This window comes from Gossypium raimondii, chromosome 5 (genome assembly GCF_025698545.1).
Source record: "Gossypium raimondii isolate GPD5lz chromosome 5, ASM2569854v1, whole genome shotgun sequence".
NCBI lineage: Eukaryota > Viridiplantae > Streptophyta > Magnoliopsida > Malvales > Malvaceae > Gossypium > Gossypium raimondii.
In genome coordinates, this window is record NC_068569.1 from 25,140,436 (window position 1) to 25,284,614 (window position 144,179).

Below are 144,179 nucleotides of genomic sequence, written 5' to 3' on the forward strand. Positions count from 1 at the left end.
CTAAATGGAGGGTAATGAGAACTGACCAAAAGTAGAAATAAATTTAATTATACTTGGAAATAATAAATGAGAAGAAGATTTTAAAAACAGTTGGCAAATAAAATAAAAAGCATGTTGGAGTAGAATCCTAAAGTCATATTTAACCCATGGCGTATTTCTGGGTCCAAGCCTGAGCAGTAGACTCGTACTTGGCTCTATCCGTCTTGTATGTATGTGCAATTTCTGGTTCCAAAGGATCATCTGGGTTTGGATCCGCCAGCAACGAACATATCGACAATAACACCTTTGGAACTGTAAGTGCAGGGCTCCACTGTTCTTTCAAGATATCAAGACAGATGCTGCCATTGCTGTTGATGTTTGGGTGATACACTTTTGTCTCGAAGGATACCTATGCAAGCACATGACATATGCTAGTAGATCAGTACGTAAGCTTTCTCTAATTTCTTAAAATTGTTTCGTGTGCTTCCTTTTGTTACCTTGGGTGGTTTGAATGGATAATCAGGAGGGAAGTGAATGGACACCAGAAACACCCCACCCGCATAAGGGCTATCTGCTGGCCCCGTAATCGTTGCTTGCCAATGAAACATGTCATCTCCTACAGGACCTGTAAACAACAAGTACATTAACTTGTTTGTCTGCAACACAAACCAAAATTGAAACAAGAGAAAAGGACTTAAACAAATAAACCTGCACTGCAAGAAACAAGAGGATCTTTCTGCAGGTCTTTCAATTCCTTGGTGATTCTCTTAGATGCCATTGCTGATTTCTCCACAAATTTGGAAAACAATAGACCAAAAAACTCCTACCTCTGTAAAAGATTTTAACAAAATCTTAACATCATATATCACACAAATAATAATTGTTCTAATAAATAAATAAACAATGATTGTAACACAAACTAGAGTTAAATGCATTGTTGTGGAGACTGTTAATGGGCATAATTGATGATGACAAAACAAAGAAACAGAGAAAAAAAAGAATCCTTGAGAAACTGGGATCTAGAATAAATGAAAGAGCAGACCCAGATTATAACACAGTATCTCTAAACCCTAACATACCTCAGTATATTAGCCCTAAAGCTTCTGATTTGAAGAATAAATTCATAGGTTGAAATTCTAAAAAGAAAAGAAAAAAAACCTCATATTTTGCGAAAACAATAAAAAACAGCATTCAATCTTCATCAAAAATAAGATTTAATTTTTCTTATAGCAAAACCCTAATTAGATCATCAAAGAAATTTATATTTTCGTTACCTAAGTATACTTCTCAATTGATCCAATATATATATATATATATATATATATATATATATATACTTCCCTAAGAAATAGAAAAGAAGAAGGAAAACCCTAACAACAATTAAAGTGAAAGAGGAAATAAATAAGGTAACCAACCAACCTATCTAGTTCTAAATATATGGCTTATAGTTTGAGATATTGATTTTCTTTTCTTTTCTTTTATTCTTTTTTTGAAAGAGATATTGATTATTGAGAGGATGAGTCTGGCGACTCAATATCATTTATTTATTTATATAATATATTTTTTTATCAAAAATATTATTATAATTAGTTCGTATTCTCATGCGGTACATGGGTTAAGTCATCGGGCTATTAATAAAATCGATGTTATCTATCTTTCTCTATTTGCATTACCTACACCAATTGAAAGTTCTTTTTTCCATTTTTCTTCTACAATTCAATTTTTTTTTCATGAAATAACTTTTGACTTCACAAATCTATGAACCAAAATTCAAACAATTTTTTTCTGATCTCCAACACTAATCGTTAGATCGACTTGAATCTAAGGTATGTTTTTTTACTCGTCAATGGGTACTGATTCACCATATCGATTATCGAATTGTTGTTTGGAGCTCATTCGCGAAACTTTAAAAAAAAATAGTCCAATGACTTAAATAAAAACTTTTGAATAGTTTGATGACTTAAATGGAAACTTTTGAATAATTCAAGAATCAAATTATAACTTTTTTTTTGTTAAATGACCAAAAAAAAACTTTTTTTAGTAATATAATTACAAAATATTTTTAAATATATATTATTCTCCTATAATTAAAATTATTAAAAATCATATAGTTTCAGATTTTACATTAAAGAAAATTTAATTAAATTTGGAATTTTTAATTTCTGTAATAAATTTTATAATACCAAATATATTAAAATATATATATACCGGATTTTTATTCATTTTCTAAGTTATGAATGTAAGTAATATGATAATATCTACTATATTTAATTTATTAGACCTAAATAATTTTATTAATATCTACAGTCTTGAGTACGCTTTGATAATTTATAGGTATAATGTTAATATTAGGTTAGTGTTTCATGTAAAATTGATTTAATTAATTATATAAAATAAATAATTTAATTAAATAATAAAATATTATATTTAACTTTATTATATATATAAATAAATTAATTTCATGACTCAAATTATTAAAATTTTAAACTGATTTAAAAGTTGTAGAAAGTTGCTTAGTGTTACGTGGTCTAGGAGATTGAAAATAAGTCAAGTAAAATTAAAAGTGTAACGCCCTCTATTTACAAAAATTAGTTTGGAAAATATAACGGAAAATAAGTTTAAAATAAATATTAAAGTTTTATTTTTTTTCTAAAAATAAGAATTTGATTGTGATATTTAAAGTAATAAACATTTAATTAAAATTGTACCTTTCAATTCGTCTAGGATGAACGCTTCGACCGAATAGTCTTCTCCGCTATCCTTAAGCTCACGTTTGCTTATTGTGGGCTCGGTTCGAATAAAAAAATTCAAAAAAATTATCAATCGGACAATTTCACAATTTCTCTAAACATCTGAGTAAATTGTAAATAAGAAATCTTCTGAAATAATATTTTTAGAAAATTTTCTCTCTACAACTTTCTCTTTAATTCAAGTTTGTGAAAAATAATGACCCAATGCTCACTTTATATAGGGAGAGTTTAGAGAGTTCAACTAAGATCAAACTTAATAACTTTAATATTAAATTTAATCTAATACTAGTATTAAATTAAATTTAATATTAAATCTACTAAATTAATAGAATATTTATCTAAAAGATAAATATTTATTTTATTTTAATATTAATATAATTATTTTAACATTAAATTAATAAAATACTATAAAGATAAATATTTATTAAAATAATATTATTTTTGGAATAGTTAATCTAAAATCAAATTATCTGATAGAGTCCAATAGGAGTGTAATTCTTCCACTAATCAACTGTCGAATAACCACCATTGTTGTCGACCATCCACCATCCACTAACCACCGGAATGCCGCTATCGTAGTCACCGGCACCGTTGTGCCCGATGGTGTCATTATAGGCGCGACACCCTCACGGCACCCCAAGCCGGTTCGGTCCGGGCCAATGACGGCCCGACCAATCCGGTCTAGCCACCGGTTGGACCGCCGACCCAGTTTCACATATCGAGTCTGGTTCAACCAATTTTGGGTTTCGGTCTCGGTTTTTTATTTTCGGTTCCAACTTCCGATCTCAAGTTCAATTACTCATTAGGCCAATTATTCGACTTGAAAATTAATTTTCAAAAATATCATATTTATTTTAATTAATTTGATTGATTTAATTTTACTTTATCAAAATTTATTTTCTAAAAAATCACTGAGATTTTCCAAAATTAATTTTTTAAGAATTTTTTTAATTAAATTATCTAGATAAAAAATTCTCACGACCGTCCAATTTAATTTCACTTCAAATAAATAGACTCGATTAAACTATTTCCGAAGTTGTGGAATTTTTTTCTGATTCATATGCAGTCCAATCGAACTTTTGTTGAGCTAGCAGAAGGACCAATCAGACATTTACAATTAGGCTCTAGTAATTGCAATTATATCCAGAAGTATCGTTCCGATAATTCGTAATTTACTTAATCATGGAGTCATTCCACAAGAAGTACCATGATTAAAAGCTCCTTATTGTATACTCTTTATAAAAGCAATTCATCCAAGTACTTTGTCCAATGACATCGTCATGTATGTGTTACCCTCATATGATATCAATGATTTCTTTGAGTTAAATCTGTTCACTCAATACAATCCTATTTTATCTCATTGTCACCATTGTTTCTTCTTAATGATTAATATGATCACTGTCAACAAAGAACTGTGATAAATTGCTCGTTTGAGAATAATCAACATGTGGTCACGTTTCATATTTATCAATCCACACAATGCTAATGAGAAGATATCATTAACTCTCTAATCGAGCTATGAATTTCATTATTGATAGTAAATTCATTCCATACACAAGTCATGTACCCAACATACTGACTATGGGCTCGATCATCTTTAGAGCATAAGTCTCATTATATCAAAGCACATGAATTACATACGCATGGTCAGTAACTAACTCAGGATTTAGGTAAATCACATCATTAACGTTACAAGTGAATTAATTGACAAAAGGATTCAGGATTAATTTAACTTGGGTCCAATCCAATGTATTATTCTTCCAATGAGTATATATATGTCTCTACCCCTGGAGTCAACTGCTCCGACAGCCAAAACTAGTCATCTCCCCAATTGAAATTGTAAACAACATAACAATCCTTCTAAGTATTTGAATCAAACGCTCATTTTGATTCTTTTATGGGATTATAGACTCGTTTAGATTATCTACTAAAGTAAGTTGTCTTTCTCGCAATGTAAACATTCTTACAATGCAACTTATCATCAGTTTGAACTTAGACAATTAATGAGCTAATATTTGTTTGTCACAATTTTGCTATGTATGCAAAACATGAAAGACAGAAACACAAAAGATATAACAATGAAATGTGAAATTACCTTTATTTATTTATTCATCATTAAAATACATAGAAAACAGTTACATGTTTACTACAATATGGACACATTTCCCAACACCCTTGCCCGACTTGATCGACGGGTTCGAGCTACAGAATGCTACATTTGTTGCCGAAGCAACAACAATAAAAAAATGTAGTAATTAATCAATCACTCATGAGATTAAACATCATTCACATTCAATTTACATTAAACAATCATTTTTGGATCTTAATCGAGCTTACGAAAGCTCTTTTGTCAACTCGAGCACGAAATAAGACAAAATTATAAAAAAATTAAAATATATGGATCGACGTCGCGACTTCATCTGATTCTCATCACGGCGTGGCCACCATAGTATGTCACGCTATGTCGACTAGCCTAAGCTCATCATGATATCACTCACTGTAATAGCAACGCTGTGACGTCAAAAGTTCGAGGTTGCAACATAGCCCCTGTTTTTGGAAAAATGCACATTTTGATACCTATTTCAAAGTTTCCAACCAACCAATCAATTTATGCACCATGCATCAACTTCACTTGATTCAAAACAAGCCAAACGAGCTCAACATTCATGTTAAACCTCTCATTAGGACATTCATTACTTAAACATCAGTTAAACTTAAACATCTCAATGCCTTTAAAACATAATATCCAAATCAAGCAAATACCAATTCTTACCTTTGCTATGTTACATTGAAACTTACCATTTCACACACATGTGTACATTATATACCTTGATGGCTTATAGGCATTAACTTGAACCTATTCAAATATACACCAATACATATCTCAAGCATGTCAATCAAACATACCATTTTAAACTAAGTACCAACTTAGCTCTGTTACTTACCTCATCCTACCAACATAAACATACCAAGCTAAATAGGTTCATGTTTCAACTTCCCAAAAGCATCAAACCTTGCTAAATCAAGCATTAACCAAATCACTTGCCATGAACAACATTCAAAATCATCATATACCAAATTCATTACCATTTTCAACTCATCAAGACTTTTATCCATTAAAGATTACATCAAAACGTTCGTATAACTACCGATTCGGTGATAGCGTAAGCTTCGAAATTATCTGGTTTGACGTGTTTTGTAAAGTGACGGTCTACAAGGAAAAGAGAAAATAAACTAGGTAAACATATAAGATGCTTAGTAAGTACATAGGTATTAAACAAAACTTATCGTATCTTTTATCTAAATACAGTAAGCTACCATAACTTGGAATAGTTTGACTAGACATGACAATTCAAAACATCAACAAGGTGAGCATTAACTTATAACCAAACCACATGATATCACAAGTACTTAACGTGTCAATTCATGCCACATTAGGTAACAATCTCAAATTCGTACTCAATCAAGGGATGTTACATTTACATATATATAAAAGGCAATACTTCAATCAATTTTTCTTACACAATTCAAAAAATAACTTCCCATTTAAATATTAAGTTCATTTCATCCCATTTCAATTTCTCAATTTCATATAAACTGATTCGCTCGATGAACCTAATAAATAGACTTGGATACACATGTATCTACATCACACCTGTTGCTCGTCCTAGCTGAATATATATACATGTTAAGTTACCCGTTCGAGCTAAACCTTTAAAATGACACATCAGGTTACTCGTCCGAGCTAAACTTGTGTAAGATATATTTGAAAATCCGCAAAATTTTAGATCTTGGTAACATCTGTAATCAATCTCGTACAAGCGTGCACAAAACCCTATTGGCACTCCAATCATATCCTAACATTTACTAAGTTCACACGAGCATCTTTTACACATATAAACATCACTTTTCACTTTAGTCCAATTCTAGCCTGATCGTACCAATTCACACAAACATTCAATTCAAATACATAACAACCTAAGTAAAAAAAATACCATATGAGCTTACCTGATCAAAACATCAAATAAGTTTATTCTTTAAGGGCTAATCAACAATTTTAACTTTTTCTTGATTACCTCTGGTTTGATCCAATTCTTGATCAATTGAAGGACCGAATGTTTGAAACCCTTGAGATGTTTTTTCTCTTTTCTTTTCTTTTATTTGAAGATCCGGGTGAAAAGGATAAAGGAGATGACAATTTCTCTTTCTTTCCACCTAATTTTGCTTTTATAGCATAATTTAAACTTATTTAGTCTTTCTTAATTAAGTTTCTAATCATGTTTTAATGCTTAAGCCACCATCATCCCCTAACACATATTCCAAAGTGGTTTAATTCCCATTTTGAACCTTTGGCTAATTGTAATATAAGTTCTTAAGTCTTTGGCCAATTAAAAACCTTTAGCGATTGGACTTTTACAAATTAGTCTCAGCATCTAAGTAATTCAACAAAATTATCGGATCAAACTTTAATATATTGTTATACCAACTCCATAAATATTGATATTTAATATTTATGGACTTGGTTTATAGAAATGGGGTTTTCAAACCGCCTTTTCCGACACCATTGAAAATCGAGTTGTTACAAAAAGAAATTGAATTAATAAAACTTAGTTAAATAATTAGTTTATATAAATTAATTTTGTGTACACAATATTATTTGAATGCTTGATTATATATGATTTATAATGTTAGGAACTTATTTGTTTATGTTATAATAATTTGATTATACTTTATGGTAGCTCAAATATGTATTTATATCAACATTTTGATTGTAATATAAATTTTGATTATATTAGTGAAGATGGTAATTTTGAGATTTTGAGTACTTAAATTCAAGTTTTGTTACATGAAAAATATGTACGAGTTAATTAAAATTAATTAATCAATTGACTTGATTTATGAGTTTATTGTTGACTAAATTATTTAAAAAGTAATCAGATTAAAATAAACCCTAACAACAATATGCTAACTCATGATTTTATAAATGGTGAGAAGGTTTTGTGGCGAGAGGCAAAAGAAGCTTTAGAGCTTGGTAAAAAATTAGGTCTACGAGCCATCGAGAATGAAGAGGAGGTGATTAAGGAGCTGGTACAAATTGAAGAAAGAAGATTGAATATGGATTGTTAATGGAGTGATGAGGGAGTCTCCTTGCTTATTGATTGTCACTGCTCATGTGCACAGTTTTGTTTGTAAACATGTTTAATTATATGCTCATGAGCATGTTTGAGATACATTCTTTTAATGTTCGTGAATATGTTCGAGATACGTTCGTTTAATGTTCGTGAACATGTTCAATTAAGTTAAACAAACATGATCGTAAACATTAATTCAAATGAACATGAACATACATAATTTTAAATAAACGAACACGAACAAAAATTTTGAAATTCCTACAGAACACGAACAAGTTTAAAAGATAAACAAACAAATATGAATATGGGTCCGTTCGTTCAAACTTGATTCATTTACAATTCTATCACAATAGATGGTATTTGATATATATATATATATATATATATATATATACATGAATTAAGTTTACATTTTGAAATTTAACATCTACGATGAGAGTAGTTGATAATGTATAAGCATCAATTGTATTTGTCAGTGCATATCAGTTTTAAGTGAAAAGAAGTCCTACTAGTATCATGCTACCTCTGTTGAATTAGTATTTTCTTCTAATTTTCTCTTTTCAAATTTGAACATTTTCTAATTTTCTTTTTCAAATTTGAACATTTTACGGAGATTAAAATAAGGTACAATCCATCAAATGAGTCTTAATTCAATTAATATGAATATTGTTGTTAAATTACTGTTATATAATATTCTTTGTTAAAATCACTTGACTATACAAAAAATTTATTTAAGTTACCGGATTGTTAAAATCACTGCTATATGACATTTTCTCTTCACATCGCTTGCACCAAAGCTCTCATTCCACTTCTCTTATACAATTCAAATTTTTTTTTTTATAAAACAGCTTTGAACATCATAAATTTAAGAATCAAAATAGAAATAACATTTTTTTTCCAATCTCCATCATTGACCATTAGATAAAACTCGCTACTTAAAACTCGCTAGCCAAATTTTTTATTTTAAACTTAACAATACAGTAACTTAAATAAAAACTTTTGAATAATTCAATAATGATTTTACAAATTTTAGGTGACCAAATCATAAACTTATTAGATAACCTTGAGTGTAGTCTACTCAAAATCAAATTCAATACAATAATAGGAATCCAAAAGAAGGCAACCCAACCTGCTCAGAAAATAGTTCCACTTACCAAACCAGCCTTACTTTTAAGACGTGCAGTCTTTGCATTTCCTTCAATATATATTTGAACTTTAGTATGGCAGTTGCAAACTCAGGAAAAGAAATAAATGGTTGGTAATCAAAATTTCATAAAATAATCATTTTGACAATTAATGCTGATTTGTTAGAGTTATATCAATCTTCAAGCCAACTCCAAATACATACAAAATGAAGAGGAGGAAAGGAACTCCATGATACATTCATAAGTTAAGGCTCCTTATCATCCAATCCTCCACAAGGAATCTTAGGACTCGAGTGTGACAGCCGGATAGTCTTGGTAGCCTGTGATGCCTGTTATCCTTATCCGAGTATTTGGCTGCAACAGTAAATCATTAAAAGCTTCACATAATTATGAGGTCAAAGAAAAACATCTAAAAATATTCTTTTAGCATAGCTCGAACTGCTGAGCATTTTTGGAACATATACAGATAAAAAAATGGTGAGGTTATATATTTAGCACCTATGAGAAAGAAATGTCAATATCAAGAAAGTAAAAATATCCAGGACTATGTTGCATGGACTCAGCAGCTATGCTGGCAACCAGTTCGAAGTCTGTGGCTCCACGAGCTGGGTGCAAGCGGCAAATTGCATGAAGACAGCTTCAGGAAGTGGCATCAAGCCAGAAGAGGGAACAAAAGATGGAGAGGAGGATAGGAGGGCAGTAGTTTTGGTTTAGTTAAATTGAGAAAACAGATGATAAGACCTAAATTCGTCAGCCTAGTAATTCATGGCTCCAAAAAGATATGAGCAAATGACAGGAAACCAAGTTTAGGAAGAGGTCCCAGGACCAAAAGAGACAACAGCTCATGTGAAGAAAGAAGGCTTCGGTTTGGTGGAGTTGAACTAGATAACTAGATGACAGAATTAATCTTATTTCGCTGCTTCTCCAAATGCAGCAGATGGCAAATAAATAGGTAAATAGAATAATAATAATACATAATAACATATTTATTTGACATACCAAACAACTTAATCACCATCAAAAATTATATTTCTGTAGAAATCAGAATCATAATATTCAGTAGCTAGTTCACCAATCAATTTTTAAGCCAAAAAGTCATACCTGTCGATGACCAATATTTCTCCGATAATTTTTCTTCTTCTTATATTTGAAGACAACTACTTTTGGGTTTAGTCCCTGCAAGTAAAAAGAAAATACATGGTTTTCCAATATGATAAAAAAGGGTAAATGCAAAATATCAGGAGGTAATATACCTGCTCCTCAACAACAGCATGTACAGCAGCATTAGTTACCACAGGTTTTCCGATATATGTAGTTGTTTTTGTTCCCACAAGTAATACCTTGTTTAGAACAATCTGTGAAACAAAATCAATTTGATCTTTTAAGGAAGTAGACAACAAAATATGAAATTGAAAGTTGACAGGCAATGAAATGACTATACTCTGGAATAAAAAGTTCACAAAAGTCTAGTGATGGAACAGATACACATGTTATCACAGCCAGGCAACACCATCTACGGCCATTACAAAGATTAACGAAAGCAACAGTTTTCCAGGAAACATATCAAGTACACAAAGCTCTTAAATTTTAGGTACTCAGGAAGGTCCCTGTGTCCACAATAGGCATCTCATTTAAGTTCCTAATACTTCAAACATAAATTTAAACTGATTCAATATCAGTAAGGGAACTATTTGAAAGGGAGGGCAATAAAATTACTCGGACTATAAAAGCTCATAAATTTAGAAAATGCCCACCAAAGGCTGAAATGGGAGCACATTAGTAGTAGGGAGAAAAAAGCATGGTCTTTGTTTCTCAAATCATAACAGAAAGTGTTTACACTTCCAATCACAGCATAGTTCTAACACTAACTTAAAAACGTGAGAGAAGTGCAGCAATAGTCATACCAAAACAAGGACTAAACTTTTTTCTCATCTATTTGAAGTGTTACAAAGATGGTAATTCACAAAGAACATAGGATTAGAGTTCAACCTAACAACTCTATTCTAACGCCTAACCTTCATACCACATGAGCTAAGTCCATGTTGCATATAATCTTTAGCTTTACAATATTAAGTTTGTGCTTGGTGGGAAAGCGATACTAATGTGTTCTCTTCTTTCTTTTCTCATATATGTAGTCTGTAGAGCACTACTATATCAGAGATATGTCATTTAGATTATTATTATCAAAACTTTCAGGTATGCTCTCACATACATCTGGGGTTTTTTCAATGTAACAAGCAAAGACTTCATTATGCTCTTTAGATCTACAGATTGCTGGTCCTTCTTGGCAATTCACCTATGATAACAATCTTGATCGACAAAACCCAAATGCCTAAAACTAGCTCTGTACCTTCCATCACAGTAATCTGTGCAAACAAAGAAAACTAAATATCCAATATTTTCATGTCATAGATGAATGAAGGAATAGACAATCAATCAATTCTTTGTTCCAGCAAACAACACTGCAGTTCCTAGAACAAATGTATCAGCTAAATGCATTCCACTATGTTTGATATTGATGCCCAAAGCTTTCTTCAAGAAAAAAAAAAAAAAAAAAATGCCCAAAGCTAGCAAGGAAGAAAAGAAATGGGAGAAATACTGTTAAGTCTCCACCAAAGATAAGTGCTTGGAAAAGGAAAGCACGGCCAAATAAATGGTCAAGGGCCAGCTCTAGTCTATTCAAATGCATGCCAAATAACAAGAGCTTAATCTTGTAGGAGATACACCAGTAGACAGAATACACTATCCAGCAATCACTTCAGAAATATTGAATGACTACAATACCGAACAAAATTTGTATGCAAAAGCTAAAACCACCAAGAAAGATAACACCATTGCCATTTCACGACCTCTCCATGATAATGGAAGCCAAAGTATATTCCAATTATTTGGTACAACTTTTGGCTGTTTGCCTTTCTCCCCTCTCCAAATTGTGACCGGAAGATTATGCATAACCACGTATGCCATGTAATTAAAAAATGCAAGCAAAAGTACAACATTACAAACCACATCACGACTGCAAGCTTGTTTTAACCATGCTTGACCGTGCAAGGAATTCAAATACTTCAACAAAGATAACAGTTCCTGAAGCAAATAAAATTTCACAAGAGGATCTAAGAAAACGTAAAAAATCTGAATCACCAACCTTATCGTTGACATTTGCACCTTTCAGTCTCTGGGTGTAGAGATATCTTCCAGGGAAAACAATGTATTGGCGACCCCCAATCTAAAACAAAACCAAAGTAAATTAATCGAACACATAGCAGGCAACAAAATTTTGTTAGACATAAACACGAATTATACATTAAAACCAAAAATACATTCAGGGTAGTAGCTAAACTACACTAATAGCACTTAAAAATGCCAAAAACGCATATAAATTCTAAACTCAAAGCCATAACTCACCATAACAACAGCAAAAATCTCTTCCCTTTTGGGTTCTTCCTTGGAAGCCTCAACAACCGAAGCTGGTTCCGGTTCCGGTTCTGGTGCTGCTTCGGGTTCTGGTTCGGGCTCGACGTTATCAGGTTCAACATCGACAACGGCAGCGTCGGATTCAGAAGATTTGGGGATTGTAAAAAATGTGGGTGTTTTGGAGAGGAGAGAAGTGAGCTTCAAAGAAACGGGTTTAGGGATAGAGAAGATGGGAATTTTGGGAGGAGAAGAAAGAAAACAACTTTGGTGGTGACGATTTGCAACGTTGCATTGAGTGGCGAAAGAAGAAGAGAGAACCAAAGTACTAAAGGTAGCAGAAGACGCCATTGGTATTGAGTAATGCAGATGAGATTAGCCCACTGCAAAAGCAAGAACTAAGCATTCACCTCTATAGCAGAATAGACTTATCCTATCCATTTTTATTGTCTAATGTCTAACATACCCTTTGGATTATTTTTTTTCAAAAAGAAAATAGATAAATATGATTAGATTTGCATATGCTATAATTAAATTTAAATAATAATTTATTAATAACTAATCATTTCTAATTTGTATTTTATAAAAGTGTGATAGCTTATCTGAAACTTTAAAATTATATATTTTTAATTATATATTTTTTTTAATTTTTAAGTGATGATGTAGCTTAATCTTACAATTTTGTATCATCTAGCTTTTATGAAATTCAAGTTCAAGTGTCAAGTGGACTTAGTTACCAAATTCAGGTATCAAACTGGAGCAAAAAAGATACATATATCAAAGTAGATCTAGTTGTCAAGTTCAAATGTCAAAAGCTACATTAACTCAAAAATATTTATAATGTTTTCCCAAATTTTATTTTTATAAATATGATAAGTATGTATGATACAAAATCTCAATAGACATTAGAGTTATAATATTAAAATACATTAGAATCTTCATCATATGGTATATCGAGCATTTACCTTAATAGATATCTACTTATAATACGATATTTATAACACTCCTTTTACATGTCCATTGATGAATAATAAATTTCATTAAAACTTTGTTAAGATAAAAATCCAAAAAAGATTTCTTTGTAAAAAAAAAAGTACGCATACTTTTAACGTATAACATGTTGCCTTATTAAAAATTTACCAGAACGAAAGCTTAGTCAAAAGGAAAAAGAGTATAGCACATAATTACACTCGTTTGTTGTAACATCACTTAAGATCTCTAAGTTAATACATGTCAATCTCTTATCAGTTTTTCAAATGTTGAAGTAGGTAATGCTTTGGTGAACTTATCTATTAAATTATTGCTTAAACAATTCTATTGATCATCTACATCACCATTCTGCAAACGATTGTGCATGAGGGAAAACTTTAGGGAAATATGTGTTTAGCCCCATTTCTATTGTTTTTGTCTTGGAGAAGCATAAAATCTTATTAGCAAATTTATAACAAATTTTATATCAGGTCGCGTGTTATTAACAAGATATAATGAAGCTCATATAGCACTAAGATATGATACTTCTAGATCAAGTATTTCTTTATCATTTTTTTTAGTTGACAAAAAAGTGATTTTTATTTATATCTAACGATCTTATAACTATTTCGTACTCATGGATGTGTTGCATGTTGTCAAGTCTTTTTAGGATCTTTTTCTTATATGCTGAATGATGAAAAAAAATCATATGTTAAGTGTTGGATTTAAAAGTGAAAATTAGAAAAAAAAATTCTTAAAGAATATACTTGTGCGGCTTACTCTCAAGAAAAAAATTAGAACTTCACTAACTAAAGTTGATGTTTGTCCCTGCGGGGATCGACTGACAAAAGTTTTAAGAATTCAAGAGAAGGTTATGGCGAGACGAGACGTTTATCATTACGATAGGTGTCAAGTGGAAGTGCAGTGATGTATGCAGCTGAGGCATCCTAACAAACCGGTAGACTTGAACCTTGTTCCTACATGACCCGATCAATTCTATCAGGCACTCGCCATCTACTTTCATTGTTCAACTCTTTGACAACACGAAAAATCTATTGTTCAACTCTTTGACAACATGAAAAAACCAAAAGCTCTGCCCTCCCTCTCTATCTATCCATAGGATGGAAGGGCGGAGGCCTTTGGTGTCTCCTCCAGTCAAGAATTGAGGCTTCATAATCACTACCCAATATGTTTTTCCTTTTCTCGCACGCCTTTCTTCGTTCATGGTTTGATATTTCGGTGTCCTAGGCGTAGAGGAACAACACCAATCCATCCCGAACTTGGTGGTTAAACTCTACTGCGGTGACGATATTGTAGGAGAGGTCCTGCGGCAAAATAGCTCGAGGCCAGGATGATAAAAAGCTTAACACCTCTCATTCTTATTACTTTTTCAATATGAAAAAGTAATAAAAATGGAAAATGAAAAGGTTGTCTTATTCAAAACCCCAATTATGAAATCCCCTCTCTCCCACTTCACACCTCGGAACGCATTGTTCTTATAAAGAGAAAGACACTTTCACATCTTCTTAACCCGAAATGGCTGGGGAGAGGAAAGGTTCCTTTTTTTTAGGGTACTCTTGGAACAGATCCAGTGGAGATGAGGTGGGGCCTATAGCTCAGAGGATTAGAAACTTATTGCATATTTGAAATAAGTGATTTTTATTTATATCTAACAATCTTATAACTATTTCGTACTCATGGATGTGTTGTACGTTGTCAAGTCTTGTTAGGATCTTTTTCTTATATGTTGAATGATGAAAAAAAAAATCATATGTTAAGTGTTGGATTTAAAAGTGAAAATTAGAAAATTTTATTTTTTTCTTAAAGAATACACTTGCGCGGCGTAATCTCAAAGAAAAAAAAATTAGAACTTCATTAACTAAAGTTAATGTCGAACTTATTGCATATTTGAAACGAATATGTGTTATTTATCCACTATGTAAAATATTTTGATATTATACGATTTCGATAGATGCTTTTATAAAATAGTCAAATATATGTTATCAACTTGCCACTTTTTGCTTGTGAGATTGATTGCTCAAATAATTAGATTAAGAGCAAAACACAATTAAACAACCCATCTTACTATGATGGCTAGCTTATATCTCAAACATTTAATAATTATTGTATGTCAATTTTAATAATAGTTGCAAATCCATTTGCTTATACACAAAAGATTATGATATTTTATATAGAGTAATACTTGCATGCATCAAGTCAATAATTTATAAATCATATTAGATTTGACGTTTGGTTAGAAGCCAAATATTTCACATTTTTTAAAATATAGATGTGCAATATATGTTCAATTACTCCACCACAATAGACAAAATCGATTATGAATGTATATTGGACATTAGTCTCCTATTATTGATATTTTTAACATGATAGACCAATTGGTTCAAAAAAATCAATGTAAAAGAAAAATAATGACTCAAAATCAAGATGATTATATAGTGGACATAGATACTCGATCTAAAACATAACTATTCATAAAACTTTAAAAGAATTCCAAGTACTTGAAAATGATTTTTTTAAATAAAGAGATAGATAAGTTATGTCAATATAAGAAAAGTTGAAACCAAAATGAAAAAGTTTTCGATAATGTTCTTGCATTATATATTAATGTTGAAATAATGAATAAAATGAGGCTGAAAATCCAGAAAATTAATTGGTGAAAATGAAAAATAAACCATATTTTAAATAGAATTAAATTCAATTCCAAAGTGTAAAGGTTTTAAACCTATAATTCTAAGCACCTAAAAATATAAAGTCAATAGGGTGGAAATTAGTAGTCTGGGAAATGAAAAAATTTGAAGTTCTAAAATATAAATAATGACTTAAATATTAAGTGGGTTTTCACAAAATTTTAGTATTGTTTATGAACAAGATTTTCATAATTGAAATGGTGGTTGAATCGGTTAGGTCATCGGGTCGTCGGTGTAATTGATTTGGACATTTGAATGGTGGTTGTATCAGCTCACGACTCAATCAATTTAAAGTATTTCTCCGGTCCAATTGACCGGTTCAGATCAATTCGTAACCATGATTGATTATGAAAAGATATAATGTTTTTAAGTGGTGGATGCAATCAACTTTAGATATCTTATTAATTTAGCATGTCATGAAAAACTTGATATGCGTTTAATGGTTATTATTATAACATTTTGTATGTATAACTACATAGTGAAATCTATACTACGATTTTTGAAAGATTTAGAATGTTAGAAGCATATAAAATTCCATGAAAATTATTCAATATGCGTAATGATTGAAATAATTTAGACATATGTGATAAAATAGTTGAACGAAGATTGCAAAATGATCCAACATGCTTATATTTTTTTATAAAAAATTAAGATCATAATTTATTATAATTTTGTATATCTTGATCTAAATGTTATTGAAACTCCTCAAAAGATTACAAAATAGTAAATTATTAAAAAAAGATTTGAGAGCAAAATACTCAACTTCACACTAAGCATATAAATTTTTTATCGATATTTAAAATAAAACACATCAATTAAGTATGCTAATGGTTGTAAAAAACACAACACATCATCTTGATAAAAGAATCATTGGTCCAGGAGTTGGAGCAGAAGCATCATATTGCAGTGCTATAAATTAAATATATTTCTCTTAAAATTTTCTTCACTTATAACCTTAAGAAGAAGAAGAATATAAATGTTTTAGAATTCAAAATTAAAATAGTTTTGACCTACTAAATTATGTGTATAATATTTCTTTTTAAAATTTAGTAAAAATTTAAAGAAGCATATTATATATTTAGAGAAAATATTATAAATAATTTAATTATAAAATGAATATTCATTGTAATAAAAGTTAGAAATAAAATTTTATACCATTACGTTTATAAATATATTAATATATATTTTTTTGACAATTAAACTACTGATATAAATTATAAAAATAGGGACATAAATTTATTTGATATAAATTACTTTAAAAATTACAAGTGATAACATAATGATTTTTAGTTTTATTAAAAAAAACTATTTACAGAATATAGCTTCTTAATTATTCTTTTTTAAGAAAATAGCATTTATTATATTAAATTAATAAATTTACTTTTTCTATTTCTATTTTCACTCACAAAATGCAAAATTTGTAGTAATAGGAGGAAAAAGAAAATCCAAATCGGGAAGCTTTGAGCTTTGTTTCCGGCTAATTGTAAAAATACGTTGTCTCCATTGAAGGAGAGTGGAAGCGTGCGAGAGAGAGAGAGAGAGAGAGAGAGATCCCATCTGAGATATTTGTGGCAATGAATAAGAAAATTGCAGGATCGTCCTCGAGACCAAGAAAGCCCACAGGTACGGTTTTACCATACCAAACCCAGAGAATAAGGGACCACTATTTCTTGGGCAAGAAGCTTGGGCAAGGCCAATTTGGCACCACCTACCTATGTACCGACAAGGTTACTGGTATCCGTTACGCTTGCAAATCTATCCCAAAGCGCAAGCTCGTCTGCCGTGAAGATTACGATGACGTCTGGAGGGAGATCCAGATCATGCATCATTTGTCTGAGAACCCATTCGTGGTTCAGATCAAGGGAACTTACGAAGATGCCGTGTTTGTTCATTTGGTTATGGAGCTTTGTGCGGGTGGGGAACTTTTTGATAGGATCGTGGCTAAAGGTCATTATAGTGAAAGAGAGGCTGCTAAGCTTATCAAAACCATTGTTGGTGTCGTTGAGGCTTGTCATTCCCTTGGGGTTATGCATAGAGATCTCAAACCTGAGAATTTCTTGTTTGATACTCCCGCTGACGATGCCGTTCTCAAGGCTACCGATTTTGGCTTGTCCGTCTTCTATAAACCAGGTTGCTTCTGGGTTTTCTTTTGTTTCTATGTTACTCTTGATTCTCTTTAATTAAAGGTGCTTTTTTTGGTTGAATGATTAATGTAGTTCTGTAAGAACCATGAATAGAGTTTTCTCTGATTTTGGTTTAATTATCTGATTGGACGTTGAGGATTTTATTCATTCTTCGACACCTTGCGGTAGGATATTGATATCTGATATTGGTTGTTTCCATGGTTGGGATTTCCTTTTGATTTTATTGTAATCATGTTGTATTAAATTGAATTGATTCTTTGAAAGTCTTGGGATAATTAATTTTCACCGTGATGATTCACTGCATGTTCTTCAGGTACTGTTCATTAGGATCAATTTCCCTTAGGATGTAATGCTTGGTGTGTATTTTCCAAAATTCATATTAATTTAAAAAAAAATTGTGAGGAACTTCGGTTCTGGTCTTTTGAATGGAACAATGTTCTGTTTTGCATAGACCATCTTTTACGAAGGTTTTATGGTTTCAGTTTTTGTCCATAATTAATGCACTAAATATCTAATTCAATTGAATATATTAAATGAGATGGTTCAATGATCAGCATGTTTTTCGGAAAACTCCTTGCTGATGTAAAGATTAGCACCATTAGATTATTGTGTTGTGCTTCATTACTAAACTCTGCTTGTAGGAATCAGCATTGAATTGCACCTCTTGCATTCACTAATGCTTTGCCTTATATTTTTCTGTGAATGTTTTCTTTCATGGTTAATGGGGCTTACTTTTTTTTTTATCCTTTTTCATTCCAGGACAGTATTTTAGTGATGTTGTTGGGAGTCCCTTTTATGTTGCGCCAGAGGTTTTGTTGAAGCATTATGGACCAGAAGCAGATATATGGAGTGCTGCTGTTATCCTATACATCTTGTTGAGTGGGGTTCCGCCATTTTGGGCAGGTATTCATTTCAATACTGTACTCCCTGCAACGGTTAGTGCCATTCTTGTGTTCTCATATCGTAAATGTACTTACCTTCCCTCTCAACTTGCAGAAACTGATTCAGGAATCTTCAGACAGATTTTACATGGAAAAGTTGATTTTGAATCTGAGCCATGGCCTAGTATCTCTGAAAGTGCAAAAGATCTGTTAAGAAAGATGCTTGAAAGGGACCCACAGAAAAGAATTACTGCCTATGAGGTTCTATGTAAGTTATTTGAATACTATGCGATATATTTTATTATTTCTTTTCTATAACATGGGAATGACAGCGTCCTATCTTTATTGTATGTGTATAAGTCACAATTGTGGGTTGATTTATGCATCAGGTCACCCATGGATTGTGGATGACAGAGTTGCCCCAGACAAGCCTCTGGATTCCGCTGTATTATCACGTTTGAAGAAGTTCTCAGCAATGAACAAACTTAAAAAGATGGCTCTGCGTGTATGTGATTTTCCTGTTTTTCATCTTACTAATGATCTCTAGTTATAGGAAAATTTTCCCCAGAATCTGACAGTGAACTCATTATTTAGTTATCTTTTTTACTGAATTTAGCATCTTCTTGCTGAAGGATTTTTATTGCATAATTTGTGTTGTAGCTTTTAGAAAGTAATGAGTGATATCTAAAATTAGAATGAATCCTGTCTTGGGCCACGAGAATAAAAATCATCAAAAACCTGAATGTTTATGAGATCAGTAATATCTGATATAAAATTAGAGATAAGAAAAATAGTATGCCAAAGTTGAGTAATAAGATATGACAGTTCTTGGCATATGAGTATTAATGTTGTTTTTGCTATTACACTGTAAACTATGAGTATGGTCTTATGAAAATGTATTTTACGTCTGAAGCACAGGTTTGTGGCATAATAAATAGAGAATAAGAATGGAAGTTTATCTAGGTATAAGATTCAGCTGCATTTTACACTCGATCATGGAAGATATAATTTGCAGCTTTTGTTAGCATGGTGTAGCACTGTGATCCAATGCATTCTGCATTTAAATATGTTGGGTGTTTATATTTGATATGGAACCCAACTATTGCTTATTTTAATTCTTCACTTGGGTAGCATTATCAGTTTTTGTAGAGATACAAGCTTCTCCTTTCCCTTCCCCTTTCACTGAACTTTTACTGTTGATTTTTTGTGTCTGCGTTGGACTCTCATGTTTATGTCTCAGGCTTGTTTTACGCGAAATTGTTTGCGGTGAATCAAAATCCAGTTTTGGCTAAAGAGGGCTTAGTCAGACGGAGTTTAGGGGTCTGGGCTTTGAAAGGTTTCTAGGCAGAGGCATTTATGTTGTCCATAATGTTGAAATATTGTTAGGAAGCTATCATACTGAAATGATAGCCCCTGTAGTGGGCATCTCTTTTTGCTAAAATTGGTTGTTGCTGAATTGTGGTGGTGCGATCTTAAATTTCCTATTCCTGAAAATCTTCTTGAGCTTGATATATGTGTAGCGGACATTCTTCTTAAAATAACAAGCTTCAAACCATCAGCACCCACCAAGCAAGGGGAAGAAAAAGAAACAAAAAGAGAAAACAAAAGGAGCTGTTCATGCCAACAACTCACACAAAGGGAGGGCTAGAGATAGGGAAGAAGCAACGGTATCAGTAGCAGAATTTATTTCCATTTTCAGTAATGTTATAAATCATGGTGGTATAAAAAAAAGTAGCTTATCACACAAGTAACAAGTTCATCCATTCATATTTTTTGTTGTTACAATGATTCTGGGTCTGTGGTCAGCTGCATAATAGAATGCAACGTCCATTCTTCATTTTTGTTTCTCCAGCAAAACAAACTTTTGGTGTTGGCTAGCTTAGCTTGGGATTAGTTGGGTGGAGGCTGGAGTCTGGAATTTAACTTGTCTTAGCCTCGATGGTGGACATCATTTTTAGCATTAGTTGTTTGGAGTAGAAGTCAGGATTCTAATCTCTTAAACTTTGATGCATATTAACTTCATCCGGGGCTTGTGATAAAATACTACCTCATACCATCCTTTCACCCTAAGAAGTAAATCTGCTAGCAAGTAGTTTCCTGAGAACTATAAGGGGCATGGACTGCAGCTTGGGATGGAAAGAAGCCAAAACTATTGTAACTCTGTTTTTACTCAAAAAATTTTGTTTTCCTTTTCGGTTACATTGTTCTGCTATAATTCATGATTGTAGAAAAATAGTTTATTTCTCAAAGTTTATCCCTTCATATTCGTACAATGAATACAACTTCCAGTTGCCATCTTTGTGTTGTTTGACAAAACAGGCATATGCATGAAAGAAAGCAGCCACAAGACTTAATTTTCTGTCTTGGTTGTTTGGGTCACTCTGGCAAATACTATTCCTTCTTAATATTTATATATGTTTCACACATCTTTTATGATGGAAAATAAATTCTTTTGCAGGTCATAGCAGAGAGACTCTCTGAGGAAGAAATTGGTGGCTTGAAAGAGTTGTTCAAAATGATTGATACAGACAACAGTGGGACGATTACATTTCAGGAACTCAAAGATGGTTTAAAGAAAGTGGGATCTGAACTTACAGAAACGGAAATCAAGGCTTTAATGGAAGCTGTAAATACACCTTTTTGAGTTATTGAATTTAATGTTTGTGCCATAATCTAAGTTTGGTACTCTCCACTATTACAACATGGTCGAGTCTCACAATTTCAGTTATTATTGCCTTGGGTATTTTGGCAGGCTGATATTGATAATAGTGGAACAATTGACTATGGTGAATTCCTTGCTGCTACACTGCACATAAATAAGATCGAGAGAGAGGAAAACTTAGTTGCTGCTTTCTCCTTTTTTGACAAAGATGGTAGTGGTTATATCACCATTGATGAACTTCAACAAGCTTGCAAAGAGTTTGGTCTAGGTGATGTGCATCTGGATGAGATGATCAAAGAAATTGACCAAGATAATGTAAGTATATCAGGCCAATTGGACATTCAAACTTGAAGTTATTCTTTCACATTCTCCATTCTAGAAGTTATATAGACATGGTTTTCACATATCATCATCATGGTCACATCGATGTTATCACTGAGATGAACGTGTACGAGTATATTTATATTGGAAAAGATGAATGTATTACTTGTAGAGTACAGTTTAGCATTAAAGTTTCTGTTCATTCTAGCTAGATACGTAAGCATGTAGGGATAAAACATCAAAATTGCAATTTCTTATTCGGAGGTGTTCTTATGATTACATAAAATTGCAGGATGGGCGAATAGACTATGGGGAGTTTGCTGCAATGATGAGAACGGGTGATGGGGGTATGGGAAGGAGCAGATCATTGAGAAGCAGCCTAACCTTCAGTATAGCTGATGCGTTTGGAATGAAAGACCCAACACAGGATATTAAATGAAACCATGTTACTCGGATATGAGTGTCGGATACAGGTATGTATCCAACACAGGTATGTTTAAAATTTTCAACGTTTTTCCATGTATTTAGAAGGTCCTTGAATTGTTATATCTCTATACCGATGTTCGAATATGCACATCCCAAACGGGTGTCGAACACAGGTATTTCAAGAAACGGAGAGTCGTAACAACATAGAATGAAATCCAATCTCTTGCATAGTTAGCTGCACTTTGTCAAACTGAAATCGAAAGTTAGTTACACTGACGTAACGTTCCATTTGAGTTGCCATAGGGTGTCGATGCTTCTTTAGGTTGATGGATGAATTTTATTCACTCATTTACTTAGGAATGTGAAGACCGTCATTTTCTTGCCTAGCTTAATAATGGTTAGAGGAAATGGCTCAGCTGCTATGCTTTTCAGTAGAATAAATAGTCAGTGTAGTTCACTAATTGTCGGCATGATAGAAGTTTGTAGCCATCAGACAATTAGTGCTTGTAATTTTCTATTTATAATGAAACAATAATGTTTGTTGCTTTAATTTGTTTACCTTCTTATATAGTTTTTTTTTACACATCCACACTCACAAACAAACACAGGAGAAGAGTTTCACTTGTACTAATGAAAAACTGTTAGTTTTACAGAATTCTGTTATTTTTACACTCTTTATATTTTTCATTTTAATTATTGTATTATTAATTTATGCATACCAAAGTTTTAAGTTATTATTATTATTATTATGTTTTAAGTTATTTAAGTATGGGATAAATCTAAAATTATATATAAACTTTGATTTAATGTGTAATTATATACATGAATTTTAATTTGGTGTAATTATACACGTGAAACTTTAATTGTGGTTCAAATATATACTTTAATCATGCACATTTAAATAAATAAATACATCAATTTATTTTTATATTGGATAAATATAATTATTTATTTATGTAATATATAAACATAAAACGATGTTATATTAATAATTGTGCTAACAGTTTACAAGAATTGGATCAAATCAAAATTTCATGTATAGAATTATATAAAATTAAAGTTCATGTATATAATTAAATATCAAATTATAATTTTAAAATTTAATAAATTACAAATGAATTTGAATAAATTATTTCTATTTCCAACCATAAACGTATGGTGTTTGTAAAACTTCTTAATTATTTAAAAAATAATTGTGGTAACCTTTTGACATTTAATTTTGGAAAAGAATAACATGTATCACCTAAAAACTTTATCATTAACCAAGTTAAATAAATAAAGATAAACAGTATTTTAAAGGTTGTTTATAAACGAACTCAACATTGAATAAAATTTTTCAAACTTGTTTATTGTTTCATTATCATATAATTATTTGTGTGCTTATTATATTTATAATATAATAACTATTAATATTTTATTTAATTATTCTATATCCAAAAATAAGATATATATATGTGTTTATTGTTTGTTTATTATTCACGAACATCACTCGTGAATTGTTGAATTATATGTTAAAAGCATATTCACGAGATTATTGGTTTAAATTAAACTAATTAACATATATTATTTATTTGAATATAAATACGCATAGCTTTAAATATAAATAACCAATAAAAAACATTGTTGAAAGATAATTATAAAACGAACATATATAATATCAAAAATAAAAACAACCCAAAAAACAAACCCAAGTCCATCAGTCCAAAAATGGATATCAAATTGAACTTAATATTTAAAAAATAGTCGGCAGAATGATGAAGAGGAAGGTTAGCATGAGTTCGATATGTTAATAGTAAAGTGGGTATTGCGGTGCAGGCCTAGGAGGAGGCAAATTCAGGTGCCAATCTTATCTCTCTGCTTTCGTGTTAATTAATGGTAGTGCTTATCTTCTGATGTTTCTACTTCGCAGTCCACTTTTTATTACTCTTACAGCCTCTTTAGTTGACTGCAGTAGTCCACGCCCTTTCCTTGTTTTCATCATTTGGTGTTCAATACAATGCCATTCTACATTCTAAAAAAATTACATAATCATATTGTACTTACCTAATTACTCATTAAGATTTCATCAGTCTCCAATAATAATGCAAACATGAAGAGAGAGTGAAAGAGAAAGAGGGGATAGCTTCTATAAATGTACTGGTGAATTTTCCCTATCCTGCAAGAAACCATATGAGCTGCTGGAAAATCCTTTTGTCGCCAACACAGTAGATTCCTATGGAACTAGATGCTCCATATAAATAAGTGAAGACATTTTCTATGAAAATACCATCCTAACTAGCAAGAGATGTCAGGATCAATTCTCCTACAGAGTTATAATTACAACATGTACCCCTACATTTTGCCCAACATCCACTGATTTATAACAGCATATAAAAACATGGTTTATATCTTTTACTGCCCCACATCTACAACAGCTTGTCGATATACCGATTCCTTTCTCCACCAATCTATTACTCTATTCCTCAACACATTCCAAACAAATATAGATTAATACTAGAATAATTTATAATTAGTCAAATATGTTTTGGGAATTAGAATTTCTAGTAATGGCAAGAGGGTGTATTACTATGTTAATAATTTTACAGTAATTACACTCCCATTTAACACACTCTTAATAAACAAATATTAAGACAGTTTATGGTATTTTGTTTAAACTTGAAGAGGGTAAGTGGATGTTTTCAAATTTTAGGGTAAATATATTTTACACTAAACCTTGATAAATGTCTTTTACCTTATTTTTGTATTTAATTTTATTGAATTTAAATTGTATAAACCCAAATAACTCAAATGTAAATCCTAATTAATTTAGAATCAAAATTGATGCTAATCTAAGTACTAAATCTAAGTTTCTGATTGAGTCTTAATTCGGTCGGTATGGAGATTGTTGTCAATGCAGAAAAATATGGATTTGAGTGTGCTGAAGCATATTATCTTCTATTTAAGGATTGAGGAGTTATAGGTAGTTTTTAGACATTGTATCAAAAATAGCAAGATATGATCAGAAATAATTCAAAATTTTTAAAACTTAAATTGATTAAATAGCAATCGATCCAACTCGAAATCAATTCAATCTACTCGTCCCATAAATTTCTTTATTTTGTCACTATTTTTATTTTTTCAACAAGTAATGAATTCGAGTCATACAATCTCTAACCCATAATAATTGCTCGAGTCAAAAACAATTTTATTCACGAAGCAACCTTTCTTTTGGGTTGAACTGTTGTATGTGTAGTGTCGGCCACCCAAAGTCCTTAAAACACTTTTTGATGAACCTAATTTTAGGCAAAGAGGTGATGCTTTCGTCCGAAAGACAAATGTTCATTTCCCAAGATCAATGATGATGTCCCAGAATTCTAACCTTCATTCATTGAATTATAATGTAACTCTGCATTGACGTGGATCATGCTATCAAATCAAGCCACTCACCTAAACAATCCTTGCTTGCTGGTTGGCTGCCATGCATTGTGCCATTTATCTTTTCTCTGCTAAACTAATTTGTCGCTCGTTGAATTATATGTATATATAACTCTGCATTGATGCCGATCATGACATCAAATCAACCTTACGAACCATATGAATCGTTGGTAGCTGGTCAGCTCCTATGTGATGTGTCAATTCTATTCTCACTACAAAACGATCTATTTACATCGTTGGTAACTTTAAAAGATGTACCCCAACTGCATTCACCAAAGTGAATGTTAATATGTATTAAGTATTTTTATCAAAATAATGTATTTTTAATGTTTGAAACATTTTAAAGTAGATACATTAACCAAATCATGTATCTTTAACGATTAAAGTTAATTTTTTAACAGCTTTTTTCAGCCAATATGGGATTATCCACTTTGCATTACCAACATTCTCCTACTAATGTAAAAAAAAATTGAATTTTTTTGTAAACGTACATGAGAAAAGGTAAACGTGAGAAGAGCAACAACGAAATTAGTCGCTTAAGCACTAGTATCTTGTTGATTTGAACTAGTACATAATTAAATGAGTGATTCTTCTATTTAACAAGTGAATGAATTTTGAACTTTTTAATATAGAAGTTAACTCATAACACAAGACTAATCTCAAATGCAATTCAGGTTTTGCGATAGATCAACAAATTTTAACCAATACACCTCAGGGTGTTGGCAAGTGTTCTAGAAAGACTGCCTAATGTATTTCATAAAAGATGACTAGTTCTTCACACTTACGTAGATGATTTCATCAAATCTATCTTAATATAGATTGTCTGAATCAAGACTATAGAATCACTAAAAACATTTACTAAACTCATCCCCTAAAATTTAAATTCAATGAATTTATCAAGTTGCTCTCAATAATATGTTTGGAATTGAATTCTATAACACTTATAATAAATCATAAAATCTAAGTTCCAAGACTCTAGATGTCATAATATATGTAATTTTATTCGTAAAAGTATATTTTAGAATTTTATTTTATGAAAATTATTATGTTTATTGTGATGACATGTCAAAATGTTTTATGATTAACCTAGATAAAACTTAAAAGAAAAATAGTCTTATGATTAACCTAAGAAAAAATTCTAAAATGAACTAACTCGGTGTACTTTATCAATTTTAGATTTGGGTGTTCAGTTACATGTAGAGAAATATCAACACCTATCCTAAATTCCATTTCTCTTTTATACGTTCAACATAATTAAACTCAATCTTTCTAAAAAGGTCCTCGTCCACTCACGAAACAAGCTTACAAATCGACCCCTCTTGCCAGCTTCATTAAAAATGTTTTGAAATACTTGTCGTGCTTCTACTATTGAGCTATCTAAGTTATCCGCATTTCACTCCTTATCATGTATAGTATAGATATTGTATTTTTTTTTTTTTATGTTTGGTTTTCGATGATGGTGTTGGTACTAGTATAATGGTGTTATGTTGACAAGTGGACTCATCGAAAAAGGTGGAGTCATGATTGTGGTTCGTAGTCATCCTGGTTGGATTCTCTCCTCTTAAAGAGAATTCAAATGTTGATGATGTCACCATTGGAATCTCCATATTGCAAATAAATCAAAAAAAATGTTTTGGACTACTAATAGAGAGGTCCCTAACTTTAGTCAAAAGTAAAAAAAAAAAGTCACGCCAACAATCTAATTATGGATTAGTGGAAATTTTAACAACAATGAACAATTCGAGCAATTATATTAATTAGAATGACTAAATTGATAAAAAAATTAGAGTAACAAAAACAGAAAAATTGCTATTTTAGGATGTCTTGCAATGTAATTTGGCCTAAATAAAATTAATGAATAAACAAACAACTAATCATCTAATAATAATTAACTACCACAAACCAATTAAACTTTCTCACAAGTTAATGACCAAATGAAATAATTTAAACCATTAAAATTAAAACTAATATATTAATTTAAATTGTTAATCCAATATAATTAAACCAACAAATCTATAATTTATACCAACTCAAATTGGTCCTAAAACTAACTCTAATTACTAACTCACCCCCCCAAAAAAACTCTCAATGACAGAACCAATGATCATATCAAATCAATTACATAAACTAACCTCAAAACAAGTAGTAAATGGTAGCAAGCAGCTTAATTCAAATTTTAAAAAAATGGCAACAAAATTTGTAGCAAAAATCGACAAGTACCAACAATTTTTTTTACTTTTTATTTTTATATTAGTTCAATTCAGTCTCTAAATGAAAATGAAAATTCAATTTAGTCCCAGAATTATACAAAAATTCAAATAGATAAATTTAAAAAAATCAAAATTCAATTTAGTGTAAACTTAAGCTTTACACAAACTTGTATAACTTTTATAAATATTTATTTATTTAAAATGATGCATTCCATACTCTATTCCCATAAACTATATGCAAAATGTTTTGAGTAAATTAAAATATTTAAAAATTGTTCAATATAAAATACTCTTAACTATTAAATGTATATTAAAAATAATATTTTCAACCAATGTGATAAAGATATCGATTGATTTAAAATTTTACGATTTGATTTTTACAATTATATTTGTTGAGCTAACAATCATTCTCTTAATATATATATATATATATATATAAAGTTAATATAAACATGTAAATTAACATAGTTCTATACTAGTGTAAGTGGATCTTTCCTTATTCACATACACTTATGAGAAAGGATCCATGTATGCTATCATAAAATTAAGCTTTACATGTATAATTTTATGATATATATTTACATAATTCTATTGTCGTATTTCATGTTTTATTCATCTAAATGATGCACTTTGAGTTTTGAGTAAATTAAAATGTTTAAATATTTGTTTTGTATAAAAGATCTCTAACCGTTAATTATATATATGTTTTCTGTCGATATGATAAACATGCTAAATTCATTTGAAAATTTGCGTGTTTGAGCTTTGATAAGGAGTTAAGAAAATACCAAGAGATTGATAGAAGATCTCTAGTCTATAAATATTTGTTCAATATAAAAGACTTTTAACTGTTAAATATATACTAAAATAATAATCAGCCAATACAATAAAAATGACTAAACAATTAAAAACTTTGCATCTGACGGGTACAACCATATTGCTAAACCCAAGCATCAGTTTATTATTAATATATATAATCATATAAAAGATCATGCAAGTGCCTGAACCTAACATAGTTTTTTTTCATTGATATAAGTGGAGACTGGGCAGAAATATTGAGAGAGATTAAAGTGTTGTTCGGTAATTTGGCGCTGTGAATCAAAGGATGAGAACGAGGTTGATTGTGGCCATTTTCCTTTTGGGTTGTACGAGACAGTGACACAAAGTATGGTAGATGGAGAGATTAAGGAAGAAAAGAAAAGAAGAATAAAACAAATCAGTCATGAGAGCATTAAATCTCTAACACCATATAAGAAAAAAAAAACAAATTCGACCTTGAATATCCTTAAATTTATATAAATATTAGTATAAATTTATAAGTTTTTAGGAAAATTCTTTAACTAAGATGAAGACTAATAAATCATAGAATAATAGCCCTTTTGTAATAGTCACTTAGTATAATAATATTTCGCTATAACGGTTAAATTTACGATAGAATCAATTTTTGTGTTTTATTTTAATCTTTTATAACAAAATTTTACTTATAAACATCTATAGTTATGAAGTACATTCTTTATTAAGTTAGTTTTTATAACAACATGTTGTATAAAATTTTAAGTAAAATTTTAACTATTTTATATAAGTAAGCCTATTAATTATACTTTATTAAATAAAAATGATATTAATTAAAATATTTTTTCAATACAATGTTTAAATTTCACATAATGTGGGATTACTCATTTTGTATTACCGACATTCTCTCACTAATGCAAAAGAATTGAAAATTTTGTGTAAACATGAGAAGAGCAACAACGAAATTAGCCGATTAAGCATTAGTATTTTGTGGATTTGAACTAGAACGTAGTGAAATGAGTGATTCTTCTCTTTAACAAGTGAACGAATCTTGAAATTTTTAAGATAGGGGTTAACACATGACACACGACTAATCTCATATCCAATTGATGTTCCGCAATAGATCAACAAGTTTAACCAATGCACCTCGGGGTATAGGTAAATGCTCTAGAAAATCTACCAATGTATTTCATAGAAGATGATTAGTTCTCCACACTTACGTAAATAATTTCATCAAGTCTATCTTAATATAGATTACTCGAATCAAGACTATTAAATCATTAAAAGCATTTCTTAAACTCAACCTCTCAAATTTAAATTCAATGCATTTATCAAGCCTCTCTCAATAATATGTTTGGAATTGAATTCTATAACACTTATAATAAATCATAAAATCCAAGTTCCAATACTCTAGATGTCATAATATATGTAATTTTATTCGTAAAAGTATATTTTAGAATTTTTATTTTATGAGAATTTTTATTGTGATAACATATCGAAAAGTTTTATGATTAACCTAGATAAAACCTAAGGAAAAATACTAAAATGAACTAACTCGGTGTACTTTATCAATTTTAGACTCGAGTGTTTAGTTACATGTAGATAAATATCAACACCTATACTAAATTCCGTTTCCTCTTTAACGTCTTAATTTTATACTTTCTACATAATTAAAACTCAATCTTTCTGAAAAGGTCCTCGTCCACTCACGAAACAAGCTTACAAATCGACCCCTCTTGGTAGCTTCATTAGAAATGTTTTGAAATACTTGTCGTGCTTCTACTATTGAGCTATCTAAGTTATCTGCATTTCACTTCTTATTACGTATAGTATAGATACTGAATTTTTTTTATTATGTTTGGTTTTCGATAATGGTGTTATAAACCCACACGTCAATTTATTATTAACTTATAAATCATATAAAAGATTATGCAAGTGCCTAAACCTAACATAGTTTTTTTCATTGGTGTAAGTGGAGACTGGGCAGAAGCATTGAGAGAGATTAAAGTGTTGTTTGGTACATTGGTGCTGTGAATCAAAGGATGAGAACGAGGTTGATTGTGGCCATTTTCTTTTTGGGTTGTAGGAGATAGTGACACCAAGTATGGTAGATGGAGAGACTAAGGAAGGAAAGAATAGAAGAATACAACAAATCAATCGAGAGCATTAAATCTCTAATACCATATAAGGGGGAAAAAAAACAAAACTAAATTCGACCTTGAAGACTTTAATTATGAGATACATTGAACGTAGCTAACTAGAAAATGCCTTCATTATGTTTTGAGCAATACTTTGTTATAACGGTCAAATTTCTAATAGAATTGATTTTTATGTTTTATTTTAATCTTTTATAACAAATTTTCACTTATAACAGCAATATTTATAGTTATGAAATACATTCTTTATTAAATTAGTTTTTTATAACAACATATTGTATAAAATTTTAAGTGAAATTATTAACTTTTTATAGAAGTAAGCCTATTAATTATACTTTATTAAATAAAATGATATTAATTAAAATATTTTTCAATAAAATGTTTAAATTTCATATAAAAATTTATTAATAATATTTTATTAAATGAAAATAATATTTAACAAGTGGAATTGAAGATATCAATTCAATAAATTATTACATTCTCGATTAATAATTTAATATGGAACATTATAACCATATAAATTAATTAATTAATTTAATTTGATAACTCGTGCTAATTAATTGAACTTATTAGATTTATAAACTTCATAATTAATCATGTGAAAAATGTAAAATAAAGTAGGCATAAAAGTAACAATTATCTCTCTATAATAGTATGATGTTAAAGATATATAACGGGCAAAATTTTAAGAGACAAATAAGACTATTATAGAGAGATGACTGTATCGTTCCGATCAAATTCTATAAATGTAAAAATTTATATAAATGAATAATGCAAAGATGAAAATGTGATGGCAGGCAAATATGATTATCTTTTTCCTTTTTTTCTTTTCTTTTTGTTCTCTATTTCCTTTCTCTCTCATTCTTTACGTAGCAAACAACCCCCACAACAATGAACCTTCATTGCTTACTTGTCCTTTTAAACAATGGTTGTAAATTTCCGATTAAAGCATCTCAAATAATTGGGGACAGATATTATATATACTAGCTGTTGTAATATATATATATAAAGGGAATTGTTTTAAAGCATGATTTGGCCTAAAACATATGGTTGGTTGAAATAGCCTCCACAAATCGAAACAATGTTCCTTGCAAATCCCACCCTACCCAACACACCGCCCACAAATAAATAAATAGAAAAAATATAAGGCATCCCTTCACTAAATATGGAAGGTTACATGAATGAAAACTAAGTAAAGTATAAAGCTAAAGCACCTGCTGCATCCATTCCCTCCTTATGCTTTCATTCAATCATCTCTTTTTCAACACTATAATTGGTGTTTATTTTCATGCTCCTTAATTTGTATATGCATATATGCATAACCTTAAATCAAATAGATTATAAGTGTAACCATTCAACTGCTTGAAATCAAAGATTTAGTTGATATAATGTAATGTAGATTTAATACGTAAAATTTCGTGTAAATAAAGTCAAATATTATTTAAATTGAATTAGATAGGGTGATCATGTACTGATTTTGGATATAACAATTTGAATCAATCTATGAGCGGATTGCTTGTAACTAATTAAATAAAAATATAAAAAATTAGAGGTTGAATTAGTAGAATTAATTTTATATTTTTAAACTTTGTGATTTTTTAATTTTATTATTATCGGACCAATAGTTAAACTAGTTGAACCAAAACCGATAATCTAACAAATTCAACCATCAATTTGATTATTAATACAAAATATAAAAGCATATTACATTATAAACTCGAAAAGAATCATAGGTCATTAGAATGAAACTTGAATTTTGATAATTTATTAAGCATTCAACTTACAAATTACAAATAATTAATCTAAATACGAGATTATAAAAGATTAGGTAAATGATTCATAGAGATTTTTGTATTAGGAGTTAGATTACAATTTGCTTCCTTTACTAAAAAAATGAGTAAATGAGTAAAGAAGCAATGTGTAACTCATATTGAGGTACATGAAATAATTTTAATAGTAGAAATTGATGAAATTTTTAACAAAAGAGGTGTTTACTATTTGATCAAATGTATAATAATTAAATTGTTAATATTTTAAATAGAGAATAAAATGTAGTTTTAACTTTTTAATATAAATAACATTTTTAAGCAGAAGATTAAGGGGTCAAAGACTTAATTAATATCATTTGAATCTACATCTTATGGGGGGAAATAGTCCAGATTGAATATCTGCGTCAAAATTAGGGTGTGATATGCACATTTAAGAACCGAAAGAAAATGAGAAAAAGTAAGTGAGTTGAAAGTGAAAGTGGATGAAGTGGTCCATTGACGGGCAGATTAAATAAAAAAGAAAAAGTCTGCCTTTCCCATACCTCCATCGCATCGTTTGTATTTGTAGTCTACGATCACGCGCCGATGACGTGCCGGCTGAGAATCCAATTTTTGATTTGTGATGCCCAATAGCGCAAACAAAAGCAAGTGGGGAGGGTATGGGAAGTATCCAAGTGATTTGGGGTTAGTGGGCATCACGTGCCACTTTCGTCGTGTGGTTGACACGAGTCACCGCCTTCAATGGGCCGATAGGAGTGGGTCCCGCTAGCCACACATGTGAAGAACCCGACCATCTCTCTCTATTTGTTTCCCGTGACTCCTGCTAAAAGTTAAGCAAAGGATTGGGGGACTTCGATATTGCTAGCAAGGTTTGACTTAATTACGTATTGAAAACATTAAAGTATAAAAAATAATAGTCTCAAATAAAAAATAATTTAATTATTATTAATTCCAAAAATAAACAAGTGAAAGCGTTGTCATTTTTTTCATCCAATTTTGTAAGAAAGGAAATAAAATATTGGAGATGAAAGGTCAGCCCTGACGTGTCCCTTTCGTTGTGCTTTTTTAGGAGAAGATGCTTCTTTCTTTTCTTGGATCCACACATCATGCTGTGCCCTTTAAATCTGAAGGTCCTAATTCAAATTAGACATTTTAATAAAGAATTAAATTGGTGATATTGAAAATACTTACTTTAAATGAATTAAAAGTTAAATTATGATAAAAGAATTTTGCACGTGTAACTTAGTTAAACAAATGGGATCACCGGAATCACATGGAATATATGAAAAATAAATAAATTTATGTCAAGATCAATTTTAGTGATGGTGAAAAAATGAAAATGAAATTATAAGTAGAGCAAAATGATTTGGTGTGTATCTCTCCATGCCTTTTCTAAGCATCATTACTTCAATCCAAAACTGGATATTTCTGTCCACAAACTCATACCCTTCAATTTTCTTTATATAATACTAAATCATTATTATCAAGTTACATGTTTGTTTAATTTTGGATAGTTATTTATAAAAATAATTATATTTTTAATATAAAATTTAAATTATTGAATTTATTTCTTTACTAATTAAGTAGGTCACTAAAACAACTTTTTTAGAAAAAAGTATCAGTTTTTTATTAAATTAATTTATAAATTCATAAACTCGTAATTTAGCTTGAGCTTTTTATGTTTAATATTTTCTTATATCATAAATAAATATTAATTTTAATAATGTCAACAATTCTTAAAAACTATAACATTTTAATCAAATTCAAATATCTGAGCTAACCAATGATATTGTAAAAGTTAATGTAACATCCCCAAAATTTCTATAGTCTTGAACAGTGATAAATAAACAATAGACCAATAAGAATGTGAGAAAACCATAAATTATCAGTGTTACGAGACAATGGGGCAATGAGAAAAGTCTATATACGGAAAGAAATCAATTTAAGGTATTTGACTAGGTTGTAAGAAAGTGAAAAGTATTGGGACCAAAGTAAAAAAGTTAAATGATTGAAATATTGAGGCAAGTGAATTAACGATGATTTGAAATTAAGAGGTAATTTGACAAATAAGGGCAACAAATAAAAGATGCTATAAGTGGAAGGTAATTTATGAGATTAACACTGATATTAATTGATAAGTAGTATTGTTAAATAAAAAAGGTAAAAAGATTACGTGTGCTAAAAGGGATTAATTTGTAAATCTGATAAATAATAGAAATGTTAAGAAAATCTCTAGTTCTACTTACTAAGCTTGCAAAAGCTTAACGCGTGTTTTATACCCTTAAGTAAAGAGAAGCGGTTAAAAGACTCATTGGATAGGCTACATCTCATCATATCAACACATTAGTGGACCCAAGAAAAGGGTAAACTTTTATTCTCCATTGATTCAGTAAATGGCATGTACCTAGGTGAGTGTTTGGTTAAAAAGGTGTTAGAGTGACTAATTTGAATAAGTGTGAAACTTATTAGAAATTACACGAAATGTTTTATATCAGTAGTGTATTAGAATACGAGATATCGAGATTAAAATTGTATTTTTGTTAAGTAATTTAAATTGGTTTAAGTTATCAAGTAAACAAGGGCTAAAACTGGAAAAATATGAATGACTAAGCTGGTTAATAGACCCTAGAGTCCTAGAAATGATAGAACCTCGATTGGTACTAGGGCAAAGTATTGATTTTTAAGTGAAAGTGTCGATACCTTGGGTATTTTTCTTGAAATTTTCAACTTCAAAGCTCAAAACAGTATAGATACAACATAGGGTATTAATACCTAAGCTAAAGCATCGATACCTTAGTGGTAGTATTGATACCTGAGCCCTATTTTGTGTAAAATGTGACCCTGAAACAATCTTTTACAAAAAAAATTTACCTGTGTTGGTCCAATACGATTGTGCTATGAAAATAACATAATAATAAGTTTAAAATATGAGCAAAAAATGGTACGGATAAAATGATTTAGCCAAGACTTCTCTGGCACTCAAATGTAGCATTTCTATATCTGACTTGGTAGTCGGGTTGGGTATAGGGGTGTTACAGTTGAAGTGCCTAAGTATGTCAAAAAGTTTGAAGCATAAAGATTAAATCTTAAAGTTAAGCGTAATATTGGGAACCAAATTAGAAATTGACCATTATTATATAATCTATACAAAAACAAAAGGGTAGACAAGTGCCAGACAAGGGCTATGCCACTTTGTCATGTTCATAGTTTTTTTTTGGCTTAATTCACAATTTCAACCCTGACTCACTTTGGTACCTAAACTTTTTTGTCTTAATGGTACCTAAAGTATTAATCACTTCCCTATTTGGTACCTAAAGTATGCCTCCGTTATATTTTTTACTCCATTTTTTGACAGACAATAAAAAGTATCTTATACCAATCACAAACTGCCATGGCATCTTTATAGAAAAACAAATATTTTTTATTAAATGTATATACATTAAAAAATATAAAAGAGAAATATATATATATATAATTTCAAAGATATATATATTAAACCTAGAAGAAAAAACATATAAATTATAAAATTTGTAAAATAAAATTTACAAAAATACAATAATTGAAAATAAATTACTTGAAATTAATAATATTATTAAAATGTAAAAGTTTGTAAAAATTATAAATATAATTGTAAAAATAATCTGAAAAATAATTTTTATGAAATTCTAAAATATATAATTCTAGAATTCTAAAAGGTATTTAAATTTCAAGTTTTTTTTGCAATTACTTGAAATTTATTTTAAATTTTTATAATATTTTTCAATTTTATATATTATTTTGAATTTTAAAATTTAAAATTATATATTTTAGAATTTTATGAAAAAATATTTTAAACTTATATATATTATATATGATTTTTTTACATTTTAATCAATATAATATATGATATTTTAAAAATAAAAAAGGTTACATGGTGTATTCTAATAGTGCCATATGGCCGGTCAACATTGGTCAACTCTCGTAAATAATACACTTTTGAATTTGACCGATCATTGATGGGGTGTTGACGGGCCACGTGGCACTATTAGAATACATCACATGCCTTTTTTATATTTTTTAAATATTATATATATTATATTGATTAAAATTAAAAAAAATCATAAGTTTTAAAATATTTTTTCATAAAATTCTAAAATATATAATCATAAATTTTAAAAATTCAAAATAATATACAAAAACTAAAAATGTTATAAAATTAAAAGGTATCTAAATTTTAAGTAATTAAAAAACTTAAAATTTAAATAATTTTCAAATTTTATTATTATATTTTAGAATTTTATAAAAAATATTTTTAAACTTTTTTAGAACTTTTTTTACAATTTTTATGATTTTTACAATTCGTTTACATTTTTCTTAATAATATTATTAATTTCAACTAATTTATTTTCAATTATCGTAATTTTTTGTAAATTTTATTTTTATAATTTTTATGTTTCTTTTCAAGATAATATATATTTGACTTTTATATATTTATTTCTACTTTTATATATTTTTAATGTGTATGTATATTTAATAAAAGAGAATATTTATTTTTACATAAAGATGTCACGTGGTGCTTTGTGATTGCCCATAATATTTTTTAATGTTTGTAAACAAATGGACTAAAAAGTATAACCGAAGCATATAATAAGTACTAAATTGAGACAAAAAATTTAAATTGTAAATTAAAAAATGAGTATCTTCTTCTTTTTCACCTAAAAGATCATATTATTGTTAAAAAGACCTATGACCTTTCTATCTTTAGACACTTGTTAACATACAAAGTCCTATGACCTTATTTGATACATGATTATATAGAAAAGACCCACTTTTAACTTTTCCATTATAAATATTTTTTTGGACACTTCTAAGCATATAAAGTCGTATGACCTTATAGTTATAGATATTATAATATTAGAGAATATTTAATGCACTGTTGGTGCATGAGTGTCATGCATTATCGGTGAATAATAGATAATAAATCATCATTAAATAAAATAAAAAATAGCGGAGGACTTAAAACTAAACACTAATAATTTTAATTAAACATAAGTAAATAATTAATTAATTAATTAAAATTATTAGTATTTATTTACAAGTCCATATTTTTATTTAATTTAATTGATGATGTGTCATGTTATTTCATTGACAGAGTATGAGACTTATGCATCCACGATGCATTAAATATTATTCCTTATAAGATATTATAAAATAAATTAATATTATTGTAGATTTTAAAAATCAAGGATTTGATATACAATATATTATTACTGAATTAGTGCATTGAAATTTAAAAAAAAGATTAGGTCCTTTAAGACGAAAAATCAATTTTTTCTTTGTAATTCTGTCATTGTGTTTTTTTTTCTTTGAATTGCTAATAATTAATGTAAAATATAGTAGATCATTTGCTCAAGTCAATCACCTTAATTAAAAAAGAGAGAATGAAGAGGAGTTTGCCCTACCTATAATTGAGGGGCTACCTTGTCCAAATGGATTGTCTCGTTCAAACTACAACCTTCTCAGATCTTGAAGTGAAATAGATGGACTAAAAATGTTTGTTTTATAATTTTTTTAACTAAATAAAAACATGATTAAGTACCAGAGAAGTCATACAAAGCTTCACCTAATCAAGGGTGAAGCCAAAATTTTATTTTAGGGGTCAAAATAAAACTAATTTATTTAGGGAGGTCTAAAAGCATAAAACTAGTATTAAAAAAGACTTAAACTAAATTATAATTTTATATGAAGGATTAAAATAACAATTTAATTATTTAAACCAATTTAGAGGCAGGGGACAACACCCCTACATCTAATTAAAATTTTGCACATTAGCAAGGACCTTTCATCAAAACTTGTTGTAACACCCCAAACCCGGCCTAGAACGACCAAGTTTTAGAGGTCACATTGGCTACCAAGATGACTCGAAATAAAATGTCATACAAATTTCTCAAAAACATTTCGAAAACCTCTTTTGCTCATATTTCAAGAAGTTGTTAGAACCTTTACTTTAGACTATACAATTAGTAACCTGATTGACACTATTTTTTTTTTTTGATATCGCAGTTTCTGAAGTGAACAACAGACTTAAAGTTAAATGTTAGATCATGGAAACATTAGGCTATTCGAAGTCGAAAACTGTAACACCTCTAACCCAAATTCGTCGCCGGAACAGGGTTACGGAGCATTACTGGAGTTTACAATTTAAATACGATCATTTTTCAACTTTTCAAAATTTTTCTTAGAAGTAGGGGACACATGCCCGTGTCTCTACTCGTGTGAACGGAAATAGGTCATTATTAAACAAAATACCTATACATGCCACTATATTCAAAATCCAATCATTTGAACATACCGATATAAACAATGGATAGTGTGATATATCTCCGACAAGCTTCCAACCCAAATCGAGCTTCGGATAATCTGTAGGGTAAATAAAAACAAATACGTAAGCAATGAATGCTTAGTAAGCTCGTGTAGTCTTTAATCATACTAGTTCATTTAAAATATATAAAATCTATACATATCAAGGATAACCCAATATTGATATCACAATACTCATGAAACTATATTCATCAGAATTCCACAGTATCACTTAAATATATTATTCGAAGCTTAGTAGGATTTTAAATAACTCTAATATTTCATAATTTCTTTTGTCAAATACAATATAATCAATAAACATACTTCCTTCAGATCGATATCAATAATAATCTATAAATCTTTCAATTCAAACACATAAGTCTCTTACCATTTCTTACTGAATCGTAGAACGGCTTACGGATATGAGTACATAGTTCTTTTTGTGCCATAGTACAACTATGGTCTTACACATGCATTGCCATGTCCCTGCAATGATCTTACATTTGGAGTGCCATAACTCAGTTATGGTCTTATCCATCAATTCATCGTTTTCCACAGAACGATTATACTCAATCCCATGTTCAATCTAAACTGAGTATTAAATTCGATAATATATTTCCAATAACTGTTCAATTTGGCTTTTATTAGTTAATATCATATACTATCACATTGAGCCATTATTTATCTCATGAATATTTAGTTCATGTTTTCATTTCACATTTTCATATTCAATTCACCTTTTCAAATTATATTCCACAATCATGTTTCTTTCAATAGCTCAATTGTTTCATTTCGTTCGATTTAGCTTTTTATTTAATTACCCCTATTAACAGACTCGGGCTTTGACGGATATGTGGATTCCAACCAAACACACCAGTACGACACATTGTGCCTAAAATGGTACATAGTACCGATCGAGAATCAAGAATTGTGATAAAGAATAAGATATTCAACACACAAAGTGTTGAATCATAATGATAACGATAACGATTTCGACACACAAAGTGTCGAATCGGTAACAGTAATAGTAGTCGGCACGTAAGTGCCTAATTAGTAATTAGTAACAGTATTCAACACACAAAGTGCTGAATCTGAAACAGTAATGGTAACAGTATTCGACACACAAAGTGCCGAATCGGTAACAGTAATGGTAACAGCATTCAACACACAAAGTGTCGAATCGTAATAAGATAACGATGTCGGCACATAAGTGTCGATCAAGAATCAATAACGGTAGCGATAATGATATTCAACACACAAAGTCTTTGAATCAGAATATAATGGTAACGATGATTCGACACACAAAGTGCCGAATCGATGCTGATAACGATGGTTGGCACATAAGTGCCCGATCGATGTTTCGACAAAAACCCGTACTCTTCCATATCCTATGGCATGCCAATTATATCCGACTAGCCTGACTAGTTAATAGGGTATTTAGTTCATTTTTCAGTACAATTTCCATATTAGTTCAGTATCAATTATAATTCCTTATTTCAATTAGCTTCACAGTATTGCAGTAATTCATTACTTCAGTAAATTCACAGTTCAATGCAGTAGACATAACAATATTCAGTAACTTCACAATTCAACTTAGTACTCAAAACAATATTCAATATTCCATAATCCAGTTCAGTATCGGTCTCAATTTCAATACCCAATCATAAATTTATCACTCTACTAAACACTTACCTTAAAATACTTACCACACATAATTAGTAAATTAAACACATAATAATTATAAAGTTTGAATTCTAGTGATACAAACACATATTTCTTATTCAATTCAATTTTCTAAATTCAGTTCAATACTAACACATATACATATATATTTTCATCACCAAATAACATTCACTTTAATCAAAATTGTATAGAATATAGTTCATATGAACTTACCAGGCTAAATGCGAAAATACCAAAATTCGGGACATTTTGGTAATTTTTATTTTCCTCGAACTTCCACCCAATCTTGATCTAAATTAATATTTCATTCAATTTATTAATTTAAATAATAATAAAATTCATTTCATGCAATTTGGTCACTTTTTGACATTTTACAAAATTACCCTAAAAATTTTACTTTTATTCAATTTAGTCCTTGAACCTAAAACATGTAAATTAGCTATTTTTAAAATAAAATCATATTAGATGAATGTTCACATATATTTTCCTCCTCCTCCACTCCATTCGACACCCTTGATATATACAGAATACCACTATTTACTTGTTTACTCATAACAAGCTTTTCACTTGAGTCATAGTCACTAAATTAATTATATCTTAAGCTACAGAACTCCGAATTGAGATACGTAAATTTTATCTGAAACTAGACTCACATATATTCTTACCATAAAAATTTTAGAATTTTTGGTTTATCAAATAAGTACAATTTATTATTTAAAGTCATCCCTATTCTGCTGTCTGACAGTTTTGACCCTTCTTCACTAAAATTTAGTTATCTCATCATACGGGATTCGGATGATGTTACCGTTTGTTTATATTGAAAATATACTCATTAAGGGTTTTAAGCATATAAATTTTAACCCTAATTATTTTTCTCCAATTTTTGATGATTTTCAAAAGTCAGAACAAGGGAACCCTAATTCATTCTGACATTGTCTCACAAAATTCATTATATCTCATGATTTACAATTCCATTACTTACACAATTTCTTCTATGAGAAAGTATACTTAATAGGATTTAATTCCATATTTATTCATCCTCTAATTCAATTTCTACAATTTTGATAAATTTTCAAAGTCGACTACTAGTGTTGTCTCAAAACTATTTTAGTGTAAAATGTTGATAACTAAATTTATAACACCTTCCTTTCCTTTCTCTTCAATATTTTCCATCACTTTCTCTTATTTTCCTTTACTAACATAACAAGAATATAGAACCTTATATAATGAAACTCTTCATTAACATTAATTTCCTACTTTTTAATAATATCAAACTCAAAAGTATATTGAAATCTTGATGTTCTTACCTTGTGCTATTGATTTCAATATTTAACTTGACTTTCTCTATTCTTCAGCTTCTATTTCTTGAATCTAACTTTATATTCTAGCTCCCCATAATCTCCTTATCAATATTCTCTCTTGGTGGCTATGGAAATTTCTTTGATTTCTAAGTGAAAATGGTGAATTTTTTGTGGGAGGACCAAATTGTAAAGAAAAGAAAGTTTTTTTCTTTCTTTTCTCTTCATACGTTAGATGCATGGGAAGAAGATGATTCTTCATCTTCCTTTTCTTATATATATATACTAAATAAATTAATAATAAAATATTATTTAAAAATCAAATTAAAATATTAATAAACTAATATTTAATTAATTAATTAATCTTAAATATCACCAACATCATCATTGCCTTCTAGATTTTTCTATCCTTCTAATTGACCATTTTGCCCTTCATGATATTTTAAAATTTCATCATTGAGTCATCACTCAATTTGGTAAAATTACGATTTAGTCCCTCATAATTCTCCACTTGTTCAATTTAGTTCTTATTCATCCATTTTCCTTAGTTTCTAGATCATTCCACCCTTAAAATATTTGCACTATTGATCCTTTTACTTTTTCATATTTACACTTCAACCCCTCAAATTTTAAGTATTTATTCTTGGGCAACAAAACTTTTATCACTTTTACGAAATAGTCATTTCTTGCATTAATATGTCATAATATACTTCCCAATGTTGACACAAATTAAAATTTCCCTTTTTTCCACTTTATTTCCTTATTTTACTATATCAAGGATACTATCTTACTTTCTTACTATAGAAATTTTCGGGGTAATACAAAAACCCTATATCGCAGAGCATTTAAAATTTATTTACAATCCAACTGAATCAAATCAAAGTACTTTAGTAAACTTAATTAAATTCAAACCCAAACGTAACACACTGAGATACTCCGATTTGCTGAGTCTGAGACCTAAGCACATGGTTTACCTGAAAGGAGAGAACCAAGAGAGTGAACTACTAAAGCCTAGTGTGATTCCTAAAACAAACGTAATTAAGCAGTGTTAAACGAAAGTTCAAACACTCGAAAATCTTAACAGTTCATTATAACTAAACACATTGTATAATTGAATTGATACACAAATATCATTATATGACGTATAGATAATATACAATCAGATACAGAATAAATGCAATGAATTTCCACCTATCCAACCGCTACACACTATCTCCATCCCTCCAATCACACCAAATAGGGTTCCTTAGACCCTTTCATCCTCTACACACTAGTTTTGGGTTATGGTAGACCCATCCAACCAAAACAAACCGTTATGTGGTCGTTTGCCACTTGAATTATTGCGGTTTTATCACCAAATCAAATGATGCAGTTAAATTGCCAAATCAAACTTCATTCACTTTATACTCAGATCCTAGTCACTAATGCAAATGCAAACAATAGAATTAATACATAGGTTCATAATAAATCACAATCATTTTTCGATAACAGAATTAGTATAGATATTCAAAATCAGACATAAATATTTCGAATCACAAAGTCAATACAGATATATATAGAATCGAACATACTCGTATGCGGATACAGAATAACAGAATGACATTGTACACAATTTCCATTTAACATATCCATGCATTTACATATTCCAAATTCAGAATCTCACAGTAAACAGATTAAATATTATAAATATGTATTCTTATTCACATTTGAGGGGTGACACGCCCCCTGAACAAACCTTCCTCTAATATAATTAGTGTCCTAACCACTTTTACAGAGGCTTAAACAGGTTAGGAATCACTCGGGGACCAAAAAGAAATAATTTGTAAAAAGGTGCAAAAACTACAAAAATAGGGCCACACGGTTGTGTGGAGGGGTCCAGACTGTGTGATAGGGCACATGGCCATGTGATTGAGGGACACGCCTATGTGAACAGGTCGTGTAGCTCACAATCAAATTTAAGTGCATAGGTGACATGCCCGTGTGGAGGACATATATAGTTGTGTGAGCAGGCCGTGTAATTCACTGTCAATTTTCCTAACAGAGGTCAGACGGTTGTGTGGCTAGCCCGTATGACCCACCTTAGACCGTGTGATTGAAATTTACCAAACTTTTTAAACGACACACGGTCGTGTGGACCACTTGTGTGCAGCACACGCCCGTGTAGTAAAAAAAAACCACCCCAAAACTGCTACAAACCCAAAAATTCAACCACAATTTACCCCCAACCCAAATAGTTTAATTATACACACTTAAAAGACGATCCTGATGCACAAATAATTAACCGACGTCCCTTGACAAACCAATCTGGTACTCAATCACACGAATATACAAAGATTACAAAAATTTCCCGATTGTAACAAGATAAAACAATTTGAAGACAATTGACTAAAACACAAACAAATTGTACTTACCTGTTTCCCTCCTATATTCCTGATTTAACGAACAACAAGCGAACAACGAAAACTTGTAGAACATAAATGGGCAATCGATTTGGAACAAACAAAAGAAAAAACTAAAGAACAAGGAGGAAGAAAAATAAAAAAATGAAGTGAAAGAGAGTGATGGAACGTGAGGGAAGTTAATTTTAGAAACTTTTAATAAAATAAGAATGAGAATAAGAATAAAATAAAAGATAAAATTTAAGGAAACCTCAATATCAAAAATAATTTCACTTACACATAATAAGATTCAAACTTAAGACCACGTAGTAACCAAATGCTTAACCATTAAACCATTAAGCTCATTCTTGTCCCTAAATTGCAAAGAAAATCATAAAAGTCTATTTAAAATTACTGACTCATCCTACAAACATTATTCCTTCTAACCCCAATTTCAGGTGTTACATTTGCATTTCAATGAAGATCTCTAATCAAATTTGTAACTCAATGAAGACATTTGATAAAAAAATAACTATTGATGAAGACGAATTATTAAGTTTGGCTATCGACGATGGTTACTTTATAACCTCAAATTGGGGCCTTACCCAAGTCAACCACCTTAACTAGAGGGAAAAAAAAAAGCTCCATTTATTTATAGTGAAGTAGCTACTTTACCAAAATGAATTGCTTGTGCAAACACTACATGATCACCACGCTTAAGTTGCATCATTTTGCAACACATGTTTCTTGCATGCTCAACAAGTGGACAACACTCTAAATGTAACAATACAATTTTCGGTAGTGTTAGAAAAGGTGATTTTGAAATCTCATTTCCGTAAATCAAGTTTGTAAATATTCATAATATTTACGAAGTTGGTATAATAGAATATTCAAGTTTTGTCCATCAATTTTTCCTATTAATTGCTTAATTAAGGTACAGGGACTAAATTGGAAAAGTTTTATTACTATGAGTTTTTAATTGGCTAAAGACTTAATGACTTAAATTGTAATTAACCAAAGGTTCAAAATGACAATTAAACCATTTTACATTATATGTTAGTGGACTTTGGTGGCTTAAACATTAAACATTTGGTTAGGAAGCTAATTAGTGATTAATTGAAAATTAATTAAAATATAATTATATTATAAAAAGCCAAATTCGGTGGAAAGAAAGAGAGAACTCTTTTCTTCTCCAACCTTTAAATCGTCCACCATAAAATAAATATGAAGTTTTAAGGGTTTCAACTTTCGACAACTATTTGGTAAGCTTAATTAAGTTTTTTTTCTTGTATTTTTTTAATGTTTTTGAGGTCATGGGAGCTTGACTTAGCTAGCCCATGTACCAATTTGTAAAACTGTTAAAGTTTTTGAATGTTGTCATTGTTGATTTCTTGAAGAAATTGGTGTCAATTTGATAGATTTTAAGCTTAGATGTGAAAAAGGACTAAATTGTAATGTTTAAATTGTTATTTTTGTACATAAGGACTAAAGTGAATTAATTTTGAAATTGATGTGAAATTTCAGTAATTATAGACAATATAGAGACTATAATGAATGTAATTGAGGTTAGTTTTCAATCTGAAGCTCAAAATTGAAAGTTACGACTATTTCGGTTTTAGAGACTAAATTGAATAAAATGTAAAACTTTAGGAGTATTGAAAATGAAGTTTCATAGGTTCATCCATACCATGATACAATGTATAAATGTTTGAAGTTGATGAATTGAATGAAATAATTGAATAGATCAAGAATTGGATCGAGACGAGAAATAATCGGGAAAAACCAAAATAATGATAAATCGGTCATTGAAAATTTAACTTATTTGCTGTTTTAAGCAGGTAAGTTCATATGATATTTATTTATATAGATTGTTGTGCATTTAGTTTATAATTATATGTGATTGGTTGTGAGTTGGTTGAAAAGGAACCTAAGTCTATTTATAAGATATTATGCATTTACATAACTTTGAGAAGTAATAAGGATTCTCTTTGGTTTATTTCAAAAATTGTAAATTCGTATTTTGTGGCATTTGGAATTCTTAATACCAATTGTCTAGATTTTAGTAACAAGTTGATCAAGGGTTTAGTAGAGAAAATTTCCCAAATCTTACCTACCTAAATACAAACACTCGAATCCATATAACCCCTCACTAATAAAATATTTCCAGATACCTAAAACTCAGCTAAACTCATAAATTACTCTCAACATATTTATGTGAACCGTCACAATCTTGATCATCAAAGCTTATAACAACAAACATATGTATCATTAAAATTGCATTGTACTATATCCCATTATAATATGGACTTCTATTGAAAATACTAAATCCGACTCAAAGAAACTTGATTTGAAGGATTAACATTAGGTATAACATCAAGTGTGCCAAAACCTATTAGCTTGATTTTGCTGTGCTTGTGCTCTTTGCTCTTTAATGAAATAAAATACATCATAATTAGACTTGTTTAGAGAAGAACAATTTATCCTATACGATAAAGAAATTAAAAATTTATTTAATTGTAGAAAAATATAAATTAATGGAACCTGGACTGAGAAAAAAGAAAGAGGAATGAGCTGCGGCCGAACCTACCATCAACACTTGGAAATAATAATTGCTTCCACTAACTTAGGTTCATTAAATGAACTTTTTTCAGTTTTGACAAAACATGCAGCAATTCCTCCCCTGTGCCTAGTTTACTTACGAAAGAGAGAGAAGGGAACGCCGTTTAATAGCGCACTTCCCATGAACCAACCATGCCAAGCTGCCATCTGTGTTGTTCTTCTTCCACGTAGCACTTATTTTTTTGGCTTTGGACAATTTCCATTGCGTGGCACCCACTCCCCTTATCTTTTTTAATCTTTTTTACCTACATAAATACCCCCCTCCCCCATTTTCCTTCCTCTCTCAAATTCTTCACTCATTTCTCTCCTTAACTCCTTTTGTTGTGCCTCTTCTCTCTCTTGCTCACTAGTTTTTCTTTTCCTTTCCCGAGAAAAAGTTAAAAGGAAAGCAGGAAAATAATGCCGGGTTTTGGTGGTTTGGAGACTCCTAGTCCTACTCCCACTTTGGATGGTCCATGTCATTCAAAAGATACTTCTCGAGATTTGCGTGATCACCTCCCTTCATTAATGGCTTCTTGTTATCCTATCACTCTCAAGGTAAATAAAAAGAAATCTCGAGTGAGTTCAGTGTGTTGAACTACCCGAGTCAACCAATCATTGACTCGTTTTCGTTTCTTACCATTCATTTTGACCTTCTTATTTGACCTTTTCTAATAATATTCTTATCTATGTTTTCTTCATGCAGTTCATCGACGTGAGCTATAAGGTGAAGGTACAGGGAACCAACACCCAAGGTCGCAGTATTAAACGCATGCTTAGCCATGGATCAGCACCCTCTGATCAAGGAACAATGAGTAGGGCCCAAAAGAGGACAATATTGAACGATATCACCGGCATGGTTTCACCAGGAGAAATGTTGGCTATCCTTGGTCCTTCAGGCAGCGGCAAATCTACTCTCCTCAATGCCCTAGCTGGTCGGCTACAACACGGCCATGGTCATTTCACCGGAACCTTGCTTGCCAACAACAAAAAACCCACTAAACAAATGGCAAAACGCACTGGATTCGTCACCCAAGACGACGTGCTTTACCCTCACTTAACAGTTCGTGAAACCTTGGTGTTTTGCTCCCTTTTAAGGTTACCAAACACCCTGTCGACCAAGGAGAAGATTTCAGTGGCTGAGACGGTTTTATCCGAGTTGGGGCTATCGAAATGTGAAAACACAATCATTGGGAACAGTTTTATACGTGGGATTTCGGGTGGAGAGCGGAAAAGAGTAAGTATAGCTCATGAAATGCTTATAAACCCTAGTCTGCTGCTTCTTGATGAACCGACGTCGGGTTTGGACTCCACAGCGGCACACCGGTTGGTTTCGATTTTGGGTTCGTTGGCTCAAAAGGGGAAGACAATAGTCACATCCATGCACCAACCATCTAGCCGAGTTTATCAGATGTTTGACTCAGTGTTGGTTTTGAGTGAAGGAAGGAGCTTGTATTTCGGCAAGGGAAGTGAAGCTATGAGTTATTTCGAGTCCATTGGATTCTCACCGTCTTTCCCTATGAACCCTGCCGATTTCCTCCTTGATCTCGCTAACGGTACGTCAGCTTCAACTTCTTTTTTCTGTTGTTTGCTTTCTTTTCATTAGTTATAGCTGAGTTAACTCGAATATTTACGAACGAGCTCAATTCCCTTCTACTTCCGTTTTCTTGCTGCTGTTTACTTGCTGTAGAGTTAAATTCTTTTCTTCAATTTTCACTAAGTATAGAAAGAGGGAAAAACCCATAGGGGGGGAACACAACACTTTCCATCATTAAGACTAAGATCATATCTCATATAAATTCCCCTTGCGAGAAAGATTTCAAAAATTAAAATATGGGTAAATGAGTGGTGGGTCAGTGTATTAAATAAAGGTTGTGAAACTGTATAATAAGGTGGATAGAAATGGATAGTGCGATATTCTTTTTCCTGTCTTTTCTAATGGCCCCTCCCTCCGTCCAAAGAAATCTACCTTTTTTATTGATGAAGATTTTTCATAGCCGACGCACCGTGATTGTTAGCTTTAAAGCTTAGCTCATTCGATGATTATACACCACGAATTTGATCATTTATTCATCAGCTAATCTTTAGGGTGGCCATTGTCTGCCTTCATTGAATGAGTGATCTTGCCACTTATATGTCTCTCACAAGAAGGCACGCTACTATTGGATTTGACAAAATTTTACAACATAATAAAATCTGGGTTATTTTTTTTCTACCACACAGCAGTGAGTGCAAGAATGGTTTAATTGTCTACATTCCGTTTTGGAATTAATTCAGTGGGGTTCCTCCATTGGGAGTAGGTGGCATGGTGTCACTACAATATAAGTGATTTATGACTTGGATTTAATGATCTCCTTCTCTATTTCTAAGGTCCCAACTTCAAAGGAAATTAATCTTAGATCAATGTAGTAATATTTGTTTCTTCAATATTTTTAAATCATAGGTCAAAATCTAATGCCATTTTTATTGTTTAAAAATGGTTTAGACCTTAATACCTACACATGGATAGCTCTCCATAATATATTATTATTCACTGTAGCATGTATTATATATATGAGAAATGTTATTAGTATTTAATTGCACGAGCTGAAAAGATATTTAAGGCAAAAAGTACAATTGATGAATTACTTTTTTATTTTATATAATTTGATAAAAGTAATGATTCATCATCTTGTTTACTAATAACTTACAGATTTATATATTATGAAAATCTCAAATAAAATGATGGTGAGCGTCACTGATCCATATAGTCTACAAAAGTTATGTTATGTAGCCAATTGTGGATGAAGTGGTGTTGGACATGTTTCCATCTTTGGTGCAGCAAATAGTAATTGAGTTTATGGTATGAACTCTTGGACAATATGATCTTAAGGAAAAGATTTTAGTATGCATTTTTTATAAAGGGAAAAAGAAAAGGTTATATGACCAATGACGCCATTGATAGCGTTAGAAAACATCTTATTTTGTATGTAAAGCTAAAGGTGCTTTCTAGCCAATAATTCTTACTATAGCTTATCAAATAATTGCTGTATTTGGTCCCATAGGCTGTCCCTATTCCACCTTTACACTTGTCGAAACTTGACCTTCATTCTTAGTATAAAGATTGAAACATAATTTCTACCTTTTTTTTCCCTTCTTTTAAGACCCCAACTATTCTCCAACTAAGGTGTTGGGATATGTTTGAAGACCAACACGTATGTCGTTTTCTTTGCATCTTCCTAACACCCAATGTCATAAAAGTGGAGATTAAATTTGTCAATATATATATACATACATATATATAAGCAAGTGGTGGCCCAACCATAGTGGCAGGGGCAGCACCAAACCCGAGTGGAGACCCACCTTACCCACCAACACTGGTCAGCTTTTAATCTTCATTTTTAGCTTTTCTGAGCCTTACTCAATAACTTTGCTGCCATATATGCTATTATCCATTAAATTATTTCATACTGGGTGCTACTTTTCCTACTATTTCTTTTACTAATATTTAGTATAAATTGTCAAACAATAAATTTTAATTTCAATGGTGCTGTCCTTGTTTTGCTGAACTTTACTGTTGATGATATTTCTTTAAACAAGATTTTCTTTCTAAAACTTTTTTGCTGTAAAGGAAATCTAACCCCCCACTCGACCAACTTTATCGAAATTCTTAATTGTACAATGTTTTGATACGTGTATAATTGGAACAATATTCTAAATGCTTTGATTCAACTCATGTTCATCCATATTCATACACGTTACATTAAGTATATGCTTAGAGTCCCTGTTCTTCACACTACTGACTGATTTTATTTAATATTCTAAAGTTTTGGACAGATATTTGTCATCCACACTTGGGGCTAGGCTGCTTTATAATTTAAAATAATACATGAAGCTTTATTTTAATCACTTTTAAGAATATATGCAAATTTTAGAGAATCATATTCATTACAACACTCTTGTTTCTAATGCCAGATTGTTTATTTTTAGTTAAATAGTGGTGTTGGATATAAGTATAATTTTTTTAAAAGGTCTGTAATAAACAGAGGATCATACCCCCAACTCATGTTTGAATATGAATACTCAAGAAAAATAAATAATAAAGAAGATCATGACTGAAATGAATTATTTGTCGATTAGATCCTAAATTTCCTTGTATATGTTTCAGGTGTGTGTAAAGTTGATGGAGTAAGCGAAAGAGAGAGGCCAAATGTAAAGCAAACCCTCATTGCTTCTTACAACACCCTGTTGGCTCCAAAAGTTAGAGCTGCTTGCATGGAGATCACCCCTGTTTCGGCAAAAGACTCGTATTTCATCAGCACCCCTTGTTCCGAACAAGGCAGGAACAGCAACAGAGTCAATCTCTCAACATGGTTCTATCAATTCAGCATTCTGCTTCGAAGAAGCCTTAAAGAAAGAAAGCAAGAATCATTCAACACCCTCCGAGTCTTCCAAGTAATTAGCGCCGCAATACTGGCCGGTTTAATGTGGTGGCATTCAGATTATAGAGACATCCAAGACCGTCTCGGTCTCCTCTTCTTTATTTCCATCTTTTGGGGTGTCTTGCCATCGTTTAATGCGGTATTCGCGTTTCCTCAAGAACGTGCTATCTTCATGAAAGAGCGTGCTTCGGGTATGTACACTCTGTCTTCCTATTTCATGGCACGGATAATCGGAGACCTCCCCATGGAGCTCATTCTCCCCACAGTTTTCCTTGTTGTGACATATTGGATGGCTGGATTGAAACCCGATCTGGTGGCATTCCTATTGACATTGTTGGTTCTTCTCGGCTACGTGCTCGTCTCGCAAGGGCTTGGCCTCGCATTAGGCGCATTGATCATGGATGCCAAACAGGCTTCTACAATTGTTACAGTCACAATGCTAGCATTTGTTCTAACAGGAGGGTACTACGTGCATAAGGTCCCATCATGCATGGCATGGATCAAGTATGCTTCTACAACATATTATAGCTACAAGCTGTTCCTCAATGTCCAATACGGCGATGGCAAGAAAGTGTCACCGTTGTTGGGTTGCTCGCACCGTGGAAGTAGTACGGTTAGCTGCAAGTTCATCGATCAAGACATTGCGGGGCAAATTAGGCCTGAACTGAGCGTCGGAATTTTGATTCTAATGTTCATAGGATATAGGTTGATGGCTTACCTTGCATTGCGGCGCATCAAAGGCTGAGCCTTGGAGTTATAGGTTACAGATTCTTGTTATTTGTATAAGGCCCTTATAATTGTAAATGTTTTTCAAAATGGCCTGAAAAAGAAAGATTTGTTTCAGGTTGGTCTAAAAATTTATGTTGAGTGGTGAATTTGTATCACGCTAACTGCACCTGAAGAATCATAAGAAACTACGAAGAAATAGTTGTCATTAGTGAATTTGTAGTTTTTTGTTGAAGTACAAAAATTTGGTCATTTTTATTGCGAAAAGTTGTAGAGTTTTACTTATGTAACTTTGATACATCTGTCAGGTTTTGTTTTGTTTTTCTTATATCGTGACTCATGATGCATTATAAATGGGCAAAATGGAAAAAAAAAAATTCAAAAGAGAAAAAGAGTCATGCCCTTAATCCCTAAAGCCCAAAATCCACCATTTGGTTAAGTTTTTTTGGTGAAACCCATTTGATATATAGGGTTGCAGATTTCATATTTTTTAATTTTCTTTTTGGTGAAAAATAACATTACTAACTAATTACATATGGATATTCTGAAAAGAAAAAAAAAATACCCTTTTGACTTATCAGTTTTAAGATCTAAAATCACCTTAGGAGGAAGATAGAAAATCTGTAAATCTTCTTTTTTAGCCAAAGCTAGTTTAGTTAAGCAGTTTGTAACTTAATTTTGTTATTTAGTTATGTAATGCAAGATTCACTGTTCTTCTTGTAACAAAATATTCTGAATTAATTTAATCAAAGCCGAATTCGAAGTGGTGGAGGTGCTTCCTTGGATTGCTCTAACCACCTCCAAGTTGTTAGATTGGATTATAATCTTATTATGACCCTTGCGTTGACTTAGCTTAAGCCTCTCCAAAATGTCCCAAAGTTCGGCATAAAAAATTGAGCACTTTCCAAGATATCGGTTGTATCCAGCGATCCAACCTCCATTTTTATCACAAAGTATTCCTTCAAGCTGTATTTTCGGATTCCAATTGTACTGCACCGTTAGTGTTGAGAAAAAGTCACTTTCTAGTTAACTGTTCTTTATATTTAATATTTAAAATTAGTTAGTTGGAAACATCTTCGATTACAATCTGTACGTCAACTTCATACACAACATTTTCTCATTTCTTTTGGACAACAATCCCTACTCTTTTACTAAAGAAAAATTTTATCCCGTAAGACCAGCAAGTAACTTACCATAAGAATTTCTGCATATCACCCCAATACCTCCTATCTTCGATTTCTCCTAATTTTAATCCAACCCTCATATAAATTCAAACCATGTGACACTATCCCACCCTAATATTATAACATCCTTATCTAACACGGGATAGAAATAAACATTTCCCATAAATTTAATTTTTGTACTATTTAATTAAAAAAATATGACAAACTAAACTTCCACCCCAACAAAAGTGGGGTTAATCATGATTTTTCATAGACGTTTTTATCTAATTTTTAAATAAGAAGATAAATATGTTTTATTGTGTTTGAACTAACGTCTTCATACACGGACAATAATATTAGTACTAATCAAATTAAGATTTAATCAAATAAGGATCCAAAATCCTTGGTGCATAAATTACTTATGCATGTATATATATCATGTAGAATTTGATTCTTACAATAAAATACATTTGAAGAAGTCAAATAATTATTTGGCGAGAATGAAATAAACAAAGATTTATTTGGTTAAATGCAAAAGATGAGTAATAATATATTATTTGATTGAGTAAAATATAGCAATAAACAAATTAATTAATTAACGCTATCGCAAAATTCAAATTTAATTACAAGTATCTTATGGGGTTAATCTATATTAATATATAAAGGAAGGCCGACCTTTCTTGCTTCACATCATAATTTTATGGGGTGAAATCTTTTGTTTTTTAGATTATAGAAGGATAATTTTGGGTTTATATTTTATTTAAATTTGAGATTTAATCTTTATATTTCAATTTTGAAATAATTTAATACCTCAATTTTTATAATGTTATTAGTTAATTTAAATATTTTATTTCAATTAAAATGTTGATGTGAATGTGAATTTTTAAAATTGTTAATATTATTAAAATTCTCTATTAAATTCAAGTCTATTTTGTTACATGCGTATAAAGTGATTATTTTTTAATTTTAAATTATCACACGAAAATTTAAAAAATGAATTTTAGCAGTGTTAATAAATAGACTTATATTTTCAAATTCAAAAAATAAAAGATTAAATTCCTAATAATAAAAGGGTAAACTACACCCATGGTCACTTTTGTTTACCTTAGGTTACGTTTTAGTCACTTATGTTTGAAATGTTACGTTTTAGTCATTTACGTTATCATGTTGTAACATTTTAGTCACTGAGCCATTAATCGTTGTTAATGGTGACGTGGCACGTTAAATCATCATTTCAAACAAAATTTTAGGTTAAATTATACAATTGATCCCCATATTTTTTTCATTTTAATTAATTTATTTTTTTTATTTTATGTTCTTTAAACTTTCCTCTTTTTTTCCATTCTCTTTTGTTTCTCCCTCTGTTTTCATATCTTTCCCATTTCTTTTTACATATTAGGAAGTCGAATTGGCAGTGAAAAAAGAAGTAGGAAATCGACTATCATCATTTGCCTATAACCAAAACCCATAAACCCATACCATGCTTCTTTCTTCACTACCAATTCGACTTCTTGGTATGTTAAAATAAATAAAGAAGGTAGGAAAACAGAGGGAGAAGCAGAAGAGAATGGAAAATAAAGAAAACAAATAATGAAAGTTAAAATTTAACCTAAAATAAAGAAAACAAATAACGAAAAATTATGGGGACCAATTGTATAATTTAACCTAAAATTTTTGTTTGAAATGATAATTTAACGTGCCACGTCAGCTTACCATTACACCATTAACGACAATTAACGGCTCAGTGACTAAAATGTTACAACACAATGACGTAAGTGACTAAAACGTAACATTTCAAACATAAGTGACTGAAATGTAACCTAAGGTAAACAAAAGTGACCATGGGTGTAGTTTACCCATAATAAAAATATGAAAATTAAATTCTAAATATATAAATTATACAATAATTTAATATTACAATTTTTAAATTTTTACTCTATAATTAAAAAAATATTTAACTCGACGTAAAGCGTGGTGAGAACTGAGAATCATACTAATACCCATATATAAAAGGAAGCCGTTTCTTTTCCGACACATGTCTAGCCATTCATGCCTTTTTTCCTTTTCCTTTTACATTATGTTATGAATGGTTAAATTACAATTCTGGGTCCTCTATTTTTAGGTTATATTTCTTTTCCTTTTGTATTTTAGTAAAATAGTTAAATTTTAGTTTTGGCCCCTCTAATATGTCTAAAATTAATATTTAATCTCTATACTTTAATTTTAATATAAATTGGCTCCTGTATTTTTATAATGTTATTAATTAGTTGAAATAGTTAATATCGTTAACTTTTCGATTAAAATGTTATGTTGTTATAAAGTCTTACATATTGATACGTGATTTCCTATTTCCTTTAGGTTTGCATTGGTCTTACCTTTTTTTCTTTTTTTGTTGTTGCAATTTTAGAAAAATGATTCAATTTTAATTTTGATCCTCTATGAAATTTAACTATTACACTTTAATTTCTAATGTAATTTGGCCATTGTATTTTGTAATGTTACTAATTACTCCAAATAGTTAATGTCACTAATTTCTGATTAAAATATGAATTTTTCTAAGTAGGATTAGAGTATAGTTTAACTTTTAAATTTAATCAACCCAACCTAATGCGTAATAGTTTATAGTTAAAAACTTTTTCTATTGTAGTATAATGTAGATGTGATAGTAATAATGTAACACTGACCTAATATCAATTAGTATATAAAGCACGTTTTAAGATGGTAATAATTTGGTAACCAACCTAGGAAAAGAAGGGAAATAAATATCATTTACCAATAACTATTGATGAACAACCTACCAAACAATTAACCGCCAAAAGGTTGCAAACCCTTATTTGTAGCTAATTAATTCAAGGGTTTAACTGTTCCAATAAAAATATTGGGGTAACGACAGTATAAACTAATGCCATTAATTATTAAATAAGGGATCTTGGTTTGGAAACAACAAAACGTAGCCGACTGCCCATTTCTAATTTATTATTAACTTGTCCACCTGGGTTTCAAATCTTCATTCACTAGTCTCTTGAACACTCCAACAAGCAACCACTAATCACATATTTAATAAACTTTATTATTTTTTACTGCATTATTCTACAATCTATATTGTAATTTCTTTCCTTTTTTTTGTTTTTTTTTTAAATTGTGGGTAAACTACTCTGTTAGTCATTTTAAATAATGATTGTTCTTATTTTGGTCACAAAAGAAGAAGAAGAAATTGATCTAATTGGTCACTCAACCGTTAAATGGTAATGGAAAATTGACGGTACATGTAACACCCCATTACCTAACTCGATCACTGGGTCCAAGCTACATTATATCACATTCGTTGTCAGAATAACTACAATCAAAACATTCAATTTAACATCATTATACATTTAAATACAAACTTACTAAAGCTCTTCTGCAAACCTGGGGGTCAATATGGATCAAATTGTAAATATTACAAAGTTTCGAGTTGCAATGTGAACCCTGAGTTGTTTCTCATCGTGACGTTAGGGGTTCGTCATCGCAACGTGATAAATTGTTGTTTCAAAAATCAACATGCTACATATCCAAATCAAACGAAATAATCAATTGGCTAATTAACGTTTTGGTTTGATTATTTTTTCTGAATAGTCAACTGATTCTTGTTTTTAGGTTCCAAAATCTTTTCTATTGCCTCTACGCTGAATCTCTATCAGGTGTGTAACAAAAATTGAGAATTTTGTGAACAACAAAAGTTAAAATTCATGTTTGTTGATGCCACACAACCATGTGCTAGGTCGTGCTAGAGACCGTTTTGGAATTAGAGTCACATGGGCAAGAGTCATAAGCATGTGTCCAGGCCGTGTGAGAGACTTTTTGGGTTTTGAGTCACATGGACGTGTGCTAGACCGTGTAACTCTCTATTTTGAGTTATACGACCGTGTGTTAGACCGTGTGCAACACTAATATCGGCCACACGAGCTAGACATCCAGGCCGTGTGAATCCACACGGGCTTGTGGGCCAAAAATAAAAAATTTTCCCTAGGTTTGTAAACATCATTCTAATCGAATGTAGGCTAACCGTAGGGTTCATGTGATCTGAATTAGGCTACATAATTTGATATATGATGATCTGATAATGAATAACCTCATAACTATACTTATATTCGATGTGATATATGTTAATTGAGTATGATCTACATTATCGAAATATGATCTTGTAACTCCCCAAAACCCAGCCTAGAAGTTTAGACCGAATTCCGGAGGTCACATTGACCACCGAAGTGATTGTAGGAAAATTTTAGTTTGACAAGCTAAAAAATAAAACAATATTTAAGTTACATAAAACTTTCAGTTATAAAATCCTGATATTTCAAAAAAGAAAAAAAAAACAGTCTCAATGTCGCTTACATGCATAAAATACAGAATTTTGTACCACAGTTTTCAAAACAGTATTTACAATTCAAAACTGTTTAATTATAAACTCGAAAATTATAAAAAATACTATTAAAGCCTGTTTTTAACTGTGACTTTCTGAGACCTTCGCATACCGAGTCCAGCTACAGAAAATGGAAGTGTACTTGAAATGGGAAACACTAAGAGGGTGAGCTACATGAGCTCAGTGTGAGTTCGAAACGTGACTAACATCAGAGTTATATAACAGAAATCCATATAGCAGTTCAAGAGCGAAACGCACTTACAGAGAAATACAGAACCAGAAGGTAAACACAGTATCAACCTCTCAATCGTATGTAACAATCAAGCACACCATATCATACAACCAGAACACTCAATTGGTAATCTCATAAACGGGTCGATACCAAAACACTTCTCATCACAAACAAATCAAACGTATCAGTACCGAAACACAACAGCCTATAAACAATTAATCCCACAATCAGACAGAATGCGGAAAAAAAATGCAACAATGTGAACCCACCCATCCAGCCAGACACCACTCCGTCCCCCAATCACACCCCAAAAGAGCTAATTAAGCTCATCCAACCAAACACACCACATAGGGCTTCGAACGACCCATCCATCCCTACACACCACGTATGTGGACTAGGCTACTCAGATAATAATACGCAGCAAAGCTAATGTATATGCAGTACAGTGCATTATGGTAAACCATTGTACAGATATGTTGCAGTTAAACTGCCAGATCAGATCAGAATCAGTCTTCTTTCTCTTCACAACCAAACCCTAAATGTTTTATACAAATGTATATATGCAGACAGACGTATAGAATCAGTATACAAGATTTCCAGACAGTCATTCAGACACAGAAACTCACATCTAGTCAATCAGTTACAGAATTCCTGTGTAGTCATAGAATGCGCACTACACACAAACACTCACACACCAATCACTTAGAATAAGAAATTCGTACATTCATTTACCCGGATTCAGTATCAATTGCAAAGTAACCTCAAGCAACAATAAAACAATATGCTTAAATAAAGGTATATCTATACAAAACACACCACTTTAGGCCGAATCAAAGTTTTGATCACCCTTGTTAAGACCTCGCTAAGAGTCGGAACACATAGAATCGCAATCAAGCTTTAATTTGACACAAAACAAAATTTGGCGAGATAGGGCCAAACGGCCATGTGTTCTAGCCATGTGGAAATGCCTAGTCCGTGTGGGGGTCAACACACCCATGTGGAGGGGCACACGCCCGTGTGGAAGGAGGCACATGCCCGTGTGACCTAGGGACATGGTCATGTGATCCGGTTGTGTAACTCTCTGTCCGTTTGTGCTAAAATAGGATACAGGGAAGACATGGCCATGTGAGGTTCTCACACGCCCGTGTGCCCACCAGACATGGTCGTGTGTTCAAAACAAAAGCCCATGTGGGATCCCTAAATCTCCAAATTGGCCATTCGATCGTGTGGCACCAAATTTTACTTAAAATCCTAATTTGCAATTGTATACGGCCGTGTGAATCATCCAAGTGGGGGCACACGCCCTTGTAGCCACTCGTGTGGTCACGAAACTACATCGAAATTGGCTGCAAACCGCACTTTTCTTCTCAAAATCACATTCCCAGCATCTCTAGTCCTAAAACCCACCTCAAAATTTCTTAACAATCCCTCAACTATCAACAAAAAAATTCCTATCCGCTTTAGTCCAAAAACATACAAGAAAATAAACCAAACTCCAACATCAAAACTTAACGATTCAGAAAACACCAATAACTGCCGTATTTTACATATCCAATTCATAATTTCATTAATGAAAAAGAAAAGTTTGAATCCCACACCTGACTCGTGACCAAAACTTCCAGACGCTGACTTGACGACAGAGAACCGAAGCTTTCCAAAACAAAACCATTCTTCTTTTGTTTTTGTCCAAAGGTACAAGAAACCAAGAAGAAAAAAAAGAGAAAGTAAACCATGGTGAGGGAGAAGAGAGAACGTGCAAACAACAAAAAAAAAAAGAAGAAAAAAATAAAATAAGATTAAAAATAAAAATAAAAATCCAAACTAAATAAATATTTAATAAATATTAAAATTTTTCAACAAAACAAAACTTAAATCAAAGTAATTCCCTCAAAACACACCTGAGGCTTGAACCTAGAACCCCAAACTAAACTAACATATAACCAACCGCCAGACCAGTAAGCCCATTCTGACACTAAAACGCGAAAACAGACTCACATGTCTAATCTAGCCTCTGACCTTACCTATAAATATCAAAACTTCTAACCCCAAAAACCAGGGTGTTACAGATCTGAATCAAGATAATTGTATATACATCTTTTCTATTTGTTAATTCTGTATCTGCATTGGGTTGGGATCTGTGCAAAGGAGGAAGTGTGGGCAGTTTAAAAAGTTACCGTTTCTGGTGGTTAAGCCACGTATATATATATATATGATTCTGGCGATCTATAACATTCTGATCTGGGAACTAGACTGCAAATATTCTGAAACGTGACATATTGTCACTATTTTGTAGGGACGGATGGGTACTTGATACCTTATATGATGTTTAGGTATGGATGGAGATGGTGAGTAGCGGATGGGGAGTAAGATTCTGCATCTGTATATGATATGTTCTATATTTGTATTCGATATGTTTTGTATCCGATTTTGATTCTAATATCTAACCGAATAAAGATCTGGAAGTATGATTGAGATTGTTTTTACTAATTTGGTTACATAAGTTACACATTGAGTCGTTAGCTCATTTAGACTGTTGTTTGAATTTCATGTAACCTTTAGACTTAAGCGGGTCGCCGTATCGGGAGCTCGGTCATTTCGCTTAATCATTTTATCATGTTATTTGGAATTACACTGTTACTAATTTCTAGGATTGCTATTTTTTTTAAAGACTGGATTTTATGGTTTGCTTATTATCGTTTAAATGTTATTGGATCGTTTGAATTCTTGATTCTTAAAAGTTGGATTTTTCAGAAGTAGTTTAATGCAATTCTCCAGATTTGGCCATAACATCTAGCCCGGGTTTGGGGTGTTACACAATATCAAGTTCATTTCATATAAAAAATTCGTTCAACATATCGTCCGAATTTCTTTCTGCTCATTCATATTCATTTCGGTACTATATTTTATTAATAATTTATTTTATTACATTTTCAAGTTTTTCAATTCCAATTATAATGTTACGCCAGATGCAACCCTAGTAAAACAGACTTGGATATATAGGTAAACTACACCACATCAGATAGCTCGTAAGAGTTTAAACTACACCACACCAGAGCACCGAAATGCAAAGCCCTTAGGCATCAAATACATTATCATATGTATATACATCCCTCCACCACATCAAGGTTTCTGTATAGACATATAATACTCGATGATCCACAACAAATGTTGGATCCTGATATAATCTGTACTGGACTCTATATAATAACATATCTCGTACAAGCGTGCATATAACCGTATTAGCATGCCAATCGTATCCTAACTTTTTACTAAGTTTCATGGGAAACAATTTTACATATATGCATTTCCATACCTGTAATCATCTTACTCGTATATTCATACTTTGTATTCAGTCACATATATATTTTCATACCCTATACACTGTTCTGTCGCATAACAATCATTTATCACATTTGGTTTTGCAATTTAGCCCATATATCATTACTCAATCATAATCACAACTAGAATCCAATTCATCATCAAACAACATGTCATACTTACCATACAACATATTTTTACCCATTTACCATTTCACGTGACATAAATCAAATATTTCATGCTATTTTTCATTTTATTCATTTTAGCCATATATTTTGATATCCTACATCAAATTCAATCAAAACAATTCATACTATCACCATATACTTACCTTAATGATTAATAAAGCAATTATCATATATATACAAGCGATTATATCTATCCTAAACCATCAAAGTACAAACTGAGGTTTCGCGCGTTACTCGTCGACAATTTTTGCTTTTCCTTTCCCTCTCAACAATTCAGTGTTGTTGTTAGCTACGAATAATCTCAAAACATATCATACAATCAACTTCCAGTCATTTTAGAATCAAATAAAAAATTACACAGATTTTATAATTTATTCAATTTAGTCCCAAAAATCAGGACAAGCATAACTTTTAATTTAGGGTCTCAAATTAGAATATGATTTTACAAAAATTCATTAAGGACATTCTATTTTCTATTCCTATCAACATTTTTTTCATTTTCTAAATCAAGCTCCCATGACCTCAAATATATAAAAAAGAATACAGGAAAAGGACTAAATTTCCATGCCTAATTGTATGGTCGAACACTTGCAAAACCTTAAGTTTTTTTTCTTTTTCTTCTTTAGTTGCTACGGTTTTGGGGAAGAAGATGACAACATTTCATCTCTCTTCGCACTTCATTTTCTATTTATACTATTGTTTAACTTTTAATTAGTTTTAGTTAACAATTTAATTAGATTTTATGTTAATCAATTTACTATTAATCCAGTTAATGCCTATCATCATTATCATTCACTAATGCATGTTAACCTTTGGTTTATAAAACTTGGTTGAAATTTCTCTTTTCTTAACTATGGATATTCGACTATGGAAGGTAGGAAAAGATGAACTCTCTCGCTTTCTTTCCACTCATCTAAGTATATATAGTAATTAAACTTAATTAACCTTAGTTTATTAGTTTAATTAATTACTAATCACACTTTAGTTTATAATCCATCATCATCCACTATGACATGGTTAAAAATGGTTTAATTACCATTTTGGACCTTTGGCTAATTGCAAATTAAGTCCTCAAGCCTTTGGTCAATTAGAAACCTATAGCAATTAGACTTTTATAATTTAGTCCTTGTACCCTAATTAAGTAATTAATAGACAAAATTGATGGGTCAAACATCAATATACTTTTATACTAATCACATAAATATTTATATTTAATATTTACGCACTCGGGTTATGGAAATGAGGTTCTGAAACTACATTTTCTAGTATCACTAAAAATCGGGTTGTCACACCCTTGGATAAAATCTCTCTCCAATCTTGTTACACTGGCACAAAAGAAATCAATTCCTATTTCATGATAAGTCTCAATGACTTTTAAACAAACTCAACTATCCAAGATCATGTCTTGAAGACCCTAGGACCAAACTCTCTCCAATCTGATCTTGTCAACTTAATGGAACCCTTTCTTCAAGATCAAAGTCTCGAAGACCCTCAAAGCAAACCTTATCAATCCAATATCGAGTCTCAAATATCCTTGAATCAACTTTCAAGGCATCTAAAGCAAAAAACTCCCAAACCCATTTTCAAGGCTAAGTCTCTACAACCCTTGAAGCGAACTACATCCATCCAAGATCAAATCTCAAGACCATTTGATTGAAACTTTGTTGAAGAAAAGGATTAAAGGAAATATTCAGAAATCATAACTCTCAAGTTTGATAATAAACCTATTTTATTTATCTCAAATCTTTTAGGTCTTATTTGACGCAAAATTTTTGTGTACAAATTCCTGGCATGCCACAGTGGGACGATCTCTTCCTTTTATTGCTTTTCTTCAGAGTTTAAGTTCATCAAATTTGTAATGGCTCCCAAGAAGAACCTTTTTAACAAACCAAATCTAAAGTATTTTCCAACTCAAGAGTTAGAGGAAGAATTATTAACAACAACCATTCATCAATGCTCATGATCAAGTTTGGATGTTGTAGTTAAGATGGTAGCATGCACTCTTCCCTTAAGGAACAAGTGGCTTCTCTTGCAAAAACTATGGAATCCATTGTACAAGCATGAAACGAATGGATGATCAACTTTGTTTAATGATGGTTGTAGCTTGTAGCTTTATTTTCATTTGCAAACTAAGAACGATGGTTGTGCCATCTGCATTAGTAGTTTCAAGGGGTACCCAACTAGGTACAATTGATTTTTCAAGCCTTCTCATCTATGGACTATAAGAATGCTTGCATGCAAGCCTTCTGATACACATAATTAAAGTTGTCTAGGGATTGGGGTTTGAATTTGTGCACGTTAAAATCTCACCTTTCCAAAGACAAACAATGTTGCATAGACTGAGTGATCACTTCCAATCAAGTTGAAGTAGATCAAATCCAACCTTCAATATCAATCTTAATCTTTAAAATGTCGCCCATATCAATTATCCTTGAAATAAGGACTAATCCAGACCCTTTAAAGTCATATCTAAACCTCTTCGAAAATATCTCCACAAATAAAAAAAAAATATCTTTGAAAGTTCTGATTTCCTTTAACAATATATATCCTAGTTTTACTGCATAATATAAATTTTAAAAATAAAAATAAAAATAATCAAATTAAAAAATACAACACAATCGAAACTTATTGCAACGTCAATAAAAACAGCAAATTGCACTGACCTGGAATATTATTTATCATTCACCAAAAAGTATTGTTTATCATCCACCAACAAATATTTAATATGCATAATTATGCCTCAGTAGGATGATAGGCCTAGGTAGTTGGAGACTATTGGTAATATAGCATCTAAATTCTAGATTACTTTCAACTATTTTGACCATTCTTGTCAAGGATTTGATTTCGTTTAATCATACAAACCATTGCTTTTTAAAAGTTATAAGCAAGGTTAAATAATTAATTTTTAAGATAAAATGTTTTTCATCTCATAATTTATAGTTTTTAGTTTGGAAAATCAAGTTAAAATATAGTCTTTTAACCCTCATTTATCATTTAATATATTTTTTTATAATATTTATATTGGGTATATAAGTATTTTTATTTTAAAATTTGTTTCAAATATAGTCAATTGAGTCTTAATTTGATTGGCATGGGTATTGTTGTCAATGCATTATCCTCTTATTTATGAGTTGAGGAGGGATTATGGGTAGTTCTAGTTCTAGGTATTGTGTCAAAGAGTAATATTATCGAACCTATAATGAGATTGGTAAAAAACAGATTGTTTCAAATATATAACATTATATGTTTGTTTTGTAATGGTTATATTTTAATACCTTAAATATGGTCTATATATACAAATATAATTATATATTTCATATATCAAAATATTAATATTGAGTTATAATATTTTATATATTTTTAATTACAATTTAAGTTGATATATTTCCTAAAGCATAAGATTAACAATCCAAAAATCATTTAAAGATATATTTTTTACTTTACAACATCGCGTATTTTTAAATACATATGATTATAATTGTTTTTGAAAAGTGCTTCAAAAATGCTTTTGGAAAAAAATTATTTAAATTATAATATAAAATATAAAATTTGATTTAACGTGCATATTATTTTATTTAAAATTAATTTGAATGAAATTAATCAATTTTTAAAAACATTTTTCACGACACTCTTCAAAAGTAATTCTAGACTAATCTAACTATCTATACTTACTATTATTTAAGTGTGGCACCAATTCAATCAATGAAATTACTAAAACATCCTTACATATTTTAAACTAGTATAAATTATTACAAGTGTTTTTTTTATTTAAAAAGTAATAAAAAATTGTAAATGTTAACATTTACTTAAATATATTATAAAGCTATTTTAAAAATTATAAATTATGAGATGAAAACCATTTTGTAGTAAACATTGTGAGCAAAAGTGAAAGGTGGTAAGTGATGTTGAAAATGAAAATTTGTCCATTCATGAAGATTGGACCTCAATTCAGCATCGAAATTATGAAAACATATAATAATTTTGGCCCAAAAATAATGCAGCTCCTCGCTGTTTAAGGTTTGGATTATTCTGGTTTCTTTAACAACACATGTCTGCTACACTTACAATTTGGTAAATATATATATATATATATATCTACTTGTGATATTCACAAAAAAATATTACTCTTTTCCTAAAAAAATATAACAAATATTAATAGTATTATATATATTAAATGTCTCATCTTTCAATAAATAAAAATATGAATTATCACTAGGTAGGTTGGGGTCAACTCCATGAACAGCAGCATCTCTCAACAACTTTCTATATTAACCCCACTGAATTATCATTCGCATTCTGTCCTTATTGGGGTTTTGTTTTTTTTTTTTCATTTTATGTTGTAGACTACTGTCGGGATTAAAAGGAAAACCTAATTATAATTTGTTAGGATGAAAGTAATTTTTGTAATTTTTTAGCATAAGATATTAAAGAACATGGTATGGTTGGACGATTTCATGTAATCATATTATGTTTAAGTTACAACTATGTTTGAATTTATATAAACAGTTATTATAAAAATATTGGTTAAACTATGTTTTAGGTCTTAGTATTTTTAAACATTTAGAATTTAGTTCTTTTACTTTTCAGATTTAGAAAATGTAAGTCTAATTGTTGACACGATTAAAATTCTTCTATGAAATTCAAGTCCAATTCAACGTCATTTTTTATCACGTGGCTACTAAGTGAGTATTTCTTTTATTTTAAAATGTCACACCAACAAATTTAATGAAATATTTTAAAAGCTGTTGACAATTGGACCTGAATTTTAAAATATGAAAAATAAAACTAAATTCTGAAAATAAAAATAAAGAAATTAACTTATAAATGTATGAAGAGTATAGGATTTGGAGCATATTTTAACCAAAAAATTATATAAAAAGTTTCAAGTATTTAAAAATAATTTTTTAAAAAAATAAAAAAAATATAGAAAATATAAAAAGTTTCAATTTTTTTTTTATTTCTTAAGGTCGAGCCCAATAGCTAATCCTCCGCATTCTATAGGCCCATTAAGGGGTAGATGCTGGCCATGAGTTTTAAAGCTACTCCACTCCCAAGGCGAGGATCAAACCCTCGACTGCTGGTTAAGGTAGGAGAGATACTTGCCATCTCACTTAACTCCCTATATTATTTACTTTTAATATATAAAAGGGAAGTTTACACTCCAAGGGACATATCGGGAACAAAGGGAACGCCAGCCATTCGTCAGATTTCAAAAAGACACGAGGAGTCCATTTCATGGCTTCATCCATATCGATTTTCTTGATAGCTTTCCATGTGACCCTGCCCTCGGTGTTGGCACCAGGTCCCCTATTTTGGAACTCGACAAAGTAACCAGTATCCAGTCCTATGGTGCCTTCCATGGGGGAGTAACCCTCTGGTGTAATGATGTCATCGATTTGACATTGCATTATGATAGTTGTGGCAAATTGTTTCCAGGGACGACCAAGGTATGTCTTGTTCTTGTCCTTCACCGGTAGGTAGTCAGGGGCACCCGAGATGGTACAATTTTGAAGCACAATGGCTGTGTTAGTTTCTTCTTCTTTCTTTCCGTGTGCTGTAATCATGTTGTGTTGGTTTTCACCTAGCTTCCTCACAATGATTTGACAGTTTTGGAACACACTTGCCCCATTCCCGAAGATGAAGTCCACAGTCCCGCTGATGAGACAATCCCTATAAAATTGTTTCTCTTTGTGAGCGTAAAGGGTGTCTTGGTACCCAGTGAAATGACAATTAAGCATGACGACCTTATCACAGGATGCCCTAAAAGCCACTGCTTGATGACCATCGGGTCTTGCTGAGTTATCGAATCCAATGCCCTTGGCCATGAAACTAGCCCCATCCACACCTACAATATTTCACAAACATGCATACTAGTTAGTCACCTCACCTCACCACCAAAAGTTATATGTATATAATACTACTTACCAACAGTTGCAGTGCCAAATGTTTTAACATTATCCCTAATGCAATTAATGTCATTAGTGATGATGGTTTCAGTTGGGCCATCACCGATGAACATAACATTAGTCATCTTCTTGGTCACGATGATTTTTTCCTTGTAAGTACCAGCCTTAATGTGAATAACAAATCGATCGCAACTATTCAAAGGGACTTCAGCCAAGGCCTCGGTGATGCTATCATATTTCCCACAGCCATCCTTAGCGACCACAACATTAGGTGTTGAATCCATTGATTTTTCATGAAATAGTTTCCTCTTGAGCTTGAATAATATGTCATTAAAGTGTCCTATTTATACTACCAAAGTAATTAACATCTTCTTAACAAATTAATGGCTATTTTTAGTTAATTATTTGCAAGGGGTGGAGAGTTTATAGATTTTACTAGAGTTAATAAAATAAAATAAAATATTTAAATTGTGGAAACAAAATACAAATTTAAAATACTATATGAAATATAGAATTTTATGTGTTTAACACAAATGTTAAATTTGTAATGGATGTTAATTATTACATAATAATTCTCATTACTTATAGTTCTTTATCCTCATTTGCGCCAAACAATATATTGTCTTCTAATATTAATAATTAAGAAAGAGATGAACTTTGTATATTGGCCTGATAGTTAGGGTGTTCACTGTTCTAGGTGTGGTCTAGGTTCAAGTTGTGCTAGTCACGTTGCTGTTAGGATTCTGTCCTCCTCTTATAATTTCACCTGAAAAATAAGAAAGAGTTATACACCATTATTAATAATAAAATTAAATAAACATTAAACTTTATCTGATAATGCAACCCCATCCATATTGATAATTCTTTTCTATACCGTTACAATGGGATTACATATTACTTTTTAATATATTATTCATGAGTACTTATCTTATTTGTAAATTTATTAAATTGTTAATAAAATATAAATATATTTAATTATTAAATATAGTTAAGCTGTGTATCCTTTATTTATTTATTATTTTATTATTGATTTCTAAGTTTGTAGAAATTTAATTACGGATTTTATGATATGAAGTTTATTTAATGTCATAATTTTTAAATATGTTCACAATATAAAATACCATATATTTGAATTGATAATATAAATTCACTTAAATTATGGATATTATTGTAACATTTGTATGTTCGCATTAAAAATATTAATATTTGTTAAACCTTTATATTTTAAAATTTTAAAATAAAGTTCAGCAGATTTAAGAAGTAAAATAGCACATTTGTTAAACGAATTTGGAAATTTTTTATATTTTTATAAATTAATGAATTTTTTAATTTTATTTATTCAATTTTTTTTGAGAATTTAGAAAAAATAGGAACTTTTCTGAATATATAAAATTTAATTTTAATAATTTTATGTACTTTGGACGAAATTGAAAATAAAACCATGTAAAAACTGAGGGTTATTGTGTTTTTATAATTGCAAAATTAGAAGAGGAGAAAATAAAGTAAAAATTTAAAAAGATTAGATGTATTTAAACCTAAAATTGTGTGTTGTATATTTGATTAAAGCAAGGAGTGGATTAATGAAATAAAATAAATATGGGTATAAGAAGGTCAGATAACAAAATTAAATAACACCATCTAACACAACACAAATTGATCTCCCCCTTCATTTTCTCTAAAGCTAGCTATGGGTTCCTCATCAACTCAATTTGGGCATCATCACCAAACGTCAGCAAAAGAATGTGGCCCCATAATTCCGGCCACCAAAAGCCCTTGGTTATCATCCTCACTGAGATCTACGTATTTTCCCGATGATTCGCCTCTCAGCCCCGCAACTCCGTTCCGATTCTCTGGTGTACCATTTTCTTGGGAACAGTTACCAGGGATCCCAAAGAAGCTACATAACCACAACAACAGAAAAGAGTCCATGAAGTTACTGCCATTGCCTCCCCCGACTATCCCACGAACCTCCTCAAAAACCTACAGCTTCGAAGATATGTTAAGCAGGAAAAAGGCATCCGCCGGCGCTTCAGAGAGTTTCCGGCGGGTGGACCCATTTTTCGCGGCGTTGGTTGAGTGTTCCAAGGAAGACCATGATGGTGACGAAGAAACGGCAAGAAATCTGTGGACCGGAGGTAAGGTAACAAGAAGTATGAGTGACAGGTTGGGGTTTATTAATCTTTACACTTCTTGTAAAAGAAGTTGCGCAGTTTCGGAATCAATAGTGTATCTCCCAAGGTCTGGAAGAAGTGCTGATTATGGCTTAATTAGTAATCGTCGTCCTTGTTAAGTTCACCCCCCATCAATTATCACTTTGCAATAGTGGGGTTGTGATCATATGGTGTTAAATAAGATAAGAAGTTTGATTCCTTTTACTTTCTTCTGTTTTCTTTGAAGATGAAGACAAGGGATGATGTCTTCAAGACTAAAAGTCATTTGTAATATAGTATTTAATGGAGAGACGAAATTAGAGGTGAGCGTAGTTGTACCGTTGCTTCTGTTATTTCTTTATATTCGACTTATACTACTTATCTTGTGTTTAGGGTTCTATTTACATTGCTTTAACCAAGGACTAGGGGTGTTAGTCATAAAATAATAATATCCATGGGTTTGCTGTACAATGTACATCATGTGATGCTTATGGAGAATATGAGTGAAGACTACATTACCCCATGTGGGAGCAAAGCTCCATTGGAGGACAAGCATAGAAAAAGACGGATCTTCACGATTTTAACTCATTATAATACTAGTTTCTGTATTGGGATGGACCCTTTAAAAAATTATGATTATTGTCTAAAAATTCACTCCAATCCAATCTCAATTATACAATTAACAATCTAAATCATTCCAACATCAATTTGCTTCACTTGATCAAGTAGAAAATCAAATATTGAACTACATGAGTACTACAATTAAATCATAAATTTTATTTGGTATTTACTGAAATTAAGTGTTATATCTAAATTTTGAAAATTATATATTTTAATCATATCTAAGCTAATAATAAAAGTAAGTAATTAAATTATTATGATCTGATTTTTTATTTAAAGGATAATATAATGTTAAAGTAAAATATAAATTAATCCAAAATTTTGATATTGGTTATAAAAAATTAAACTACTGGATTGAATTTTTTTAAAAAAATTAAATTATGAAACAGGCCCCTTAGGGAAAATGTGAAATTAAATATAAACAATGTTTTAAAGAGGATACATTCACTGATTAACGAGTATGCCAGGTGCCATTAATTGTCTTTTGCTAATTTCGCTTTCTACTCGAGGACAGAACTATCATATATATTTTAACCATTTCCTTTGTTTTTTTGAAAGCAATATTGTAACCATTTCCAATGTCATTATGCAGGGACCATATTTAAAATAAGTTGGATTAATTATTTAATTACCTCCGCACTTATTTCTGATTTTAAGTTTGGTACTTAAAAGGAAAATGTTGTTTTTTGTTCTCCATTACTTGCTGGTCACTTTAAAATGGAAAATTGCAATTTATCCATCTTAAAATCATTAAATTTATATATAATAAAATTACATTTGATCTCACAAAAGATGAATTCAGGAATAATGAAATTATATTTTGACCTCTCAAAATTTTATAATTTAATTTTGACTCTTTTAAAAGGTTTTCTAGAAGTATAAATATAAAAGCTTTTTAAATTTAAAAAATAATAATAAATCTACAACAATTTATAGATATATTATATAAATAATGAGGAAAAGCTGGTGAATTGATCTCAAATATTGGCCATAAATTCAAGTTGAAGTTCAAAGGAAAGCAAAAAGATAAGGGAAATCGGTGTTATATTTTAATGTCTTATTAAAGAGAGGATGGAGAGCATTTTGTATGGATTGGTTTCAATGATATCATTATCTATCTGTAACTTAATTATTTAGAGGACTTCACTTGTAATTGAAAATATCTCATCACATTAGGATAAAAAAATTGCATTTAAATGTTTGACAATTTGTATTATTATTTATCATCATCATCCCAATGTTAATGTTATTTGGAGATTTTGTTTTAGTAAATATTGGTGAAAAACTAGATTGATTTGTTGCTCTTGAAATTCATCTTGCAACAATGGTCTCAGATAAACTTATGTTGTCAAGTTGAACAGAGATTACGATTGTTTGCGCAATTTGGACTAATAATCTTATCTTTGCAGAGTAATTCACTAAAAAATTTCTCATAACAACTAATGATTTAAACTCTATCTATCAAACACTGGTAAGGATTATTGTACACTATTTTCACTCCCTCTTCCCAAATATCATCATATACAAAGTGAATCAACTTTCCGATAAATATTTAAAGATAACAAAGTGAATCAACTTAGGAAAATGTTCCACATCCAAATTCCTTGCCTGATCATTTTGACTCTTATAATTAGCTAATAGAGTTCTATCGAAATTGAACTCTTTTAAATTTACTTATAAGTAACTTTAAAGTCGTTCAAGATCAACTTTGTGAATTAATCTTTAAATATTAATAGTTAACTACATAACCAATTCTTATGTGTTTATGTTTCTCATATTTACATTTTTGTTTTGAAATGTCATTAATAGTATTACAACACTTCGAACAACATCTAAGATGTCAATGAATAAAAAACTTCGCCACTCCAATTGTGGTCATCGACTATGCATTATTTGTTGAGGCAAGATATGATGTTGAAGCCAAATGGCACTCAGCAGTGTTCACTGTAGACTGCCACTGAGGCAATTAAATTACTAGCTTTATTTGAGTTGAAAATTTAATGAAAGAAACACTTACTACAGTATCTCAACTAATCGCAATAACTGAGTAGAAACACTTACAGGTTTGGCATCGAAGACTTGGTCTATTATAAAATCGATTTTCAGGATTACTCAGATAGCTTATTTTCATTTAAACTTTTAACGCAACATAAGAGCCCAGAACACAGCCTAAGTGTTTCACCCTAGCTCTGATACCACTAAATGTAATACCCCATACCTGGCTTAGACGACAAGGCCAAATCTGGGAAATTACCACGAGTTCTTCTCAATTCACAATATCCAAAATTTAGTTTTTAAGCAAAACCAACAGAGATTAACAACTATAGAACATAATACGTCACTTATAATCTTAAAACATTTCATGTCTCGAAATTACTGAAATTACTGAAAATAAGCTAACGAGGCTAATAACAACAAAACAGGTAAGAAGAATGACCGAGCTCACGATCCGTCTAACCGGTCAAGCCTATGTTTACCTGTAATTGAGTCAGCAAAAGAAATAAGTTAATGATTCCATTGAGAAATAACTATATATTCAGAAAATTTAGATTAGAACTGCTTAAGTCCTAATAACTGATTTCAGAATCAGTTCCAGAAGGCAAATCATTCAATTTAACAGATCATAGCAGTTCAGACAGATAGTAAGTCAGGCTATTCTCAAAGACATAATAAATCAGAATATATGCAGTTTTCCTATTTCCCACTCGCTACACACCATCTCCGACCAACCCAACACACAAATTAGGGTATTAAATACCCGTCTAACCCTACACACCACACAGTGTCGGTATGACACATTTCGATAATTGCAGACTAGCTGCCATATCAGAATACAAATACCAGTGGTTTAACCACAGTCTCAGAACAAAATACTTCCTCATTTACTTGATCTCACCCGATGCAGATGCAGATTCAAATAACAGTTAATACAGAGTCGTACACAACTACTCAGATACAGTTAATGTCCATATTGAATAGTTCAATATCGGTAACAGTTTCCATATAATATACAATAGATCTCTCAGTATTCAGTCTCAGATCACAAAATCATAACTTATACAGTTTAATCTATAGAAGGTCTACATTCGTTTCAAAGGATGCATACTGTCCGAGGGAAAAATCCAATTTTTGATCCATACGTCCGTCTGGTTTCACACGGCTTGACACACGCCCGTGTCGTCTGCTCGTGTAGTCCTAAATCGCAAACAGTAAGACACACGGTCTGGACTCACGCCCGTGTGAACCCTGTACTAAACATTTCTCACACATGGTCTGGACACACGCCCGTATGTCTCTAATTCGTGAACAATGAGTTACACGGCCTACCACACAGCCGTGTGGCGTCGACAATCATGTTTTTCAGTGTCCAAAATTCACAGAAAGTCGGGTTTTCATTACGTACCTGAAGTAGTTTTGAAGTAGGATCAACGTAGAGGACTCCTAAGACCTAAAACGAACATTCAATAACCAATTAAGCAATAATTCGTAACAAACACCAAGATTAAAGTGCAACCAAATTCATTGAAGTGTTTCGACACAAACCCAACTCAACACCACAATTACCTCTGTACAAATCCACAATTCACGAATCGAGAACGTTAGGGGAACCGTTATCCTCGAGACCTTCTCCTAAAGACAATAATCAAACATATAAACAAATGATTCAAATAGTTTAGGCAAGAAACCAACTTTGACAGAAGTGACAACACTAATGATTTTAGTTATGGAAAAACCGAAGTCATGAAATTAACTGAAACGAACTTACCCGACAATAAGAGCAGATACGAAGTACAGATCTAAGCGACAACCAAGCGGAAAAAGAAAAGAGAAGCAAAGGAAAAGAGCGAAAAAGAAGAAAAAGACAACAAAAGTAAGAAATGAAAAAAAAAAATGAGAACGAAGGAAAAGGATAACTAGAGGATATACAAAAGCTTAACCATTAAACCAACAGGCCCATTTTTGACATAAATTTGCACATAATTAAACTCAAATCAATGGCTCAAGAGTAGAAGTTAATTTAAAATAAAAGAGCAAAACTTCCTAAAAGCACAACTCAAACCCTTTACCTCAAACACATACACAAAGCACATAGTCACATGTACAGAAATTTAATTACGATAAATTCAATAGTCAGACATTCAATTTTGGGGAGTTACAAGTGCCAAGCTGTAGTGACTACTAAAATCAAACACTTCCATTACCTATTTTTAGTTTCAGCAAACAGCAACTGTATGTAGCAACATTATTGATGACTTTGATAGAAATCAAATTCTCTCTTCTCGTTTATTACCATGCCGAGCATCAATGTCTAAGTTCCAATCTGACATTGAGAGAGAGGAGTTTGACTGTGAACCAAGTTCAATTAAACCCAGCAAGGTTCGGCCAAAAACTAATCATATAATGCCATACCTCATTTTATCAGTCGACAAGGAAAAACAAAATGTCAAGTCAATCAATCATTAAACCGTCGGACTGTCATCAAAATTAACAAAAAAAAAATCCAAACAGGTAACAACTAGATTGAGATTTCCACACATGAAGTAGAAGGCCAAAATTACTCCAATTAAAGTAAAAGGATTGTTGGCCAAAAGAATTATTAGTTCAGCAGCTTACAGGAACAGTCCTAGCCGGAAACTAATAAAAGCTTAGGTTAATGATCATATAAGTTGACAAGTGTAGAATTTTTACAAAGAAATATTTACAATTGAAAATACACATTATGTTTGTAGACATCTAACTTACTCCGACTTCAAAAGCTTAACTTGAGCTCTCAAGCTCAGGTCCTGGTTTGTTCAAAGCGGACTCGATCAAAATAAAGCACAATAAGAAATTTCATTATTTATATATATATATATATATATTCTATCATCCAAAATAATTCTAGCTTCTTTTATTGGCTAATGCTACCAAATCAAATCACCGACAATTTTCAACAATTACACTATGCAGGTGCACGTATATGTCCAAAACCAGTAGAAATCGAAGAAAAACCATTTTTATCACATAAAAACACGCACCGTGTTACATGGATCTCAAATGCAAAAAAAAGTTACAAACAAGCTCGTAACAAAGCTATGATAGATATAACAAATACCAACATGACGGCTCTCGTTCCGAGATGACTAATTTTTACTTTCAAACCAATAGCTTTTAGCAGAACCTGACAAAGCTTGGGATGGCAGCTGCTGTATCAAAAACACATTGATATATTCTCAATCTTTGTGTCGCTCACCTCTCAAAGTAAATCCAAAAGAGGTGGTTGTTCGGATGTTGGCTTGGCAAAAGTTGTCCTTGAAGCTGAACTTGCCCCCCTACCTCGGCCTCTTCCTCTACCCACAGCCGTTGACGGTGGCGGTGCGAGTTTTGGAGCAGTCTGCTCATTCTTGCTAGAACCAAATATAGAACCCAGATCTGCTGATTTCTGGTTGTTGTAAGAACTCATTGAAGCTGAAATACCACGGTTTTGTTTCAAGAATCCAATACTGCTCTGGGAACTTCCACCGTTCAAAATACCTGTGTTCGAGGTTGAACTCCCATGATTAGGTCTTAGTATCTCCCCAGAGTTCTGGTTGCTGAACCCCCAACTATTGCTGCTGCTCTCTGTTGGGTGATTCATGGTGCCTGGGGTGCTTGTAATAGAACTGAATCCATAATTGTTCATGCCTGGTCCACCCATAATACCATTATTAAAGGTTCCAGAGTCATTTGAGGAGGCACTAGGCCGCGGAGGCCAGTTAGCAAAAGGATCTAAATCTTCAAAATTTGATGACAAAGATGTTCCAGCATTTAATTGCTTCTCGCCAATGCCTGACTCTACAGTAACACCTGAAGATGGACGAGGAGGCCACTCTATGTCAACTGCAGGACAAGAATTGGATGTTTGCTGGCTAGATACAGTGGATATTAAGGAAGATTGAGATTGTGTGGGTGCTGATTGAATTGACTGATCACCCAAAATAGAGTGAAAGGATAAATTGTCCTTGGGAGGCTGGTGGGCAGTGTGACTGGCATTGGCAGCTGCTCTGGTAGTAGGACCCCAGTCTTCATCCCATGCTGGGCTGCTTTTTGCAGAAGCCACAGTTCCATTTGCTTTGCTCAAGACTTGAGACTGAAACCCGTTGGCAGTGGTAGCAGGTTTTACATCTGGGACTCCAGAATCAGTTACAGTAACCCCACGGTTTTCTTCTATCCTTCTGTGTTAAAACAGAATTAGGAATTGCATCATAAGAAAATGTTGGAAAAAAGAGTTTGTTATTCAGAGAAGAAAAAAATTCATTTTTTATCATGAAAGCACAACAATAATAACTATACCTAAGAATATCCTTGACAAAGAGCATGTATTTGGCAAACTGCTGAACATTCAACTGTTGGGCCGTCAGAAGAGGTGTGAGTAGAGGGAGGATATGCTCCGTGGCGAATTCTACTCCATACTAACAAGATGAATGGGAAAGACAGATAATGAGCTGTATGCCCTCCAGAGGTCCCAATATACAATAGAAAACAACTTAAGCAACAGAAGGTAGAGTCTGTCATTACCTGCTTGAGAATTGAGTTTGAAACCCCTAGCGTACACATAAGTGTTGGAGCAGAATGATCAACGGCTGTGCAACGTTGAATGGTTTGCAAGACATCCAACACAGCCTGTCTATCAAGTGTGTTAACAAAATCTCCCAGGCAGAGCAAAGCACTGACTCTGACCTGCTCAAATAAACATAGAGGTTTAGAAGAAAGTAATCAAAATTAATAGAATACTGCAGCTATGTATTTTTTTTTAAAAGAAATGATTTATAAGATTTTCAAAATTTAAAAATGGAAAAGGCCCCACAATCTACACATATAGGTTACATGACATAGCAGTCTTGGTCATGACATCTAAAATTCAAGACTAATAATTTTAATATTGGGTAATTGCCTAAAAAACTCATACATACCGCAGCAATAGTTGTTTTCAGAGCTAAGCCATGAACACGAGGCAGAATGACTTGTTTCACAAGCTGAAGAGCACAAAGAATGAAACATTAATTCAGTAAACATAAGGAATTCCAACAGAAAAGAAACACACAAGAATAAAGATGGACATACAATGTGTTTGATTTCATACCATCAAATCCATATTTCACCTTGTCCAAATTCCTACTTTAATATATTAAAATAAATAATAGAAAAAGCTGCAATGCATTAAAAATAGCTTAAAGATGCTTGAACAAATCCATAAGGCAGAACAGCTAGTTGTGAAGCATAAAAAATTTAATTTTAAATAACTTGTTAAATGTTAGTACCAGCATTATTACTAAGTATCAGAAGCTCTATAAAAGCTAAAAAGAACTCAATATTTTGACCAAGCTCGTCTTTTAGAATTCTTCAAGATGAAAAAAAGCTAAAAATCCACTATGAAGTTGTTTTAGGTATTGTATGTAACTTAGATAGGTTAAACACCCAATATGATGTTATAAAGGGAATGAAGCTCATGCCATGGAGGAGGAAATCTATTTGCCCATTTGATGTGAACCTCGTATACTTGCCGTGAAACTTAGCAACAATGAATGAAATCGAATGCCAATTCCAATAGTGGTTCTTGTGAATTTCCATACAATTGATAATATTGGTCCCTGATTCTACAAAGTTAGCGGGTCAATATTCTGTTTCAATTGATAATATTAGTCATCACTTCTTCATAAGCAACAGGTTTGATAATTCGTGTCTTTGTAACCTATTGGATAATCCCAGGGTCCAATTTCAATCCTTGTTGCTGATTCAAGACACGTACGTGAAGTTCACATCAGCACTAGATAGGGGTCTTTGCTTTTGAAATAAGAGAAACATCAAAAGTAAATTAATGGAACGAGAAATTTTATGAGTTGATGAACAAAACTTAACCTAACAAAAAGTGTTGGATAAACTAGGAACTGTTTTAATAAAAAACAACACTGTGAGGCAAACCACTATGTTTCTTTACAGTAAGATAAAGGAAAGATGGCTTCTAAGAAACACACAAGCACAGACAAGAATGAGATAGAGCATGTTGGTAAAACTCTGAGTAACTAATAGAAGCTTGGCAAATTATACAAGAAGAATGCCAAACAAGGCTCAAAATTGCATGCTGTGTTTACCCATTAATCCTCAGACAACTATACATTTGTTTCATTTCAAATCCATACAAAATGCAGCTAAGAAAAAGAACAGTACAACTTTATTCTTTCCTTCTGCAGGCAGTGTAATTACCTTCTTTTAGCAACTAAAGAAAAGATTAAATCTAAGTCTGAAATTCGTACATTCGTCTCAGCACCTATAGTCTAGGGATGGTCTACATCATCCAACAAAGAACAGGCACAAATGATCATTACGCTTTTCCCAGTACTTAATAATTGATAATAACAACCACAAATAGTATCCAAGTCAAAAGGAATCCAGAAAAATCTCTGATTCTCTTCTAACAGATCAGTATTATTGCATATAACAAAATATAGGAAATGTAAACTTCTGACAATGGCAATCCATTTAAAAAAAAAGAAAAAAAAAAGATGACAATCACCTGTGTATCAAGTTGCCTGCCAAGGATTACAGATTTTCTCAAAACTTCCTCTTGTATGCGAGGATCATTATCATCATAAGCTCGAAGAAGCATGGGCAATACATGGGATACTAGGTGCTCCGAACTTGCCTACAGTAAATAGAATAACTATAATTAAATGATTAAGTGTGATTCAATAAAACAAGCCTTTTAAGAAAATGGGAAACATGATGCTGCAATTTCATAAAGGAGCATTTTCAGCAATTATTATTTAGTGGGATTGTAGCACAAAAGCTCAAAAAATTTGAATGGCACCACTGGAGGAAATTATATCAAGCTTATTCATTTACATGATTTTCTCTATGTTTCTGCAATTTTACGGACCCACTAATTAATAGCAGTATAAAGATGACTAACCATAGAAATCTAAGTACACATATTATATGTCCTTCAGCTAAATAGTTATGATAGATGCAAAATTGCATTATTTCAAAAAAGGTATCAGAAAATTTTGAGCAATGATGTTTCTCTGGAGAAACACCACATTACTTTTATGAAGTATTTCTTAGTACTTGAAACATTAGAGAGAACAATACCTTATAACCTAAATAAAGTTTAAATATAATATTTAAAAGAAGAAAAAAAGTACAAGAGAAGGGCAGGGCGAGTAAAGAAGGATGCAAAGATAATTGACTTATTAAACCACTTCAGATTTTCTTTTGCTACTAAGAAGTTCTATGCGCTTACTGGTAAATCTGAAGTACTAAAGCTTTATGGTTATATTTGGTATTGGGCATATATATTATAGGATCCTAGTTTGGGTTTGTCTTATCCTATTATGTTTTTTGTTTTAAGTTTGCTAGTTTTTTAGAGTCTCAGTAGTTGTTGAAGTCAATTGAAGTGGAACTTCAATTTTCTTAGGATTAGGAAAGCTCCAGTCTATATAAATTAAAGGACTCTTTCACTTGGCAGTATTCTATCATTCTCTGATGCAATACACCTTAGATCTGACTCCTAAGGAACCACATCTGTGAAGCTTAGGATCTTTCTTTTCTTCTTGATCATCTGCTGCAGGCAACCTTATGTTTGACTACCCTTACCAATCTCTTCTTTTCCTCTTTTTCCTTTCTTCTATTTTGTTTGTTTCTTAAGAATCTCATAGTGAAATTAAAGCCTCACCGCCTAGCTGTCATACATCACTGAGTGTGGAGGAACTGCAGGGTCGGGGAGGGGATATCCAAAGACTAATCAACAAGGACAATATGAAAGGCAGCAACCAGTATCATCAACTGAAAATGGCTTTCTTGAAAATCAATTGAGCACCCAAAATAATCAGAAAAGTAGGTTACTAAATACCGTTCCAAACCACAGAGATCTAATTCGTCACCTTTAGCCATATCATGTAATATGCTACAAATTAGCAACTTGTTCATACTCACAAAGAAAACCAGACCACTCTATGCTCTGATTCTATTGAATGAACAAAAAAGAAAAGGAAATTTTGTCACTTGAGAGCATTCTTTAGAGAGCATACTACTTAAGTTATACCTTGTCGATAATAAGCTCCGCACGCTTCACCAGCAACAACAAGGTCTCTCCTGCAGCACTGCTCAGGACAGGCAAAAGAGCTGGCAATGTAACTAGCTCGAAGTCATTTTTATCCTACAAATCATTAGAAGTAACCAGTTCATTACTCAAAACAAGATAGAAACCTATGATTATACTAGATATAACTAAAAAGAGTATTAAGGATTACAACCAGATACATCACTTCATTCACATTTTGTTAACAGAGAACAGAAGATGAACTAAGAGACAATAACTCGCACTACATTACCTAATGATAAAACATAAAGCTAATTGTGGTCAGGTTATAGGTAACATCATGGAAACAGAGCTCAATTAAGAAAGATAAAGTTAATCTGCCATTTAATCAGAAAATATCTAGCATGCAGAAGATATCAAAAGGAATCCATAGTTTCACAACTATTAAGAGAGATTAGCATGAAGATACTTCAAAGACCAACACAATCTCCAAGCAATTCTTTTTGGATTCCAATTGCAAATAATAATAATAATAATTAAACATTCCATTGATATGCCAAAACCTGATTAAGAGAAAAACAAGCACCTGTGACTCGGCAATCGTGAGAACCATTGGCAGAATAATTGGCTGCATAACCAAATTCCTTAGTTCTGCACAAAGCGGCGGAAGTACCTGCATTTAGAAAATATTATGAATTGACTTGTTTTTGTCAGGAAAATGCATTAGATAATATAACTGAATCACTAGTATCAACTCCTCTAGCTCGCTGAACTAAAAATACCAACAAAATAAAAAGGGTGACAGATGACACTTGAAAATCTTGAAGAATATCAAATGCCTCACCCATGAGAGAGAAAGAAGCTGGGAGAAAGGAAGGAGAATGCACATGAAAATCACATTATGTTGCTCACTTAATTTCCAAATATTTTTAGAAGAAGACTCATTTTTAACAACTAAAATTTACTTAGGAAAGCAACAGTTAGGAAAAATGAAATCTCAAACCTTATATCGCAACACACGGGAGTCAAAATCTTTCCACATGTCAGATAAAGCTTTTAAAAACTCAGACTTCTGCATGTTATCTCTTTCCTGCAATAAAAAAAAAAATCATCACCCAAGAATTTAGCATTTTATGGCACTTAGTGGTGTTTGATACTTTGACATGTTAAGATTCGAATGTGGGATTCCCAGGAATGTGATTGGCAAGAACATAACATTACAACATTTGGTATACATGAGAAAGTGCCAAGTAAAATCCTAACAAAGTTACATTGATTAAATAATTATTATGATGGACTTAAAATAAATTTAAAATTAAATAATTGTTATGATTTTACAGTTAGAAAAAGTACTGTGCAAATACAATGAAAATAAACAAATAAGAAAAAAAAAAATTTTAAAAAAAGGCAATTTAGTCTCAGAGATAAAATTTTTAACTTTCCAACTACATGGGAAAGTTAATTATCCATTATTATTCAAAGGAATCACATTATCAAGTTTGAGTGAAAGTAATTCCCAAAGGAAAGTTACAGTCCTAGGAAAGTCAATATTTTTTAACATACCAAAAGCAGGAATCACTCTCCCACCTTAAATTCCTAGAAAAGTGATCACTTTCCATTGTACCAAACCCCCTCTTATTTCAAGCAAATTACTCCTACATGATTGCATTTGATGAGCATATGTTAGACAAGCAAAAATTAAAATGCATACAAGCATGTGGTCGAGGAAACGAAGAGCGCGCAACCTAGTATCATCCCGGAAAAATGGAGAACCTGCAAATACATTACATCAAATTCAAAACCATTAAACTAATCCAAATAGTAGAGTTTCAACACCAATTCAATAATAATTATGTGGAACTGACAGAACACTTCAAGCCATTTGCTTTAATTTAACTACATATCAAACTTATACATCATGCAGCAGTTTAAAAACTTGATAATAAGGGCCCAAGCCTTTCATTAATAGCAGAAACATAACGCATCAAACTCAAACAAAGCAAATGCCATTTTTTTATTTTTATAATTAATTTTAATTGTTTATGATGTAAAATTAACGATTTTATATTTAAAATAGAAAAAATAACTTAAAAGTTCTATATAATTTTTTTTAAAATATCATATAAAAGTTATTGATTATTTGTTATTTACTTGAAAAAAAATTAGAAATATTAATAATAATAATAATAATTGAAACTTTACCAAATAATATCTAAAAGGCATAAAACAAAGCTCATTTTGTCAAAATAAATCAAAAATAAAAAATTAATATGGAAAAACCAAAAACTGAAATGAATTATGATGGACGGTTCAAAAAATCCAAAGAACCTGATCGAACCAATCTCACCATCTTAAAATGTTTAACTCTAAACAAACTTGCATGAGGAGAACAAGCTCTGCCATTCGAAAATAGTTTTTTTTTTCCTTTTGTTGTTTGACATATAAAAGATGACAAGGTCTAGAGACTGAAATTATCCAAGTATTACCAGTAAAATCCAATGCTGATGGCCTGATAGATTCATTTGCAGAGAGCATCCTCTGTAAATCATGGATTAGTTCTGGTGGAACAGAGGAGAAAGCTTCATTGGACAAGTATGTCAATGTATTCATATACTGCAGGAAAGAAACACTACAATCAACCACTAGTACTATAAAACCAATCTAGAAAGAGCATAAAGCAGAGAAGCTCAAGTATGTTAATATGCTAACTACAGTATTATTATACATAAATTTAAAAAAACAAATAGGGAAGGGGGGAATGAATGATATAGAGCTAGTAGCCACAAAGTGCAAAGGGATATACTTTTTGATATGTTTATTTGCACTTGTTGATTTACAATGTCTTTAAAACACTCTTTGACGCATACTTCTCTAATTTGCATGAGGGAACAAATGGACAGCATGCTGGATGCATTGCAACATCTGAAAGCGGGGAGCACATATATATCCCATGTGAGTGACTAGAGATAAAAATTGAAATTCTATTTAATTTCTTTTACTTTTTTTTTCATTAATTATTAACTTTAGTAGTAATAAAGTGCATAATATCAAACTCTCTATTCTTAATGTTTGATTGTTGATGTCGTGATTACTTGGTTTTCTTTTATTTCTAATACTTTTAGCAATGTTTTAAATAACGGGATTAGTGTACAGTGGGGTGCCATCAATAAAAGGCATACACAAATACTTGATTCAGCAGATCTACCGCTTATTATGGATTATTGTGTTAGCTCAAATAATCGGAAGATCACAAGAGGGGGTGAATTGGTGTCTGAAATCTTTGCAAAGATAAATGGATTGAGAAAAATCAACACCAAAATGCATAGAACTCAGGCCTCACTTGCCTATGTCCTCTTCCTTAGCCTTACTTGCCAAAGAGTTCCCAATTCTCTAACTTAAATTGATATATTTCAAGGACAATGTATAACCTTTACAATCTTTATTTTTGTGTATGCTAAGACAGAAACCTCTCCCCTTATCTTTACAATGGCTAAAGATAGAAATCACTCCAGATTTCAAGGCTCAACTAGCAACCTTCCCAATTACAAGTGGAAGTATTGTAAGTTGGAGGGTGAAACTAATATTTAGAGATTCATGTTCCAAGGAAGATGGTCTAGTTCTTTTTATTACCAAGGAAGACAGTATATTAATTGACACACTAATATCTCCCTATCACATGTGTGAGTGGTTTGACACCAATGGAACCTTCAAAAAACTAGTATACTTAGGTGCTGCTTCACCTCCAAAATTGTTGGTATGGCTATTGCTGGTTTTGAGCTATGTGGTGGTAAAGCTTATAGAATTTGTGGTTCACCATATTCATTGCAAAATTTTGACATCGACCAAAGGACTAGAACATTCAAAAACCAAATATTGCAGCTTAGACTATCATAATATTAATTCCTGTTTCCTGAATCCTGATGCAAGATTTGTGGAGATAAAAGAAGATAACCTAATACTTGAATTGTCATAATCATGTATGGTAAAAGGTAAAAAGCAACATGTTATGTCTAGATGGAGAATGGTGCAGCTAACACATACTTGTTTATCAAGCAAATTTTGGATCAATTCAAAAGGATAAAATTATAAATTAGTAAATACCATCTTGACATTGTTGTGACAGTCGAACAAAGGCTTTCGAGCAATTAAATGGTAGGCAAGGCATCCAAAGCTGAAAATGTCAGAAGAACATCCAGCTGAAGATGCTTTACTACGAACCAATTCAGGTGCAGTGTAATTCAAAGATGGCTGAAGAGGAATGACAGAATCTTCAGTATCATATTCCTGTACAGACCACATGAAATCAGAATACAATAGCTAAATACAGATCATTACCGCAACATGGTAACTCCATCCATCATGACAAATGACTTGATAAATTAACATAAGTATACTATATTTATGAAGATAAAGCACCACATAGCCAACAAGTCAAAATAAAAAACATGAGAAAGCAAAGCCTAAAAAGTAGAAAGAAAATTTACTTGAAAATAGAAACATTGACAGCAAAGCCAACAAGATGCTAAAGAAAGGAGTTAAAATGGCATTCCTAAGATGCACAAACAGTAATAAATATGATAAATATGAATGGCCATATGTGACTTCTATGAAATCATATTAAGATATAGAAACGCACTACATTCATATTCATCGTGCTAAGGCCACCTAACAAAGAAAGCACCACGTTAAGCAAATTATCAATAGTGTATCAGACTACATAACTAATTCATGAGAGTGAGTTAGATTAGAAACGGAGATGTGCTTGACATGGGTAAATTCCAAGTTTTTCCTCACATATACATGGTCAAACCTCCATGCCCGCATCCATTGGAATAGCTAACTTGTTCCATATTTTGATGTCAGTGGTCAAGTATAAATATTTGAATTAATATGAAAAACATTCTTGAATTTTCTTTGAGTGCAAGAAAGAGTAGCATTCTTCCCAACTCCACCCACCCTTACAACTGGAGCTAAACCCATAAAATATCAAAGTCTTACTTACAGAATAATGGAAGGCCTGTACATTAGTCAAATCACTAGAGGCCTGGTCTTTTAAGATAGCAAAACCAAACCCACCAAGCTTCCAAGCTCCATGCGATGTAATCAGGACATTCTGCAAAGTACAAAGTATTTAGACAAACCTATACAGCAGTTATCCGCAGCAATCTATCCAGCAGTCAAAAACTGCACCCTAAAATAAGCTCTTTTATACAATGGAAATTTCATTAAAAGAGGCAATAAAAAGTGAAACAAGCAGCTAAGAGCTGAAGGCCTAAACAAGCTAAGTAAGAAAAAGACAAAAGTTTTGGAAAAAAAAAAAAACTAAGAACAAGAGGATGAATCCATGAGGACAGCCATAAATCACCAGTAGTTCTTTATAACAGCAAATCAAAATAATTTTGTAAAAAGGGAACAAAGATCTTGAAGCATTATCAATAGCCATATTAGTAGAAATCAGGAAAATACTTTTACAAAATAAAACATTAAAAAAGGTAAAGAAGTAACCTCGGGTGATATAGCGCAATGAACAAGACGTGCATTGTTATGAAGAAAATCCAAGGTTTCTGCAATCTGAAGCAAACCATGCTTCACCTCCAACAAACCCATTTCCTGTGAAGCAAAGACACATTAAGTTTGCTATAATTATAAAGGACATGATGGTTAAGACATAACACGATAGCAGATCATTCAAGCACTCAGCATTCCCAGTGAAATTTCAAGAACAAGTTTTACACTTATACAAAGACAATTCTAAGACAAACATATTCAACGTTCAACAGCAAGAGGAGAGTCAACTTTCTTCCAACCTATAACTCGATAGCATTCCAATGTGTTCCAATAGAGCAAAACTAAAGAAGATTATAGTAAAAGGGACTAAAATTTTATCATTATCCTAATTGGGAACTTGTTCTTAAAAGGGTAAGTATATCATTTGACACTGAAACTACATTCAAAACGTCACTTAAATTCCAAATAATCAAACGGATTCTAATGTATTCCACTTCAATGACTTTTACTTTTGATTCCTATAAATCATTAAAAATGTAAGCTGATAATAATTTCAAAATATGTTATAGCAGTAATAGCACCTAAACTTACAACTTTAACCTTCTACTTGGTCCACTCTGAGAAAATAAGAATATTGTTTTACTACTCAACACTCCAGTAATCTGTCTATTTCTATACTTTCCAACATACCATTGGATGGGTTAAGGTTGAGACCTCTGGACCAAAAATAAAAGTGAAGACCAAGTGTAAGTCACATATTTGGGCACACCAAATACATGTCAAACTCCAGCCAAGCATGGTGAAAACCCAAGCTATAATACTTCAAAATCATAATTAAAAATATTGTGCGTCAATAAATTGTCTAAACAAAAGATTTCATCGTTTTGAAGCCAGGGTCTATAATTAGGTTTTACTTTTTTAACAAACAAGGGGCCCCACTTTTGGGGGCTTATAACAACAAAGAATTCATTGTCCAAGGAAAAAGTTACATCAGTAATTGCTTAGATCATTGATCCAATACTCTAAATGGTATATAGTGATCACAGGTATGGGAAATTTCTGTGTGGCTAAATGAGACCAGATTATAGAACCTCAATACTATGATTAACCATTTTCTTAAAAGCGAGTTATGATTTCTAAAACTTAAAGATTTCTCTAATCCGGTCTATATTAGTAAGTCTTCCCCTATCTTTATTCTCTATCATCAATTTGCAGATTTGATAACATAGAATACTGACAAGTTGTTAAACTTAAATACATGCTTTTTGAAATTTTCTCAGTAAGTTCAGCAAACACATCACTCAACATAGCTTCCTTTTACCTAACCGATTCCTGCAATTGTCTGATTAAACCCTACTATTTTACAGGGCAGACAATTTCACCAACCAGTTTCCTTGCTGTCTGACACCTTTTGCCTCTAAATAGTAAATACAACAACAGTGTTTGATCACCAAGCAACCACAATTTCAACACTTGCAACTGACTTATTTGTAACTTGTAGTCTACAATGCCCATTCCTCAATTTTAGCAACTGTTCTTCTTAAAAGGTCGGATACTCCCAAAGCTCCGTTGATATAGAACAAAAGCAAGCACATTGCTAAGATTATCTAGTAGAAACTATAATTCACCATTTATAGTAATTCCACTAAATTGGGTAAAGCTACTCCAATTCCACAATCAAGCACAAAATTGATCCTAAAGAGCTAAGACCAAAATTAGAAGCCTTAGTACTAGATAACCCCGCCTGCACTTGGCAGCCAGAGAAAAACCTCATCGCGTCGTTCGTTATGGATCAAGATCCTAGAGAAGTACATTACTGAATATGAACATTTACAGTATTACCTAGTAGTTCACAAATTGGTCTGCTGAGATCAATTCACAGATTTGGATCAACTATAACTATTTAACATCCAATAATTGATACCAAGCAATGGAGTAATAAAAAAAATTGAAACTGAACCAAATGCAAATTCAATCAGGAGAAAGAAAGTAGAGCACGTACCATCCCTTTAAGGTCCTTAGGAACCTGGGCAACATTCTCGACGTTCCCAAGTGTATTAGCCACCGACGCAAACAAAGGCTCCGTAACCATGGCCATCGCATTCTTATTCTCATCCAAAGCCTGCACCACGTGGACCACTCCAGGATGCCTGAGCCTCACCAGCTTCGCAGCATCGGCCCGTATCAGATCCAAGAAAGAATCTTCGGCCACCTTGGAAAGCCCCGCACGCGCACGTGCCTCCGATAGAACCTTCTTGTCCAACAGCCAAACACATACCGTGGGGTACTGGTGGGGGCGCGTTCCGTCACGCGCCTTGGCGGAGTACAACTTCCAGGCAAGACCTGGGCCTGCAGAGCCGATCTGGTCAAGGAGCTGATAGTCCTGGAGAGCTTTGGGACCGGTTACCTCCTGTACAGTTGTTTGTACGGTTTTCTCAATAACCGCAGCTGTTTTGGCCAGGGCTTGCGTAAGGGTTTTCATGTTGATCGACATTTTTTTCTGTCGGGCATAAAAATGAATGAAATAAAAAAATTTATTTATATATCCAAGAAATAATTGAAGGAATTATGGAAGAGGAAGGAAGGACGTAATCAAGCAACAAAGAAAGAAAGAAAGAAGAAGAAGGAAAATTCAATTGTGGTCTCTGAATCAGACTTTGGTTCCCAGTTTCTTCCCTCTCTCTATCGGCTTTCTCTCCTTTCGTTGATACACATATTATGCGCTGTTTCTCCTTAGTTTTATTTAGTCCAAGCCATATCAATTTGACTACATGACTTGGTTGTTGCCTGTATATAAAGGTACATTACATATTTTCACCCGAATTTATTAAAATTTTGATTATTTAGTATAGTAGCAAATTTATGCATCAAATTCATAAAAAGATTATAAATGTAGCCAAGTTAAATTTTAAATTTGAAATTAGGTTAAAATTTTATAATCTCCCTTGTATATCTATTTATTTTAGATTTGTCAAAATATTAAAACATATAAATATATTCAAAATAATACTTGTTATTTTATAAACTGAATGGACTTTCGGTAATTTTATAAGCGAGTTAGGACTCAATTGATGGCTAAAATTTATATTAAGAACAAATGAGTTTTTGGTTAAAATGATTAAATTAAATCTTTAAAATTCATGTGTCTCAAGTTCAAAGACAAAAACACACTCGTATTAATATTTGTTACTTTGAATGCAAAATGGCATTTTAGTAATCTTTAATTAAATTGATGCGTGGTTGGTTCGTAACATCAACACATTCGAAACTTAATATAAGTATAAATAGATATATAATATAGATAAAAGACATAAATACCCTCAAAATAATATTTGTTGTTTTGTAAAAGAAATGTGTTTTGATGATTTTACAATTGAGTTGGAGCAATATTGATGGGTGACACTAATTCAATCAAATTCTTAATATATGGTATAGATTAGTCCTAATTGTGAATGTGATCATTTTAATTAGCGTAAGATTATATTTAAAATAAATAATAGTAAAGAAAATAAATATTTACTAGAAACTCTATCACACATGTATATGTGTTAAAATCACAATTTAAAATATAGATTTATGTTTAAAAGTACCTTACAAAAATGATATAATTAAAATGTATAGATATACAATGGATAAACTACTACAATAGTCACTTTTGTTTACCTCAAGTTACATTTTAGTCACTTATCTTAACGTGTTATAACATTTTAGTCATTGAACCGTTAATTGCCGCTTAAATCATCATTTCAAATAAAATTTTAGGTTAAATTATACAATTAGTCCTCATATTTTTTATTTTGAGCAATTTAATTTATTTTCTTTTATGTTCTTTTTAACTTCTTTTTTTCTTTTTTTTTCCATTCTCTTTTGTTTATCCATCTATTTTCCTCCATTCTCTACATTTTTAACGTAGTTTTTATATATTTTATGTTTGTTAAAACTCTTTTATGTTTATGAAAAAAGAAAATGCGAAAGTTGAAACCAAAATAAAACTTGCTTCGCATATTCTCACCCCACAATTACAAACCCTCATCATCCATTATCGCTTTAATGAATCAATTTGGATCTTTCAATGACCTAGTCCACAAGCTCGCCTCACTCGAAGACCTTACCAGTCGTGACTTATGGTAGTTCACCCTCAACAAAGTTTCCCGAGTCTGTTCCCTTAACCTCCTAACCAACCCTCACGACCACCTTATCTATCTTACCTACAACACTCTTGCTCTCTCAAAACGATGTTTCACAGGTTCTTCAAATGAGCTCTACACTTTCAATGACTAAAATGACCACCATACGAAACTTACCCTCAACTTTACCTAAACCAATTTGGTCTCATGCTCCCTTTCTCTATTCGGTTCGTCTATGTTTGGCTTCTAATTAAGCTTGCTTGAGAATATCCAAGAAGGTTTAGATCAATTTTATCGTTTGCTTAATTTTATTTGTCAGAAAATAAAAGAAAAGGAAAGGAATAATCTACGCGATGCTGTAAAAGTTTGGAAACGGAAAAAAATTTGTTTTGAATATAAAGAATTCAATTTATGTTTACATTTGATTAAGGATATGATTTTTTATATTGATTAGTTAGATCCAATTTCAAAGTAGGTTATATTCAAATCAAGAATTGATTAAGAATTATTGATATTCAGTTTTAAGTGAAATTCAATTTAGGAATCATGTGAAAGACACAATAAGTTGGGTTTTTTTTTTTTGTGGCCAAAATTATGTTTTTGCAAAGAAGAATATGAGAAGAGAGAAAAATAAAGGGAAGAAGAAAAGGAAAATAGAAAATAAATAAATTGTTCAAAAAATAAAAGTATAGGAACTAGTTTTAACAAATGAAAACATAAAATAACTACGTTAAAAGAAATGAAGAACGGAGGAAAACATAGGGAGAATGAGAAGAGAATGAAAAAAAAAAGAAGGAAAGCTAAAAAAAATATAAAAGAAAAAATTAAATTGCTCAAAATGAAAAAAATATACGAACCAATTATATAATTTAACCTAATTTTTTTGTCTGAAATAATGATTTAACGTGTCACGTCAGCTTACCGTTATACCGTTAACGACAATTAACGCTCAATGACTAAAATGTTGTAACACAATAACGTAAGTGACTAAAACGTAACATTTTAAACATAAGTAACCAAAATGTAACTTGAGACAAACAAAAGTGACTATTTTGGTAGTTTACCTGATACACAATTGATGGAGGCAATAAAGCATGCATAATAAAATTAAAATGTATTAAAAAAAACGTTTTGGTTGAGTGATAAATTTAAGATTTTATCAATGCAATTAGTGTTGGTTCAAATCTCTCTTTATACATAGTCTTTTTTATTACTTTTTAAAGTAAAAGACTAAAGTAACCTCAAAAATATAACTTATTTTAAATACAAAATGACATTTTTATAATCTCTCTAACTAAATTGATACCCAATTGACTCATGATACTACCTCAGTCATGGACTAAATAATAGTATAAATAATAATAATAATAATAAATAAGAAAACATTAAAGGTCGAATTACTTGGACATTGAAAATAAGAGAGTGGATAACCAATGATATTTTGGTTGTGCTAATAATGTTGAGATATCGAGATTTTGATGGTCAAGGTCCGAGTCTCACCATGCTTAGATGTTACATATGGATCTTTTAGATTATTTTGGGTATATTTCGATTTTAACTCAATCATATGTGTGGGCCTTGTTCAGTCTTATTTGGGTCTAAATATATTTTGATTTTAATTGATTGGATGTATATTATGATCTAGGTTTAAGTTCCACCTTATTTATCTAAGTCTAGATATATTTTGATTTTAGTTTATTGGATATGTAATAAATTTATAAAAAAACAATATAAAAATCAAGGGTGGCTTTAATTTAAATGGTAAAGTTGAGGTAACAATGATGATGATGTATTGAGTTTAAATCCTATCATATTTATGTATTTTTTTAAATTTTATATAAAAATTTAGAAAAATAAAAATACTTTCAAAGTAATATTTGTTACTTTATAAAATCACAACTCATTTGAGACTCCATTGATGATAGTTAAAAGATTAAATATATGTATAGATGACTAATATTTTATCTCGTGCAATACATTTAATGTAGTGGTTTTTTCTTCTAATTTCTTGTAATTTTATATTTTAAAAATAAATTTATTTTTCATAAAAATAATAAAAATTCAAAATTTGTAATGAGATTTAAAAATTATTCAAAATTCACCTGGTCTTTTTCAAATTACTCATAATTTTATTTCATTGGCTATATTATTAATGGTAAAGTAAGGTGTTAATTCTTATACTTTTATATAATTTGATATTTAATCTTTATTTTCCTTTTGATAATTTGTCAACTTAGTATACCTATTTCTGAAAAATCAGATAAAACTTGACAAAAAATGCTAACATTATACATGGTTGCATTGAAAATTTTAAATCAGATCATTGTTTATGTCTATAATTTAAACCTCATAGAATTTATTCAGAAAAGAAACAAGACAAACATCAGTAGACAAGAATCAGCCTCACCCCCTGAATCATACATAAAGAAAAATGGTTGCTGGTGGATAGAGCAGCCTTAGCCAAGCTGCCGATCGCACTATTTGCTTCTCTAGGGACAGCTTTCAACACCCAATTCTCGATAGCAGGTATTAACTAGATATGGAAGCACACAAATAAGTGTAGCTCCAGGAACATTTCCACAAGCTTTAATCCACTTGATAGCATTTTGGCTGTCAGATTATTAAAATCAAATGATGAGACATAAACCACTTTGATGCACAATTTTAGATCTGTCACTAACATCACTATAGTTATTTGTTACCGTAATTTAAATCATGGGAAACTGATTACTGAGAGCAATGAAAGTCAACTAAAATCAGAAGTGGAAGAAAATTGCGTACTAAAAAAATAAATAAAATTTATTTCATCGATAAGGATAAAAGAACAAGATGGGAATCATCTTGATCACATCAAAAGGAAAACTTAGTTTGTATTATCTTGACAATGGAAGCCGCAACGACGGATACATCATGCACCACTTTGTTCATATCAGTCAGCGGTGATTTAGTAGGGAACTCTATTTCACAAGAATTGGCCTCTATGGCTGCATCATTGGCGCCTTTCGCTGCAAACTTGTAGTCACCCGTCTTGAGAGCTTCGTTGATCTCAGGTACATCTCCCCTTATAATCACGTTATAGCGTTCAGCGCAAGATGTTAAGGCCTTCTGCATTTCAGGGTCAAGGGCAAGTCCATCCTGTAGTAGCTCGTCGATTAGATCAAGTGTCTCGGTTGCTTTAGTTTTGAGTGAATCCACCATGATCTGAGCTAGCTTCTTCACGCTGGCGTCACGGCTTTCGGGGTTTGATTTGAGGGACCAAATGCAAAGATCATAGAAGGGTGTTTGCTTGCAAGTTCTCTCTATCAGATTCTGGTTGCCTAGAAGAAGGATTGGGCGGAAAGCGTTAGCTTGACACACAAGGAACGCAAATATTATTACAATCAAATTTTTCATCTTTGAAAGGTGAGGAAGTGATGGAATTGATTAATAAATGAATGAATATATCATGTTTTATCAGAAGTGGTGTTTTTTTTATAGTGAAATATCATCAAACAAAGTCCAAAATGTAGGGAAACATCGTGGTTGTTGACCAAATCATGATCATACATCCTGTTGAAATGCTATGAATAAGGTTTGGCCTTGAAGCTCGGTCGAGGCTTGAGGAATGCCTTAACCAAAAGTTTTGTCATTTGAACGAAAAACATGTTCAAATCTGAATCTAATAAACATGGTCAAGTTATTTTTAAGTTTTACAAGTTATAAATATTTTTATTTTGAATATAATAAATAACTTTTACATGATAATATGGTCAAATCTGCCTAATAAAAAAACAAATTTTTTATTGATATTTTATTATAGTAGAAATATTATTTAAATGTGATATATTAATATATTAAATCTATAATAATAATTTTTGTATTACTAGTTGTACACATGTGTAGGAATATATATTGAATGATATACAATTATTGATATTATAATATGTATTATTATATCATGTGTTAGAGTTGTATGACCCCAATTCTAAGAGATTGCTTGCAAGTCAAGTTAAACAAAATATATCTTCTTTCTAGAAAATTTAGTATTTATGAGTATAATATATTTAGCATTTATTAACATAATATATTTGACTTTGATTAGAATTAGGTTTTTTTCAACTTATAAATAGATATACTCGAAATTCTCCTCTGCCCGTGATTTTTTTCCCGAAAGGGTTTTCACGTAAAAATCTGTGTGTTCTTTATTTTTATTTCTTTTTTTTTTGCGATATATTATTATTACAGATGTTCTATTTTCACATCATGAAATAGTATATATATATATATATATATATTATAATCTACCATCTTCTATAACTCTTTTACTACATTATTGATCTCATTATAGTATACAACTAATGAACATTATGCTATTTGTATTATTTATGATTAACGATACGTATATCAACTTCATAAAATATTATATGCATATCAACATTATGAACATGATTAATATAGTTTATATTTAATTGAATTTAGGTAAAAGTTTTAATATATTATATTAGCTTAAATTATAAAATAATATTTAAATTATATATCGTTACCTAAATTATCTTAGTCATTAACAAAACTTCTTAACCATATATATGTTACTTTTTAATTAAAATTAAATTAAACATTTTTACTCTCTCTCCCACAATTCTTTCTTCTCCTTTCAATGCAGTTTTTTATTTTTTATTTTTGCAAGTTTTCTTACCATTTATTTCTACTTAGCTTCTCCCCGGCATTTGGATTTCATGCTTTACTTAAGTTTCTTTCATTATAGAGATCCACTCAACATTAGCTATTTTATTCAAACTATATAGAAAAGAATGACGAAATTTATTTTTAAGAAAAACAACAAATGGTTTTTGAATTTGGGTGAGAAAAGAATCAAAATCGAAATTTAAAAACAAAAAAGAAGTTCGCTGGAATCTAAGTTTTGTCATCAAAAATTGAGTTTGGATAAGATTTTCAACGAGTTCTTGGATGAATAACAAAAAGATGAATATTTTTATAAGTTTTTAAGGAAATAAAATTTAGTTTTTTTTTAAAATTTTAGTTAAAATTGCCACATATCATAAAAGGATTAGTTAAGAGATTTTTTAATGGCTGAGGTAATTTGACTAACGGAGTATAATTTAGGTACTATTTATGACAAAAAAAGTTTAGTTACTAACTTAAAAAATGATATACTTTATGTACCATTAAGCCTATCATATTAGAATATATTATACATAAAATGTATAATATATTAATGGTTCCATATATATATTTATATTATTATATTATGTAATACCATATTATATAACATAATTTAACATGCAAGTAACTAGCCGATTAAATCTTAATTCAATTGGTATCAGTATTGTTGCCAATGCAGGAGGATGTGAATTTGAGTGTGCTAAAATACATTATCCTCCTATTTAAGGGTTGGGGAAGAATTATGGATAATTCTAAGCATTATATAAAAAAAGTAGATATGATAATAATGAAATTAAAGTTAAAAAAAAACATGTAACTATACTATGCTATCCCATATCTCATTATTATATCGGGTAAATTACACCATTAGTCATCCAATCCCAAGTATTATCCACATTTAATATCTTACCCATTACCCTATTAAATCGTGGGGGTCATGTGGCTTCTTTTCTTCCTCTTTTTTATTTTATTTCCACTCGAGTTTCCATCTAATTAAAATATTTCAACCTATTTCCCCCCTAATATCCATTTCATTTGCCATTTTATTTAGTTGTTTCGCCATTTTGATTTATTTCAATTCTGAAATAAATGAATTCTAGAGTAAATTGCACCAATGGTTTCTAAACTATTACTCACATTTTAAATTGATCCTTAAATTTTGAAGCATTCTAATCACATCCTAATTTTGGAGATTATATTAATCAAGTTATTTCATTACTAAAATTGTTAATTTTACTGTTGACATATTAGTCTTATACGGAATAGTTTAAAAATAAGAATAAAAAGTAAGCCTTAGAGTTAAAAAAGGTTAAAAGTAAAAAGAAGACTCTACCACATAAACTATAGTAAAAACATGAAAATCAAAACCAAATTAAAACTATAAACTATAAATAAGAAAAAGCCTAAAATTAAAGAACCAGCGATATCAAAATTACAAGGAGATTTGTCGTTTTACCTTTTTTCAATTCAACTTGTTTTTCTTTATGTTAATTTATGGTTTAATTTTTTAATTATAAATTATTCCACCTAAGATTCGATGTATGGTGATATTAACAATTTTAATTACAAAAAACTTGATTGATATAATCTCTAAAATTTAAGAACGTAATTAAAATATTTTAATGTGTCATAAAAGGATTAGGTTGGTTTTGGGAAATTTTTGAATTTTGATAGGGTTATTCAGATTTTTTAGGTTCATTTAGGGGATATTTATCTTTTTTTTTTAGTGTTGTAAGGGTTTTGGGTTGATCTACTCTTGCGTTTGAGATAAAGGTTTAGGTTAGGGTTAGGGTTTTGCAGAAAAATAAACCAGTGTAGTCACTAAATTATATCTTTTGTTCTAATTATTATTAATTTAATTGAATTTTTTTAAAGGGCCTTTTTAACTATTAAGCATTTTTTAATGTAGTTAATTTTCTATTGAGATATCATGCAGTAGACTAAGACACAAATTCCTTGAAAAATGTCAACCGAATTGGCATCACTTAATAACACTAAAATTGCACTTATCTTGAAAAATGAAATTAATAGTTTAAATGCAGAATTTCTTGACCATCGGTCCATCACTAGAAAAAAAAAAAAAAAGGTTAGAAAAGAAGCAATTCGTGTGTAGGAAATAAGGTTGTAAGACCCTGTTGGAAAAAGTACAAGTCCAGAGGCTGAAATGAAAATAGTCTGCGCAAGGTAAACAAAAAGAAGAAAGCATACCAAATCTTACACATACAGTTTTTATTTGAATTTATTTATTTTTTGGAGGATCACAACGAGATAATTTTCCTTAAAAAGTATAAAGAATTGATGATTATAAACTCGGAATTGACCTTGAAACTCTTACTCCCCACCCCCTCAGAAAAAACCAAAAGAAGAAAAAAAGAGAATTGAACTACTTAACTCTGTTACACAAGTCCAATCATCCAATGCCAATAAGGATATATTTGTTGATGGAAATCGCCAAGATATCTAATTTTCATTTATGCGGCCAGAGATCCAGAATTCACCTTCCTTTGCTCACCTACATGTGTAAGAGCAGCATCAATTTGTGCAAACACATGTTCCTTGGCCTCATTTCCATTAACCTGAAGATACAAACATTATATTCCTTCATTTAATATATAATCCAAGATGATTGAACTCAATAGAACCCAGTAACCAGTTTTTCTGCCAAATTTTGAATTTAGCAGACGATAGCTTCATCTTTGGAATGGTCTCAAACAATACGGCAGTCTGTATATTTCATAATAACATGATAATACCTCCACTAATCCTTGTGTCTTTCAATTTTAATTCTCAGAAATAGTTACCAGCAATATTAATCTTGAAGTCAATTAACACATCAAACACGAAATTTTAAGCTGATACAAGTTGACATTTTCAAGCATCAATAACATAAGCAATCAGAACAATAATCCAGGGTTTAAGCACATTACTGCAGAAAGAACAAGAAGTCGAAATTTGAAGCTAATGATGCTGACATATAACTGGGATCCTAAAAAAAGGAATAATGACTTATGCACATCCTCATGCTTAGACAGTTTAGACTCTACTTGGTTCATCTGGCAAGGGCATTTCAGATGTTGACTCTTTGCCATCGTAAAAAATAGTACTTCATGAAACATTTCCTAGCAATCTGTTCCGAAGTCTCACATTAGTCGTTGACATCAGACATCAACTTTCACTACCCACGTGTTATGGTTGCCTTTGTGGGCAAGACAAGAAGTCAGAAGCGCCAAAAATAGAAGGACAAGTAAATTTCTTTTAGTAGTATTCTTAATTAGAACGATTTTTTAACAAGTATTTTATTATAATTAAAAGTCCTCTGATTATAGTTTTTTAGTTTCTTACTCAACAAGAATAAAACCTCATGTAACCTCTATTTAAGAGGACAATTTTTAGTAATAAAATAAGACAAATTATTCCAATTTACAAAGGTCAAGACTCTTTCTTTTAACAAGTCTAAAGTTAGGAGATCTCTTCAACAGGTTCTAAGGTTAGGAGCTCCCTTTGGCCCGTTCCATATATTAATTATAAGTTATTCATGTGGTAGGAACCACAATAAGGGAAAGGCTTCCTCAACTAAAGTAAGCTTTCCCATGAACTGCTGATAACTCAATCTATAACCTACGACCATAACAACTTGGTATCAAAGCCAAACATTAGGTGATCCCATTCCCATCGTAAAAAAGGAGTTGATGGCTTTGTTACAAGAAATTCAAAGAATTAATGAAGAAAGAGTTGGAAAAGCCAAGTCCTGAATGGCAGCAAACCATATTCGAATTGAAGTACAGGTATTGGGTATGTGTCTAGGTCTTTGACTCATCAATCGAGTTAAACTCAAGACTCGAGGATACGGCACAAAAGAATATAAGAAAAGGATACAGGTCCAAGGACTCGTTTTATGTGCACTTAAAAACTAATATTTTCAAGTAATATATAATACATTAATATTATACATAATTTATATATTGAATTATTTATTATTTGGATTGGATTTATACTGAATTAAAATAATTTTAAAAAATAAAATAACCTAAAATATATTAATTTAGCAAGTATTTTATTGCAATTAAAAGTCCTGAATTTTAGTTTCCTAATGTAACCTCCATTTAAGGGTCAATTCTTAGTAATAAAATAAGATATAAATCATTCCAATTTATAGAGGTTTTAAGACTCTCTTCCTAACAAGTCTTAAGGTCAGGAACTCCCTTTGACAAGTTCATAATTGATCATAGCTTATTTACATGGTAGGAATCGAAAAAAAGGGAAAATCTTCCTCAATCAAAGCAGACTTTCTTATAAAAATCACACAGTGACTCGATCCATAACCAGTGACCATAACACCACACTAGTATTCTCAGTAGCCTACCATCTCTGGTGCCACAATATTCCTTTTTTTCCTATACTGCCCTTTGTTCACATTATTCCAATAATTCGATGACTTGAAAATTGAAAGCTAGCCTTTAATAGTCTAATTTGATCTTATCAAATGGTTTTCAACAAAATAAATAACCAAAGATCTAGAAACAAGAGTTCAACCAATATGGCTGGATTTGTTTGGATCTTCAGTTAAATCTAGTAAAATTGTAAAGAAATTCTAGCCTCATATAAGGTGAGAATAAAGGAACTGAATTGAAAAGAATAAATAGAAGGCAGAAAAAATTGAATGAAAATCATAGCAAAAAGTGAAATATTTCAAGGAAAGAAGTAGCCATTATTGGTTTGATGAGTCTCAAAAGAAAAGATTTCTGTACCTTATGGTCTTGGACAAACGAGTTCACTTGAGACTTGAGATAAATGACAATGCTTTTTTTTGAAAGGATTTGAAAATTAAGTATAATTTAATTTTAAAAATTACTCTCAACACTTAATTTTACAACAAGATGCTTTTCCTTCTTTTACTTTTTGTAATTAGAAAATTAAAATTTTCGCCTCCAACTTCCAACATTTCAATTGAAAATTGACTGGTAAATTTTATCCATGGTCCCTACCCTTTTAATTTGGATCTACTTTAGTTCCTAACCTTTACATTGTCCAGTCCCTAACTGGCATATCATGAGGACATTCCCTCGACACTCCCATGGATATTTTTCTCAGTTAATGAAAAATGTGACAAAAGGACCGAAGTAAAATCACTTGAAAGATACAAATAGAACAAAATTGTAGTTAGGAACTAATGACTAGAGTAAAATGTTCGAGCTCATTGATAGAATTTACTTGGAACTAGCCATTTTATGTCACCAAGCCAATACTCTTATTTTCCCATTTTAACCAGAAAAATCCTTTTATATTACACATCATCAAGTTAGCCAAAACTTAAATTATGAGAAAGCATTCCATTCACCACCAGTAAAATTCTAGGCTCAACAAGCAATGTTCCTAGGGTGACACATACTCCTCAGGGTGCAATACTTTTCAAGAAAATAATAATTAGAGCAGAAGTGGGATAAGTGGAAACATCTAAACTCACTCGTGGAGTTGAAAAGTTTTCACTGCAAAGGCATCAAAGACCACCTCTGATTTATGTCGCATTAAAATGAATGAATTTAACAAATTTTCTTATTCATAAGAAAACCCTGATCAAAAAAGTGTTTGGCTATTAATTTAGGAAGACCAAAATTTGAATCTCTATTAATTATAAAACCAAACCAAACTGCATATATAATTCAGTTTTTTCATTTTCTCATCTTTATTTGCATGATCCTATGCAAGCTTTGAATTAAATCAATTAATGACATAGAGAAAGAAGTTAACATGCCTTGACTGTGATATCTTTATATACAGAGAGCACAGCATCCACATTTTGATGATGTGTGCGTAGCCGCAACTTCACCTACAAATTTCAAATAAGAGAATGCAATTTGTCAATTTAACAAGAAGGCACAACTACAAATGAAGAAGAATCCCCAAAAATTAAAAGCACACATAATCCCCGCTCAATAACAATCAAACAAGGAATATCAGACATGCCTTTTCTTCAGTATCATCAAATCGTTGTGTAAGCCTGGATGCAATTTCATCGTTCTCCGGGGGTGAATATTTCAAGTGGTATATCTTCCCCGTAAGAGGGTCTAACCTTCGTCCAACCACTCTCTCAACAAGAATGTCTTCAGAAACCTGGAAACAAGTTGCACATGTTACATTAGAATACACTTACTGTTTTATACTAATTTACAAATGAGGGAATAACAGGATGCAGTATGTTGTTGATGAATTAAAAGAGCAACAAAACATTCTTACATCCAACAAAATGAAAACATCAGGACGGATCCCATAATCTTCAAGAGCAGCTGCCTGGGATGAGCTCCTAGGATAGCCATCTAAAAGCCAACCCCTTTGTTGAGAATCAGGTTGCAGCAGACGCTCCTTGACCATCTAATGCCAAAACTATAGGATTCATGAATAGGAAAAGCATTCTATATGAAGTGAACAATATCTACCCTACCATAACAACTATTTCATTAGGGACTAATTCTCCTTTCTCCATGTATTCCTTTGCTAGCTTCCCGTTTTCACTAGCGGCGGCAACTTCTGCTCTCAGTAAATCTCCAGCAGCAATATGCACCAAACCATACTGAATAAACAAATATTATCATTTTATCCTTCCTTTATTAAAAAAAATTAACTTCAGTTGAAAATAAGAAAAATCAATGCAAACATATAAAGAGATCTTACTTTTTGGGTGATGAGCTCACATTGTGTACCTTTACCAGAAGCCGGAGCCCCAGATATGATTACCTTCAACGGCTCTGCCTTCCCCGAAGCGGCAACCTGCCATCATCCACGATTTTTTTTTAAAAAAAAGCAGCAAAATCCAAACACAGATTCAAATAGGAAGTAATAAGTGAAAGCGTAGAAGTGAGCAGGGAAAATTACGAGGAAATTGGGGGCATTTGAGGAGGGGAGCTTCTTGAAACGGTAACGCGTTTGATTAGAACGGAGAGTGAGGGGAGTGAAAGATGAGTGAGAACGGAGGAATAGATTAGGGTTGGGGTTAGGGAACTTACTAGAATGAGGGGAAAGGGAGGGAGACAAAGAAAGGGAGGGAGAAAAAGAAGTGCTGCCCATTATTAGCATTATCTCTCGCTCTCTCTCTCTCTCTCTCCCTCTCTCTGTGGACAAATCTAGACCAACTTAGAAAAATCTATCGCCTCTTCCTTCTGACACCCACATCCCTCCCCCTTCCCTCCCTAAATTATATACTATGCAAACAAAAATTTTGAAAATTGAAAATATATAAAATAAGAAAATAATTATCTTATGTTTTATAAAATTAAAAAATTAAAACAAATGTTTTTAATTTTAAATCTAATTATTATATTTATTCCGTTTCAAACATATTTAAAAACAAACATATTTTTTCAACTTTATAAAAAAATAGGGTACTAAATATGTTTTCATATTTTAATTATTTAAAAATGCTTTTTTAATTATTTTAATTTTCTTCAATATTAATTATCTCTTAAAATTTTTCATAAATTTTATATTATTTTGTTAATAATATGATCACGAAATTAAAGCATAATAATATATAAGTTTATTTTTAAAAAAATGATAATTAATATTATATTCACTTTTTTTAATAATTTCATTATAGGTTCTTATTGTATTTATTATTTTTAACATTATATCTAGAACTACTCATAGACCTATTCATGGACCGGGCTACTCACCCAGACCCGACTGAAATTTGAGAGGGTTTGAGTAAAAAAATTAGGCCAAAAAATAGGTTTTGACAAAAAAATTAGGCCCGTTTAAAATATGAGACAAACTCGAGCTTGAATATTTAAGGCCCAAGTTTGACTTGACTATTTTTAAGTTTATAATATTTTATATTATGTTATTTTAATATATTATGTAATTTAGAACACATTGAAAAATAAACATATACTAAATATATAATACTATAATGTAAACATTAAAATAATGTTAAGATAACTATATAAAAAATCAATAAATAAAAGAATATAAAATTGTTAAATATTAAAATAATATAATATAAATATTTTTAAAAAAATTTAAAAAATGTGCTGGGCCTAAAATGAGTTTGGGTTAGTCTTTTGCAAATATGAGCGAGTTTTGGACTAAAATTTAAGCCCATATTTCGGGTCGGGCCAAGCTTGAACAAATATAAAATATATTAATATCATGCTTAGGCCCGACTCATGAACACCTCTACTCTCCAACACATAAATAAAAAAATAATATGCTTTAGTGCACTTGAACCCACATCCTCTTGAATTAATAATAATGCCCATGTCAATCAAGTTAAGACTTAATATTGACTTTAAATACACAATATTTTGAAACTATTTTAAAATAGACATATTATAATAGTAGATGTTATTAAAATTTTATTTTTATATATAGTTTTTAACTTAATTTTAATTATTAATTAGTGAATGTAGAATATTAATTAAATTTAAATATTGTGACTATTAAATAATTTATTGTAACATTAATTATATCTTTAAATATTTATTTTAATTTTAATATTGTATTTAATTTGTAAAATTAATGATAAACTTAAAAGATTTTAAAATAATTTAAAATTTATAGTGATTTATTATGTGAAATTGCAAGTTGAATTATTATATATAAATAAATTGAAATGACTTATTATAAATAAAAAATATGATTTGCAAAAACACCATTAAAATTTATATAAAACATGCAAAGGAGGTTATATTGCAACTTTCCTTCCAGAAATACTTTCATTCATTGCCACATGTCAAATTTTTATAATATGAACACGTTACAAACTTAAGAGCCTTATAATATATAAACTTAATTCATGATTTTACCCTTGAAGTATATTCATTTTTCACATTGGTACCTAAATTTTTTATCCTAATTTGGTATCTATAGTATGTGCCCATTATATTTTTAGTCCATTTTGATAGACATTAAAAAAATCTTATAGCCAATCACAAAACGCCATTAGGCGTATTTATGTGAAAAATTATTTTATTAAATGTATATAAACATTAAAAATATAAAATGGAAATAAATGTATAAAAAATTCAGAAAATATTTATAATCTAGAAAAAGAACAAATAAATTATAAAATTTACAAACATAAAAATTAAATTTTATTATATTTTTCAAATTTTATATATTATTTTGGCTTTTAAAATTTTAAAATTATATATTTTAAAATTTTATAAAAATATTTTAAAATTTTATATACTATATATGATTTTTGTTTCATTTTAGTAAACATAATATATATAATATTAAAAATAAAAAAGACACGTAATGCATTCTAATAATGTTACGTGGTTGGTTAACTCTGGTAAACCAAAACATTTATTTTACTTTGATCGACTGTTGACCGGCGTTGATCAACCACGTGGCACTATTAGAATACACAACGTGTCCTTTATTATTATTTTAATATTATGTATTATATTGATTAAAAATATAAAACAAATTATATATAATATATTAAAATAAAGTTTAAAATATTTTTTATAAAATTCTAAAACATATAATTATATATTTTAAAATTGAAAATAATATATAAAATTGAAAAATGGTATAAAAATTAAAAATTAAATTTCAAGTAATTGCAAAAAAAAGAATTTAAATACCTTTTAGAATTTTAGAATTATATATATTAGAATTTTATATAAAAATTAAACTTTTGTTTTTAAAATTTAAATTTTTTATAATTTTTACAAGTTTTACATTTTGTAATAATATTATTACTTTCAACCAATTTATTTTCAATTATCTTATTTTTAATTTTAATTTTATAATTTAAATATTTTCTAGATTTTATGTATTTTTCTAATTTTTATATATTTATTTTCATCTTTATATTTTTAATGTGTATATACATTTAATAAAAGAAAATATTTATTTTCTTTACATACATATGTCACGTGACACTTTGTGATTGGTTATAATATTTTTTAACTTCGTAAAAAATGGACTATAAAATATAACAGAGGCATACTTTAGGTACCAAATTGGGAAATGGTTGATACTTTAGGCATCAAATTGAGACAAAAAAAATTTAAGTACCAAAGTGGGAAAATATGTATACTTCAAAGGCCCAATTGTGAATTAAGAATTTAAAACTTAAAACATTTTTTATAAAATCATAAAAAGTAGATAAATTCAAATTTAAAACTTAAAAACCATTTAAATTCTATTAGAAGCCATAACGAATCAAAATAGTGTAGTGGGGCAAAATACTAGGAGAGCGTGCAAGGCCGCGACGTGAAATATTTGACATTGCGACATCATTTGCTGGCTGGGTGATGTTGCGACGTGGTAAAAGTGTAGTCGCGACATCACAGAAGAATGTTACGACATTACAAAGCCGAAGTTGCGATGTCACCCCTCTTTTTAACCCAAAAACATTACAAATCACCCTTCAAATCACTTTTCCAAAACATGCTCAACCATATATTACAACATGAAATCATCAAAATGATGTCGAAACATGCTAAGACTTCATAAATTCATTCTAAACAAGTTTAATAAATATTCAAAACGTTTCTCACATCAAAAGGAGTAAATATGCATGCATGCTACCCAAATTAAGGTAATAGTTACTCAAGGCTGAAGCCAACAACCATACCACAAAAAAGAAAGAAAGTTAAATGCCACATTCTAATACAAGACCAAGAGGAATATGAAACTAACATATTTATGCTAAGACTAAGGACCCTATAGTACATGGCACTAGGAACCAAATGCACAAATACAAACATTTTATACTATCGTAGTCTCGCAATGGTGTGAGCCGAGGTACTTGAGGTGAGTCGAGCTTCTGGATCAAAATAAACCTATGCGCAAGAAACAACGGTGCGTTAAGTATAAATCTTAGTAAGAACTAATGAAAATAAAACATGAAACTTACCTTATTCAAAATAAAGAATAATCATAAAGAACTAAAATGAAGTTACAAGCTATCTATCAACCAAAACACAAATCACTTGAGTGAGTCACCATAATGAACATAAACATCAGAATATGGAGAGAAACATTTACATGATTTACACACATATTTCTCAACACTTCATTTTCATTATCAAAATTTAGAAAGTTCACCCTTAATAATCTCAATGAAATACATTTTGGACACTTGGGTTCCAACCAAACACCAATATACTAAGTTGCACTAAAGTGCATCCAATCGAACACCATTTCACTTAGGGCCCTCACTATGCACATTAGTGCCATGCCATAAGGCAAGTTTCGCTATATTCTCACTAAACAATGTCTTCATCAACTAAGTGCCTGTTTAGTAGTGCTTAAAAAAACACTTTTGGCTCTAGAAGCACTTTTAGAAGAAAAACTGTGTTAAACAAGCTACTGTTGACTGAAATTTTTGGCTTTTTAGAAGTACTTTTGAAAAACACTTCTGAAAAGGAGAAGTTAAAATTTTTAGCTTTTTCTCTCCCAAAAGCACTTCTGGTGCTTAATTACTTTTTCACCCCTCCAATAACATAGTATTTTCCCTTTTTTTTTTCTTAGTGCTTAATTACAAATGTGTTAAAATCATTAATTAAAAATAAAAATATTTTTAAAATATTAATTACAAATATTTAATGGTTATATTTAAATATTTAAAATATAGTTTATATATTCTAAATAAATTTTATAAATAATTAATATTTATTGCTTAAAATATTTAAAATTTATATTTTATATATTAAAATATTAACAACAAGTTATAATAAATTTTTTATATTCTTACTAAAATATAATAATATTAACTAATTTAAATATTATTTAAATGCATATTTGTTACTTGATAATAACATGTCTAAAATGGATATTTTATTTCTAAAACACTTTTTGACAACAATGCTAAACACTCAAATTTTAAACCAAAATTTTAAAAGCATTTCTCAAAAACACTTTTTCATAACACTTCTCAAAAGCATTGCTAAACTAGCCCTAAGTAAGCTTACTAACCTTATTGACATACCAATTGTGTCCTAATTCATTATTACTACTATTACTACTACTACTACTAAAATATGTGGCCATAACAAGATTTTCAATTAAAAAAGGGCTCATAATTATCCAAAAAATTCCTCCTCATCACACACTCCCATAAATACTAATATATTTAATTATATTTAGGTTCCAAATAACTAAAATACCTTTGGTGTCAAATTATCATTTTGCCCCTCAACTCGTATTTACACCCGATTAAACTTGAAACTCTAAAAATAACTTAATATGTTTTCTATGAGCTTCCAAACATTCCAAAAATTAATAAATCCACCAAAATTGATTTTTCTTATCGGATTTACGAATAGAATTCTTGGAAAAGAATCATATAGGGAACTGAAAATTTTATAAGCGTTATGAAAGGAGCTAGACAAGGATGGGGAATAGAAAGTTTCCTCCATAAACTGATAGCAGTAGGGTAGTCCTTGGAAATATTGGAGTTTTTGATTCAATGTTACATAAAGGACAAGAACCAACAATCTCCATACCTTAAACAAAGCAATGCCTTCGTACGAAGAATTTTGCCAACTTCCCAAAGGAAAATAGAAGAAGAGAGTTTTGGGGTAAGGTGAAGCTTCCAAATCTATTCCAATCCTTCGAAATGCCAAAGGATGGGTGCAAAAGATCAAACCCCAAGTGATAGGTAGAGCTAAGAGAAAAGGTCCCATTGGAGGTAAAAACTCCAACACATATAGTTCCATTCTCAAGAACCGAAAATGGGGTGGCCATGATATTACACGCAATATTAGTAGGAAAGGGGAAAGAGATGGAGGAAGGCAAGTCGTAAAAATCACTAACCATAAGAGCATCCTCACCCTTATTGAAAGGACTTTGGATCAAAGAGCAAATAGGACCAAGCCTAGTAAAATTGTCAATCCAAAAATTCATCCAAAATCCATCTTTAGAAACCCATCTAATTCCTTTTACAAAAATGGTTTTGATGCTCCTAAGAGCTTGCAAGTGAGATGAATTAAAGGGCGGATTTGACCCATTCTAGTGTTTGGCTTTGAGAAGTTTTGCTCATAAAACTTCATGGGTATGGATGTGTTTCCAACAAAGTTTTAAGAGTTCAGTTTGATTTTACATTTTCATTTGTTTCATGTCAAGGCCTTCATCTCTTTTGGATTTTGTACTCTTTCAGCTAACACGATGATGCTTGGTATGGTTTTTAGATCCATCCCAAAGGAAATTCCTATTAATGTGATCAATGGAGTTATAAACGCTAGACAAGAGTTTCTTACAATGCATGTAATAGGAAGGGATGATCAGAATACTAGACTTCACCAGCATTAGTCTTCCAATTGGGGTTAGTATATTGGCTTTCTACCCGCTAGTTTAAATCGAATTTTTTCACCCATTTGTGGAGCCAAGATATTTTCCTAGATTCCAACATAATTTGTAGTCCAAAGCTTACACCCACTCATAGAAGATGATTTTCTTACTTTTGAAACCTAATCTTCTGACCTGATTTCTCTTTCCTAACCAAAAATATATATCAAGGACCTTTTAAATGATGCTGGTCCTTGCCTTTTGTTATTTTACTTGGGGTTTACTTCTTCCTGCATCTCATTAGTAGTGCTAGACCATCTTGCCGGAAATACTTTATTAATCAAATGAAATGAAATACACAACAGCAAGCAGGTATTTGAACATAAACTACAATTCCAAAATACACAACACCAGAATCCCAGAATCACACATCACAAGCTAATTTCAAGTAAATCTTCTTTAACTTTCAAGTTAGCCCGAAACTCTTTCTTTCTTTTGATTTCTTTGTAATTTTGAAATTAATGCTCTTTTAACATAAAAAGGAAAAATGACAATTCAATAGAGACAAAATCAGACATAATATTTATGTTTTTTATACAATTTTTATTAGGACCCCCGATTTTCAAATAATACATACTTAAACACCTTCAAATTCATATTTGACTTTTACGCAACAACAAACACAGAATCATATCTATATCTGAGATTCAATTTTAAGTTTTTATGAAGTCCCAATCAATCCATTTACAAGACCACTTTACCCTGTTATCATTCAACTTGTAATTTGGATATGTAATGAGATTCGCTCAAACAAAAACTGATGACTACATGAACCATAAGATCATTTGATGCAATTATCCTCTTTTATTCCCATAAATATTTTTCTGGTCCCTTACATCTAAACAATTGATAGCCTGATTGGATAATATGATGGGAATAAGGGGACAATGTACAATTCACCTTTTTCTATCCTTATATTATTAATTTTATAGTAGTAAATTTCACATTATCTCCATAATTTGATAAATACCACAAATTTAAGAGTTAAAAAGATAATAAAATTAAATAAAAGATAAAATGAGCTTTTTTTTTTGTAAAGTTGGATGACCAAATATTTTTACTTTCTTTTATATTTATTTTACATTTATTTTAGGGAATAAATTATATTTGGATAATTCTAAAAGCATAGTTTTTAGGTACCAATAAAATAGTGCCACATCATTAAATTTTAAAGATAGTAAAATATTATTCTACACCCATCTAAATAAAATATCTTCTCCAACTTAATTTAACTTTCATTAAATTACTTAAAATAATTATTTTTAAAGTTATAAACAAACATATTTTATTCTTTTACAAATTTTAATTATCATTTCTTATAAGTTAAATTTTTTTAATTTTTGTCTAATCAATTTTAAAAAATTAGTAATTTGTGTAATTTTTCATATCATTCACACATAATTTTTTAATTATTTTATACTAAACCCCAAATCTTAAACTCAAACCATGAACACTAAACACCAGGTTAATGGTTTGGGATTTAAAGTTTAGGCTTTAAGTTTAGGGTTCAAGGGTACAAGTTTGAGTACAAGCTTCAATGTTACAAAATCAATTTGATTTAATTAAACATTATAAAAAGAAACAAAAAGAGCAGTAATGAGTATAAACAGAGCGTTATATTTAACTTTAAACATTTGTCCCAACTATAATCAATCATTTGAGAGATTTAGATTGATTCCACAAACAATTTACATCTTAATGAGAAAAATATGCTAATGGTCCAACCAAGGCAGCAGTGATGTAAGTAGAAGGCTCAGAATGTGAATAATCAGATCGATCATCTGGGAATCCATCATTCTGATTTGGACCTCCAACAATAGCTCCAACCAACACGTTGGGATTGGGGTTCGATGAGTAGAAGTATGGCTGGAAACCACCGTCGCATCCAATGCTTTGACGGTGTTTTGCCAACGACGGCAATGAAGAACCCCTGTGGTGAATTCTCTTGGGGAAATTCCGACCAAACCCAACCATGTACGACATTTTTATTGGATTCTCTCCTAGTATATAATCCACCTGCAACTCCCATGGTATTCAGCTTTAGAATCTCATAAAATTGATTAATTCATTGTTCTTGGCATTAAGAAAGAATTGAAAGCATCGCTTGCCTGTCTTTTTGCAAGTCCGATTAGTGAATTTGGAGTGACGAAGAGGCTGCCACAGTTAAATGTCTGCTTTTTAGCTTTCATGTACTTGCCATATGTGGTAAGTAGAAATGATATGGATGTTACATATTGAAGATTGCTTTCAGGTAACTTGTACATAAGACCACCTGTTTTTCAAAGTTATATTCAATTCAAAAACTAACACACAGCAAGCATTTCTTAATTATATATAGGAGTAATACATAAAATTGTTCAAATCACCTTGTGTGTATTGGGTAGTTGAATAAGGAGAATTGGGTAAGATCCTACACATAAAGCTTTCAGCTTCTTGTTTGAATTGCTCGAAATTTTTATCTTTGCCCAACAATGCCATCTGTAGAAAATTAAAGCAAAGAAAAAATTACTTAATAAGACATTTGATATGCTGTCACCCTTTAAACACTATTTGTGGAGTACAAAAATTCACTACAATGTAGAGAAATTGGATTGAAAAATATAATGTTAAATACCCTGGATAGAAGAACATGAGCACCAGCATATTTGTTATCCCAGCTGAAGATGTCAGGTTGATCATCAGCTCCCAATGTTTTCAAGAAATTATAGTAATAAGCATCATTCGTTGCTCTAAACAACCATGCTGCACCCCAGAGCAACTCATCCTGCAACCATTAGTAGAAAATTTTAAGTATATTGTCGGACTGGGATGCCATCCAGTGCTAACAGTTCACAGCCAAAAGAAAGCGCATCTTACCTTATATCCAGAATATGAGCAGTAAAACGGGCAGACTGCTGATCCAAGTGAGTCACTGTAAGCACCACGATATTGGATAGCAAACGCCATAACTTTCCTTGCTGTTTGCAGCAACAACCTCGAGTATTTTGGATCCACCCTTCGGAAAACTAAGGAGGCAGCTGCCAATGCCGCAGCCGTTTCACCAGCAACATCAGAGCCAGGGTTGCTTGATGAGACAGAGTACACAGTTCGAACAGTGTCCATGTCCTCAGGCCGCTCCCAGCACTTGTGATCCACATTGGGGTCACCCACACCTACATAGAGCTTTCCGGGCTTGGAATTGGCACATTTGAGGAGATAGTCAGTCGCCCAACGTATAGCTGCCCTTGCCTCTTGTAACTGGGGACCCATTCTCTTTCCATATTCAAGTGTACCCCATGAAAGCATTGTGGTGGTGAATGCCATTGGGAAGTTAAATTTCACATTGTCTCCAGCATCGTAGTAGCCACCAGTCAAATCTACCTGAATTCGACACAAAATGAAACTTGTTATTTTCATTGTAGACTATATACGGATGCCAAAAATGAAAGTGAGAATACGCACATGGTCAAGGGAGCCATCAGAAAGACCAGAGTTGGACCTCCATGAAACTTTCTGATTGGCAGGCAGCTTGCCTGATCTCTGGCCTTGGAAGAAGAGAAAGGATTTTTGAAGTGCATCTCTGTAATTCGGATTTCCTTCCACTCTAACACCCCCAAGCAGTAGCAACACCAGTGAACACAAGAAAATCAAGAGAATGTTTGCCTTTGCCATTGAATCTTGCTTACTTGATTGCTTTTTTATTACTTAGGTATAATTCAACAATTGCATGGCCATTTATAGGAGCCAATGCTTATACAATATCGGTGCCCAAATCTCAAAAGCGCAAAATCAGGCTTTTTAAGCCGAGAATCACTATTCTTTATTGTTGTTTAAAATCTTCCTTTTCAAGGATTAAAGAAATAGAAAAATAAGGAAGTTCAGACATCCTGTTATAGTACATGTCAACACCTTGATCTTGAGGATATAATGGCTGCTGATTAGTTGCTTTGCTTTAACATCAATTGAATTGAGTTGACGACTTGGAATCATTTCCGTTCATACCCTTTCTTCACATTATTTTTCCATATTATTACTTGCTTTTACCCTACTCCTCCAATCCCTATTTTCTTTCAGCTTCATGTGTTTTTTTTTTGTTGGGTGGGGGGGGTTCTTACTAATTCTCAGCAGTCTACACCTAACCACACTAGAAACCCCTATTGAGATACCAATCCAATTATTATTTTTATGCAATATCTATTATTATCCATAATTCGGATAAATTTTAATTATATTAATTCAATTATTATACAAAGTAACACCATTATACGTAAATATTTTCGATCTTATCATTTGATAAAAAATTAGGTTTAACTTAATCATTACATTAACATTACATTAGCAAATTTGTGGACATTTATCTATTTTGACAAGGTAGAGCTAAATTACTTGATATTTCCAATTAATAAGACACTGATAACATAGATTGTTGTGAAGCCAAAAGGTCATTGTTATTACTTTCCTCGAGAAGAGAAAATGAAAGTTTTGTAATAAAAGCAAGACAAGATTGGAAAATAGTAGGACCAATGCGCAAATTAATGGATTGGATCCTCGGTCAATGGGAAAGAGAGAATGATGATTTTGTGGGGGTGCTAATTGGCGGAAACTGGGATTCATGTTTTGGCGATGAAAAAGGGAGGCGTGACTCGTGAGGGATGAAATGGCGCATTTTTTGGGAGACTCTCAGCCATGGATCGCGCAAAGAATTCGGCGCTCCAAATTCACAAACCCTAAATAAAATGAAAATGGATATACGTTACTTACTATTCTGCTGCTTTTTGCACTTTGATTTATTTCCATGCTTTTGATTCCTTTATTCTCTTTTTCCACCATGCTTTACGACCAATCTTCTCCTTTAATTATTTAATTTTCATCTTTCCTTTAATTTTAAATAAACAAAGACTAAGAATGGATAATCATTCATTACTGGTTTTTAACATATATTAGGGTTTACTCTTCTATAAATACAAGTGATCCACTTGTCAAATAGCGTTCAAAGCAATGGTTGAAAATTTTTTAGGGTCAGAATCTCCGAATTATATTATATTTTTTACGATAGTAAAATTACAATCTTATCATTTTAATAATTTATATTTTATAATTTTAAAATGTTAAATCAAATTTTATCATTTTGAGGGCTAAAGTATAATTTTACCGTTACTAATGTAAACTTTTATAAATTATAAAGAATCTAAATTAAAATTATGTACACAAGCTTTGCTTGGCTCTATTAATCCAAATCTTACTCTTTAGCTTGGACCAGATGTACATTTTAAGCTTGAATGCTTGTTTGTGCGTTTAGTCTTTTTTTTTTTGAAATAAATACAACTTGTGATTAGATTACACAAAATAAGGTGATTTGGATTGTCCTAATCCCTTCTTTATTGATATAATTCAATTGACCTAGCATTCAAATTATCTTTTGCTTGCTTTTAAAAAATAAGTAATACTAAAGAAACAATAAAATGAAAAGTTATTGATGCTGAATGAAGTATTGGTACGTTTATGATAGTTGACTCAGTACATTGCATATATATGATGTATAGTGTATGCTACCCCAATAATTCATACGCTTACTTCTCCTTTCCCTCACACTGCTTAGATGCAAGGCAATACATCTTTGACTGCGGCTATATTATAATATTGTCAGTTTGCTTGGATTTTCAAGCAATATTTACTGAATTGGTTAAGTAATTGAATCAATTACATTTATCATTTTCCCGTTTAACTGTTTTAATCAATTTATCTAATTTGATTAAATAAATTATTAGAAATTTATAAAAAAAATATTTAAGATAATAGAGAAAACTATTCAATCGATTCAATCATCAAGTCAACTGATTTTTTTAACCCAATTCAACCGGTCCGTATTAGTTCGTGAGCCAATCAATCTAACCCCTCTAATCGGATCAGAACCTCAATCAATTCCTGATCTAATTAGTTCAACTGAAAAATTTGATCCGATTTAAACAACATAAATTTTAAATGTTTATTGGCTGATCAAAATATATTTTTTGAATTTTTAATTGGACTTGGATAATTTAAAATTTAAAGTTATACATGACATATATGTGTTTTTTTTCTTTCATTTTGAGCATGGAATGAAAAATATTAACACCTAAGAAAATGAAATGGTTACCGAATTTATCCTACCAAATTATAACTTTTATAAGTATAATTTTATTTTTGAATTTATTCTATTTATTAATTAAAATATATTAAAATACTATTTTTTATAATAGTGAGAAAAAAAATTGTTGATATATTTAAAATTGTTGCAATGTGTCAACGGCAGTGCCTACTTCTACCGCCACTATGATAAAAAAATAATTTACCTTATTTGGAATATTGACAATTTATTGAAACAAATCTTTAGGTTGTGCTGAATATCATGGAATGATTTTAGTCAATCAATAAAAATCAATTCACTTAGAAAACAATATCTCATGATCGATTATACTAAATCTCTGGGATCAAGGAATTGTGCACTTATCTGTTCAATAAGAAACATTAACTTTAAGAGTATATTTTGACAATAAAATTTTTTCTGTAACTGGTTTTACAAGCTAAAAAGTAAAGAAATCAAATTGTATAAATATTTATTGTTGTCCATTGTTTTTATCGTGGTTGTCGCAATTTGATAAAAAATATTCACTTCTGCTATCATTTTTTCTCATACTCTATTTCTTGCAAGTTTGAACGTATAATTATCATGTGTTGACTAAAGAACCTGGCCACTTATAATCTATTATATATGATTTGAGAAATCTTTTTCTGGGTTAAAATATTTTTTTTTGAGAAATAATCCTTATACTAAAAAATATTTTACTAAATTTGAAGAATATATTATTATATTAAAAGAATATATATTGAAGTGATTAGGGCTCAACTTGTCCTTACGTCCAAATCTGAGAACTTTCTTCCACGGAGATACCTTAAGAAAAACCTGATCTCCCACAACAAACTCAACATCTTTTCTTTTAAGATTCGCATAGGACTTACATCTTTCAGATGTTGCCTTATGTCAATCTTAAATCAGTCTAATTTTTTCCTCAGTCTCATTAACCAACTCTAGACCCATTATTTTCCTCTCGCCCAACTCAACCCAATACAGCAGAGTGCGATACTTATGACTATACAGAGCCTCATAAGGTGCCATTTGAATATTGGCCTGATAGCTATTATTATAAGTGAACTTGGCTAGAGGCAAAAACTTTTCCCAACTACCACGGAACTCTATCACGCAACCTCAAAGCATATCCTCCAAAACCTGAATCACCCTCCTGGACTGCCCATCAGTCTGCAGATGGAATGTTGTACTAAAGTCCAATCGAGTACCCAAAGCCTCATGTAGTTACTTCCAAAATTGAGATGTGAAATAAGGGTCTCGATCTAAGATAATCGATACAGGAACCCTATAAAGTCTAACTATCTCAGAGATGTACAATTTAACTAACTTCTATAATGTGTAGTCGTCCGAACTAGAAGAAAGTGAGTAGACTTGGTCAATCGATCCACGATGACCTATACAAAATCCTTCTTAGTGGGTGTCAAGGGCAACCCACTAACGAAGTCCATGGTTACCCGTTCTCATTTCCACAACGAAATCTTAACGGGTTGTAACAAACCAGAGGGAAATTAGTGCTTAGCTTTAACCTGTTGGCACGTTAGACACCGAGATACGAAGTTAGTCACCTCTTGTTTCAATCCAGGCCACCAATACAACTCTTGGAGATCACAATACATCTTGCTCCTATTGAGATGCATAACATAAGGGCTACTATGTGCTTTCCGCAGAATAGTCTGCCTCAAATCAACATCATTCGACATACAAACTCGACCTTGGAAACATAGAATACCCTCAATGTTAAAACCCAAAATTTGAAGTTTTACCCTTTTCGATCTGCTGGTCCTGACTAACCAGAGACTCATCCAGAAGTTGCTTATCTCGAATCTCATTAACCTAAGTCAGCTTAATTTGCAACTCGGCCAATACCTCACCATCCTCAAATAGACTTAGGCGAATAAACATCGCCCTCAACTTGATCATCGGCCTTCAACTGAGAGCATCAGCTACCACATTGACTTTATCAGAATGATACCCTATAGTGCAGTTGTAATCCTTAAGCAACTCAACGCATCTACGTTGTCTAAGATTCAACTCCTTCTGAGTGAGGAGGTACTTGAGGCTTTTGTGATTAGTGTAGATAATACACCTCTCACCATACAGATAGTGCCTCTAGATTTTTAGAGCGAACTAACTGAAGATCATGTGTCAGATAGTTGCCTTCATGTGGCTTGAGTTGTCTAGAAGTGTAAGCCACCACTTTACCCTCTTTTATCAAAACACAACCTAAACTAGTGTGAGATGCATCACTATACACGACAAAATTTTTTCCAGATTCAGGTTGTATCAGAATAGGTGCTTGAGTAAAAACCAACTTAAGCTTCTCAAAGCTCGATTGTTGATCATCAGTCCACACGAATGACACATTCTTACACAACATCTTATTCAAAGGAGCTGCGATAAGCGAAAACCCTCCACAAATCTCCAATAATACTTTGCTAGTCCAAGAAAACTCCAAATCTCCGAGACACTCTTAAAATGTTTCCACTCAAGAATAGCCTATATCTTCTTCGGGTCCATACGAATACCCTCGATAGAAACTACATGTCCCAGAAACATAACTTCTCTCAACTAGAATTCACACTTGCTCAACTTAGCATAAAACTTCTTCTATCGAAGAATTTGCGTAACCACTCTAAGATGCTCATCATGCTCAACCTTGGTCTTAGAGTATACCAGAATATCGTCGATAAACACAATGATGAACTGATCCAAATACGGCTGAAACATCCTATTCATGATATCCATGAATGCAGCCAGAGCATTAGTCAAACCGAAAGGTATAACTAGGAACTCATAATGACCATAACGAGTCTTAAAGACGGTCTTATGCACATCAGATTCTTTTACCTTCAACTGATGGTACCCAAATCTCAGATCAATATTGGAAAATACAGACGCCCCTCGAAACTGATTGAACAAATCATCGATCCTCGATAGTGGATACTTTTTCTTTATTGTTCACTTGTTCAGTTGCCAGTAATCCACACATATCCTCATAGTACCATCCTTCTTCTTGTCAAAGAGTATTGGTGCTCCTCATGGAGATACACTAGGTCTAATAAATCATCTATCAAGAAGTTCCTAAAGCTACACTTTCAGTTCCTTCAGCTCTTTTGGTGCCATACTGTAATCTCGTTCGTGCATGTATTACATTTGGCCGTATGTAATGTAGAGACTAAAATAACATATAATTAAGTTCCTATTATTCATTTATTAATTAGATAGTTATTTAGTCATAAAGTCAAGCTACTAAAAATATCATAATTAACTCTTGGTATATGTGAAATAAAAAAAGTTAAAATCCTTTGGATATAAGGCAATTATATATTTATATATATAAGTTTATTATTCTTTACATTGTCAATAGATTTTTTTAATTTAATTAGTAGAGTTAAATAAAGGATATTTGTCTGTTTTAATTTATTTATATATATAATATTTTACTTAGGGCCCCTTTGGATAGGTGTTTACTTTCAGTGCAGTGTGTTTAGTTTTCTTTTTGTCTCACGTTACAATGACGTTCAAGATCTAATTATCAAATCCTTCTTTGTTTTTACACTAACTACAGATAAACACACCGCCCATCCAAAATGGCATTAATATACCAAATAACTTTCAAATGTGTTGGAAGAAAATATATTAGATACCCTATTTACCGGGAGTATATATATATATATATATATATATATATATATATATAGATTTTGTGGGAAATTATTTTAAGGAAGATATATTATAAAATTTTATATAAATATTAGATGAGACTTTACTTTAGTAGTTAAGTTGTAGTATTGAATTTTTTGATATTTTAGGTTGAAATTTTATTATAATAAAATATTATATAAAAATATAAAAACACAAAAATAGAGCATTAAAGACATGCAGGTTCTTGAGATTGTCTTGAAAATGTAGAAGATTACAAGTGGGCACTTCCATGCGATCTGAAGGAAACCAGAGCACACAGTGAACAGATATAAAAACCATAAGCAAATGGCTGTTTTATATATTAATCCAAGATTCCAGCCTTCTTATAGCTCTCAATGGAATCCACAAGAGTTTCTTCCAAGGGCCGATAGCTCCAACCCAGCCTCTGTAATTTTTCTGAACTAAGAATATCTTCCTCCCCTCCCTCAATAAATCTGCCAATGCGCAAGTGGTTGAGGATCACAAAGAAGAAAAATCATACACCAAGCCATGTATAATAATAACATACAGATTCTGCTGCAGCAAGAGATGTACCTTTTAGGATAATCGTATTGAGGGAATATACTTCTGAGCTTATCAACAAGGTCACGTGGGTTGGTCAAGTGAGCCATGCATATGTACCTTCCTTCAGCCTCTGCCTTCTCATACACCAGAAGCAATGCCTCAGCTACATCGCGCACATCAACTATCATTCGAACTTTGAATTCAACTATCATTCGAATTTTCTCTTCCAGAGTATCGTATCCTTCAGCGCATCAACATGAAATCCGAACAGAATTAGGATTGAAAAGAATGCCACAAGAAAATATATCATGTTTTTTAGACCTCTACTTTATAATACCAAGTCTAAGATGAATCTTAAAAACACTTTTTAACATTAATGTTATCATCTTTCCACAAAAACAGGGAAGCAACTAGATGTCGCGGTGGAGTAGTGCAGAAGCATATGTAGGTACGGTAGAAGTAGAATCAGTAGAATCCACCTTTTAAAAGTCTAACGAGAGCCAAGCTACTAGCATTTATGGTGGGCTGCAGAAGTGGGCCCAATATGAGAGAGGGCAAACAGTGACAACATCAAGCACAGAGCTTTTTGCAAACTCAAAAGCTTCACTCTCCGCTTCTGTCTTTGAAAGGCAATACCAATTCTGGCAGAAACACTCAGACAAGTCATTTTTGCTTATTAACAATGAAAAAGAATATCAGGAAACTTGTTTTGAGTCACATATTCATTACCTTTGTTGCTGCACAGTGTTCCTTGTCAGACCAACAAGCCTCATCCTTGATCTGACCCACCGGCCACCTAGGGTTGAATGCAACAGCACCTCTAGAGGACACAACAACAACTCGTTTAACCTTGGCTTCAACACATGCTTTAAGCACATTAAGTGTGCCCTTTACGGCCGGTTCAATCACTTCCACCTGTAAACCAAAAGTAGTCGTATATCTAAATTGTAATTAAATGATGTCTTTTGCTAGATAAATAATTATGATTATGATTTAATCACATTCAGTTTTTAAATCCATAACTACCAATAACTAGCTTAAGGGCGTCTATTTTTTTGGTAGGAGACTACGGGTCTATTCTTCATTACTTAAAAAAAATATTTCTGACTCCAAAAGTACTTTTGGAAGAAAAATTGTGCTAAACAAACTGCTTTTGGTTGAAATTTTTAGAAAAACACTTGTGAAAATGAGAAGTTAAAAATTTTAGCTTTTCCTCTCCCAAAAGCACTTTTGGTGCTTAATTACTTTTTTATCTCTCCAATAACATAGTACTTTTCTTTTTTATTTCTTGGTGCTTAATTACAAATGTGTTAAAATCATTAATTAAAATAAATAAATATTTTTAAAATACTAATTACAAATATTTAATGGTTATATTTAAATATTTAAAATATAGTTTATATATTCTAATTAAATTTTATAAATAATTAATATTTATTGCTTAAAACATTTAAAATTTATATTTCATATATTAAAATATTAACAACAAGTTATAATAATTTTTTATATTCTTACTAAAATATAATAATATTAACTAATTTAAATATTATTTAAGTGCATATTTGTTACTTGATAATAACATGTCTAAAATGGATATTTTATTTCTCAAAAGTACTTTTTGACAGCAATGCTAAACACTCAAATTTTAAACCAAACTTTTCAAAAACACTTTTCCACAGCACTTTTCCACAGCACTTTTCAAAAGCATTGCCAAACTAGCCCTACATGTACAAGGCTCTATGGTAGTTCTAGTGTAGAGGTGTTTATAGGTTGAGTTAAATCCATACAAAGCTTCTAAATTAATTTTTTAAGCTCCGGTCCGACTTAAAAAATGAGTTTACTTTTTGTTTAACTCCAGCCCAATTTAAAAAGGATAAATTTAGGTTCGACTCGATTTGTCTATTTTATTTAAAAAAAACTTTTAAAAATATAATACACTAAATGCACTAAAAAAAGCTAAAATAAAATTTTTCTAATACATTAAAATTATTTATATTAAAAATACTGCCATAAATATAATAGATGTTTTATTATATTAAAAACACATAAATATAATAAATATTTTAGTGTATTAAATATGATTTTAAAATTTTATATTTTGAGTTGAGTTATTTAGTTGGATAAGTTTTTTAGGTTTTGGGTAATAGGTTTAATTGTTATTGGATTAGTGATTTAATATAAATATATATAATTATTATTTAACATATAAAATTAACGTAATTTCTAAGGATACCAAAATTATACCCCTCGATATTATGGTTATAACACTAATTTTAAGGCAATATCGAAATTTTTATGAAACCTTATTAGAAATTATGATATACCAAAATTTCTAAGCGCATGTCCTTAGATATTTTGGTATATAGCATAATTTATAAGGGAATACTAATATTTCTATGAGGGCTTATTAGAAATTTTGGTTTACATCCAAAATCATATTGCACAAGCTTATGTCAAGAAATCTAACGAGAGACTAAAATTTCTAAGGGATTATCCTTAAATATTTTGGTATGTACCAATATTTCTATGGAACGTTGTTAGAAATTTTGGTTTACCAAAATTTAGATTTACAAGCTCATATTAAGATTTTTAATAAAATACTAATATTTCTAATAGCATATCCTTATATATATATTGGTATATACCAAAATTTATAATGGAGTACGGAAATTTCTATAAATACAATTAAAATTTTTATTTACCAAAATCCAATTTATAAACATTTACCAAAATTTTTAATGAAATACCAAAATTATTTATGAGAAATATTGGTATAGGTTACTCAAGTGATACTGTTTTTTTTTAACGAAAACATCAATATTCAAATCTTTTAAAACATTTTTCATTAATTAGATAATTTCTTTAAATATTTGGAAATATCGAAATTTTTGCACATACACTTCGACGAAAAAATAAGTGTTATTAAAGAAATTGTTAATTTAATTAAAATTAAATATAGATATGACAAAATATCATAATATAAGAAAATTTAATATGACCCAAACACGAAATAATAATTATATAACTAAGTTTTGCTCAAAAAAAATTTTATATAACTAAGTACTTTTGGTAGATACGGAAGTTTCTAAAGATATCAAAATTATCCTCTTAGATATTTTTGATAGAGATTTCAGTCTATCAAAATCATTGTTACACAAGCCTTTACTAAGATTTCTAAGGAATACCAATATTTCTATGTGACTTTGTTAGAAATTTTGGTATATCAAAATCATGTTACATAGGCCTATACAAAAATTCTAACGAAATACTAAAATTTGTTAGAGCTTATCATTAGATATTTTGCTATATAACAACATTTCTACGGAACTTTGTTAGAAATTTCTAACAAAATACCAATATATTATATACCAAAATTTAAAATGGAGTACCGATATTTCTATGGATATGCTATACCAAGATTTCTAAGAGTATCTCATTAGATATTTTGGTATAGCTGTATATGTTTCTAAAGTTACAACAAAATTTCTAAATGAAAACCAAAATTTCGAATTGTTTGAACTAAGTTTCTTTAATTAGCTATTTTTAAATATATCCGTATTAATAAAAATTATATTATTTCGATTAATAAGTGTTACCAAGAAAATTGATAATTTAATTAAAACTAAAACGTTAGAAATAGTGGTATACCGGAATTTATAAATTCATATCTTAAATATTTTTGATATTTTGTAATTGGATCATAACAAATTTTTATATAGTAAATTAAATTACCAGTTATCCTGATAACGTTTATTAACCAAAACAATATAATCGTTTTCAATTTATTATTAGTTGAATTGTATTTATAAGAAAATTTGTCTAAAAGAATCTGAATTTTGAGTTTTCGTTAGAAAATTTGGCATAGTTTGACTTATACCAAAATTTTTATGATTTTTCTTTAAAATTTTGATATCTACTATAAATAACTCAATCTTAATAAAAGAATTTAAAAAAGAAATTAGTTTTATAAGTGAGCTCTTCGGAAATCAATGTTTGCTTGGATTAGATCCGGTGATAGGATTAATTGAATCGAAAATTGATTAAGGTATAGATCCGAAAAGAGATTTTGTCGGTACGAATCGAGGAAAAAATTAGTTTAATCGAACAATTGAACCAAATTTTTGAATATTATTATTTTATTATTTTTTAAAAATTTTAATTAAACTGATCAGACTAATAAATGAGTGATTTGATCGGTTCAACACGGGTCCGATTTTAAAAATAATGTATCAAATAAATTAAAAATATAAAAGGAAAGTAGTTAACGAATGAAGAGATTGAAGGTAGGGCCTTGTCATGCCTGAGGATTCGAAACGGTGGTGGTGGGAACGGGAGAGGCAACATGGAAGACACCGGTGCAGCCTGAAATGGCGGAACAAAGGGAATCGTAATCGAGAAGATCAGCCTTGAAGAGTTGGAGGTTGTGGGATGCTCTCTCAAGTTGATTCAAATGGGCATATTTGGCATCCCCTGCGAAAGCAATGAAATTAAAAAGGTGTGGGAAGTCCCAAGAAGAGAAGTAGATGATGAGTTAGTAGTGTAACAAGAACCAGGCTGTCTAACGGTGGCGTGGACTGTGTAGTTGTTGGAGAGAAGATGCCTGACAACCCAAGAGCCAAGGTAGCCGCCGGCTCCTGTCACACACACTTTTCCAGTGGCCTGAGCCATATTTTCTCTCACAATATTGGTTTATCTCTACTATAACATTCTGGACTCAACGCCTATTTATTTACAACCAAGGTCGGTGACTCTTTTTTAACAAAATAGAGTTTGTTTTGTTTTTTTTTTCTGGCACCAGCACTTAAAAAGTATCAAATTGTTGTTAATTCTATAAAGTTTAATACATTGCATGATTCTAAAATTTTAAAATAAAAACTTCCTCAACAAAAACAAGATGAATAAAGCTTGCAAACCAATTGGCACAGTAGTAACTCCCAAAACTGAAAAAGGAATCTTAGGACTAAGGGTGGATTGGTTGAACCTGTGATGAGAGCATGAACGCAAGGGGCAGGCCTCTCCAAGGAAGACGAGTCGCGTATTAATGAGGAAGTGGAGAACAATCACAAGAATGGTTGTTGGTCCATAGATCTCCACAAGTTAAAATTTTTTTTAGGGGTCGAAATTAAATCATAATTTTTGTGATAATAATTTAAAAAATTAAATTAAAATTTTATGAATTTTAAAGAAGTTAAAAGTATAATTTTATTTTTATTAATTTAAAATTTTAAAAATTTTAGATCACCTAGCACTAGCAGCCCCTGTATTCGCCCCAGCTTCATCAATATTTTAATATAGCAGCCCCTATATTCCCCCTGCTTCCATCAATATTTTAATATGTTAGTGTTCGTTTCTGTGTCTCATTTCATTTTAGCTAAGCTAATACCAACGGGTAACAGTTTGATAAAATATTTCATCATTTAACAATTTTTAATATTTTTCCTTTTAACCATTTTATTTTAAGGTTAATAATTGATACATTGACAGAATATCTTTTTAACCTATAAGCAAAGTTAAAAAATTATTTTTAATTTATATATTAACTTAATACACAAATTGGAACCTAAATTTTACTTTTTTTCTATGTTAATAAATTTTTTGCCAACAAATGGTATTAAACAACTTTTTTTTCTTAGTAATAACCTAAATATATATATATATATATATATAATCGGTTGTGAAATTTGAAGAGAGATACACTGAACTTGCTACTTGTCAAATTTATATTTAAGAGTTGGTAAACTTGGAGTAAACAGGATGAAGTACATTTATATTACCAAAAGCTACAAAATGAAGGCTGGCTGAGTCCCTTGAAGTCCGAGAACAAAATGAAAGAACCTGGAACAGAAAAACAAAAGAGAACGAATAAGTTGCAGATATCTAACATACTTCAAATCACCCCAATCAAATATAAGGAGAAATAAGTACAATATCAATTACCAGCGATTTCTAAATCCAATAAGTTCAACACAGAACTTAGCATATTGATAAACAAAGTAAGAACAAGAACTGAATCAGGTACGATATGCATATCGATAATCAAATACTGATTCCCGTTCTCATCCACCGAACCTCCGCAAAGCCATAATTTACATACATGTAGCTTATATTTTTCTTTCACCCACATTTTCGTTTCTTCCCAGTCCAAAACATTTCAATACAAACATCCACACATACGATATTATATATATTTATACCTATCTTTCATGCACGTTTAATCTTCCCATTGACAATAAAATGTCGCAACCAATCCATATTTTGGATGTCACCAGCTTTGGATAATCATTTAAACTTCTTTCACACCAGAATAAAAATCGGCATAACATAATGATTAAAGTTTCTGTTTTGGACAGCATTGATACAAGTTTTGGACACATTAACGAGTCTTTAGATTCAGTAACCACACATTCTACTTTGGACCCAACAATAAAGCTCAACCGAACAACCATAAAAATGTTAAATTTTGACAGCTTTGAATCCTCAACATGTTTTGCCTAATCGAATTATCATAATTTGTTTTTACATTGGACAGTCTGTAAAACCACATTCGGTCATGCACTTAATCCAACCGATTTTGTCTTACAATTTTCACATTGGACAGCATGTATAACCTCAACAAGATAGCACTTGATTCAAACAAATTTGTCTTAAAAAGTTCACGTTGGACAGCATGTATAACCTCAACGAGACAGCATTAATTCAACCAAATTTGTCCTAACATTTTCGTATTGGACAGCATGTATAACCTCAACAAGACAACACTTAATTCCACCAAATTTGTCTTAAAATTTTTGTAACGCCTTGAATAATTTACTTTTTGTTTTTGTAAATCTTAACAACAATATGTATTTGCTTCAGTGGTTAGATGTTCTGGGTATGTCTAAGAGGTTTTGAGTTTAAGTCCCACATTTAGAAATTTTTTTATTTTTGATTCAAGTCTTATCCCTAGTGGGTGGGCTTATATAAAATTGTTTGTAAAGCCATATTAGAATGAGCCTGCTAATTCGAGTGGTAAGGAGTTATTGTGTTGGAAGTCTTGTGTTCGAATTCTTGCATGAGTGTGGGTGATAATTTTTGCTTCAGTTGTCTGAGAGAGTTTGGGTGGAGTTAGAATTCTGAGATTTTTTATTTTGTTTTCTCTCTCTTGTTGAAATTTTTGTTCAATTTTGATGTTTTTCCAAACTCTCAAGTTTTCTTTTTTCTTTTCTTCTCCATTTATTTCCGCCATTTTCTTTTACTTTTGGTTGGGGTTTCTTTTATTCTTGCGCCGTTCAAATGAATTGTGGATGGGGAAATTGATCTGTTGTTGGGTATTCTGTAAGTAGCATTTTATTCTGTTGATCTCGCTATTTGTCTCATAAATTTCTATTGTGAAAAGTAAGTTTGTAATTACCTGAATGTGGGATTAATTGTTAGTGTTGTTTGATCGGCTTAGGGGGATCACAAGAAGCATTTAATCCTTTAACGAGTTAGGTGTTGAGGAGCATCATTTCGTCTAAGGTGAGCACTTCAATTTTGGGGGTTTTTAGTTCTTCGATTGTTTAGGTTTTTGACTTGGTATCCTTAATCAAATTATAGGTTTTGGTGGTCTCGAGATTGCATTTGCTCCGAAAACGAACCAAGTGTGTACTCCTAACACAAAAAATCGAGTTTCGACAAAAGCTGAAAATGGAGTCTGTCAACACCACACGGGTGCGTTACCGGCCGTGTGGTTGGCCGTGTATGAGACACGACCGTGTGATTGACGAAGCATGGCCGTGCACGAGACACGACCGTGTGTCGGTACGAGTGTGACCGTGTGGGCCACATGGGCTAGGCTAGGTTAGGCGTGTGGGTTTTGGGCCAGACTGTGTAGGCCACATGGGCAAGGCCAATTTAGGGCATGTGGACCCACACGGGCATGTGGGCCCAGAGTTCTGAAATTTTTCCTAGGGTCGTACAGGTCGTTCCGATCGACTGTGGGTCTACCGTAGGGTCAGCAAGGGCTAACCAAACCCTATTTCATATGATTTGATATTCTGATAGACTAATCTAAGTAGGATATTGATACATATGTTTGACTGTACTGTTTAAGTATGTATCTATCTGTATACGAGCATATTAAGCATGTTTAATCTGATATATCTGTAACTGTGTTTGGGATGAGAATTGTATATGTGGAGGAAGTGATCTGTATGGCGACTCTTCGCCTATATTCTGGCAGCTTGACTGCATATTTTCTATTATGTGTCGCATCGACACTGTATAGTGTGTAGGGATGGGTGGGTGTTTTTAACCCCACATTGTGTGATGGGATGGTCGAAGATGGTGTGCAGAGGGTGGAGGTAGGATTTTGTATATCTGTTCTCTTTACCTGATTTTGATATCTGCATCTGTTATGGACTTAGGTCCGAATCTGTATCTGACTGATCATGAGATTCTGTGTATGTTGCATGTCTATCTCTGTTGGGTTACACACTGAGTTTACGTAAACTCACATCTATTTGTTTGTTCTGTTCAAGTAATCCACAGACATAGATGGGTCAGTGCGACGAGGCTCAGCGGTAACAACTCAACGAGAAACTGTTTTCATTTATCATTATTTCATGGTTTTTACTTAAATTTCTAGCTTTCGTGAAAGTTTTACAATTTTTGGACTTTCCGGATTTTTTGATTGTTTGGTTTAAATTTTTGGGTTTGGTTGCGTTAGGATTTCTAAACTACGATGATTTGACAAAATATCGATTTCATGCGAACAAATATTTTTTTGAAAACATAAGCATGGTTTTTATTTTAACGGTTTCCAAACTTCCACTACAAAATGATTTGGTTAACCTTAAAGGATAAAATGTGACGATTTCAGTAATAAATATACAAATGAACACGTTTTAAAACTCAGACATTTTATCGAAGTATCATTGGTTTCAAAACCCTTCTTCATAACACTCCCAAATTCGACCATAACATCTATGCCAAGTTTGGGGTTTCATATTTAGTGGTATTAGATCTAGGTTGCAAAACTCAGGCTGTAAATTTTGGGTTCCAAAATTTTGTTTTGAAAAAGCACTAGTTTTCAAATAACTTAGATCATTTTGAGCAAGTATATGGTACACCGAGTCTCTGGAGCCGATCCTATAAGTATATTTGAATTTAGAAAATACTGTAGTTAGTACTTCCTGAAACTGTACTGAGTCAGTTAGAGACTGAAACCTCTGAAATATTTCTGAACTTCTGATAACTTGAGCATAAAATATCTAATAAACACTGGATCTGATGCATAAAATCTTATAATGTAGATAAATTTAAAATTATAACGCTCGTAAAACTCGCGGTCGTGGTATTCATGGGCGCTGCGAGCTTTGTAGGGAGGCTCGAGCTGAGTTTTCCTCTCTGGGCGGTATGCCAAACTTGGACACGAGTGAGACACTAATTTCACCTGCTACTGAGACTGGGTCTCAAAGCCACTTGACTGGGGATGATGCACTGTCCCAAGCCATGCTGAGAGTGTTGGAAAAGGTCATTGGACCCCATTCTGAATCTGGGGGCAGTGGGTTGGTAACTGAATTACTTTGGTCTAATGGAGTTGAGTTGTTTAGGGGTGTCACTGGAGTCGCCCTTACTATGTCTGAGTATTGGTTGAAGGCCATTAAGAGGATTATGAATGACATCGACTGCACTCCTGAGCAGAAATTAAAGGGTGCAGTTTCTTTGCTTTGCGATGAAGCATATCAATGGTGGTTGTCTGTTGAGGAGGATACTCAACCGGATCATCTGAACTGGGACTACTTTAAGATTTCTTTCCAAAGAAAATATATGGGTGTGAGCTATGTGGATACTAGTAGACGTGAGTTCATGAATCTTACGTAAGGTGATAAATCTGTGGCTGAGTATGAGGCCGGGTTTTTGACATTAAGCCGCTACTCTTGAGGCATAGTGGCATCCAAGTATGATAAATGTGTTCATTTTGAGGATAGTTTGAGGGATAGTCTGAGGGTTTTGATTACTCCACAGAGGGAGCGTGAGTTTGTTGTTCTTGTGGATAAGGCGAAGATCGCCGAAAAGGTTAAACGCGTAGAGTACCAAAACAGAGACCGAGAGAGAGGCAAGAACAAGAGGGATTCAAAGTCTTCTAGTTTTGTTCAAAGGCCTAAGAAATGGGTTAGATCTGATGGACCAGTTAGAGTGAAAGTTCTTGTTACTCATACTAGGATTCAGGCTTGTGGTGGTTATGGTAGGTGCCATCCGAGTGAGTGTTGGAGGAGATTAAGGGTTTGTCTATGGTGTGGGTATTTGGAGTACTGGATTAGAGAATGTCCACATCGTACCGATCAGATGTAAACTTCGGAATCAAGTTCTGTTCAGCCTTAGAGGGCAGTACAGTAGCCACCTAGGGGTCGTGGATCAGCTATGGGTGGTAATGGTATGGGCCGAGGACAGAGAGTACCAGGTAGAGGTGTTAATCAGACTGAGGCAATGCAGCCTACACTGGTTTATGTTTATTGGTGCCGAGAGGACAGAGATGCCCCTGATGTGATCACAGGTACATTTTTAATTTTTGATGCTCCATAAACTGACTTGATAGACATAGGTTCTAAATACTCCTATATAGCTAGTTCTATTTTTAAGAACTTGGGGATTTCTGTTGAGTGTACTTTTAGTAAGATTACTGTACTGAGTCCGTTAGGGCAATCTGTTTGAGTAAATAGACTTTATATGAATGTTCCATTAAAAGTATAAGGGGTTGTATTTCTGAAAAATTTGATGGAGTTACCATTTGGGGAATTTGACTTAATTCTGGGGATGGACGGGTTGGTAGAGCACTGAGTTAGTTTGAACTGCCATCTAAAAGGGTTGTTTTAAGAACCGAGGATTATAAGGAAGTGGTTGTGATCGGTGATCGTCGAGTTTACTTGTCTAATGTGATCTCTACTTTAGTGGCTGAGAAATTAGTTCGAAAATGGTGTGAGACGTATTTGGCCTACATCAGTGTTTCAGTTTTAGGAGACTCTTCTGTAAGAGATATCAGAACAGTAAGGAAATTTTCAGATGTTTTCCCTGATGAATTACTGGGTTCACCTCTAAATCGAGAATTTGAGTTTGATATTGAGCTTTTACTGAGTATAGCTCCGGTGTCCATCGCTCCATACCGTATGGCACCGAAAGAGCTTACAAAACTTAAGGCTCAACTTTAAGAGCTTCTAGATCGTGATTTCATCCGTCCTAATGTGTCTCCGTAGGGGGCACCGATTCTGTTTGTGAAAAAAAGATGGTACCATGAGGATGTGCATCGACTACCGACAGTTGAATAAACTAACTGTGAAGAATAAGTACCCACTTTCGAAGATCGACGATTTGTTTGATCAGTTCTGAGGGGTTTTAGTGTTCTCAAAAATAGATATCTGATCTGGGTATCTTCAGCTTAAATTTAAGGAAGCTGATATTCATAAGACGACATTTAGAACTCGTTATGGGCACTACGAATTCCTAGTTATGCCCTTTGGTCTGATGAATGCTCCGACTATATTCATGGATCTAATGAACTGAGTTTTTCTGTAGTATCTGGATCAGTTCGTCGTAGTATACATCAACGATATTCTGGTGTACTTTAAGACTGAGGATAAACATGATGAGCACCTTAGAGTAGTGCTTCGGATACTCCGAGAGAAATAATTGTATGTTAAGTTGAGCAAGTGTAAGTTCTGGTTGTGAGAGGTGACATTTCTAGGGCATGTGGTTTCTGCTGAGGGGATCCAAGTGGATCCTAGAAAGATTGAAGCTGTACTTGATTGTAAACTACTTAAGAATGTATCTGAGATTCTCAGTTTTCTAGGACTTACAGGTTATTATTAGAGGTTTTGTTGAGAGGTTCTCATTGATTGCGGCTCTTTTGACTAAGCTTCTACGCAAGAATATTCCTTTCGTCTGGTCTGATGCGTAATAATCGAGCTTCGAGAAGCTTAAGTCTATTTTGACTCAGGCTCCTATTTTGATACAACTTGAATTTGGTAAGGAGTTTGTGGTTTATAGTGATGTGTCACACATCAGTTTGGGATGTGTATTGATGCAAGATGGTAAGGTTATGGCTTATGCGTCCCGTCAGTTTAAGCCACACGAGGGGAATTATCCGACACACGATCTTGAGTTAGCTGTCGTGGTGTTCATTTTGAAGATCTTGAGGCATTATCTGTACGGTGAGAGGTTTATCATCTATACCAATCACAAGAGCCTCAAGTATCTTCTTACTCAAGAGGAGTTAAATCTTAGGCAACGTAGAGAGATTGAGCTGCTTAAGGATTATGATTGTACGATAGAGTATCATCTTGGCAAGGCCAATGTGGTGGCCAATTCTCTTAGTCGTAGAGCGATGACTGATTTGATGGCGATGTTCGCTCATCTCAATTTGTTTGATGATGGAGGTCTGTTGGCCGAGTTACAAGTTAAGTCGACTTGGATTGATCAGATTCGAGATAAGTAATTAATGGATGATTCTCTGGTTCTGCGGTTTCGTTAGGTTGAGAGCAGAAATACGTCTGATTTTGGGCTGAATAAAGATGGGGTTTTGTGTTTTTGAGGTCGAGTTTGTATATCGAATGATTTTAACCCCGAGACAGTTGATTCTGAAGATGCACATAGCAGCCCCTATGTTATACATCCCGGTGGTAATAAGATGTATTGGGATCTACATGAGCTATGCTAGTGGTTGAGTTTAAAACGAGAGGTAATTGATTGTATTACTCGTTGTCTGACGTACCATCAAGTTAAGGCTGAGCACCAGTTACCTTCGGGTTTGCTTCAACCTGTTAAGATTCTATTTGGGTCATAGTGGATCAATTACCTTTGGGTTTTCTTCCCTTATGAAAATGGGAACGAGTGACGGTGGACTTCATTAGAGGGTTGCCCTTGACACCCACTAAGAAGGATTCTATATGGGTCATCGTGGATCAATTAACCTAATCCATTTATTTTATTCCAATTCGGATAGGCTACTCACTGCAAAAGTTAGCGAAGCTCTATATTTCTAAGATTGTGAGGCTACATGGGGTTCCGATTTTGATAATTTCTGATAGGGATCATTGTTTCACTTCTCGGTTCTGAAAGAAACTGCATGAGGCTCTGAGTTCGAGATTAGACTTCAGTATTGTGTTCCATCCTCAGACCGATAGTCAATCTAATAGGGTGATTCAGATACAGAAGGATATGCTTTAAAGTTGTGTGATTGATTTTCGAGGTAGTTGGGAGGATTTTCTACCGTTAACTGAATTCGCCTACAATAACAGTTTCCAGTCTAGCATCTAGATGACACCTTATGAGGCTTTGTATGGTCGTAAATGTCGTACTAAACTATGTTGGACTGAATTGGGTAAGCGACGAGTTTTGGGTCCTAAGTTAGTTTATGAGACTGAAGATAAGGTTAGACTGATTCGGGATTGTCTAATGGCGGCTTTTGATAGACAAAAGTCTTATATGGATCTGAAAGGGGGAGATATCGAGTACTCTATGGGTGACTTCGTATTTCTTAAGGTTTCTCTATGGAAGAAGGTTCTGCAGTTCAGTCGTAAAGGCAAGTTGAGCCCAAGGTTCATTGGGTCGTATAGAATTCTGAAGCGTGTAGGACTGGTGGCTTATCAGTTAAAGTTACCTCCACAGTTAGATCGTATCCATGATGTGTTTCACGTCTCAATATTTAGGTGGTATCGGTCTAATCCATCTCACATTGTCTCTGTTGAGGAGATCGAAGTTAGACCAGACTTAACTTTTTAGGAGGAGCCGGTTTAGATTTTGGATCGAGATATTAAGGTTTTGAGGAAGAAGTCAATTCCGTTAGTTAAGGTTCTGTGGCGGAATCATAGTTTTGAGGAAGCTACGTGGGAACCTAAGGACTCGATGTGTCAGTAATATCCTTATATGTTCGGATTAGGTAAATTTCGAGGCCAAAATTTCTTTTGGGAGGTAGAGTTGTAACGCCCTAAATGATTTATTTCTGTTTCTGTAAAATTTGACACAAATGTGTATCTGCTTCAATGGTTAGATGTTCTAGGTGTGTTTGAGAGGTCTTAGGTTCAAGTCTCACATTTGGAAATTTTGTTATTTTTTATTCAAGCCTTATCCCTAGTGGGTGGGCTTATATAAAATTGTTTGTAAAACCATATCAAAATGAGCCTATTGGTTCGAGTGGTAAGGAGTCAGTGTGTTGGAGGTCTTGTGTTCAAATCTTTGCGTGAGCGTGAGTGATAATTTTTACTCCAATTTTCTGAGAGTGTTTGGGTGGAGTTAGAATTCTGAGGTAGTTGAGAGGTAGTGGGATAACGGGGGTTGAGATTTAGTAGGATATTAGTCAAATTATTTGATTTGATTTTTATTTTATTTTCTCTCTCCTACCAAAATTTCTGTTCAATTTTGACGTTTTTCCAAATTCTCAAGTTTTCTTTCTTCTTTTCTTCTCCATCTATTTCTGCCCCTTTCTTTTTCTTTTGGTTGGGGTTTCTTTTATTCCTGCGCTGTTCGAAAGAATTGTGGAGGGGAAAAATTGATCTGCTGTTGGCTATTCTGTAAGTAGTGTTTTATTCTGTTAATCTCGTTGTTTGTCTCATAAATTTCTGTTGTGAAAATTATATTTGTAATTACCCGAATGTAGGATTAATTGTTAGTGTTGTTTGATCGGCTTAGGGGGATCACAAGAATCCTTTAATCCTTTAACGAGTCAAATGTTGAGGAGCATCGTTTCGTCTAAGGTGAGCACTTAGATTTTGGGGGTTTTTAGTTCTTCGATTATTTCAGTTTTTTTTGACGTTGTATCCTTAATCAAATTATAGGTTCTGGTGGTCTCGAGATTGCATTTGCTCCAAAAACAAACCAGGTGTATACTCCTAACACGAAAAATCAAGTTTTGGCAAAAGCCAAAAATAGAGTCTGCCGACGCCACAAGGGTGTGTGGCCGGCCGTGTGGTTGGCCATGTGTGAGACACAATCGTGTGGCTGACGAAGTGTGGCTGTCCACAAGACAAAATTGTGTGACGGTGCGACTATGGCCGTGTGGGCCACATGGGGTAGGCCAGGTTGGGCGTGTGAGTTTTGGGTCAAGCTGTGTGGGCCATACGGGCAAAGGCAATTTGGGGCGCGTAGGCCCAAAATTTTAAAATTTTCCTTAGGGTCGTACGGGTCGTTTCGATCGACTATAGGCCTACCGTAAGGTCGGTAAGGGCTGATCAAACCCTATTTCATGTGATTTGATATTCTAATAGACTGATTTGAGTAGAATACTAATACGTATGTCTGGCTGTACTGTTTAAGTATGTATCTATCTGTATATGAGAATATTAAGCATGTTTAATCTGATATATCTGCATTTGCATTCTGTAATTGTGTTTGGGGTGGGAATTGTATATGTGGAGGAAATGATCTGTATGGCGACTCTTTGCCTATATTCTGACAGCTTGACTGCATATTTTTTGTTATGTGTCGCATCGACACTGTATAGTGTGTAAGGATGGATGGGTGTTTTTAACCCCACATGGTGTGATGGGACGGTCGGAGATAGTGTGTAGAGGATGGGGGTAGGATTCTGTATATCTATTCTGTTTACCTGATTCTGATATTTGTATCTGTTATGGACTTAGGTCCAAATCTGTATCTGATTGATCATGAGATTCTATGTACGTTGCATGTCTATCTCTGTTGGGTTACACATTGAGTTTACGTAAACTCACATATATTTGTCTGTTCTGTTCAAGTAATCCACAGATATAGGCGGGTCAGTGCGACGAGGGCTCAGCGGTGACCACTCGACAGGAAACTGTTTTCACTTATCATTATTTCATGGTTTTTACTTAAATTTTTGGCTTTTGTGAGAGTTTTGTGATTTTTGGACTCTCCGGACTTTTTGACTGTTTGGTTTAAATTTTTTTGGTTTGGTTGCACTCGACAGGAAACTGTTTTCACTTATCATTATTTCATGGTTTTTACTTAAATTTTTGGCTTTTGTGAGAGTTTTGTGATTTTTGGACTCTCCGGACTTTTTGACTGTTTGGTTTAAATTTTTTTGGTTTGGTTGCGTTAGGATTTCTAAACAGCGACTATTCGACAAAATATTGATTTCATGCTAAAAAATATTATTTTTGAAAACACGAGCATGGTTTTGATTTTAAAGGTTTCCAAACTTCCGCTGCGAATTGATTTGGTTAACCTTAAAGGATAAAATGTGACAATTTCAATAATAAATATACAAATGAACACGTTTTAAAACTCGGACATTTTATCGAAGCATCATCGGTTTCTTCTTCGTAACACTCCTGGATTCGACCATAACGTCTAGGCTGAGTTTGGGGTGTTATAATTTTTATATTGGACAGTATGTAAAACCTCAATCGAACATACATTTAATCTATACCAATTTGGACATCAACAACTTTGTAATAACATAATTAATCAAGGAAATTAAAGCTCAAAAATTAAAGCTCAATTTACTATCTTTATGCAAATTTATCATGTTTATCAGTGTATATACGAAAACCGAAAATTTAAAGGTTCAAGACCTTACCAGCAATTTTTTCTCCAAAGCCGATTCCTCCTACACTAACTTGCCCTTCCCTTTATTCCTTTGACCGTCTCCCTCTTTGTTAGCAAAGCTTGAGAAGTTATCTTCTAAACATGAAAATTTTGATTTCCTCTCCCGTCACCATCGTAAGAACCAAAGAAATGAAGGAGGAAATGAGCTGAATTTTTCTTTCTTTTTCACTCACTGTCCCTCTTCCTCTCACATTTCCCCCTCACTTTGGCTGGCCCAATCAACAAGCATGCATGCCACAATCCCACAAAATCCATCACTACCCTTCCACTAACTATTAATGTTCAACTAATCTAGTTAGCACTTAAGGACTAGTTAAACTATCCCATAACCAATTAGTTGGCCGGCCCTTTTAGTTCACTTAGTTTGTTATTTCCTTTTCCTCTCTTTAAATTACTACTTAGTTACAAATAAAAATATATATATCACTAACTATGGTATTAAATCAAAACTTAGACCCGGCTAGGTTCATTTGCTCCCGAATTGAAAATTTCAAAAATTTTCCGTGTGACAATTTTTTTTTTTTCTATTTTGATACCTACATATTTTTTTTGTCATAATTGATACCTAAATTATTTTTTAGTTATCCATTTAACACCAAAATATTATATCTATTAAAAAATCTAGTTAATAATAATCTATTACTTCATATAAACTTAAAAATATTTTTAATTCTTTTAATTCTCTTTCTTTTCTTTTACATTATTTCTCTCTTTATTTTTTCCCCTAATTTTCCCTTTTTTTCTTCCTTAATAATGCCTGGTGATACCAACATTCTCAAAATCCCCTCCAAAGTCAAGATGCTAGTGATTAATTCTATATTTTGAACTTCATTGTCTGCTTGCTCAACTTGATAAAATTATTTCATCAATCGAAATTAGTGTTTTCAAAACCATATCTAATGTCACAATTGGGGTACTAGTTTGGAGATTAGGGCTGAACCAATACAAGCCGATTGAATCGATTTTCTCTATCTTTAAATATTTTTTATTTTTATGAATTTTTAATATTTTATTTGATCAAACCAAACGAATTGATCAAATCAAGAACTGGTGGCCTGATCAGTTCAACCATCGATTCAGTTTTAAAATATAAAAAGTAAAAAATATTTATCTATGTAAGAGAAAATAATGTCTTTTTTTTTTGCCACATGACAAATTTTAATTGTTTATCTTTTTTTAAATAAACTTAACTGTTTAGCTAACGATTAAGCTAACATAGGTACCAGCTTGGGAAAAAAATATAGTTAAAAAAAATTTAGGTACCAAAATGGCAAAAGAAAACATAATTTAGGTACCAATTTGTGGGTTAAGCATTTCTTTAAATAAACTTAATAGTTTGACTAACAGAGGTACCAACTTAGGAAAAAAATAATTTAGATACTACCTGTGACCAAGAAAAATTTAGGTACCAAGATAGGAAAAGGCTATAGTTTAGGTACCGATTTGTGAGTTAAGACTTAAATATTTTAGGCTTAATTCATGATTTGACCCATCAAGTATACCCATTTTCTCACTTTGGTACCAAAAATTTTTTTAGTCTCAATTTGGTACCTAAAGTATCAATTTCCACTATTTTTGGTCCATTTTGTAATGTCCATTAAAAAGATCCGTTAAGCAACTTTGGCCAATGGAAAAGCTCTACGTGCCATGTTTTGACCAATGAAAAATCTCATGTGGAAATTAAAATTAAAATATGAAATTTTAATTTTAAAAATAGAAAACTATAATATTAAATTTTAAAATATTAAGAAACGCCTTTTTGGTAGACGAAAACAAATTATAGGGGGCAGATTGGATATTTAAAAACTTTAGGTACACATTGAACAATTTGCTAGAGTATAGGAGGTAAATATGTCATTATCCTTTAAAAAGTTATTATGTCTTCTTTTTTTAAAATATTTTACTATACCCTTAGGACACTTGTCAACCCCTTAATTTTGTGGAATCTAAAAACTCCATTGACAGTTTACCAAATATTATTCATTTTCAAGTATGTAATGTATAAATTAAATTAGATAATAAAATATAATAGTTCAACTTTCTTTTTACATATTTGATAATGGTTTTCAGTGTACTGATGACACGAGTATGTGTACTATTGTTTCGGACTACTTTCGGTCTTTTTTCAGCCTCATAGAGCCTATCCTGTAATATGTTCTCTGAGCTGACGGCTTGTGTCGGTGAGGGTGATAATGAGTTCTTAATGGCACCTTTTGGTCCAGTTAAGTTTGAACGAGCTATTTTCAAGATGCACCTAGATAAGGCGAGTGTATGAAGATGATGAATGATTTTATTCTTTTTAATGGCAACGATGTAGCATTATTTACCTGACCCGATCGCCAGGTCCAGGTATCGAGTGCTACACTAGATAAGGCGAGTGTATGAAGATAATGACTTAACACAACTTTCTGTTTCAGGTTTAATTACATACTTAGACAATGTGGGTTCGAAAAATCTAACTGAATATTACAACTTGTATTAAGCTAGAAATAAAACTTTATATCTTTGATTCCTACAATTGGTTACAAATTTTTTTAACAGAGACTCAATAATACTTATAAACGACTTGAACCTTGACGCGAAGCCTCTACAGGTGCCCCTCTATGCACAGGTACAGCTGTAGGGTTTTGCCTAGCTCCTAGCAGAGTCTGGCTTGACCTTTCGTTTACTGAATTTTCATCTATCTTGCATTCAAGCAAAAATCTTATAAGTTCGAAGGAACTTAGTAAGAACCACATGTAAAATTTTAGAAAAAGCATGTGACATCTAGCATAGGATTAATCTCCCTCACAATAGCATTCATTATTTCTGGCGGCACTGCTTAGCTACTACTTAAGATTTTTACACCTGCGATCTTTACCATGTTTCAATGTTCTCATTGCCCAGGGGTAATAGAGCTCTCTAAACAACATCGTAGCCCTTGCTCTGTAGATCTATTTCTCAATGAGGCTTCTTAGAACCTGCAGTTCCTACCTTTGATAGATCAACAAGGTCTCTATCATTCTTTATGATTATATCTGACCTCCGTTCTCCGCTCTCCGCTATCCACTAACGGACCTTACTGGCCATTCAACCTTGGATATGTTTTTCCTCTCATGAAGACCCTGATCAGTCCATTAAACCCTTCGACTGACTTTTGTCAACTTACTTTATATGATTGCGCCCTAATGCGGGCTAGTCCTTGCCTGTTTAAATAGTGTGGATCTTGCAACTTCTTTGGCGGACTAGTATTGTTGTACTATGTGCACCTCTTATCTAAGGAGCCTAATTTCTTTTCACCATATTTGGGTTGAGATGCAACCTTGGTATCACTCATTACTCTAGTGGTCTATATTCTTTAGTCACACCAACTAATTTCTTTTTATGAGTTATGATTCTAGTCACCCTGCGAACTCCACTTTTATCCTTGACATTCTTCATGAACCGCAGACTTTACAATTACAATCCCCATATCTTTAGACCCTGGCGAGCTACTACTATGTGTTTAGTGTCCTGACAGGCTATCTTGTGTTTAGTGTCTTAATGGTCTGCCCCATGTGTAGTGTCCCGACGGACTATCAATGGATGTCGTAGTGTCATTCAGCCATGGTCTTAGTCCTATTTAGGTATTTTGGTGTGCTTTCACATGATGTCATAACATCTGTCAGCTATGGTCTTACTTTTCCCATTGCATCTCACCCATTCCTCCATTCACCGTCCTAACATTGATGCTCGAACACTGTAGTATCCCTCCGCAAGGCCCGAAGCTTTGCTTATCACGAGTGCATTCAGCAACAACGTATGACGGAATCTAATAGAATCAAGCCTTTTTCTCATTCCTTATTTCATCTAACTCATTGGTAATTTCCCTTCTAACTCATTGGTAATTTCCCTTCCAAATCATGCATACCACACATAACATCTTTGTGAAATGCATTATGCCAGATAACCATTCAACAATCATCTACTATTAGGACTAGCAGTTAGCATGACAATTTCACACAACAACATTTAGCAACCAAAAGGCAAAGTGTAGGTACTTACCTTGTTTTCTTATCATTGACAACTTAGCTAGTCCAAACATCAGAGCCTCCTTCGTCTTAGCAACTAAGCATGTGATCTGCCGTAATTTGATACGTCAAATTAGACTCTCCACTACACTTAATATTAATTGGTAAAAATTTACTAAAAATCAAGATTAATGGTAAAATTCAATCACATAATAGTTGTGTGGCAAATTTAATCATATGCTTAAAGTATAATGACAAATATTTTTCAATACTCAACAATAGTACGGTTGCGAATCTGCAATTTAACCCAAAAATATTATATGAAAAGAAAATAATTTTGTCTGGGAAATACTTTTGAACTTTTGACTATCAGCAGATCCTTGGTCCTTACGACGTAATATATTGGTTATTCGCATATCAAACGAAACGGGTAGACAATTTAGATGATGAGGCATGAAAATTTGATAAGTTAGTGTTATAAGTGTTTCAATATCCCTGGCAACTAAGAAATGTTCAATATTTTCCTCATTTCAGTAAGCAAAACACCAATTCGATTCCAAGAATACGTTATCAAACCAAAAGCTGCACACTGGTCTAAACCACAGTTGATAGAATGTGAAGGTTTTATGGTTTTTGTTCATTCACTAAACATTATCCAACCCAACTTCTACTGTTTTCTTCAACCTTTCAAAAATAAAAATAGTTATATCCATAAACATGTAAACTATCTCTCTGTTTATTTAGATAGTCACAATGTTTAGCATGAAAGAAATGCAAGTTGTATGACATTATTATTTTGAAAATGTTGAACACAACAAGTGGGCAATCTCATGCGACCAGGAGGAAACTAGAGCACATAGTGAACAGAAATTAAAATCACAACCAAAAGGCTGTTTTATATATTAATCCAAGATTCCAGCCTTCTTATAGCTCTCAATGGAATCCACAAGAGTTTCTTCCAATGGCCGATAACTCCACCCCAGCCTTTGTAATTTCTCTGAACTAACCGTATCTTCCTCCCCTCCCGCAGTAAAGCTGCCATTGCACAAGTGATTGAGGATCACAAAAAAGAAAATCACACATGAAAAATCCTAAGCCGTGTATAATAATAATGATGAAGTAACATACAAATTCCTAAAGGATTAGACTAGAAGATGCTACGTATTCTGCTGCAGCAAGAGACGTACCTTTTAGGATAATTGTATTGAGGAAACATACTTCTCAACTTATCAACAAGATCACGTGCCTTGATCGTGTGAGCCGTGCATATGTACCTTCCTTCAGCCGCTGGCTTCTCATACACCAGAAGCAGTGCCTGAGCTACATCGCGCACATCAACTATCTTTCGAAGTTTGTTTTCCAGAGTGTCGTATCCCTCTGCACATCAACGCATTGCAATGGTGTAAACCAAACAGATTCATAATAGAAAAAGAATGCCACAGAAAAGCTATCATGTCTTTCACTTTAAACCATATTTTCCTTGTAACTTCTGCTGAAAGACCATGGTTGGAAGACAATAAATGTAGAATAATGTCCTGGCTCCAGCAACAATGGACTCCAATCCATTACCACAAGTTTAAGATTAAAATCTGATAAGCCAAGTAAATTAAGCTCCAAGACACTATTTTATAAATTGCAAGGCCACAAGGGCTTAATGAATCTATGCCTAAAGAAGTAGCAGGGTACCAATCTAGAATATCAAGTAATTTCAGTTTCGAGTTTACAAATTGCTTGCATCTAAAACCATAAGAAGTATCATTGACATTGAGGTCATGCAAACCCGTTGCACAAAGCCAAGCAACTAGCTCTCAGGTTGGAGTACTAGTGCAGAAGCATAAGTAGGAGTTGAGACCACCTTTTAAAAGATTAATGAGAACCTTGCTACTAGCATTGATGGTGGACTGCAGAAGTGGCCCCCATATGAGAGTAGGACAAACAGTAACAACGTCAAGTCCAGACTTTTTTGCAAACTCAAAAGCCTCACTCTCTGCTTCTGTCTTTGAAAGGCAATACCAATTCTGGCACAAACAATTAAACAAAGCAATTTGCTTATTAACAATGAAAAAGGATATTAGGAAATTTAGAATTTTTGTAGTGAGTCATATACCTTTGTTGCTGCGCAGTATTCCTTGTCAGACCAGCAAGCCTCATCCTTGATCTGACCCACCGGCCACCTAGGGTTCAAGGAAACAGCAGTCACAGAAGACACAACAACAACTCGTTTAACATTGGATTCAACACATGCTTTAAGCACAGTAAGTGTGCCCTTTACAGCCGGTTCAATCACTTCCTCCTGTAAAGAAAAGAAGTAAATACATACATACATACATACATACATACATACATACATACATACATACATACATACATACATACATACATACATACATACATACATACATACATACATACATACATACATACATACATACATACATACATACATACATACATACATACATACATACATACATACATACATACATACATACATACATACATACATCAGATTACGGGGTGACGGATGAGGCTTGAGGAGGAAATGAAACTATAGCTAGCTAAGGACAGAGTCCGGTTTAGGTCCCTTAGATTCTGTGTTGAAGTGGAAGTAGGAATAGTTCCTTTCCAAGTGTGTATGCTATACTATAAGGGCAATAAGCGTATTCCATCTAGCCGACTTATTTTCCTCTTAGGTCCAGGGCCAGATGGATTAACTAACCTAACCCCTAAGGGGGCTTTGCCATGGTAGGTGCTCTGCTTTAGGGTGATCGACAAAGGCTAGGCTAGGCTAGATCTGGTAATACCCAAAACTAATGGGAAAAGATCATCCCCTCCCCCCAAACAAAAATAAAGTAAAAAAAGGGGAAAAAGGGACAGCTCTAGTTCTGGAAATAAGTAGGGGCCCTTCGACCAAGTTAATGAAGAAATGGAGGGTAGGGCCATGTCATGCCTGGGGATTAGGAACGATGGTGGAGGGAACGGGAGAGGCAACATGGAAGACACCGGTGCAGCCTGTAATGGCGGAACAAAGAGAATCGTAATCCAGAACATCAGCCTTGAAGAGTTGGAGGTTGTGAGATGCTCTCTCAAGTTGATTCAAATGGGCATATTTGGCATCCCCTGCGAAAGCAATGAAATTAAAAAGGTGTGGGAAGTCCCAAGAAGAGAAGTAGATGATGAGTTAGTAGTGTAACAAGAACCAGGTTGTCTAACGGTGCCGTGGACTGTGTAGTTGTTGGAGAGAAGATGCTTGACAACCCAAGAGCCAAGGTAGCCGCCGGCTCCTGTCACACACACTTTTCCAGTGACCTGGGTCATATTTTCTCTCACAATATTGATTTATCTTTTTCTTTTATCTCTACTATAACATTCTGGAGTCTGGACTCAACGCCTATGTATTAATTTTGAAGTTTGTAGATGAGTCAGCTGTTTTCACTCATCATATGTGAGTCACTTCTCTGACTCTATGCGATGGTTGTTTTTTCGAAGTTCATTGTAAGTTATTTCATCAGAATCAGGTTTAATCGGTTAATTAGGGAAATAGTTTAAAGATAGCAGTTGAACTAAATTTCTTTATTTTTAAATATGTTTTACTTTTATGAATTTTTAATATTTTATCTATTGAATTGGAAGAATTGATCAAATCAAGAAATGATAATTTGATTAGTTTAATTATCGATCTAGTTTTAAAAATTAAAAAATATATATTCATGTAAGAGAAAATAATATTTTTTGTCTCAGTTTTAATTGTTTATCTTTTTTGTTAAACTTAACTATTTAAGTAAGATTAAACTAACAGAGGTACTAATTTAAGAAAAATATATAATTTGAGTATCAATTTGTGGGTTAAGCATCTTTTTTAAATAAACTTAAAGTTTGACTAACAAAATACCAACTTAGAAGAAAAAATAAAAAAAGTTTAGGTATCAAGATAGGAAAAAGTTATAGTTTAAGTGTTGATTTGTGAGTTAAACCTTAAGTATTTTAGGCTTAATTCACTATTTGACCCCTCAAGTATACCTATTTTTTCACTTTGGTACCTAAACTTTTTTTTTGTTTCAGTTTGGTACCTAAGGTATCAATTTTCTCTACTTTTGGTCCATTTTGTAACTACTGTTAAGAAAATCCGTTAGGCAACTTTGGCCAATGAAAAAGTGCCACATGACATGTTTTGACCATTAAAAAAATGACATGTGACAATTAAAATAAAAACATTAAATTTAAATTTAAAAAATAGAAAACTATAATATTAAATATTAAAATATTAAAAAAATACTTTTTGGGAAGACGAAAACAAAGTACAGGGGCACATTGGACATTTAGAAACTTTAGGTACCACATTGAACATATTACTGAAATATAGGAGGAAAACATGTCATTATCCCTTAAAAATTGTCATATGCTTCTTCTTTTTTATATTTGACTATATGCTTAGTATACTTGTCAACCCCTTAACTTTGTCAAGTCTAAAAATTTCATTACAGTCTTCGTTTAAATATGTAAGGTATAATTTGTATTAGAGAATAAAATATAATAGTTTAACTTTCTTTTTACATATTTTCACATGCATAAATATTTCATTGTGAGCATGGGGTAAAAATATTAATTAATTAAAAATTAAGTGTTTTTAACCTAATTAAAAATTAAGTTAAATTAGTTAATTAAAATATATTAATTTATTTTATTTTATTTTTATTTTTATAAATTTTATGAATATATGATAAATAATTTTAAACATATTATTTCATAATTAAAATATTAAAATTAATAAATGATATTATTAGGTGAAACGTAAACTGATAGTGTAGTTTAAAAATAATTAATTTATGTTCATTATATAGGAAATATAAAAAAATATTTTTAAATTTTTAATTAGATAGTGTAATTTTTAAATAAGTAAAGGGATAAATCTTAAAATTCAAAATGAAAATTTACTCCCAAAACCCCAACTTTTGATTTTCTCTCTAAACTTTTACTTTTCACCTTTTACCCTCAAATAAAAGTTAAAATCATCCAAAAATTCCCTAAACCTAAATAGTAATAATTTAATTTATATCTACTATTTATATTATTAAATTAAATTTCACATTTTGTACTATTTATATTAATGAATTGTTTAATCATATTGAATCTTTATAAATTTATGTTAAGATTGAATTATTGATGATGCCATAGAATATTTGTGTTAAAATTTTATGTTTGTATCAATTTCTCATTTTATTTTTAAAATAAATTTTATTAAAAATCATATTTTTATGTTTAATATATTTTTTAATTTCAAAATACATAGTGACAAAAATAGGAAGATAATGAAGCAATTGAGTAAGCAAAGAAGCTAATTCAGTATATAAAAGATTAATAAATAAATTATGAAATGATGAAAGTTAATAA

At 31.7% G+C, this 144,179-nt stretch overlaps 13 protein-coding genes across 18 annotated transcripts; 4 read left to right on the plus strand and 9 right to left on the minus strand.

The window, feature by feature from the left end:
• Window positions 1–24: 24 nt before the first annotated feature.
• On the minus strand, window positions 25–1,233 carry LOC105767516 (ubiquitin-conjugating enzyme E2 30). The gene is made up of 4 exons (XM_012587067.2): window positions 1,059–1,233; window positions 688–808; window positions 477–604; window positions 25–388 (listed from the first exon to the last, which is right to left on the minus strand). The coding sequence occupies exons 2-4, from the start codon at window positions 755–757 to the stop codon at window positions 140–142; spliced, it is 447 nt and encodes a 148-aa protein (XP_012442521.1). The 5' UTR covers window positions 758–808; window positions 1,059–1,233; the 3' UTR covers window positions 25–139.
• A 7,880-nt stretch (window positions 1,234–9,113) lies between these two features.
• LOC105770341 (50S ribosomal protein L21, chloroplastic) lies at window positions 9,114–12,842 on the minus strand. Its single transcript, XM_012591501.2, has 5 exons — window positions 12,412–12,842; window positions 12,152–12,232; window positions 10,260–10,361; window positions 10,108–10,182; window positions 9,114–9,360 (listed from the first exon to the last, which is right to left on the minus strand). Exons 1-5 carry the CDS (start codon window positions 12,766–12,768, stop codon window positions 9,289–9,291), a joined length of 687 nt encoding a protein of 228 aa, XP_012446955.1. The 5' UTR covers window positions 12,769–12,842; the 3' UTR covers window positions 9,114–9,288.
• Window positions 12,843–17,505: 4,663 nt separating this feature from the next.
• Window positions 17,506–23,078, plus strand: LOC105770343 (calcium-dependent protein kinase 11). Of its 5 annotated transcripts, XR_008196157.1 has the most exons (9): window positions 17,506–18,224; window positions 18,998–19,141; window positions 19,235–19,387; window positions 19,509–19,624; window positions 20,679–20,786; window positions 21,578–21,745; window positions 21,872–22,096; window positions 22,395–22,592; window positions 22,702–23,078. XR_008196157.1 is itself a non-coding variant. In XM_052631398.1 (8 exons), the coding sequence occupies exons 1-8, from the start codon at window positions 17,669–17,671 to the stop codon at window positions 22,539–22,541; spliced, it is 1,617 nt and encodes a 538-aa protein (XP_052487358.1). In that variant the 5' UTR covers window positions 17,506–17,668; the 3' UTR covers window positions 22,542–23,078. The 5 variants fall into 5 exon arrangements, 4 of the variants coding, with proteins under 4 accessions (XP_052487358.1, XP_012446960.1, XP_052487359.1 ...); XM_052631398.1 differs by having other exon boundaries at window positions 22,395–23,078; XM_052631399.1 differs by having other exon boundaries at window positions 17,744–18,224; window positions 19,003–19,141; window positions 22,395–23,078.
• Window positions 23,079–47,242: 24,164 nt separating this feature from the next.
• Window positions 47,243–52,576, plus strand: LOC105770349 (ABC transporter G family member 25). Its single transcript, XM_012591514.2, has 3 exons — window positions 47,243–47,720; window positions 47,869–48,718; window positions 51,310–52,576. Exons 1-3 carry the CDS (start codon window positions 47,583–47,585, stop codon window positions 52,326–52,328), a joined length of 2,007 nt encoding a protein of 668 aa, XP_012446968.1. The 5' UTR covers window positions 47,243–47,582; the 3' UTR covers window positions 52,329–52,576.
• A 14,147-nt stretch (window positions 52,577–66,723) lies between these two features.
• LOC105770350 (probable pectinesterase/pectinesterase inhibitor 58) lies at window positions 66,724–67,802 on the minus strand. Its single transcript, XM_012591516.2, has 2 exons — window positions 67,538–67,802; window positions 66,724–67,457 (listed from the first exon to the last, which is right to left on the minus strand). Exons 1-2 carry the CDS (start codon window positions 67,800–67,802, stop codon window positions 66,724–66,726), a joined length of 999 nt encoding a protein of 332 aa, XP_012446970.2.
• A 1,330-nt stretch (window positions 67,803–69,132) lies between these two features.
• LOC105770351 (uncharacterized) lies at window positions 69,133–70,066 on the plus strand. The gene has a single exon (XM_012591517.2). It carries the CDS (start codon window positions 69,206–69,208, stop codon window positions 69,806–69,808), a length of 603 nt encoding a protein of 200 aa, XP_012446971.1. The 5' UTR covers window positions 69,133–69,205; the 3' UTR covers window positions 69,809–70,066.
• Window positions 70,067–75,265: 5,199 nt separating this feature from the next.
• LOC105770348 (SCY1-like protein 2 B) lies at window positions 75,266–88,619 on the minus strand. 2 transcript variants are annotated; one of them, XM_012591513.2, is made up of 15 exons: window positions 88,511–88,619; window positions 87,857–88,354; window positions 85,852–85,956; window positions 85,349–85,459; window positions 84,448–84,630; window positions 82,833–82,959; window positions 82,058–82,119; window positions 81,350–81,436; window positions 80,933–81,019; window positions 80,350–80,463; window positions 78,823–78,951; window positions 77,222–77,284; window positions 76,827–76,988; window positions 76,602–76,720; window positions 75,266–76,483 (listed from the first exon to the last, which is right to left on the minus strand). In XM_012591513.2, exons 2-15 carry the CDS (start codon window positions 88,346–88,348, stop codon window positions 75,526–75,528), a joined length of 2,799 nt encoding a protein of 932 aa, XP_012446967.1. In that variant the 5' UTR covers window positions 88,349–88,354; window positions 88,511–88,619; the 3' UTR covers window positions 75,266–75,525. The 2 variants fall into 2 exon arrangements, with proteins under 2 accessions (XP_012446967.1, XP_012446966.1); XM_012591512.2 differs by having other exon boundaries at window positions 87,857–88,618.
• Window positions 88,620–92,759: 4,140 nt separating this feature from the next.
• Window positions 92,760–93,374, minus strand: LOC105767613 (cell wall / vacuolar inhibitor of fructosidase 1). Its single transcript, XM_012587184.2, has one exon. The coding sequence runs from the start codon at window positions 93,372–93,374 to the stop codon at window positions 92,832–92,834; it is 543 nt and encodes a 180-aa protein (XP_012442638.1). The 3' UTR covers window positions 92,760–92,831.
• A 3,474-nt stretch (window positions 93,375–96,848) lies between these two features.
• Window positions 96,849–101,820, minus strand: LOC105770354 (adenylate kinase, chloroplastic). Its single transcript, XM_012591521.2, has 7 exons — window positions 101,514–101,820; window positions 101,313–101,408; window positions 101,083–101,211; window positions 100,878–101,012; window positions 100,608–100,754; window positions 100,396–100,470; window positions 96,849–97,219 (listed from the first exon to the last, which is right to left on the minus strand). Exons 1-7 carry the CDS (start codon window positions 101,712–101,714, stop codon window positions 97,115–97,117), a joined length of 888 nt encoding a protein of 295 aa, XP_012446975.1. The 5' UTR covers window positions 101,715–101,820; the 3' UTR covers window positions 96,849–97,114.
• A 7,719-nt stretch (window positions 101,821–109,539) lies between these two features.
• On the minus strand, window positions 109,540–111,750 carry LOC105771302 (endoglucanase 9). Its single transcript, XM_012592724.2, has 6 exons — window positions 111,384–111,750; window positions 110,799–111,302; window positions 110,557–110,706; window positions 110,309–110,420; window positions 110,051–110,214; window positions 109,540–109,958 (listed from the first exon to the last, which is right to left on the minus strand). The coding sequence occupies exons 1-6, from the start codon at window positions 111,591–111,593 to the stop codon at window positions 109,638–109,640; spliced, it is 1,461 nt and encodes a 486-aa protein (XP_012448178.1). The 5' UTR covers window positions 111,594–111,750; the 3' UTR covers window positions 109,540–109,637.
• A 6,228-nt stretch (window positions 111,751–117,978) lies between these two features.
• Window positions 117,979–122,955, minus strand: LOC105770361 (cinnamoyl-CoA reductase 1). The gene is given in 7 exon segments (XM_052631818.1): window positions 117,979–118,187; window positions 118,288–118,450; window positions 118,710–118,808; window positions 118,811–118,898; window positions 118,987–119,172; window positions 122,558–122,727; window positions 122,808–122,955. Coding segments are annotated over 7 exon segments (957 nt in total). The 5' UTR covers window positions 122,926–122,955; the 3' UTR covers window positions 117,979–118,054.
• A 4,677-nt stretch (window positions 122,956–127,632) lies between these two features.
• Window positions 127,633–128,571, plus strand: LOC105766899 (uncharacterized). The gene is made up of 2 exons (XM_012586446.1): window positions 127,633–128,096; window positions 128,208–128,571. Exons 1-2 carry the CDS (start codon window positions 127,633–127,635, stop codon window positions 128,569–128,571), a joined length of 828 nt encoding a protein of 275 aa, XP_012441900.1.
• A 10,868-nt stretch (window positions 128,572–139,439) lies between these two features.
• LOC105770360 (cinnamoyl-CoA reductase 1) lies at window positions 139,440–142,259 on the minus strand. Its single transcript, XM_012591528.2, has 6 exons — window positions 141,989–142,259; window positions 141,739–141,908; window positions 140,896–141,081; window positions 140,644–140,806; window positions 139,976–140,165; window positions 139,440–139,823 (listed from the first exon to the last, which is right to left on the minus strand). Exons 1-6 carry the CDS (start codon window positions 142,104–142,106, stop codon window positions 139,691–139,693), a joined length of 960 nt encoding a protein of 319 aa, XP_012446982.1. The 5' UTR covers window positions 142,107–142,259; the 3' UTR covers window positions 139,440–139,690.
• Window positions 142,260–144,179: the final 1,920 nt, after the last annotated feature.

Coding starts and splice junctions, on each gene's coding strand:
- LOC105766899 (XM_012586446.1), top strand. CDS start 127,633: ATGCCAAACTTGGACACGAGTGAGACACTAATTTCACCTGCTACTGAG. Junction 128,097..128,207: donor CGTGAGTTCATGAATCTTAC/GTAAGGTGATAA, acceptor TTTTGAGGATAG/TTTGAGGGATAGTCTGAGGG.
- LOC105770360 (XM_012591528.2), bottom strand. CDS start 142,106: ATGACCCAGGTCACTGGAAAAGTGTGTGTGACAGGAGCCGGCGGCTAC. Junction 140,807..140,895: donor AATACTGCGCAGCAACAAAG/GTATATGACTCA, acceptor TGTTTGTGCCAG/AATTGGTATTGCCTTTCAAA. Junction 140,166..140,643: donor TCTCATTAATCTTTTAAAAG/GTGGTCTCAACT, acceptor GTTGATGTGCAG/AGGGATACGACACTCTGGAA.
- LOC105770350 (XM_012591516.2), bottom strand. CDS start 67,802: ATGGATTCAACACCTAATGTTGTGGTCGCTAAGGATGGCTGTGGGAAA. Junction 67,458..67,537: donor ATTTGGCACTGCAACTGTTG/GTAAGTAGTATT, acceptor GAAATATTGTAG/GTGTGGATGGGGCTAGTTTC.
- LOC105770341 (XM_012591501.2), bottom strand. CDS start 12,768: ATGGCGTCTTCTGCTACCTTTAGTACTTTGGTTCTCTCTTCTTCTTTC. Junction 10,362..12,151: donor GTGCAAATGTCAACGATAAG/GTTGGTGATTCA, acceptor TTTGTTTCACAG/ATTGTTCTAAACAAGGTATT. Junction 10,183..10,259: donor ATGCTGTTGTTGAGGAGCAG/GTATATTACCTC, acceptor TTTTACTTGCAG/GGACTAAACCCAAAAGTAGT.
- LOC105770349 (XM_012591514.2), top strand. CDS start 47,583: ATGCCGGGTTTTGGTGGTTTGGAGACTCCTAGTCCTACTCCCACTTTG. Junction 47,721..47,868: donor GTTATCCTATCACTCTCAAG/GTAAATAAAAAG, acceptor TTCTTCATGCAG/TTCATCGACGTGAGCTATAA. Junction 48,719..51,309: donor CCTCCTTGATCTCGCTAACG/GTACGTCAGCTT, acceptor TATATGTTTCAG/GTGTGTGTAAAGTTGATGGA.
- LOC105771302 (XM_012592724.2), bottom strand. CDS start 111,593: ATGGCAAAGGCAAACATTCTCTTGATTTTCTTGTGTTCACTGGTGTTG. Junction 111,303..111,383: donor CTGATGGCTCCCTTGACCAT/GTGCGTATTCTC, acceptor TGTCGAATTCAG/GTAGATTTGACTGGTGGCTA. Junction 110,215..110,308: donor AACTACCCAATACACACAAG/GTGATTTGAACA, acceptor TTTGAAAAACAG/GTGGTCTTATGTACAAGTTA.
- LOC105770354 (XM_012591521.2), bottom strand. CDS start 101,714: ATGCTAATAATGGGCAGCACTTCTTTTTCTCCCTCCCTTTCTTTGTCT. Junction 101,409..101,513: donor CAAATGCCCCCAATTTCCTC/GTAATTTTCCCT, acceptor GGATGATGGCAG/GTTGCCGCTTCGGGGAAGGC. Junction 100,755..100,877: donor ATGTTTTCATTTTGTTGGAT/GTAAGAATGTTT, acceptor ACTTGTTTCCAG/GTTTCTGAAGACATTCTTGT.
- LOC105767516 (XM_012587067.2), bottom strand. CDS start 757: ATGGCATCTAAGAGAATCACCAAGGAATTGAAAGACCTGCAGAAAGAT. Junction 605..687: donor TCTTGTTTCTTGCAGTGCAG/GTTTATTTGTTT, acceptor TGTTGTTTACAG/GTCCTGTAGGAGATGACATG. Junction 389..476: donor ATCCATTCAAACCACCCAAG/GTAACAAAAGGA, acceptor GTGCTTGCATAG/GTATCCTTCGAGACAAAAGT.
- LOC105770348 (XM_012591513.2), bottom strand. CDS start 88,348: ATGTCGATCAACATGAAAACCCTTACGCAAGCCCTGGCCAAAACAGCT. Junction 82,960..84,447: donor GTCACAACAATGTCAAGATG/GTATTTACTAAT, acceptor TCTTTCCTGCAG/TATATGAATACATTGACATA. Junction 80,464..80,932: donor TCACGATTGCCGAGTCACAG/GTGCTTGTTTTT, acceptor AATGATTTGTAG/GATAAAAATGACTTCGAGCT.
- LOC105770351 (XM_012591517.2), top strand. CDS start 69,206: ATGGGTTCCTCATCAACTCAATTTGGGCATCATCACCAAACGTCAGCA.
- LOC105767613 (XM_012587184.2), bottom strand. CDS start 93,374: ATGAAAAATTTGATTGTAATAATATTTGCGTTCCTTGTGTGTCAAGCT.
- LOC105770343 (XM_052631398.1), top strand. CDS start 17,669: ATGAATAAGAAAATTGCAGGATCGTCCTCGAGACCAAGAAAGCCCACA. Junction 18,225..18,997: donor GTCCGTCTTCTATAAACCAG/GTTGCTTCTGGG, acceptor TTTTCATTCCAG/GACAGTATTTTAGTGATGTT. Junction 19,625..20,678: donor TTAAAAAGATGGCTCTGCGT/GTATGTGATTTT, acceptor TCAAACCATCAG/CACCCACCAAGCAAGGGGAA.